The 130,572-nt window shown below is 35.2% G+C and overlaps 1 protein-coding gene across 1 annotated transcript; it reads right to left on the bottom strand.

Annotated features, from left to right (window-relative positions):
- Positions 1-17,743: 17,743 nt before the first annotated feature.
- On the bottom strand, positions 17,744-119,426 carry LOC142333349 (uncharacterized). The gene is made up of 5 exons (XM_075380371.1): positions 119,272-119,426; positions 35,733-35,885; positions 31,851-31,997; positions 24,220-24,357; positions 17,744-17,980 (listed from the first exon to the last, which is right to left on the bottom strand). Exons 2-5 carry the CDS (start codon positions 35,880-35,882, stop codon positions 17,744-17,746), a joined length of 672 nt encoding a protein of 223 aa, XP_075236486.1. The 5' UTR covers positions 35,883-35,885; positions 119,272-119,426.
- Between the last annotated feature and the right edge of the window lie 11,146 nt (positions 119,427-130,572).

The raw sequence follows: 130,572 nt of genomic DNA, 5'->3' as shown, positions 1-130,572 counted from the left end.
TGATTTAATGTTGTGACAAAATGTATCATTTCTGCTAATTGCTTTTTACTAACATTCGACCACAGGCCTTCCACCTGCTGAGCACAAGTCTGAGGTTAGTAAAAGTTTCAGAATGGTCATAGGGTTCATGTATATAGTTTCTGCTAGCTTTTTAATGACATTGTGTACATGCCATTTCTCTGATATGACTTCCATTTCAGCTGCAGTTTTGTTGGAAGTACATTCTTAAGCATCTTTATTAATTATCAGCATTAAATTTAAGACTCTAATCAAGACTTTTGTCATACACACTACCGCTTTACACATCTCAGCTGAGTTTCTGTGAATTACTATGTTATTGCTACTGCAGGAGACCCCCATGTAATGTAAAATGCTAAACTCATTTCTTCATTTTTAGAAAATTCATATACATCATTGAAGTTAAATTTGTGCCTTACTAAGTAAAAACATGTTAAACTTGGGAGTAAAACAAATAAGAATACTGAAATATCCCAACCAAACCATATGCATAATGAAATATAAATAACAATTGCATATAAAAATATCTGGTGAAAGCATGAGACTTATGGCATCAGTAAAATAAGTATTACCATGATTAAATATGTAGTGATCATAAAAAAAAAAAAAGCTAAGTAGTAATGACATGTACAACAAGCATGTAAATACTAAGAACTAAATGCAAACCAATAAAACAGCAAAATCAGTGCTGAATATAATTTATGGATGTTACGAAATTATACTGTTAATTTTTGTATCTTTTCATCCATTTTATAGAAAATAGTTTTAATTTAAAAAAAAATTCTTTGGTGTTTTGTTCAAAATTTTCATACCTGCCATATTTGTTTGCATATGATGCTTCGTCTTGTTCAATATTTGTACCAAATATTTGGGACTGACTTACATTTTTTTGTTTAAATCTCACAAATGTGAGATTCAGATAGGAATCTTCATAACTGAACTGAAGCAAAGGAAAAAACAATTCCCTAACACTGAGAGCAAGATGTATGAATTAATCAACTAAGGATGAAAAATCTCATTTAAGCAGTCTACAGAATATGTCACCCTCCCCCAACCAATTTTTATTGATTTCATTTTTTTTAGGATTTATGGCAAAATATGTTGGAATCTTACCTACTTTCTTAACTCAGCGTCAAACGTGAAGACCTCCGGCTGGTATCACAAACTTGGTCCTCACTCGATGGTATCTATGTACATCATCTACAACATAAAGAATTTAAAAATTGTACGTTCTAACTGTTGAGAGTCTTCCAACACTCTGGTCCCTGGTGCGTCTCAGAGTGCTCCTGTGGTATACTTATTATCAGTATCGTTTGGCTGTTGGTCGAGTGTGTACCTTCTAACAGTATCGAGGTTTTCTGGTTTTAAGGCTGTACCATTGTAAAGCGCATTTTAATTTAGACTCAGCATCTGTAGCTCTGCTACGGTGTGACAGGCGTAGATTCATACGACGCGTACTCGCCTCAACGCGGCGAAGGGGTGGCAACGACTGCTGGTCGTCAGTCCCTGTGACAGAAAAGAGGCTTTGCCTCTTAGTCCTTCTGCGCTCTTGTCAGAGCGGGGGCCGTAATCTGCGGTTCATTGTCGTACGTTTAGTACCGCAATCAATCGTTCCAGTAGCGGCAAAGAGGTACGTAGCGTGACAGGAGAACGTAAGGGTCTCCAGCTGCCCGTACTCGCTGCGGGCAGTCGTCACATTGTGGGCTTGCTCAACTTAGTTATTAGGAGACAGCGAGATTTTCGGATTAGTTCAGCTAGGGAAACTTCGGCCATGTCCGATTTCCAGGAAGTTAAGAAGTCCAGGCGGAAGAGGAAACCTGCGCCGGTGCCATCAACAAGCTCCTCCGAGGACGAGGTAAGCGAGGCGAAGGACACAGGGGCACCCACCCAGGTGCGGTCCTCCCCTGCAGTCGATGCGTTTAAAAGTTCTAAGGGCAGACCTGGCAGTTCTGCCCCGCTGTTGAAAGAAGTCCAGGAGGACCTGGACTACTTAGTAGATTTTCTCTCGCTTCCGGGCGGGTTCAGTTCGGGAGTGAGGAAGACAATTCTCCCTCGGCTGGGTAAGCTGAGGGAAGCTTTTGTGGCGGTTAGCGAGGGTTTCGAGGCCTTGGCCTCCAAGCCCAAAGAGGTCAAGGCTCCCAAGGTGGTCGTTCAGGCCCCGGTGCAGCCCAGGCGCTACGCCGAGGTTCTGAAGACCAAACGTGAGGCCAGCAAGGCAGTCAAGAAGCCCGAGGTGATTTTCGTTAACAAGGCAGAGGGATCAAAAACCACAAGCCAGGAGTTGAAGCGCGATTTCCGCGAAGCCCTTCGTGGTGACCGGAATCGGCTTAGGATTCGGGATATCAGGGAGACCAGCAAGGGTTTAGTTGTCGTTGCTGACAATAAGGAGACAGTCCAGGTCATCAAGGACTCTCCTGCGGTGCAGAAGCTTGAGGTTAAGGTGGACCCCAAGCGAATGAGGAAGCCCCGAGTCATAATTTATGACATCGAGCGGAGTCTCTCCGATGAGGAGGTTCTGTCTCTCATCCGAGAGCAGAACACTGATTTGGATGCGGCTGCGTTCAAAGAGCAGTGTAGGTTGGTCTTCAAGACCGGAAAGCGTGATGCCTCTCGGTATCACGGAGTGTTTGAACTTGGTGCTGGTCTCCACCAGAAGTTTTTGTCCGAGGGTAGGGTCTACGTTGATTTCGCCTCTTGCCGCGTCAAGGAATACCTTGATGTGCAGAGGTGCTTCACGTGTTGTAGGTTTGGCCACAGGGCCAAGTTCTGTAGATATACGTCGGTCTGCGCGCATTGTGGTGGAGAGGGCCACAAGCGTGAGGACTGTCCGCAAAAGAAGGAGGCTCCGGTCTGCGTTAACTGCAAGCGGTTACGCAGAAATCATAGGCACTCCATTAACAGTAGGGAGTGTGGTAGCTATTTGAGAGCGGTTGAGGTCTACTTCAACTCGCTCGATGGTTAGGTTCGGTCAACTCAATGCCCAGGGTGCCTATGCGGTCCAAGTCGAGTTAGGTAACGTCGTTGAAAACCGGAGCCTCGATGTCTGGCAGAGGATTTCTCTTCTGCGGTGGTCGAAGCTGCAGAACTCTCAATCCCCCGGAGTACGGGTCGAGAGAGAATAGCTGGTTGGTGGTCTCGGGACTTGACTGCGGTAAAACAGGCCGTGGGCCGACTCAGGAGAGCCGAACAGCGTGCGCGTGATCCTGACCGGCGCGAGGCCTTGTTTGCGGAGTACCGTCAGAAAAGGAACGAGTATTTTCATAGAATTAGGACTTCTAAACGAGATTCCTGGCGCTCTTTTGTCCAAGAGCAAGGGAATAGAGACCCTTGGGGTGTTGTTTATCGTGTTCTTGGTCATAAACGTAGAAAGGACAATCTTCTGTCGGCTCTCTCGACCCAGGACGGCGTTGTTGTTGAGAAAGATCGGGTTCTATCTCTTCTGATGGACGATCTGCTCCCCGATGATACCGAGGTTGGTGAGACCTCATATCACCGGAGAGTTCGAGCGGCGGTTGTTGGTTTCACTACGGACTCTGTGTCTTTGGAGATTACTGAGGCGGAAGTCCGCCAGGTAATCTGTAGCCTTGCTAGGAACAAAGCCCCCGGATATGATGGTATCACGGTGGAGCTCCTTGTTCGCACCCTGCCCGTAATTCTTGGCCCGTTGACTAGGGTATTCAATAGGTGTTTGTTCGCCGGTTGTTTCCTGGTTTGTTGGAAGCGAGGAATTCTGAAGCTATTGTTCAAGGGTGGCGACAAGGATCCCACCGTTAGTTCTTCTTACCGTCCTCTGACGCTCTTACCAGTTGGAAAAATTTTCGAGAAGGTTCTTTACCTCCGCATTAATAGTAGGCTCACTTTGAATCACATGCTGATGGACGACCAGTATGGCTTTAGACCCGGTAAGAGCACAGAGGATGCGATTATTAGGGTCCTGAATCTGGCTTCGGGCAGCGAGTGCAAGTATGTACTCGGTGTCTTTTTGGACATATCCGGGGCATTTAATAACTTGTGGTGGCCCTCTGCCTTGTTCCAATTGCAGAAGCGTGGTTGCACGCAGGAAGAAATTAGAGCTCTCTCGAGTTATTTCAGCGACAGAACTGTCGTCCTTCGTGACGGCAGTTCGGAAGTAGGAAAGACCCTGTCTAAAGGATGTCCGCAGGGCAGTGTATTAGGTCCACTCGTCTGGACCATCGAGTTTGATTCTCTCATGCGGTTGCGCTTGCCTGGCGGCTGTCGTGTCGTGGCTTATGCCGACGATGGGCTGCTGCTGGTTGAGGGTAATTCGCGTGCTGAGATCGAGCTTAGAGCGGCACAGGCATGTAGGGTTTTGCGGTTGTGGAGTCTTCAGCATAAGATGGTTTTCAGTGCGGAGAAAACCACTATGATGTTTTTGAAGGGCCGTTTAGCTGCAACTCGCCATCCGCGGGTTGTGATGGACGGTCGTTCAATTAGGTATGTCACCCTTCAGAAATATCTGGGTGTTATCCTTGATGAGAGGCTTCTCTTCAAGGAGCACCTTCAGTATGTGGCGAAGAAGGCAATTGATGCTTTCTTCGGCGTGCGTAGAGTGGTCCATCCCCATTGGGGGTTGAATTTCTGTGAGGCCATTATGTTGTACGCTGCGCCCGTCTGGGCTCATCGTTTGCAACACCAAAGTTATAGGGGCATTATTTTACGAGCCCAGCGTCTTCTTCTGTTAGCGGTTGTCGGCGGTTACAGGACTGTCTCGCGAGGTAACTGTGATTGCAGGCATCAAACCTGCGGATATTTCGGCTACGGAACGTAGCCAGCGGTATGTTGCTAAGAAGGCTGGCCTTCTTACTACTGGGCGTATGCGTGAGATCGAAGACCAAGGTTTTGACTCTTGGCAAGATAGGAGGAACACTTCTTTAACAGGTCTTTAACAGGTCGCATGGTATACTCCCTAACATCGGGGAGTTGCGAACGATTAGCTGGGTATCCCCCAATCGGCATACCACTCAGTTCCTTTCAGGACATGGTGCATTTAGGGACAAATTGGCTAAGTTTAGGTTGGTTGATTCCGGCTTCTGTCCGGACTGTAGGGTCGATGAAACTGTGGACCATGTCCTCTACATATGTCCCCCGTATGAAGCTGAACGTACCAGAGTTAGTAGGGAACTCTAGAGAATAAACTCTGTTTTGGATCTACGCGTCAACTGGAGGACTCGTAGTGAGTGGAAAATAGTTGCTGGCTTCCTCGCCCTGAGCAGGACCGCCGAAGGAATTTAGTAGGTGTTAGGAACCTGGGTGGCTAGGGACCGCCTGGTCAGTTGACTGGCCGAAGGTAGGCGCTTAGGCAGCGTGCCTCGGTTAGATGTATTTGTGGTATGCATTGAATCAGGCTGTCGGCGGAGTTGCGGCCGTTGTCGGTGGGCCGGACTATTCTTGCCCGGCGGGTGCGGTTGCGCTCCGACGAGGGCATTTTGAGCTAAATCACTGTCGGCGGGGCTTCTCTGGGTGCTGCTCAGGTGGTACGTAGGGGAGTCTCGGCGGCAATTGCGAAAGATGGTGAATGTCACGCGGGACTCCGCGATGGCGCTGTACGGGAGTAGGCGTTTATTCTCTCCCGGGCAGACCGGAACGGAGTCAGATAGAAACTCATTAGAGTATTAAGCGGGGTTCTTAAGGGAACTAGGTCTAAATTTCGATGTTAAACTTTAGTGGGAAGTTTATTGTTGAGGCTGTTAGTGCGATCTGAGACATTCAGAAAGTGGCTCATTATAGCAGGATCTAGGCGCGGGGTCTTCTTTCCGCGGTTAGGTTTCTAGCTTAGTTCTTGAGGGCGACGTGGTAGCTGCAGGTGTCCGTTGTCTTCATTCTGAAGGCATAAACTTGTAAATCTATCTCGGGGTGAACTTTACCGATGTAGATGTCCCTTCGGGCATCTCTACGGGGCCTAAACTGTAAGCTGTGGTGTGCATCAGTTTGAGGGCGAGAAGAAGTCCTCCGTTAAAGCCACTGCTGGCTAGGAACGGAGGGGGTGGTGTAGCGACCGGACACGCTACGAGGTGGGTTCTTCTCCACTCGTGGGGGGGGGGGGGAATCGAGATGTTGAGAGTCTTCCGGTGTTTTCATTCGGTGTCATAGTTGTGCATCCCCTATAAAAAAAAGCGATAGCGCGGCTCCCGATCCGGTGAATTAGGAGGCAATTTCGTTCGCCACCTAAATCAGAAAAGATTTAACAGTTTTTCTTTCTGACTGTTGAAGTCTTCCAGTGTTATGCTCTTGCCTTACCTAAAAAAAATGGGACAGAATAGCCTATAGAGAGCCTCCCGAGCCAAGTTTTAGATATGCGATTCCTCGTCTTTTCAACCACGGTAGTTCAAGCACAGCGTGAGGCCTTCAACCTACACGCTGTGGGGTAGGATCATCAATGCAGATGTCTCTGAGATGCCGGTGATCGGACACGGCAGCCCTCCCAAAGAATCTGCGCGCGTGATGCGTGTGAGGAACAAACGCAACATGGGGATTTTCTTGGAATAGAATGGTACATATATTCTTTCGTATAAAGAGATCAATATTGTTTGTTACTAAAATTCATACTTATTCATATTTGTTTTTGTATCTTTTGTTTAAAATGTCATAAAGGCTTTAAGTATAGACTAGTTGTACCTTTATGCCTATTGTGCTTGTTTGTGTTTTCCTTCGTAGTTAAATTGTAATGTAAAAGCTCTAAGACGTCTTGAAGGATATCTTTCATCTGAAGGATTTTTTGCTTCTCTTTTTTAAGATAGTAACGGTTACAAGTGGCGATATTAAAATTTCTTTTTGTATCCAAGAGAGTATTAAAAAATTATCAAAGATTGTCATCCGATCAATTTTCAAACATTTGTTGCTGTGGCTTGTATTTTTTCCTTGACATACAACAGATTGACATTGAGAAACGATTTTTCTACTTTCACAGTCGGTCTTCGTTCTTGCCACACTTTGTCTCCAGTTTTTCTTTTTTAATATGAATCCCCAATCTTGCCAAACATTCTGAAACATTTTTTGCTATTTTATTTCCCAGGCTGATGGTATTATTTCTTTGGTTTCTTTTTACAAAAACCGATATCTTGTCGCTAAGAGTTAACCAATGCGATGCGATGTAATCGGTTGATAAAGTGTAGCGTTAGCAAACACAGGGCTGTCATTCGAGGCCTGAAAAAAACTTTAACTGGTATTGGACGTTCAATACAATGGAGGCAGGAGTATGGAACTGAAAGGCAACACGCCTCGAGAAAGCGGTCAAGTTTCCAGTACTCAATATCCGTTATGGGTTGTCATCAAGGGGACGACATCTGGACCTGTTTTTTTCAAGATAGTTACTGTTGGATACGTAAATTTTACAACCCTTTAAAGTTTGTTTGAAAACGATCCATCATTAAGTTTAACAAGATGGTGGACAAAGGGGCCCCGATTCAACCGACCTAGAGTTTTACTTGTGAACAACCGTCAAGGATGTAATGCACAGTAAGAAGCTACAGTCACTAGTGGAACTACGCCGTGAAATTGAAATTGCTTGTGAAGAATTCCCTGAAACTGCAAATAAAGTCTTACAAAATGGAGTCAATGTGGTGAGAGCCGCATTGTCGGATGGTGTGGGAGTTCCTTGATGAGGTTGCTTTGTTCAACCGACATCAGTAGTTTGCCTAAGGGAAAAGACTCCTACCGCGCTGCTGTAGGAAGCTAACCGAGAGATTTGACTGGCTACCAGCCAGATTAAGGCTCCAAGCGCAAGAATGGTGGACAAGTACTTGCTAACATTTAGCGGTCTAGGCGTGGCAGCGAATTGCTGTCTTTGACGAGATAAATTTAATTATCGATAGTCATTTATGTTGTAGTAGTTGACGGGATGCGCCTACCCACTTTAGTTATATATGACAAGTGGGCGGTAGTACACGAAAGCGAGTGGTGTATGGTAACACGCTTATTCCGCTCACGCGTTTAGATCAGCACTAGGAGCTAGTTAGGACACTGGTCGCTAAACTGTTTTGAGGCTCAGTAGCCGTTTTGGACACAGACATTCGGTCTTACGCTTTAGAGCGATCGAATGGGGTGGTGGCGGGAGAAATGTTCAAACTGAACAACCGCTATGTCCTTATCCATACTAACAAAACAGCAACCCTTGTATCTTTCACCTAACTATAAGCAGCTCTAGGTCAGCGTTTAACTATCAGACCCACCACCTCATCATCCTCGACTCCATTGCCAAGCTGCCGTAAAATCTCATCTATCTGACTTAGCTCTATTGCTTATTATCCGACTTAGTGTTGCAGTCTCCTAAGTGCTAATCTCCAGTGATCTCTTAGACAAGGCCATCTTAAATCCTGCTATCTGCTTGACTATATTATATATATCTAATTCAAGTTGTTTAATTTCCTTTGTATTTTTATCAATCGACTTGTGCAGAATACGAGCTGCAGTATCCAATTTACAAATCAACCAGCTCGTTGTCCGGGTCTCTTTCCTCAGTACTTTGAGGACGTCGTTTCGTTCGGTCTTCCCTAGGCCTACTATCTCCATTATCCATTATCGGCGGAGCCTACATAGGCAACGGTAATGTGACTTCAGATACAACCTCTGCCCTCTCCTTCTGGTCGATGCCTCTCCTGGATCGACCTTCCCGGGTTTCCATCCGTATTCTTCGGCTACAGAAGATATATGAAAGCTCGACAACCTGAGATTCTAAGTAATTTATTGAAAAACTTACTAAGCAACCTACTGCGCTTTAGGCATAAGCTATGCAATAACTTATCTACCTAAGCGAAATACCAGTCTCTGTTATCAGAAAGATAGACCTGCTATCTTGATAAACCTGCTAGTCTTGTTGCGACTAAAATTTTTCAGTGTTATTACTTTGATAACTCGTAAGTTAAATACATACCACAAACAGTACTACCAAGCGAATTTAACCCTTATTGCCAACAGGCAATAAAAACTCAAAATCACTGTAAAAAAGTCGTCCGGTGTCCAAAATCATCCGCTATATAAAAAAACACGTTCAGTAAATTATCCACCGCATTTGTTGACGTACAATCCGATCAAAAACCGTAAAAACCAATCAAAATTCAAGAACCACACAGAGCGACAAGATAATGTTTGGTTATATTCAAACCCGTGTAAAGCGGTAATGGAAGAAACCATTTTTTAATTTTTTCTCTATTTGGATGCGGATTTTTTTAAAAATAGGCGTAAAGAGCTAGTTGTAGTTAAATTTTTTTTAAATCTGAAGCTTTTTTTAGAAAAATTATTTAGTTTAAAAACTATTCGAGTGCGACAGGAAGAATTATACTTGTTGTGAGGGGGGTCTCTTAATATTTTTATATTACTTGTTATTACAGAACCGCTGCATCGATTTTCATAAAGATTTTTAACAATTCATGTCTGCCACGCAACGTACATATGTTCTACCTGCCTAAACGATACGCCATAATTTTTCCAAGCCGATGTAGGACAAAGCTTTGAAACTCAGTTAATCGATATATAAAACCGTTCGACCGATTTCAAATGTGTATTATACAAATAAATAACAAAATTACGCTTAAAAATTATCGGTTCAATTTTTAAAATACGTGTAGTTTAGTGTAAGCTTCGACTTTTGTAGACTGTTATAACGACAAAAATGGCGAGCGTCTCTGAAATTCATTTGGAAAATTCTGGTTTCGAAACCCGGTCAGACTTTTTTCATAAGAATAAAATTTATTATCTTTAATCGGTAACTAAACTAGCATCCCCGTCACGGCTTCGCCCGCGCTAAACGGTTACTTGTGTTTCCCACGATGTTTTTTTCTTAATTTATGTTTTTTAGTTAAGTAAACGGACGCAGGTGTGGCTATTCGGGGTGAACATGCAGTGACAGTGGCAGTGGCTGTATTTGTTTAGCCGCCGCTTTTAGATATTCACATAAAGATTACATACACCAGAAGTTAAGTAAATATGTACATTCGTCGCAGAGAAATTCAAAAAGTAGTAAATTTCATTGTTACTCCATTTTAACTCTTCAAACTAGGAATTTCAAAAAGTCGTTTCTTAGAGCGCAAAATAAACACCGTAAACTGATTTCTATGAATTTATTTTAAGATTTTTTTGGAACTTCGATTACGAATGATTCACATGTTATTTTATATTTATAGATATATGAGTTTACAGTTTTTAATATTCTTTCTGTTTTACTTCTAAATTACCCCAAGTCAATAACGAAGAGCTTTGTAACTGAGTCTAAAACTTGTAGTTTGAGTTTTTTGCGTATTAATAATAGCTTGTTTAAAAAGTAGAGAGCCTTTTGCGCACGAGATAGTTTAGCGTCCCAAAGGTATTGCGCCGTGAAGGCGAATTTACTATCCGCAAAACCGGGTTACATTTTACAATTTTATTTAGATAGACAGAAATGCTGCACATTTCTGATAGACAGAAACTTAGATATTACACATATATTGTCTTATACACCTCAACAGCGAATGTTGATAGTTATACTGTATAATATTTGATATACATTACGTAAAATTCAAAATATTATATATCCAAATATTGTATACAGATTTTTTATTCTCGACTATTATATTGGATGCAGGAATTATAATAAGACTCACGGATTTCTTGTAATAAAAATATTACTTTTATTATTATAAGAAAAAGAATTTTTCTTTTGGAAATACACACTTTTTATTTCACTAATATTCTATTTCAAACGATTTGAAGATCGGTTCAATAATAGAAATGGCATAGCATAACGCTCCATTCTCCAAATTTATACTTTTGCTAGACAAATAGCGATTTGCACGTAATAGACCGGGGGCATTTTTTCCACATTTCTTTCACGCTTACCTGTCTTTTCTGTTTAGCCTACTGAACCGCTGTAAGGTATTACTTCAGACGATGAATGAGAATGATGTATGAATGTAAATGTAGTCTTGTACATTCTCAGACCGCCAAAAACACTGACATTCACAATATAGTATTTAAATCCATATAAGTGACCTGCCTTTAATTGGATTTGAACCTTAGAACTCTGTACTACAAAATCAGCTGATTTGCGATGATGAGTTCACCACTAGACCGAGTAGGTTGCTTACCTGTACTAATCGCTGCGGTAGGAAATTATCATACATCTCCCTAAAAATACAAATAGGAAATCCAAAAGAAAAAAGCTTGCATTTTACAACAAAAACCCATCTCTACTTTTCTCATAAACATGGCCTACATTTTTGCTTCGCTATGTATCATTGCTGATACCCCTAATTTATGGGTAAACATAAATATATGTTTACCTTAAAAAATGTATATTTAACTCGCACTTCTATATTTAACAATCTGTATTTTTATGACATTGTATTTTTAACATGTCTTAATTGTCAAAGATAGCACAAAACTATTTTTGAAATTGTATAGTGCAGTAAAACATACGAAACTAAATCCGATTAAAATACAGTTAATAATTAAATTCATAACTGATTTATTAATCGACATATAAATTGTATTTACAATGGTTAACATTAAAATGGGGAATAGATTTGCGTTCATTATTGTAACGGTATTAAATTTCTTCCTGATGGAACAAGCCTCTTCTCTCATATCAACTAATATCCCTTAATAATAGCATTGCACATCTATGTAAATAAAAACATAAATGTTAGTTTGTTCAAAATCTTAAATCTCTGAAAGTTCTTCACAGATTGCTTTGAAATTTTGACACGACATTGCATTCGAAATATGCACATTTTTATACGCCTAGATGTCATACCTGTGATGGGTAAAAGCAACACACGCTATACTAAATATTTTACGATTACATTTCAATGTTTCCAATATGTGTGTCTGCTACAGACTAAAAAACTACTGGACGGATTTATGCGCGGGGAAAAATTGAAAAAAGTAAAAAGGGAAGGAGAAAAAAGAAAAGGGGAAGAGAAATTGGGAAAGGGAAAGGAAAAGTTAAATTTTGTGAAGTTCCATAATGTTCATCTTATTAAAGTTTTATCAACTTTCACTTGTGTTCATTTAATCTATACATACTCATACATATACATATATACTCAAATCTAGCAATAGTGAAGCATTGCTGGGACTGCTAGTATAAAATAAATAATGTAAAAGAACGAACCACAAACTGCGAAGACCCTATATAGGAAATAAGACAATTTATGCCAATTTATAAAGCTAATTTGCATTCATATAAAAAAATTAGTAATCATTTCTGAATAACTGAAGTGAAGGTAATTGTCACTCATGCAGGTGACAACAACCATCAACAGTTCCTACTTCTTTAAAGATTATCTATATTCTTAACTCTTTTCCTCCTAATTTGATATACCCGGCCAATATACTTTTCTATTCTGAATTTTTTTGACCAAGCTTCTATTCTCATTAACTCCATCGCTTACTTTATTTAATCTTATTCAGCCAGCAGCTTTTATGTCCCATGCTTTCCTTTTCTTAATAAGTGGATTTTTTCACCCTTAAAGAAGTATATTCCACTGTAACAATTTACAAGACGCTTCTTTAACTGCATCTTATAAATAACAGTTTCTTTCCTTTATGTAGTTATTTTGTAATTTTTAATATCCTGTGGCTCCACTTCTAAAAAAAACATGTCATCTTATATAGTTTATTCTCCTTCCTTCTTATAGTGATTCTTTTCTTTTTATAATATCTTCAACAAAGTCAAGATGCAGCAGGTTTCTTTCCTTACTTCTCTTTCTAATCCAAAATAATCATTTTGAGCTTCCTTAATTTTCAATGTTTTCATGGTTAATATTTTCTTCCATAAAAAAAAAAGATCAGTTTGATGTCCTGAATATAGACATATGGCTAATAAGAATCAAATCAGTGGTGAAATCAAAACAAAAAAATATAAAAAAGAGGCAATTTTTTAATAAAAATTACTGTTTTCAAAACAAAAACCACTGATTTACTAAACATGTCTGTCTATTTATCCAAAGTGATTTGTTTCAATAACTGGTTCAGACTTCTCAAAACTAGTATAAAAAAAATTTCCCATAATGAATACGACTTATTTAGAATTTCTTATCAAACTTCATAGATTGAATAGTGCATATCATTATTCTCGATTTCCTCTAAAAAAAAAAATACAACTTATAGTGGGGACAGATCAAAAAGCTATATTTGTATGGAATGAGATTCCCAATCATAAAAATTATGAGATAAAGAAATGCTTAAAAAATAATTAGACTACAAAATTACAATTATTACATTCATTTTAATTAATGTAATAATTAATTACTTAATTATTACTAGCATTATCATAATGTTCTGACAAATTTATTTTTCTCGATGTTTTTGTTGTAGTAATTGCTTAATGACATTTTATTACACTGATGGCATTTTGAAGTGTTGTTACAAACATTTGTAATGGTTATAAGTAGGAATGCATGACAGAAACCGGGTAAAATATATTTTACCACAATATTTTCATTCATTTACATATTAGCTCAAAAAGTTTTTCCACGTGGTTATAGTGTACTTACATGTGAGAAATCATATCAAGAAAATTACAAGAAAAAATAAATAAGCTTGTCAGTACGATAGTTGAAGTTGAGAAGAAGTTCATACGAATCGCATTTAACCCAACAATGAGTGTTCAGCGGGGTATTTCTCATCAAACTGGATTTCTCTTGTTTGTTGTGATTTCTCATCATTTCTTGTTCATTTATAAACACCCTTGCAGCATTCAGGTAAAACCTCAAGTACTAATTAATATATGAAAAGACAAGATGCCAGTTCAAGTACTTTAATATAAAGTATATTGTTATAAGCTAATAATGCCACTTTTTTTTTATTAACCGTATGGTTACATGGAACAAAATACTAACTGTTCACTTGAAAAAATTCCCAATATAAGCAAATAAAATTTCAGATAGCTGATGTTGCATTTCTGCAGTTCGATCTGGATATTGAGAGGTTGACAATTTAGAATGTTTATACAATTATAATTTATTGATTTAAAATGTTCATAATTACAACCAGACAATAATAAGTGACAATTAATGAACACAAATATTAATATAGTAATTACAAACACAATAATCAGGAATAGTAGTAAACGATAATATTAATAACAAATGTTAATAATAACATGTTAATAATAATTACAAATGTTAATTTGTAATTAACATTTGTTAATTACAAATGTTAAATGGTTAATAATAACAAATCAGATAATTAATACATTATTATAGTACATGACATAATAGATAACATAATCAAAACAGTAAATATGACATAAAAACAGAGAAAAATACATAACGTAATCAACAAAGACTAACAATAAAAATATTACACAAAAAATAGTGATAAATGTCAATAGTAAATAATAAATATGGATTACGCACAAGGAATAAATTACCTGGAATTTATTCCAGGTAGATAAATAGAAACTAGTAGAATTCACACCCATTAACAAAAGAAACTGCTAGTCTTAACCCTTTCAACCACTAGTCTTGTATTAACAAAAAATCATTTTTAGTGTTCACTTGCAAATATCTTTGCTATCTCACACTTATCTCACCTTTGTTATCTTCACACTTATAGAACAGTTGACCGAGGCTTTTGTTCACATGAATTCTCAACCCTGGTCTCTTCTCACCATACAACAGTGTTTATTGTTTGTCAGCGGGCAGTATAATAAAGGATTATTGTAAAGCGAATCTATTCTTTACAAAAAGGGTTCTCCTTTTTGTTCCTTTCTGGAAATCCTACAATTATTATATTTTCTATTACTTTCATAATAATTGTAGCAATTTATTACTCAGGCTCGCTATACTGGACTTATTACAAAATATAAAAAATATTTCAATTTATAACCTGAAAACTCCTTCTACTTATTATAGTCCTCTTTTTTACAGTTCAATTAGAAGAAATACAGCAAATAACAGAATTACCAGATAATTTTCATTAATGTATTTACTATAAACAAGTATTTGAAATCAAATCATCCTAATTTTTTGCTTAACAAAAAATTGGAATTAACAAAAACATTTGTGACTTTTAAAAAAAATTGTAGTCCCAAATTTTTGGTACAATTATTTAAAAAGGCGGATATAAATTTTAAAGATTAAAAGTATAATTTCATAACATCCCAACATCCATAAATTATATTCAGTAATGCGTTTGCTGTTTTACTTAGTATTTACATGTTTGTTGTATGTCGTTACTACTTAGACTTTCTTTTTTTTCTGATCAGTACATGCTTAATCACGGTAATACTTCATTTTACTTATGCCATAAGTCTCATGCTATGCTTTCATCAGATATTTTTATATGCAAGGCATAAATTCAACAACTTCAATGATGTACCAGAATTTTCTAAAAATGAAGAAGTGATTTGCTATTTCAAAAGTTTAACATTTTACATAACATGAGGGTCTCCTGTAGCGGCAATAACATACTAATAAAAACTCAGCTGAGATGTGTAAAGCGGTAGTATGACAAAACTCTTGTAGAGTCTTCCAGAATGCTATTTATTTACTGCCGTTATTCTGTGGTGTCATCTGTAAGTGGAAACCAACTGATTTCCCAATTCAAAATTATGACATTGAACACCTACCTCGTGACTAGTGGGTATTTAGCGATGTGGTATGTGTAGGGAGACAAAGTAAAGTTGTTTCTGGTGGCCATGGAAAAAGTTATCTTTTGAAACTTTAATGCTGATAATAAAGATGCTTAAGAATGTCCTTCTTCCTACAGAATTGAAGCTGAAATGGAAGTCATATCAGGGAAATGGCATGTATACAATGGCACTAAAAAGCTAGCAGAAACTATACACGCATGATGCATGACCCTGCGACCGTTCTGAAAATTTCAGTGATAGACTTGTACCTGCACTTGGCAGATGGAAGGTCTGTGGTTGATTGTTAGTAAAAAGCAATTAGCAGTAGTGAATACATTTGCCACAACATTAAATTAAATCTTAGTAGCATAAGAACCATAGTAGCAAAAGTTGTAATTAATAATAAAAATATGCTACTTGTATGATTTACAGATGTGTAGAAATTATGTATGATTGGCCATTAATAATGTGTAACAGTTGGCAACTACGATTTGGAGGGAGTGGGGATATTATAGAATAGACCCGCATTAAATATCAATGATCCTAAACAGTAAAGTATAAAATCATGCTTATTAATGAATTAATTTTTTTTATGTTTACACTTTTATGAACCTATTTTTATTATACTTAATAGGCAAAAACAAAATATAATGCTTGAATAATTCCGTGACTTCACTTCCTGTTTCCTATCATCTATATTTATATAAATTGGTAGTGAGAGAATAACTACAGCCTAATACTTTTTCAAAAAAAAACTTTACAAAATGGAAATTTCCCCAAAACATTTAGTGAAGGGGAGATCTATATGTTGATTACTACTATTAAAATTCAAATAGTATTCAAATTCCGCTGTTTACTAGTTAAAAAACATTTACACTGTCCAGCCCAAAGCATCAAATTACCTCTAAACAATTTCAAGTAGTAAATTTACTTAAAGGTGTTAAAAATTTTAATTTCTCTGTATAATGATTCATTAATACAAATAAATGATTCATTAATACCAATTATCTTATAGTTCTATTATAAAAATCCACTTTTATGATTTTATTGAAAAGTATTGTACTGTGTTACTTACTTAAATAAACACTAATTTATAAAAACATTATTTGAAAACATCAAATTTAATATATATATATATATATATATTTAAATACATTGGATTTTTGTGAGATCTTTTATAACTACTCGTCGTAGAAAACAATACAAAACAAGAAAATGTGTACAATAAACAAAAATTACTGTAGTTTACTTCTCCACATAACAAATCGCAGAAAATATAAATCTGGCAGTAGGTATATTTCCAAACTCTTCCTTTGGTATAAATATTGGTGAACACTTTTCTTCTTAAAAATTAATTAACAAAGATTGAAATGACATGAATTAAATTAACTGAAATCTTTAAATCGCTAATTGATTACTTTGTTTCATCTTCCCAGTGTGAACAGGTTTTTTTATAAAAGTAAAGGTTTTTTTATAAAAATTACAAGTGAAGTTTTTCTGACCAGTGTGAACAGAGAGATGCGCTTTTAAATCACTCCTGACTAAAGGTTTTTTTACAAAAATTATAAATGAATTTCTTCCCACCAGCAAGAACAAAAGGTCTGTTTTTAAGTGACTATTTAAATGACTACTTTGACAAAAGCTTTTTTACAAAAATTACAAGCGATTTTTTTTTCTAAGTGTTTAAATGATTATCTAAAGGTTTTTGACAAAAATTATAAGTAAATTTTTTCTAACCGGCATGAATAGAGAGATGTGTTTTTAAATGACTGCTTTGTCTAAAAGTTTTATGACAAAAATTACAAATGAATTTCTTCTCACCAGTATGAACAGAGAGATGTGTTTTTAAGTTACTCCTTTGACTAAAAGTTTTTTTACAGAAATTACAAGTGAATTTTTTTCACCAGTGTGAACAGAGAGATGTATTCTTAAATTACTCCTCTGTCTAAACGTTGTTTTACAAAAATTACAAATGAATTTCTTTTCACCAGTATGAACAGAGAGATGTGCTTTTAAATCCCATGATCGTGAACAAGTTTTTTCACAATTGCAAGTGAATTTTTTCTCACTAGTTCACAATTGCAAGTGAATTTTTTCTCACTAGTATGAACAGAAAGATGTGTTTTTAAATTACTACTTTGACTAAAAGTTTTTTTACAAAAAAGTTTTTTTATTAGTTCTCCATCTAAAAGATTTTTGACAAAAATTACATGTGAATTTCTTTTCACCACTGTGAATAGAGCAGTGAATCTTTAAATCCAATTTTTTACTAAAAGATATTTGACAAAAATTACATGTTAAGTCTCTTTTAACAACATGAATAGATAAGTGTGACTCTAAAGAAGACCTCTGAGTAAAAGACTCCGCATCGATAACTTCTTCACCAACATCCTACAAAAAATTAACATAATTATATTAACTTTGTTAATTTTAACAATGCAAAGTACAAATTGACAATTTATACTTAATATTAATATGAAGATGAGAACATAAACAGCAACAATTTGAATCTAGGCCAAATTGTAAAAATTAAGTAATAACAAGCACATAAGAAGATAAAAATTAACGTAATACATGAAAACACAATCCCCAAACTATGTGTGACATAGTATAGAAATTAAAACTGATCTGATAACGGAAAATTTTATATTTGCACAGGTGCTTCTTTAATTGCATTTTCTCATCAAGAAACACCTCTAGGTACTTTGGAGTCTTAATGTATTTTATGTGTTGGCCTGCCATTGAAACACAAACCTACCGCCTCATGTTTATTAATACTGTTTGGCCTACTGCCAAACAGCATTTGAGGAGCATCATAGTAGTCTTCTCCGAGCTGAAAGTCATCTTATGACTTTCACAATAGACAATATATTGCTTATAAATTTAATAAACAATAAGGAATATCAATCAAACAAGAACCCAAGAAGAAATTCACAAAACTAAAAATCTGAAAGAATTGGTTTTAATTAATCACGCCACTTAAATCCAAGAAAAACAACTATAAAATCAAAAGAAATGCAAAATGATATTTTCATAAAAATATGCTGGTTCAAATTGATGGAATTTTCATCAAAAATAAATCCCATGATTATTACAAAACATTAGGCAAACATTTACAAAAATATGGACCGTCAATATTAATGGTGAAAAATGAAAAAGGGAAAATAGGCACAAAATAATGCAGAAAATGTGGAAATATTAGCTAGAGCTTTCAACAAACTTTTAAACTGTGAAGATCCAACGGAAGTATTGGAATTCAGATCTTAACAATAAAATTCTGTCTTAACAATAAAATTCTGTCAAAATGATAGGGCACTGATGCAACGACTTCCAAGAAGTGGTAGAAGCCTTTAAAGAACTCAAAAATTAATTAGTCTTCTTGCAGTGAAGACTACATATATATTTCTTTACAGAAATATACAAAACGCAGTCAAAATTCCCTTACAAAATTACAGAGTTATCTTAAAATCTGGATCAACGAGCAATTACCAGAACATGTCCACCCATTGTTCAGAAAGGGTGACAGAACATATCCAGATAATTACAGACGAATTACTCTTCTGGACTGCACCTATAAAATTTTATCACGAATAATCTTAAATAAAATTAAAAATACTCTAGAGCCATAACTCTGAGAATTTTACGGTGAATTTACACTGTACAAAAGTAGCTCAGACCAAATTCTAACGCTAAATTAATTATGGAAAATTGTAAAATATGTCAAAAACAATTGTTTATTATTTCATTTATAGATTTTAAAAAAAGTGTATGAATGTATTCACAAAAAACGCTGTTAAATGGTCTAACTTTAATAAACACACAATAAAAAGTAAAATTCAGAGGAGAAATCTCCAAACCTTTTACAATATAAATGGGATTAAGGCGATGGGATTTCATCACTTCTTTTCAACATTGTCCTGGCATTTATCATGAAATTATAGTCCAAAGAAAATCAACAAAATATAAAAATTGGAACTGGGATCAACGCAATAAAGACAAACTATCTAGGATTTGCTGATGACCTTGTTTGAATACTGTAGGCATGTACATTAAATTAATAAATAAAAAAATTTTTAAATGAAAAATCATGTTCATTTAAAAATCAATTTAAAAGACCAGGTTATAGGTGGAAAACATCAATTTGTTTTGAAAACAAAAATGCAGTGACCAAGAGTGGGAATTATAGAAAACTATAATAAAGCTTCTCTGAATGAATATGTTTCATAAAAGGTAAGCTAGCTTTATACTGTTTTACTACAATCTTTGTAAATAACATTAAATAAGTTTATCTAAAGAAAAATGTATTATTAGCAAGCTTTGTGTATAGAATGAGGCATCAGCTCACTGTATTTTCTTTGTGACATAATGAAATATTTATCTATTGAAAGGATATGGACATACAACTATCATAGATAAACTCAAAGATCTAGTCAACAAACTTAAAACACGTTGCAGAGAAATTAGCTCCAATAAAATTCTGTAAAAAATATCTTTTTTTTTTTTTTTTTTTGTCTTCAGTCATTTGACTGGTTTGATGCAGCTCTCCAAGATTCCCTATCTAGTGCTAGTCGTTTCATTTCAGTATACCCTCTACATCCTACATCCCCAACAATTTGTTTTACATACTCCAAACGTGGCCTGCCTACACAATTTTTCCCTTCTACCTGTCCTTCCAATATTAAAGCGACTATTCCAGGATGCCTTAGTATGTGGCCTATAAGTCTGTCTCTTCTTTTAACTATATTCTTCCAAATGCTTCTTTCTTCATCTATTTGCCGCAATACCTCTTCATTTGTCACTTTATCCACCCATCTGATTTTTAACATTCTCCTATAGCACCACATTTCAAAAGCTTCTAATCTTTTCTTCTCAGATACTCCGATTGTCCAAGTTTCACTTCCATATAAAGCGACACTCCAAACATACACTTTCAAAAATCTTTTCCTGAGATTTAAATTAATTTTTGATGTAAACAAATTATATTTCTTACTGAAGGCTCGTTTAGCTTGTGCTATTCGGCATTTTATATCGCTCCTGCTTCGTCCATCTTTAGTAATTTTACTTCCCAAATAACAAAATTCTTCTACCTCCATAATCTTTTCTCCTCCTATTTTCACATTCAGTGGTCCATCTTTGTTATTTCTACTACATTTCATTACTTTTGTTTTGTTCTTGTTTATTTTCATGCGATAGTTCTTGCGTAGGACTTCATCTATGCCGTTCATTGTTTCTTCTAAATCCTTTTTACTCTCGGCTAGAATTACTATATCATCAGCAAATCGTAGCATCTTTATCTTTTCACCTTGTACTGTTACTCCGAATCTAAATTGTTCTTTAACATCATTAACTGCTAGTTCCATGTAAAGATTAAAAAGTAACGGAGATAGGGAACATCCTTGTCGGACTCCCTTTCTTATTAGGGCTTCTTTCTTATGTTCTTCAATTGTTATTGTTGCTGTTTGGTTCCTGTACATGTTAGCAATTGTTCTTCTATCTCTGTATTTGAACCCTAATTTTTTTAAAATGCTGAACATTTTATTCCAATCTACGTTATCGAAAGCCTTTTCTAGGTCTATAAACGCCAAGTATGTTGGTTTGTTTTTCTTTAATCTTCCTTCTACTATTAATCTGAGGCCTAAAATTGCTTCCCTTGTCCCTATACTTTTCCTGAAACCAAATTGGTCTTCTCCTAACACTTCTTCCACTCTCCTCTCAATTCTTCTGTATAAAATTCTAGTTAAGATTTTTGATGCATGACTAGTTAAACTAATTGTTCTGTATTCTTCACATTTATCTGCCCCTGCTTTCTTTGGTATCATAACTATAACACTTTTTTTGAAGTCTGACGGAAATTCCCCTTTTTCATAAATATTACACACCAGTTTGTATAATCTATCAATCGCTTCCTCACCTGCACTGCGCAGTAATTCTACAGGTATTCCGTCTATTCCAGGAGCCTTTCTGCCATTTAAATCTTTTAATGCTCTCTTAAATTCAGATCTCAGTATTGTTTCTCCCATTTCATCCTCCTCAACTTCCTCTTCTTCCTCTATAACACCATTTTCTAATTCATTTCCTCCGTATAACTCTTCAATATATTCCACCCATCTATCGACTTTACCTTTCGTATTATATATTGGTGTACCATCTTTGTTTAACACATTATTAGATTTTAATTTATGTACCCCAAAATTTTCCTTAACTTTCCTGTATGCTCCGTCAATTTTACCAATGTTCATTTCTCTTTCCACTTCTGAACACTTTTCTTTAATCCACTCTTCTTTCGCCAGTTTGCATTTCCTATTTATAGCATTTCTTAATTGCCGATAGTTCCTTTTACTTTCTTCATCATTAGCATTCTTATATTTTCTACGTTCATCCATCAGCTGCAATATATCGTCTGAAACCCAAGGTTTTCTACCGGTTCTCTTTATTCCGCCTAAGTTTGCTTCTGCTGATTTTAGAATTTCCTTAAACAAAAAATATCAATGGTGGAAAAGTAAATGTAACGAAACTGGAGAAAAGATTTCAAGCATGGATATTTCAACAATCCCAAAAATCAGAAACATCCTTCCAAAATCTAAAAAACAAAAAAAAAGAAACCACCTGAACCCTAAGGAGAATAAAAAGACAACATCATAATGACACACTGAAGTCAATAGAAGAATTCAATAAAACATTGTCGATATTCTACTACAAAACTTAAAAAATCAGCTCCAAAAATACACACACTCACAACCCTACTAATAAAGAATGGAAATGGTAAACTAGCCCGTAACAATAAAAACAACACAGAAATCCTAGGTAAATATTTCAACAAACTCCTAAATTGTGAAGAACTGACAGGAACTCCTGAACTTCAGCACCAACATCCCAATAACAACACTATCACAAAACATCAACCCTCCCATAATAAAAGAAGTGTACCAAGCACTGGATGAGATGAAGAGTTTCAAAGCAGCAGGAGAATATTAGGCTTGTGTAGAGATTTGAAAAAAATGTGATCAGAAAAAATTGCCCTTCATCAACAGCTTGTCAACAACTGGATCAAAGAAAAACTACCAGAAAAAAGGATGACAGCCCTTAACCCATCCGCTACACAAAAAAGGGGACAAAACAGACCCTAACAATTACAGGGGAATCTCAATCCTAAACACAAGATACAAAACTATTGAGTAGCTTTCCAGACCGTATCGTAAGTCTCAAGCTAATAATAGATTTAAAACAGGAAAAGAAACAGAGACATGGTGATAACATTTGTAGATTTCAAGAAAGCTTATGAAAGCATCCACAGAGAATCCTTACTAAAAATTCTATGACACCTTTGACAACATACCAAATCAATAAACACGATAAAACTGACCCTCACAAACACTATGTTGAAGGTAAAATTTAAAGGTGAGCTCTCGCAACCATTTGAGATCAAAACAGGACTGTGCCAAGGCAAAGGGCTCTCACTGCTAATATTCAACTGCGCTCTAGAAATGGTAATGAGGGAATGGCTTAATAGATACCTCCAAAAGTAAAAATATGCTGAAACATCAAAACAAAATGTCTTGGTTTCGCCGACAACTTGGCACTGCTAGATAACAACTAGATGAACTAAATCACATATATTAAAACTTCAAAACATTGCAAATAAAACTGGCCTCACAATATCATTTGAAAAGACTTCATTTACGTCCCAAAAACCAACTTGATTAAAAGAAGTAAACAAAGATGGTAATAAAATCAAAATAGTAACCCAATTTAAATACCTCAGAGAAATCATAACAAAACAACCTAAAAAATTAACCTGGTACAATTACCCAAGACACTAAAACATAGTTAAAAATCCAGAAAGCCATTTATGCAGGGAAACATTCTTCTACTCAAACAAACAATCAAAGACAGACAGACTCCAGAAAATCAGAAGAAGACTTGAAAGAACCTGCATCAATAAAAAGTACCACCAGAAAGACGGGCAGTAGTGGATTGTGCCCAACAGTTGCGTACAGAGTATCATTGATAATATGCGTAAGAGCAGACTAGGATTCTTAGGACATATCAAAAGGATGAAAGGTTCAAAACTTTAAAACAGCTAGTACAAAACAATCTCGACTCGAAAAACACCAAGACAGGATGCATATGGATCAGAGAAATAAGAGAGGATCTGAAGGAAATCGACCTTATACCAGAAGACACCGCAGAGTAAGTAAAATTAATCAAGAAAATCAAGAATAAAAACACTCATTTCACGCTCAAGCGTAAACTCACAATACGAACATTTTCAACATTAGAAAGGGCACACAGATTGGAACATAAGAAAAGGTACTGGGAGGACTGCAAGGCCCAAACAATCCCATCAAAGAGACTTCGATAATGGACTGACTAAAGTAATCCTACGTGGTCATAAGGAAAGAATAATCATAAAAGGATAGGGACAATCTGTTTCATCAAAGCTAATTACTTCCACATACTCTATTATTAACATTTTTTTGTACATTTCAAATCAAAATATATCAGGTTAAACATCAGGCAGGACATAAATAGTAAATGAAAATAAATAGACAAATAAAAAATCGAGAATTCTTGCGATACATAGCTTTTACATTTTCAACTTGGCCCTGTTAAAATATAAAATAGCTTACTTGTTTAGATATTGTCAGTTCATCATTTGTCGTGACAACCAAACATTCTGTTTGCTCTGTCTCACGCTTGATTTCTTTTTTAATAGTAGATAATGGATCTTCATCCAAAAATGAATTACCAGTTGGTGGATCCATACTCTGTAAGAAAATATAAAGTAATAATAGTTACAACAGTGGGATACGATCGGTGTGGTTAATGAAATGTTACTGAAAAATAACATCTGATGAAGTCAAGAGCTTGGAGGTAACTATAATGTCACATACAATTTAAGACATGTTCTGGATCAGAGAGCACTCCAAAGCATCGTGTGTCTGTTATATATACACAAGTAACATACCATCAAAATAATCTATGTTAATAACATGCATAGACATTGATACTTTAAATTAATAGATATAAAACAAAAGAAAGGTTAATTCTTACAGACTCACAACATTTACAGATGAGAAGCAATATTCAAAGAGTAAAATGCTAGTTACTTTAAAATCAAGCGGTCTTCCATGAATCATTAGAAGTTACATGAGTTATAATTGGGTGTTTTATCCTGACCCTAGTTATAACTTCCTCACAAAACCATATTGGATTGGCCAGCTTAAAAGATAGCGATTAGAATAATATTACATAACATGTCAATGTTATACTGTATATTTAACACAGGCATACCACTCAGCTCGTCCAGTTTCATTGAAAAGCTTCTTTCCATGTTCATTAGATCTAACACAGTAACAAATTATGTGAAAATTTGTAAAACTGCAACCTCTTGCCATTTCAAGCCTTTATAAACACATTATAGATTTTTTTAATGAATATTCGAGGAGAAACAAACAATTAAATAAAAATAAACATCTAAATTTACTGAACTATTTCTGGTAATGCCAGACTGCATATACTTTGTCTGGTACACAGAAAAATAAAGATTCTCTTCTTATGGAAAGTTTACAAGTACCATGTACAATTATCTTTTAGATAACTGAACAATTAGAACCAATACACCAAATTTTAATCAAAAATGTAATTTATATGTAAGATATGATTTCAATTTATAAATACAAGCAGTTGGAAAGCTGCCTATTTCCATAAATTAGTTTAATTTTTTTATTATATTGTTTCAAAATTTTTCAAATTACTTCATCTTCAGAATCACTCAGGTGAGTTTGACTCGGTCCTTGTTGAGGTTCCATTTTTTCACAAAAATTCCGTAAAGATACTGGCAACTCAAATACGATTCAATATTTACGTAATTACTATAATTATTATTATTTTTAGGTATACTGATATACTTACAACAAGTAAATAATACACGCTTCTTTCACTCTATCAAATCTGTTAATACTAACCAACACTTGCTGACAGAATAGATTACATATATAGGTTACAGAAGGTGTCAACAGATGACAGCATGCGAGAGGAATGTGTATTAGTATTCCTAGTGAGCTGCTGAAGTGTTTTTAATCATTCATCATCGCCACAGTATGTGTAAAAACAATGAAATGGTTGTAACTTAGTTATCAACATGGATCCTCAAAGCCTGTAAGTCGTGTGAGGAACCGATGAGTTCCTCACAAAAAAAAGATCCTAAATATTGCATGGAATTTTGTGTACATTCTATATAATATACAAATGGACAAGTGAATATTTTGAGAAGGAATTTAATTTAATTAGTTACTAATAATTTGAAACTTCAAATAAATTAAGTAGAAAATAGATTAAACATCTCCTTTATTGCAAGAGTAAAAAATAGTTTTACAATGTGGTCTTCAATTAAAAAAAACAAAACCATTTTTTTGTATTCACCATCGGGTCTATCTGAATTTAACATATAACTGTATAAAATAATTTCCATCTACTGAATTTTCTGCTACTCTTGATCTATGTTTATGTAGCGATCAACCTTTGTAGGAATATTACACTGATAAACATAATTTTTATTTTCTAACACGTGATACATGATTTTAATCTGGTTTTTGATGGTGAAAATGAATATGAACTCAGAATCTTTTTATCACCCACCATTTTTGAAAAATTTTTAAATTTTAATTAAAGGATTTTTTTATTTTTCAACATATAGTTAGCATTTTAAGCTCCTATACTGTATTTTGTTAGCTCATTTTTTATTGTTTAACTTTGTTAACGTAATTTGTAAGCTATAAATAAACGATACTAAACAAAGAATTAAATTATATCATACTCACATATTATGACATAATATTGAAGATTGAGCCTTCATGGACAAGATTAATCATGTCTGTGAAGGTCAAAACATGTAGCTGAAAATACAGCTGAGATGTTTGTATTATACATTAAATTTAGGAATGAATTAATTTTGTTCAGTCTTATTGCTGTCTTAAGTTTGTTAACAGTGCAGTGTCATAATGCCTTGAAATTGTGTAAATGATGTGGATGCCTTTTGTTATGTATGGGGTGAGTTTACCGTAAAATCATAGAAAAAACATTACACCTTTAATTAAAAAAGCACATCATTTGTACTTTCAGTGTAAAATTGGTGATCAGGATAAGACGTGGGCTCCTGTATAGTATGCGCTAATTATTCTGTATATTTAAGAGGATGGCTAAAAGGTACACGGAAGACTTTGCCATTTGAAGTACGTATGGTTTGGCGTGAACCAAAGGATCATGTAATCGATTTTTACTTTTGTTTAACAAGCGTGTCTGGAATTTCTAAAAAAATCTAAACCTACTGTAAAATATCTTTCATTGCAATCTGTAATCAGGCTTGTACCTAACAGTGAAATTATTTCCAGTTCCTTCGCCACCTGTGAATGTATGTAGCGATGAAGAATCAGGCAGTACTGTTAACAATGATTTTGATTTTGAATTATCTTCCAATAAGCCACATCTTATATCACAAGGTAATTAAATGACTCTGTTAGCGACTTAAATTTATCAAAAAATCAAGCTGAACTGTTAGGATCAAGACTGCAAGGTTGGAATTTACTTTAAAAAAATACAAAAATTTAGAACTTTCAAAGCTAACAAAAAGAACTTTCTCTGTAACTTTCCTTTATTGATGAAAATAATTTGGTTTATTGCACAAATATTGATGAGCTTATGTTGCACTTAGGACAAGTTCATAAGCCTGAGAACTGGCGCCTTTTCATAAATTCATCCAAGTATAGTTTAAAAGTGGTTCTACTACACAATAATAACAAATATCCTTTGATATCAATCCCTTATGATATTAATTTGAAAGAGACATACAATGTGATGAAAGACGTTCTTGAAAAATTAAATTATAAAAAACACAGCTGGACATATGTGGTGATTTGAAAATTATAGCTATTTTGTTAGGCATGCAGTTAGGCTATACTAAGTACATGTGTTTTCTTTGCGAATGGGGCAGCCGAGCTAGGGATAAACATTATGTTACCCAAAAGTGGAAGAAATGAGACAACTTAACTCCAAATGGGAAAAAATATTTTTCATGACCCTTAGTTGAATCCAAAAAAATATTTTTACCCCCTTTTCATAGCTAGTACTAATGAAAAATTCTGTAAAAGCAATGAAGAAGGATAGTCCCGGATTTTTTTACATCAGGCAGAAATTTCCAAATGTAAGTAAAGGAAAAATTAAAGAAGGAATATTTGTTGGTTGTAAAATAAGAGAGCTGGTCAAAGATGATGTATTTTAACTCGATGTTAAATAATGTAGAAAGTGCAGCAGTGGCGTCATTTAAAGACTTTTGGAAAAATTTTCTCAGCAAACATCAATAGAAAAATGTTTGCACCAAAACACTGTCTAAATGCTTTAAAGACTGTCTAAAAGACCAGGTTACTGGTGGAATCATAAAGTAACACATCAATCTTGTTTGAAAACAAAAATGCAGTGACCTAGAATGGACATTATCAAAAACTATAATAAACTTGTCGTAACTGAATATGTTTCATAAAAGGAAGGATAGCTTTGTATTGCTTTACTATCTTTTAAAAGTCTCTTTTACAACCTTTCTAAAGAACATTGAATATGTGTGTATAATGAAAAACTATATGAAAAGTTATATGGGTTTTTTATGGGTGTATAAAGCCAGCTTTGTGTACAGGATGAGGCATCAGCTCACTGAATTTTCTTTGTGACATAATGTTGTAAAATATGTTTATCTATTGTAAAAGGATAGGGGGGCAATCTGTTCATCAAAGCTAACTCTATTAATAATGTTTTTTAAACTTTTAATCAAAATATCTCGTGTCAAACAAGAATGCAAAACTTTTTTTGTCTTCAGTCATTTGACTGATTTGATACAGCTCTCCAAGATTCCCTACCTAGTACTAATCATTTCATTTCGGTATACCTCCTACATCCTACATCCCTAACAATTTGTTTTACACATTCCAAATGTTGCCTGCCTGCACAATATTTCGCTTCGACCTGTCCCTCCAATATTAAAACGACTATACCAGGATGCCTTAATATGTAGCCCATAAGTCTGTCTCTTCTTTTAACTATATTTTTCCAAATGATTCTTTCTTCATTGATTTGCTGCAACACCTCTTCATTTGTCACTTTATCCACCCATCTGATTTTTAACATTCTCCTATAGCACCGCATTTCAAAAGCTTCTAATCTTTTCTTCTCAGGTACTCTGATCGTCCAAGTTTCACTTCCATATAAAGCTATGCTCCAAACATATACTTTCAAAAATCTTTTCCTCATGTTTAAATTAATTTTTGATGTAAACAAATTATATTTCTGACTGAAGGCTCGTTTCGCCTGTGATATTCGGCATTTTATATCGCTCCTGCTTATTCCATCTTTAGCAATTCTACTTCCCAAATAACAAAATTCTTCTACCTCCGCAATCTTCTTATTTTTACATTCAGTGGTCCATCTTCGTTATTTCTACTACATTTCATAACTTTCATTTTGTTCTTGTTTATTTTCATGAGGTAGTTCTTATGTAAGACTTCATCCATACCGTTCATTGTTCCTTCTAAATCTTTTTTACTCTCAGCTAGAATTACTATATCATCAGCAAATTGTAACATCTTTGTCTTTTCTCCTTGTACTGCTGTTACTCTGGATCTAAATTGTTCTTTAACATCAACTGCTAATTCTATAAAAAGATTAAAAAGTAACGGGGATAGGGAACATCCTTGTCAGACTCCCTTTCTTATTACGGCTTCTTTCTTATGTTCTTCAATTATTACTATTGCTGTTTGGTTCCTGTAAATGTTAGCAATCATTCTTCTATCTCTGTATCTGAACCCTAATTTTTTTAAGATACTGAACACTTTTTCCAGTCTACATTATCAAATGCTTTTTCTAGGTCTATAAATGCCAAGTATGTTGGTTTGTTTTTCTTTAATCTTCCTTTAACTATTAATCTGAGTGCTAAAATTGTTTCTCTTGTCCCTAGACCTTAAAACCAAATTAGTCTTCTTCTAACACTTTTTCCACTCTCCTCTCAATTCTTTTGTACAGAATTCTAGGTAAGATTGTTGATGCATGGCTAGTTAAGTTAACTATTCTATATTCTTCACATTTATCTGCTCCTGCTTTCTCTGGTATCTGGTATCATGACTATAACACTCTTTTGAAAGTCTGATAGAACTTCCCCCTTACCACAAATATTACATACTAGTTTGTATAATCTATCAGTTGCTTCCTCACTGGCACTGTACAGTAATTCTGCAGGTATTCTGTCTATTCCAGGAGACTTTCTGCCATTAAAATCTTCTAGTGCTCTCTTAAATTCAGATCTCAGTATTGTTTCTCCTGTTTCATTCTCTTTGACTTCCTCTTTTTTTCTCTAGAACATCATTTTCTAATTCATTCCCTCCATATAACTCTTCAATATATTCCACCCACATATCGACCTTTCTTTCGTATTATAGATCGGAGTACCATCTTTGTTTAACACATTATTAGATTTTAATTTATGAACCCCAAAATTTCCTTAACTTTCCTGTATGCTCAATCTATTTTACCAATGATCATTTCTCTTTCCACTTCTGAACACTTTTCTTTAATCTATTCTTCCTTCTCTAGTTTGCACTTCCTGTTTATAGTATTTCTTAAATGTCGATAGTTCCTTTTACTTTCTTCATCACTAGAATTCTTATATCTTCTACGTTCATCCATCAGCTGCAATATATCCTCTGAAATATCCTCTGGTTTTCTACCAGTTCTACCTAAGTTCTCTTCTACTGATTTAAGAATTTCCTTTTTAACATTCTCCCATTCTTGTTCTATATTTTCTACCTTATCTTTTTTACTAAGACCTCTTGTGATGTCCTCCTCAAAAATCTTCTTATCTCCTCTTCCTGAAGCTTCTCTAAATTCCACCGATTCATTTGACACCTTTTCTTCAGGTTTTTAAACCCCAACCTACATTTTATTATCACTAAATAACATGATAAATGACATGGAGCATTGCTATCAATGTCTGCTCCAGGATAAGCTTTGCGGTCGACGAGTTGATTTCTAAATCTTTGCTTAACCATGTGATACAATCTATCTGATACCTTACAGTAACACCTGGCTTTTTCCATGTGTATATTCTTCTATTATGAGTTTTAAATTGGATGTTGGCAATTACTAAATTATACTTCGTGCAAAACTCTATAAGTCGGTCCGTTCTTTCATTCCTTTTGCCCAGCCCATATTCTTCCACTATAATTCCTTCCTTGCCTTTTTTTCCAATGCTTGCATTCCAATCTCCAACTATTATTAAATTTTCGTCTCCTTTTTTTGTGTTTAATTACTGCATCAATTTTTTCATATACACACTCACCTCATCATCATCATCATGGCGCTTGTAGGCATACAGATGTTAACAATTTTTGTTGGTTTAGGTTTTGATTTTATCCTTATTATAATGATTCTATTCCTATTCATTGTGAAATACTCTACTCTCTTCCCTATCATCTTGTTCATTAGGAAACCTACTTGTGCCTGCCCATTATTTGAAACCGAGTTAATTATTCTAAAATCACCTGACCAAAAGTCGTTTTCCTCTTCCCAACGAACCTCACTAAGCCCTACTACATCTACCTTTATCCTATCCATTTCCTTCTTTAAATTTTCTAACCTACCAATCTTTTTTTAGACTTGTAACATTTCACGCTCTGACTCTAGAATGTTATTTTTTAATTTTCTGGTGACCCCCTTCTTCGTGGTCCCCACGCGGAGATCCAAACAGGGGACTAGTTTACCTATGGAATATTTTACCAAGGAAGGCGCCTCCATCTTTGTTATACGAAAATGTAGAGAGCTACATTTTCTTGGAAAAAAGCAACTGTAGTTTTTCATTGCTTTCAGCTGCACAGTACTCAGAAGACTGAGTGATGTTTATATGGCCATTTAAGTCATCCTGACCTATGCCCTTAACAACCACTGAAAGAGTTGCTGCCCTCTTTCAGGAATCATTCCTTAATATGGCCCTCAAAAGCTACCTCTCCGATATGGTTGCACCTTCGGTCCAGCTAATCTGTCACTGAGCACTCAAGCCCCCTCACCATCAGCAAGGTCTCATGATTCATAGAGAGAGTGCAAAACATTAGGTAGGCCATAACAGTAATGAAAATATCTAGACGACTAGAAAAATTGAGAATTCTTTCAATAAGTTGGTTTTACATTTTTAATTTAAATCAAGTTAAAATAGAAAATAGCTTACTTGTTTAGATATTGTCAGTTCGTCACCTGTCATGGTAACAGGTACAAACAAATATTCTGCTTGCTCTGTTTCACGCTTGATTTCCTTTTTAATAGTGAAGGATAATGGATCTTCCAAAAATGAATTACCGGTCGGTGGATCCATATTCTGTAAGAAAATATAAAGTAATAATAACAGTTTATTATAACGATCAGACATACAATTAGTGTGGATAATGAAATGATCCTGAAAAATAACATCTGATGAAGTCAACAGCTTGGAGCTAAATATAATTTACAGATAATTTAAGACGTTCTGGAACAGAGCGCACTACTATACATCAACCTGTGTCTTTTATGGATGTAAATGTCTTACTATTAACATAATAGGGTAAACATTGAATACTCTTAATGAAAGAAGCTAGTTTAAAAAAAAATTTAACTGTCAAATAAAAAATACATTTAATGTGCATCTTATAACAAACACCACAAGAAAATCAGAGTTGTACGGCATAACTGAAAGAACACTGAATTTCTAAATCTCAAAAATAATAAAAATATAATGCATATAACAAGAGCAAAGGCCATTGTTATTTATTATTCAATATGATACAATTTTGGCAAAAAAATGCTTAGAAAGACTTAGATGCTTTAAATACAGAAGGATTATTTAATCCTGTAAGTATTACTAAGGCGATCAATAATATAAAATAGAAGGAAAGCTAAGACTTATAGAATCAAATCATCTCCAGATGAGAAGAACAGTCAAACAGTAAGATGCCAGTTACATAAAATTAAGTAGTCTTCAATGAAAAATTAGAAGCCCATAAGTCAAAAGGGGTGTACTAACCTAACCATAGTTGTAACTTTCTCACACAAACATCTTGGATTGACAAATGCCAAGGCAACACCAACTGTATAACATAATATGGTCTAACATCTCAATAATACACCATGTTTTTGTAATACAAGCATACCACTCATCTCAAAGGTTTCATCGACAAGCTTTTTTCCATGTTTATTCAATCTGATACAATAATGTGTCTTGTGAAAACTTGCAAGTTGCAGCCTCTCATATGCCATTATCCTGCCTTAATAAACAAATCGATTTTTAGGATGAAAATTCCAGGAGAAGCAACAATTAACTAAACACATCAAAATTTAATTATGCTACTTCTGGTAATGCCACACTGCATATATTTTGTCTGCTACACAGAAGCCATTGTGAAAGGTGTAAAAATTTTTTAACATAAAAATATGAGATTATATCTTCTTTTAGAAAGTTTACAAGTACCGTGTACAATTATCTTTTAGATAATTAAATGATTAGAACCAGTAAACCAAATTTTAACCAAAAATGTAATTTATATGTAAGATATAATTTCAATTTAAAAACACAAGCAGATGAAAAGCTGCATTCTCCATAAATTTGTTTAATTTTTTTATTATGTTATTTCAGAATATTTCAAATTATTTCATCTTCAGAATCACTCTGAATATCAGTCTGTTGTATATGAACAATTTTCATTTTCCTCGTAGGCTGAGTTTGACTTGATTAATTTTTATTATACTGGTTTAAGAATACTTCAAAGACAGATCCTAAATATTGCAAGAAATTTTGTTGCAATATTTAGTTCTATCTGAACAACATACAAGAGCCAGTGAATACTTTTATATAAATTTTTAATTTAATTAGTTACTAATAATCTATTTGAAACTTCACACAGATTTAAAAGAAAATAGCTTTAACACATCCTTTATTGCAAGTAAAAAATATTTCTACAATGTGTAGTTACATAAAATAGTTCTAAAATTAAAAAAGCAAAACCATCAGATTGTATTCACTATCTGGTCTACCTGCACTTAACAGGTAACTGTATAAAACAACTTCCATCTATTGAATTTTGTGCTACTCTTGATCTATGTTAATGTACCGATTAACCTGTTAACTTCACAGTTCAACAAAAAAAAAAAAGAAAAATAATTTGGACCTGAAATAAAAGTAGGTAAATGAGGATGTATTTTTTATGCTGAATCTTAAAATGAAATCAGTTTTTCTTCATCACCCTCATATTTTTAGTCGTGTCCCTTCAAAAATATTGAGAAACTTCTTAAATAATAGAATACAAAAATAATAAAGATTAAAATTTCTACTTTTATTTTGCAGATATTTAATTTATTTTTTCTTATTTTCCTTTTGTGTTCGGCGGTGAAGTCTTCCCTTTTTATCATTCAGCAGTAGTTACTCATCATAGATTCATCACATCTGTCTTTATAACATTGTTCTATCTGCAATATACCTTGGAGGAACCTTTCTCCTTGTTCATCGCTGATATCACTAAGTTTAAGGGGAAAACTCCAAATGAGAATGTAAAAAATGAATTTTCAATGACATATTCTGCAGCCTAAAATTTTGTAGTTCCCTAAGAGTTTATAAACTGATCATGGTTTTCAACATTTTTATTAACAAAGAAAACCAGTAGTGACATCTTTGAATGACTTCCATGCTGCTAGTTCTTGAGGCTTCAGTTTGCTGTCAAATATATTTTCACAAATTAATTTTCTTATTTGTGGCCAGATGAATATTCCCTCTTTTTAATTTGGGTTCACTTAATTGTGAAAAAACCTCAGCTAAATATTTAAAGCCATCTCCACATCAATCTAATAATTTTACAAGATTCTTCATCAGGCCTAGTTTTATGTGTGGAGGTGATAAAATAATATAATCTGCTTCAATAAGGGGAATATTCACAACATTTTCCTTTCCTGGGGTAAACTGATTTCCTTTTAGTCAATCTTTAACTGCGTAGCATTTATCTGTAGCCCGACTATCCCAAAAACACAAGAAACACATGTATTTTGTAAAACCATTCTGGAGATTGAGAAGAAGCCCTGTCGCTTTCAAGTCAGCAATGATTTGTCATAAGTGTTCATTATACTTAGTAGTTTTAACACTTGACATACTTTCATGTTTCCTTCATTTGTACTATCCGTATCCGTCCTACACTATGTACTATCAGTATAGAAGAAAACTTATTTGATTTATACAACATTGCCTTTAAGCTTCTTTTTGATAAGTCTATAAATAAATGCCAATCATGAATAACATATTGAATGTTCAGTTCAGAAATTAGTCCTCTAACATCATGACAGGAACAAATTAAATCTTCTCTTCTAAAGAATTTCAATAAATTTTCATTTTGATTTTTATATACTGAAATTTTAGTATCCTTGTTTTATAAATTCTATTCTTTAAGACATGAGCCTAGGAGTTCTGCATGTTGTTTTGACAAATACATGTCACAAATTAGGCCACTCAGTTCTGCCTAAGTGATGAGGTGACGTTTAGTATTTGATTCTTCTGGAATTGAAGTTGAGGATTCATTGGTTGAGTCTTCTGGGTAATCAGAAATTTCTTTCAAAGAAACTGGGCAATTGGAATCGGTAAATCAACACCATGAGTACTGGTCTCTTAGCTGAATGAACATTTGGGTATGCAATACTGCTTTTATTGTTTGAATTGAAACCGGTAACGTTTGTTAAGTAAAAATACCAGTCATCATAATGGTTAGCAGGATCTCACCAAAAGGCAAATGCTCTTTTTTTCCTTTTAACCACTGGGTTGGTTTAACATAGCACTTGATGCATAATGGTCATAAAATAAATTGATTTTCACAGAAATAACTCATCTGTGGTTCATAAAAGCTAATTAACTTCACATACTCTATTAATAATAACATTTTTACACCTTTAACCAAAATATCTCAGGTTAAGCATGAATGGTAAACATAAGGCAGTATATAAACAGTAAATGAAAATATCTGGATGATTAATAAAATTAGTTATTCTTTCAAAGAGGTTTTATATTTTTAACTTAACCAAGTTAAAATAGAAAATAACTTACTGGTTTAGATGTTGTCAGTTCATCATCACCTGTCATGGTAACAGGTACAAACAAATATCCTGTTTGCTCTGTTTCACGCTTTATTTCCGTTTTAATAGCGAAGGGTAATGGATTTTCATCCAAAAACGAATTACCAGTTGGTGCATCCATACTCTACAACAAAATATAAAATAATACAGTTTACTTCCAGTCAATTACTAAAACGATAGTAATATATGATATCATTACAGATTAAGTATAATAACAATAAGCTAAAAAATGTTACTTATATAATAACTTAAATCAAATATTTAAAAAAAAGCATAATTGTAAAATATATGATTAAAAGTAAAAAAAAAGGTTTTAAAAATAAATGCCAAAAAAATGAAAAGAGAGGTAGCTGTTTACGTACACGTGCTAGAACTTTTAGTGTATTCTGGTTCTTCTACAGTAAAAAATTTTTACAATAATTTATTTTTCTTTAACTGTAAACTTGCCATCTAAATAAATAAGCCAATAATAAAATGTTAAGTTTGAATAAATCAATATGTAAGTTATATTGTTTTCTTTTCAAATGATCAGAGGTTCTTTCAAAAAATTTTGTTAAAAAAAAAGGTACAAAAATTATACTTAAGTTCCTTTTATCCATCCATATTTACCTTTAAATCCAGTTTTCCATTTTCTAGTGCAAAAAATTCTTAAATCTTGGAAATATATAGTGGCAAAATGAACAAGATTTTTAAAGCCTCTGAAAAAAAACTACGATAACACATTTTTTTTGGTAATTACTGTTAAAAGATGATTGTTAATTACTAAAATACGTCATTCTAACAGTATAAGATGGATATAATCGACTTAAAAAATAAAATTTCCTTTTACAGATCTAGAAAGACATTTTAAACTTTCTCATTTTTATTTATCCCCATGGCAACTGATAAAGTAAGTAACCTTGAGACACAAGTTAGAATCTGCTTTCATTAAAATGAATCTACAATTAATTTTTTGTAATGATGTGTCCTACTGGAGGTTATGTTTTATCATTACACGAAATGAATCGGTAGTGTACTTTGTGTATTGTATACTATAGTGAATATATATTTACTATATACTATATACACAGTCTTGGTGGTGGGTCAGGCACTAGGAGTGTTGTTACAAACGCTGGGGTTGTTGTGTTCTGATGTATTTGTTTATAATAGATGGGGAAGACTTAAAAAAAAATTCAGGAAGTCTAGTGTCAAAACATGGTGATGTGTAGGGCCAGGGAGATAGCCTCTATGACTAGGATGTTTTTGGCCCACCCATACAAAAGAGGGGCGGGGGTTGAGCTCCCCGATGATGGTACAGAGAACTCTTGAGGTGTGAGAGTTGCGGACAGCAAAGGACATGTACAACGGACGTCTGGAGCTCGTAGAATAGGGCTGGGAAGGGTAGCTCTCAGTGAAGGGTCACGTCGGCTGTCCAGAAGAGGAAGTTGGCATGTTCCTATGAGGCTGGAGGGACCTCATTGGGAAAGCCCCTTGAAGGAGTAAGTCAGGGAGGGCAGAGACTGCTGCCATGACACCCTGAGGTGACTGTGTTGTGCCTTATGGTGAGGACTGGTTACCTTGGGGGTGTTTAAAAAAAAGCACAACACATTTATTTCAGTGCCCTCTTCAGTTGTCATCTTACTTGAAGCCATCACAGTACAGCCAATGTGTTTGTTGAGTAGTGATTATTAATGTATTTCTTGTTTGTAAGATAAGTTTTTGAATAAATTAAGTGTCTGCAACCCATTTATTATTATTTTTATTACTTCTCTTTTTATAACTTATCGCACACAATAAATTGGTCGGTAAAATGTAATAAACCCTTGCCTTAGTTTTGGGGAAATTTCGACTGAAAAAATTGTGTTTGGGAGAAATTTCAGGGGTCTGAACATTTTCTGTTTTCCTGGATAGTTTATCATGCAAAATAAAAATTATTTTATTGAAAATACATTATTCATATTATGTACACTACTTTGTGCTAATCACAAAAAATTCTAGCATGTCAATGACTAAATTCACTTACGTCAATAACTGTCTGACTGGTGGAGGTCAGTGACTATACAAAGGTATCAGTGATTGGTACTGTTCTACCCATTTTATAAAATTAATGAAGATTTAGAATTTTAACCATTTTATTTAATGTATAACAATAAGAAAACTAAGTATTTTTAACCGGTGCTATAAAATATAATAATAAAAATTTTAAAAAGTTAATAAATTTGTAAACAAATTTTACTCAGGAATTTCTTGAAGGGTCCTAACAGCCGTTCGGACCTATGTATTATTTTAATATGAAGATTTTTTACATAGTTTTCATTTACATTTCATTATATTAATGAAATACATTCATTATACTCAGTTATCGGTTATTTCATTATCTGTTACTCCCTAACAGTCTTTATTTGAGATCTGCATTCATCTTAATATAACTCATGTAATTGTTTATATGTACAATAAGAAGCATTTGCGTATATTTTAGAAGCATAATGAACCCATTTTGAGTAAATTATAAAAAATTGTTTCAACAAACTCTTTGTTACATCTGGTGTTTTGTTTTCCTGTATTCTTAGATGCACTCACAATCCCGTTGTAACTATTCATAACCAAAATCTGCACACTCCATTCACCCAATGGTAATGTTTTCAGAAACATGTCCTCAAAAACTTGCAACTTGCATTCGTTGGTTTTCACTTTTTATGTGATACACGAATGTACCTTTTTAACAGCCTTCACTTTTAGAATCTGGTCTTCTGACTGGGATGAAATGACATACATTTGTTTTTCACTCTTATCCATTTCTTTCTAAAACGTTTTATTCAATTTAATCCTACTTTCTCCTGATATATCTAAACAGTGCCTTTCACAACATTTTCTGTAAGAATCTCTTGTGCACCATGGTCCTAATAACCTTTCAACCCCATTACTATCCTGAAAGTTCTTTTTACATTTTTTATCTCTGCGGAAACCTACATATTGTGACTCTTATTGTCTCAGTAGTTTATTTTTGTTTTACTTCCACAATTCAGGGTCAGAATTTAAATTATTTAAAATTTTTTTTGAGGAAGTGATATTGACTATCATTTCATTGCTCTGATTTATAGATAAATCATGATTTTGATCAAGAGTCAACCATATCAATACTGTCAGGATCATCTATTACCTAATAATCAGATGGTTAGAGTCTTTGTCCATGTCATTATCAGACACTAGCAAATCAGATATTTGTACATCACTATCACCAATGATGTCAGTAAATGAAACAGAACTTAACGGTAATATTTCTGTGTTATTAGAAATCTATTGTCTATTATAAATGTGGATCAGTATTAACATGCAATGAACTTTAAACAGAAGTTACTGTAATATCTGCATTAGTAGGCCAAAATTGCATCATGCAATGAACTAAAACAACTCACATCTCATCATAATACTCTTTAGCAGCATCAAAAAAGTGAAATTTAATAAATAAGTGGTCAGTGAATTATAAAACAAAAGAGTAAGTACAAAATTAAAAATGCGACATAGTTACACTAAATCATAAAAACAAAGGAGTAGGAGTAAAGTTCAGCAGGCAGGAATCATGGATGAAGACAAACAGTTTTTGGAGGCTAGCACAGCAATTAGCAGTCTACAATTATTACAAAATGTAATTTACAAAATTTTGTTGTTTATTACAAAAAATTTAGTTTTTTTATATATTTTATATTAATTTTAGGAAAAACACTTTTAAAATGAACAGCAGGACTACACTATTTCAGTTTTAAAAAGGTCTTTTAACTAATTTAAAATGTACAATTTGTATAATAAATTTGAATTTTAATCACATGATTTTTATTTAACACCAACAATTTTGGTGGCTAATCATCACTTTGGCCCCTTTAATAAACTCCGTTACTTCTGTTACTTTCTCCTGTTTAGCCTCTGGTAATTACCTTTCAGATAATATTTCAGAGGATGATATGTATGAGTGTATATGAAGTGTATATGAAGTGTAGTTTTGTACAGTCTCAGTTCGACCATTCCTGAGATCTGTGGTTAATTGAAACCCAACCACCAAAGAACACTGGTATCCACGATTTAGTATTCAAATCCGTGTAAAAGTAACTGATTTTACTAGGATTTGAACGCCGGAACTCTCAATTTCTAAATCAGCTGATTTGGAAAAACGCGTTCACCACTATACCAACCTGGTGGGTTCCCTTTAATAAACTAAACAAACATAACCTCACTTTATTAGCAATTGGGGTAATCCATTTGAAACGTCCCAAAAAAAACATATGCTGGTTGCTTGACCAATTCAAAAAAAATGTTGGTACTTACGTATTAACGCCATCGCAGGTACAGCTTTATTTAAAAACAAAGTAGTCAATCGGATTTGTGGAAAATGGGCTGATATAGAGTTTAACATAGATTCAAAACAGTCTCTTTATTAATTTTAATAAATGGTTATTTTTATTTATTTTATAAATATAATTTAACCAAACTTAACCTACACTCGCTTCGCTCGCTAACCTTGACTATTTATTCAGTAATTATTATTTAAATAATAAATAATTGCAATAATTACTGAATTTATCAACTCAAAAAATTACGGTGTTAATTAGTCAAGGGTAGCGAACGAAGCGAGCGTAGGTTAAGTTTGGTTAAATTATATTTATAAAATAAATAAATATAAATAACCATTTCTTAAAATTAATAAAGAGACTCAATAAAATAAATACTCAATTTTAAATAAAGTTGTAGCTGCAGTGGCGTTAATACGTAAGTACCAAAATTTTAACTTGCCCACTTGTTTCCTACAGATTTCAGGACCCCAGTGAAATTTCAATTTTGATAACTTTTTTCAAGAGGCAGTTATGGCGTACACAGTTTAAATTTTTTTTAAAATCTAGGTATATGTTGGTAGTTTTACTATAAATGATATTAATGGTGATATGCTTATCCCTGAATGTTTATGAATTTTTGAAAACTTTTTTTTAAAAATTCAAATTTTGGCTTCAAATAACTGTGATGGGGATAGTGATAAAAATCTCAAATTTGCAAAATTTACAGTGTTTTTGTAGATGTTTATGGGAAATAAAAAATTTCTTGTATTGTACTAATAAAAATGTTAAAACCTCTCAAAAATCATGAAAAACCTGTTAAAAGAAGTACCATTTTGACTCACTAAGTACTCCAAGGGGGTTTCTTGTCTTCCATTTGTAAAGTTCCATTGTATAGTTTTTTAAAAATTATTAATGATAACTTAGTCAATATCAGTAACCAAATACATTTTTGATTAAAAAATGCTTGTAAAATTTACCCAAACTGAACTTTCAATGAGCAACCTACATCTTTTTTCAAGAATTCATTTTTATTTTTATATGGTTTATTTTTGTAAACATTATCAAAGAAAAAATAAATTGTAGCAAAATTTTAATTATTCTTCATTAAAATAGCCTGTTTTTGTAGCATGAAATTTTATTATTTAATGTAGTTAACCAACAGCTGTGATATCTCTTCTGATAATTCTCTTGAAATTATGTGAGAACGACCCATCACAGTAGTTAGTTCAAGTGCTGTCAACTTTCTCAGGACTTTGCAGATTGGAATCCACACTTTGTCTTGTTGAGACTTTTGAACTGTGTGTAGTCCAGCAGGGTGGAAAAAATGAACCTGGACACAGTCATTTTCATGGCTAATATCTACCACTTCTACTATCCACCACAGATCATCATACACACGAGCAATGGAGTTTTTTCGTTAAGTAAAATTGGTACAATACTTGAAACAGAACTGTAACTACAAAGCAAAATGATGCAACAAGCATAAATGGGTATGCTGCAACATGAATTTGCCAGATGATCGGAAGTGACTTCAGCACCTGTTATAACATGAACACTGCATTTGAATGGTTCAAATATGTCTACTTCAATTACAGTTGAAATCACCAGCTCCATCAGAGTTATTTGAAGCCAAAATTTGAATTAAAAAAAAAAATTAGTTTTCAGAAATTGATAAAAATTTATAGGTGTAAGCATATCACTATTAATATTATTTATGGTAAAACTACTAACATATACCTAAATATAAAAAAATAATTCAAACCATGTATTCAAACTGTAAAAGTGAAATTTCACTGTTTTTCATGTTCTTTATTGGTAATTTCCTCATAGAAAGAAGAGAGGTAGGTAAATAAACCACTGGACCAATCGTTTACCCTGAGAAAATGTGATTAAATTGGTTTTCATTTCATCCTTCCAGAACCAATAGATTTTTAGTTATGATTTTTTACGTAAACCTTACAATCACAAAAATAGGTGTACGCACCATAAAAAAATAGCCATCACAGGTAAACTGCATAAATAACAAATACTTTTAAGGTTATGAGACCTGTAGGAACAAGTGGGTAAGTTTCAATAATTTTAGAATTTATCAAGCAGCCACCTTTGTGTCACTTCAAATGGGTTGACCCAATTTAATAATAAAAAGAAATATCGGAATCAATGAACAATTATTATTTCAAAATTAATTTTAAGGTTTTTGATGTAAATTACAGTATAAATTAGAAGCTAACAATGATTGAATGAATTAAAACAAACGCCTTACAATGTAATATTTTCGCAGAAATACACTCGGCAATGTCGGCACTATAGATACAGATCATACACGAGTTATAGAATGTTATACAATTTTCCAACTCGGTGTTACAGTAACATACTTAAAGTAAAATAAAATAATTAAATAAGTACCTTTAAATCTTTTTATGCGGTATATTTAACAAGTTCAATCATCAAACAGCAACTTAAATATAACTTATTTTTTCCTCATGTGGAATTTCTATTTTTTGTAATTTAATTTATATTATATATAGTCGCACCATAAATTAATGTAACATTTATTTAAAAATTTAATCCTTTTTTTTAAATTTGAGATCTGCTAATAATTATATGGTAATAAAATGTGTCTGCTACGAATGCATTCTGTAGAAGACAGTGTAAGCTACAAAAGAAGACTGCATAACACTCCAAAGTTGGAGTGTTACTAAATAAAATGTGAACAAATTTTATTTTAAAATTAACATAATATAAATTAGGTAACCATATTGTCAACTAATCTAACAATCAGAGTTACTTTTTTTGTAACAATAAATCTAAATCTGAAACAAAGAAATTTTTTAATTTTCTAAAATAGTACTACTCTAAAAAAGTATCGAGCTACCTGTTACTTTTTGTTTAGCAGGTTCTGACCGTACTTTTCTTGTATTTTAATTTGAGTTTATATCAAGTCATGTCATATTTACATTTAAATAAAGAGGTTAGCCATCGCTTTAGGAAAAATGTTCCATAACTACAACTGTGTATAATAAATATTTGTATTTATATTATATTTCTTTCTGAATAAAGTAATTGTTAAACATTAACACATTGACTGTGACATTGTTTTTGTTGGATTTATCAGTAAAAGTCCCTGTTGTTCTATAATTGTGATACTTAAAACCTGGAAGTGTTGGGAGCAGCCTTGTTCACTCGATTCTATTATATAATCTAAGTAAAAAGTAAATTCTAAAATGGTAATCTTCTTTTAATAGTATTAATATAATGAACTGTAAATGAAAACTATGTAAAAAATCTTCATATTAAAATAATACATAGGTCTGAACGACTGTTAGGACCCTTCAAGAAATTCCTGATTAAATTTTTAATATTACAAATTTAGTAATTTTAAAATATTTTTATTATTATATTTTAAAGAACCGGTTAAAAATAACCTAAATATTAGTTTTCTTATTGTTAAACATTAAATAAAATGGTTAAAATTTTAATTCTTCATTAATTTTATAAAATGGGTAGAACAGTACCAGTCACTGATACCTTTGTATAGTCACTGAGCTCCACCAGTCAGACAGTTGACGTAAGTGAATATAGTCATTGACATGTTAGAATTTTTTGTGATTAGCACAAAGTAGTGTACATAATATGATTAATGTATTTTCAATAAAATAATCTTTATTTTGCATGATGAACTATCCAGGAAAACAGAAAATGTTCAGACCCCTGAAATTTCTCCCAAACACAATTTTTTCAGTCGAAATTTCCCCAAAACTAAGGCAAGGGTTTATTACATTTTACCGACCAATTTATTGTGTGCGATAAGTTATAAAAAGAGAAGTAATAAAAATAATAATAAATGGGTTGCAGACACTTAATTTATTCAAAAACTTATCTTACAAACAAGAAATACATTAATAATCACAACTCAGCAGACACGGTAGATTAATATTGGCTGTACTGTGACTGCTTCAAGGTAAGATGACCACTGAAATAAATGTGTTCTTGTCATTAGGCACAACACAGTCACCTGAGGGTGTCATGGCAGCAGTCTCTGCCCTCCCTGATTTACCCCTTCAAGGGGCTTTCCCAATGAGATCCCTCCAGCCTCATAGGAACATGCCAATTTCCTCTTCTGACCCTTTGCTGACCAAACAGCGTGACATTTTGCTAGAGAGCTACCTTCCCCGGCCCTATTCTACAAGCTCCAGACGTCTGTTGTACACGTCCTTTGTTGTCCGCAACTCTCACACCTCAGGAGTTCTCTGTACCATCATCGGGGAGCTCCAACCCCCACGCTTTTGTGTGGGAGGGCCAAAAACACTAGTCATAGAAGCTATCTCCGTGGTCCTACACGTCACCATGCTTTGACCCTAGACTTCCTTAATTTTTTGGAGCCTTCCCCATCTGTTTTTTTAATATATAAACAAATACAAAAGAAAACACTACCAATTCATTTACTACCAAGACACCTTATTACATGCCCTAACATTACATTATTACTACACAAAGTTTACCATACAACAAAGATACAATCATTACATCAAAGAATATGCATCTGTTGTTTAAAACTTTACAATATTTATTTGCTGTACAATAAAAGGATACCATCAGAAAGAAAAAATAGACGTTAATAATGTTAAACATTACAATGCACAAATAAACTCATAACTATTAATATATACCAATATTATGAAACATTACAGTAAAAATTATTTACAGTGTAATGATAAAAGATAACCTCCAATAGGACACATCATTACAGTACATATTATTACATTACATTATTTTACAAAAACCTTAAATTCCTCTGTCACCACAAGATAGCACTTGTACAAATTATAACACATGAAATGTGTTAGGCTTAATCTAAGAGACATTTTAAAAAAAGATTACTTATTAAGCTAATTATTAAAATACAGTTCAGCACCTGAGAGGTAAATAGTTGTAAATCTGATGGAATTAGCATTGGTTCCCTCTTAGTTGCTGAAATTTATTCTAGAACATCCATATTTTATTTTTAGAACATACATATTTTATTTTTAGAACATACATAAATACTGTAGGGCTAATAAAAAATCTGCCGATTTGATGTCTGTAGGATTGTTTAACTATTTTGTTAAAGGTACGGTAATGAAAACTTGTTTTAATATTATGATAAAATTAATAATATCTCATAAAGACAATTACCTGTAATGAGTGCAATGATGATTATCAGTTTAAGTCATTAACAAAAGACAGCTTTCCTTTATCTTTGTGGAGACTGTCAGTGACTTTTGATGTTTTTAATAATTTTATACGATTGGTTGTGGAAAATTTCATAAAATGGTATTCTCCACCATTAAAGTGTCTATCCAAAGATATCTTTAAAAGGTGTGATGCATGATGAATGCGAAGACCATTCCATGAAATAAATCAAATTTTAATGTTCGGTTGTGCAGATGGTTGCCAATGATTGATCCAACAGATTCACATACAGCCTAACTACAGATCTTTAAGCAGTTTTCAAGGAGGAAAATTGTTTTTGAGATTTCAACATTAACTTCAATGTTTGTAAATAGTTCTTTGATCACTTTGTTTCCTTGTTCAGTTAAAGAAGGTTTTTTTGAAGGTTAAAGAAAACTAAAGTAGATCATTTTTAGCTGTAAAATAAAGAACTTTAACATTATACTTCCATTATCAATTTTTTTTACCTAATTTGTTAAAATTGCTAAAGAATCAAGTGTATTTGCATCTGTTTCTTCCGCTATTCTTAGGAACTTGCTACTAAAACATTCAGTGTTTTTTCAGCTTCAGTGTTTTTGCCTTTTTGGATGCATTTAGTACACTTCTTTTGCTAAGCAATAAAAAATAATTTGAAATCTCTTTAAAATGTTCTGCAAACTCTCAATTCACCCTGAACAAAAGGGTTTGTTGGAATGATTTAGGGTTTAAAACTCACTTGTAGTTTGTCTGCTAATCTAATTTATTTCTTGTAGCCAATACCCCAGTTGTAATTTTTCATTACATTTCGTACTGTTTGAGCTTGACTGTTAAACCAAGAAAAAGTGTTGTCTTTGTGAACGTCATTTAAAACACATTTTAATAGATTAAAATTCCGCATAGGGATGAAAAATCATGGTCGACCCCTTCACAAAGAAGCGCCAGTTTTTTATCTACACTTAGATCAAAATATTGTCCATCAAAATCCATGGTATTTAACTGTTCTTTTATTTTAATATTAAAATTCTCAATAGCACATTTGAGTTTCTGAACAAGAACATCACCCTTGTGTAAAGTGCCAAATGGTGATATGTCAGTAATAATACAAGTCTGAACACCATCTACTAATACGGTCAGACATGTAATCTGATATATATGGTGAAGTTTGGTTATTTTATCAGCAGTGACAGATACTAAAGGCAAATGGTTTATTACAGGATTTTTAGTACCCAAAAAAATCCAAAATTTTTGCTTTCATGGTAAAAAATATATGTTTTTTCTGAATTATCTGTAAAATTCCTTGGAGTGATTAAGCCCACCAATATCAGCATCATTTAATACATTTAGACTTGATAATCTTTCAAAATATTTCCCACCTTCTTTAACGGCACTTACCTTACCTTCTTTAATGCCACTATAAGCTGCTCTAGCAAGCCTCTGACCCACCTTTCTGTGTTCTTTTTGCAAAATTACATTTCTTTTCTACACTATTTATGAGCAGGTGATTTGTAAGCGGTCAATTAAATGGGTTTTCAAATATTGAAACTGCCCACTCTGAACGAGTTGAATTAACTGGTGTTCACTTGGTAGACAGAAAATACCAGAAGTGCTAGATTTAAGAATCACTACCTCCTTGGGAATAGTTTTATAATGCTCTACACATGGGGAGCAATGTACTGTGCCCATATGTTCTGCTAAGTACGGCATTAGCTGACAAATAACTGGAAGCAATTTATGTATCCTAATTCAGTTGAGTTTTGCTTCAAATTCTTCATATCTCATCTGAAGTGTTGGCCTAGATAGGTGAACTAGATGGGCCTGTTTCAATAATTTTAACTAATAGTTCATCAACCTTTTAACATCGGCCTTTTTATTAAGGCCGGATATCACCTGATTTGTAGTCTATAACTGTTCAAAAACATTAGGATAAATAGTTGGATAAATCTTTATTATTGCTGACATCGACATTGTTTTGCCCGCAAGATAAGTCTGATTCTGTACAAATTGATCGCAATTCATCAAGTTTTATTTGTTTGTTTAAAGGTTCACCACTGCTACTTATTTCATGACCATCACGAGTTTTTTTTTTAAAAATACCGAAATACTAGCTTGATCTTTAGTTCTTGATTTTTCATTTGGGTGTTTATTTACAAAATGATTTCCAAGTTTATCACATCTATTGCGCCAGTCACAAAATGCACTGTTTATGTCTTGCTTGCTTTTAAATGTTGACATAGTCAATTAATATACAATTGTGATATTTTATACTTACTATACTGTATATTGTGTATGCCACTTAGCACCATTAAAAGTCACTTAACTACTTCACTATTAAAAGAAAACAATATGCTTGCAGCCAGCCAAATAATAAAAACAAAGAAACACTATTGCTACCCAAAAGCAACATAACGAATAGTGCAGTAGAGAAGAAATGAAACGCACTCATGCACGCACACATTGGTTACCACAATGCATCTTTATCAGTAATGCTTCCTTTGCATGTCACGGTTTGAGTCGGTGATTTAGGTTCAATTTCCTTAACGTCTGGCACCATTGGTATTATACAATTTTTAAAAAAATAAAGTATCTACTTGTCAACAATTGTGAGTATTGACTATCCAAGGGCTTTCGCATTATTCCTACATCAACAGGGATTACTGTTATGAACTGTATAGTTGTGCATATAAATTTTAAAATGAAAATAAAATTTAAAATTCTGTTCATAACAGTCGAATGTCAATAGTTAAAATAAGTCAATGTTAAAAGAAAAACGTCTTGTCAGTAAGATGTTTACAACTGTTATCCAGTTGTAATTAATTTGGTATAACAGTTGTAAACATCTTACCGACAAGATGTTTTTATTTTAACTATTGACATTCAACTGTTATGAAAATTTAAATTTTATTTTTATTTTAATTCCCATTTATAAACATTTATATGCAGAACTGTAAAATTCATAATTAATCAGTAATCCCTGTTGATGAAGGAATAATCCAAAAGCGCTTGGATAGTCAATACTCACAATTGTTGTTAAGTGGATACTTTTTTAAATAAATTGTGTCTTAGTCATCGCTCACCAGGAATGATGTTGCTACCTTTGTTCTCATTAAGCCTAATACTCAATAGGATGAATGTTTGTTTAAAAACTTATAATACAACACCGGTTGATATTTTCATCGTGATTTCTATTTTTCATAACCGGTAAAAATTTCTGTGAAATTTCTCCGGACAGCCCAAATTTTCCCCGAATCGCATTCGAACATACCCTTAAACCTAACTCAGGATAGTTTTCACGATCACAATTAATCTCAAATAAATGGGATGCAGTATAATCTTACATTAGGTATTCATTTAAAGTTTCCATTCCATTATCTTCCTTACAGGTAGTGTCACTTGCAGATTTTCTCAAAATTGACAGAAATTACTTATACGATAGGTGCGGTTGTCCGCTGCAGTGTCCATATATTGCTTGTGCTGTAGGCCCTTAGATTTTTTATTAAGCTTTCTCGTCGTCCAATTAAACAAAGAATGTTGAATTTTTTTTTAATATCTATTTGATTAGCCTAATTCATAACCGATGTTAAGACTGTAGATTAATAGGTAAATTTATTGAAAGAAAAAATACAAAGCAATGTAGACAGCTGTATCATGAGAAATAATCTAGTTAAAACCATAGGTATAAAAGTAGGTTTAATTATGAAATAAAGTATCTTTTATTGCAAATAAAAAAATGCCACAGATCAGTGGAAAATAATCACCTGACTTCTTCTTATGTTAGTACGAATAAAATAAATAAAGTTGTAGGAACTTAAAATATATGAGACTGAAGTAGACAGGGCTGAAGTATTTAATGATACTTTCTAGTTACAGAAGAAAAAAGTAAAGCATTATTACTTGTATGTAACAGTTGTATGGATTTAGCTGTAGTCACTTTTTGTAATAACTTTCACATACTACATGATATGAATATATTTTTATTTCCTATGATAAAGATTAAGTTTATAAAATAATTATGTCATTTGTAAATAAAACTCATCTGCTCTGATAAGTTAAGTAGAAGAGTAATGAAGGAGGTAGCTGTTAAAAGTATTAGATAAATTAGTTTACCTGTTTAATTTATAATTTAAAAATTAATTGTAGATTCATTTTAATGAAAGCAGATTCTAAGTTGTGTCTCAAGGTTACTTACTTTATCAGTTGCCATGGGGATAAATAAAAATGAGAAAGTTTAAAATGTCTTTCTAGATCTGTAAAAGGAAATTTTATTTTTTAAGTCGATTATATCCATCTTATACTGTTAGAATGACGTATTTTATTCATTAACAATCATCTTTTAACAGTAATTACCAAAAAAATATGTGTTAACGTAGTTTTTTTTTCAGAGGCTTTAAAAATCTTGTTCATTTTGCCACTATATATTTCCAAGATTTAAGAATTTTTTGCACTAGAAACTGGATAGAAAGGTAAATATGGATGGATAAAAGGAACTTAAGTATAATTTTTGTACCTTTTTTTTTAACAAAATTTTTTGAAAGAACCTCTGATCATTTGAAAAGAAAACAATATAACTTACATATTGATTTATTCATACTTATCATTTTATTATTGACTTATTTATTTAGATGGCAAGTTTACAGTTAAAGAAAAAAATTATTGTAAAAATTTTTTACTATAGAAGAACCAGAATACACTAAAATTTCTAGCACATGTACGGAAACAGCTACCTCTTCTTTTCATTTTTTTTGGCATTTATTTTTAAAACCTTTTTTTTTACTTTTAATCGGTGGCTGATTGTAATATTCAAAACAGGTTATTCAGAAGAGATATATAATTTTCAAACATTCATATATTTTACAATTATGATTTTTTTTTAAATATTTGATTTAAGTTATTATATAAGTAACATTTTTTAGCTTATTGTTATTATACTTAATCTTTAATGATAACATATATTACTATCGTTTTAGTATTTGACTGGAAGTAAACTGTTATTATTTTATATTTTGTTGTAGAGTATGGATGCACCAACTGGTAATTCATTTTTGGATGAGAATCCATTATCCTTCAATATTAAAACGGAAATAAGTCGTGAAACAGAGCAAACAGGATATTTTTTGTATCAAGTTCCATAGTACGATCTCCATCTGTGAGGATTTGCTTCCGTTTGGGTCTTTTCACACGTTTTTTATTGTCCGTGTTAGCTATAGGGGACAGTCCAAGCTGTTCAACAGTCATCGTCGGACTAGTGCTGGCCCTTGCAGTTTCATCTTCTATGTCATCCCGACGCTCAGAACACTTCACTTTCATTTTGCCAGATTAGACGGTTTCTTTGAGAGGAACTAGAGTCTGAATATAAGCCTAGACTTTTTTTGGAGGGTTGATGACCCCGCGCCTAGCTCTAACTATTTAATGAGCCAATTTCATTAAATGTCTCGGATTCGAGGCAATAACTAACCACTACAACAACTTTCCCACTAAAGTGTTAATCGCAGCGAAATTTAGTCCTAGTTCCCTTAAAGAACCCCGCTAACATTAAACGCATCATGAGTGCAAAGCTAACGGACTCCGTTCTGGTCCATCTGGGAGAGGAGAATTAACGCCTACTTCCACTCAGCTCCATCGCGGAGTCCCGCGTGACATTCACCATCTTCCATTAACCGCCGTCGAAACGCTACTGCATGCCTCCTAAGCGGCACACAGCCACATCCCGCCGACAGTGTCGTGTGCTCATAAAACGCTTCCGTCGAAGCGCGACCGCACCCCCCGGGACAAGGAATACCATGCCCGTTGGCAGCGGCCGCAACTCCGCTGACGGCTTATCAAATCAAATTTGAGACCGTGGCTCGTTGCCGAAGCGCCTATCTTCGGTCAATCAACTGCCCAGACGGAACCTAGCCACCCGGGTTCCTACTCTACTAAATCCCTTCAGCCGCCCTGCCCTGGGCGAGGAATTTTAGGAAGCCAGCCACTATCGTCCACTCACTGCGAGTCCTCCAGTTGACTCGCAGATCCAAATAGGAGTGTACTCTCTCAAGTTCCCTACCAACTCTGGTACGCTCAGCTTCGTACCGCGGACAGATGTATAGGACATGGTCCACCGTATCATCGACCCTACATTCCGGACACAAGCCGTAATCAACCAACCTAAACCTCGCTAGACTAGCGATCCAGATAATAGTAGTATCGATAGCTAAAAGATCTCTTCGACTTTACCGATAGAGAAGTACAGAAACCAGATGCTTCGAAAGCTGCAGAATCGAATAAGTATGAAATTTATGTCGCACGCGTACAGGAAGTGTTAGTAATGCTTATGGAAATGGGACTTTGTCTCGTATTTTAATGTGCAAGACTGCAAATTAAATGCGGACCGAACTGAAAACAACATATGAGCATCGGTCAAGTGTGAATATTCACCTCTTACAGCAACAGTTTTTTAATTTGATGTTTAAAACAATGTTATCAACTTTCTATCAAAAATTCAAGATTTAATCGCTACCATTAAACAACAGAAGGAAGACATACCTGAAAAAATGGTTATTACAAAAATAATTGTCTTTGCCAGATCGGTGTAAACATTTCATGTTTGCTTGGGAATCGGTGGCTGAAAATCAACAAATTGTGTCGTTTAACAGCTAGATTACAGATCGAAGAAGAATACTGTGCCGTTAACTGCTAAACGTGTAAATAAGTTTACTCTCCGATGTTTTTCTTGTTGAAAGGTCGGACATAAAAAGAATCGGTGCAAGAATTATTCTATTTCTATGAAAGATAAAAATATCTTGTAACTTTTGTCGTAGGAAGAATCGCATATTAAAAGATTGCCGGTTTTGTCAAAAGAAATTGTCGAGGCAAATAAACAAAATATAAACGATTCAAATGAAAAATTGGCTTCAACTGGAGTTTCTGAGGTGAATTTGGATACAGAATGGTATCTTGTTAGTGGAGCACATGTATAGCGATCTGAAGATGATTGAAAGAGAAAGAGCCGAAAAAAATTAATTAAAGTGATACTTCAGTAATCACGGCGATCGGTATCGGTACTGTATTTAAAAAAAAAAACTGATGACAATGTTGAACGAATCAGAGACTTGATACGCTACGATCGGTAAATAACTGTCAAAATGATTGCAGAACAATTGAATTTAAACCGTACCGCAATTCCTCAAATTTTGACAAACGAATCGGACGTGAAAAACGTTTGTGCGAAATTGGTCCCGAAAAACCTCATTGTTTTTTTAACAGAAAAACAACAGGGTTGAAGTGTGTCCGCGATCTTCTAAGGCGAATTGAAACCGATCCTGATTTTCTAAAAAAATATTATTACCGTTGAATCTTGGATATTTGAGTAACACCCAGAAACAAAACGCCAGAGCGAGGAGCGGCACGTTTCAAACTCACCACGGGTTAAACTGTTTGAGGCACAGTAGTCCTTCGTGGCATGCACATTCGGTCTTATGCTGTAGGTCGACCAAATGGGAGGGGGGTGGAGAAATGCCAGTAAGCCAAGAGATTGCCAGGATTCCAGTCGGAGAATTGCAGATAGTGATTCGCCGCGCAGTAAGTCTCTGTACAGAAGCTGGTGGTGAACATTTTGAACAGAGACTTTAAAATTATACCGTAAACATTTCTGTTTTTAAAAAGCACTGTTGGTTAATGTAATTAAATATTTCATTTTAAAATTTTTATTTATTACGGCCGGTTTTAATCGGTACACTCTGTACTTATCGTCTACTGTGTTTTTGCAAACGGTGATATAACTTTAAATACAGCTGCCGTCAAATTTATTTATACGATTAAGTCGGCGCCAAATGAAAACATCAAACGCAAATCGGATCGTAAATCAAATATAAAATACCAAAACATATAATTTCTACGCGTAAGTTTCCAGACGGTCTGTTACAACGCTACGCGGTTTGTTTACAACAGAATAGCTGTTAAAGTGAATCAAGTGTAGTCTAATTTCAAATCGCACCGGTTTGTTGCTGAACGCAAAGCGTTTGATTCTTCTTGAAGAAAATTTCTTCCCGTACTATTTGAAGGAGGTCCAAATTTACTCCCTCGAGACTTTCCGCTATGTATAAAATTTTGTCGCTGCGATTAAGATAACTTGAATTTGATTTATTTATCGGCTAATTTTTATAAATTATGGAATTAATGATTCGCGAAAAAAATCGTATTTGAAATTTAAAAAATTCACACGATTTAATCGAAAGTAGTTTCCGAAATAGGTTATATTTTAATATTTGGTGCGGTGTTAAGAAACGAAAAATTTATTTTTGAAGATAACAGAGAGTGTTCAAAAAGTGACGCAACCGTACGGAAGAATGTTTCCTTCTTTTGTTGTCGGTTTAATTGAGGAAAAACAAGTTACACAATGCAGCAGAGAATATTCTTTGTCTCCCGACACATTCGACGTGCCAGTTATGCCGACGTGCCCAGACGCAAAATGCCTTCACAAAAAAGTTCGGTGTGGATGCACCAAAGAAGTCCTTCATAAAGCGGCTGTACGACAAGTTCCAAGAGACAGGGAATGCGGCAGATGCAGCCAAAAGTGGTCGACCGAAAGTGCTAACACCAGAAAAGTTGATCGACCTGCAAGCTGCATATTATGTTAGCCCCAAGAAGTCTGTGCGACGCCTATCTAGTCGGTCTGGTCTCTCCGTCGGTAGTGCCCGCACGGCATCGCGTAAATGTTTAAAGATGAATCCGCACTGAATTTGTGTCGTTCACGAGTTGTTACCTGCAGACGCTGGAAAACGTGTAGCTTTCTGTCAGCGGTTCAATTCATCTGTAACGCCAAAGGGGGAAGAACTCGATGTCCGGTTTCGTTCATAAGAGGCGCGGTTCCACCTTGATGAATACGTGAACGCAAAAAATTCACGCATATCGTGTACGGAAAATCCCCATCGGCTGCAAAAGTCTCCTCTGCACGAAAAAAGTGGATGTTTGGTGTGCGATTTTACGTAAGCGAATCTTCACGGCAGAGGGTACAGTGAACGCTCCATAGAGATGGTGCAACAATTTGTAAATACTATACCTGTAGACCGGCAAGAGTAAACGTGAATAACGCTACGGCTTGTACGACCAACTACATTATGAATTTCTCGGATCAGTGTTTTCACGAACAAGTGATTTCGAAGGGGGTTGTGGCTTCTTCGGTCTCGATTTATCTCCTCTTTACCTTTTCTTGTGCGGATGCTTTAAGGATGCCGCTTAAAAAACTTATCTTCACACCGTTCCCAAATTGCCGAGCTAAATTGAACGATGTGTCGCTGCAATTCCTTAACAAACGTTACAACATGTATTTAAGAGCACGCAACGTCATATTTAATTATGCGATTCGCTTAATGGAGGCCGCTTTCAACAACTACTGTAAATGACTCGTTTTCGCATAAGGTTGCGTCACTTTTCGAACGCTGTGTATTTTGTTAGCTCTATTTGTTTGATGTTCCCCTACCGAGAGGAAAAAATTATTTTTTAACGTCCCGGTTTTTCTTCATTTACGAGATGCGACAATAAAGTAATGAGACTGATGTGAAAAAAAAATGTTGCTTACCGTTTTAGTCATGTTTAGTGTTGTCTCCTTCAAAGTAGTTCCCCTCTGATTGCACACACTTATTCCAGCGCTTCTGCCATTGACAGTAACATTTCTGGAACTCATCTTCTGTAATATCCTCCAAGAACCTCGTCACAGCTTTTTGGACATCTTGTGTTGTTTGAAAACGGTGTCCCTTGACCGTCATTTTGACTCTTGGAAATAGAAAAAAGTCGCACGGAGCGATATCTGTTGAATAAGGTGGCTGTGGTAGTACTGAAATTTGTTTTGAGGTTAAAAATTGTTGTACTGACAGAGCAGTATGGGATGGCGCATTATCGTAATGCAGAATCCAATTAACAGCAATGTTGGCACGGACACGAAGAACTCGTTTACGAAGTCTTTCTAAAATTTCTTTGTAGAAATATCGGTTAACTGTTTGTCCAGGAGGCACCCACTGTTTATGAACAATTCCCTTGGAATCGAAGAAGCATACAAGCATGCTTTCATTTTTGACTTTGACATGCGAGCTTTTTTTGGTCTGGGTGATCCCTTTGAGCACCGTTGCGAACTTTGGCGTTTTGTCTCTGGATCGTATTGAAAAAACCAACCTCATCACCAGCGATAACACGGCTCAACAAATCTGGATTGATTTCCGTTTGCTCTAACAGATCGGCTGCCACATTTTTCCGTGTTTCACGCTGTTGTGTGAGATTTTCAGGGACCATTTTTGCACAAATCTTTCTCGTACCGAGATCTTCAGTTAATATTAGACGAACCGTTTCTCGATCGATGTTGAGTTCTTCTGCAATCATTTACACGGATAATCTTCGATCAGATCGTACGATTTCACGCACCCTGGTCAAGTTGACATCTGTCCGTGAGGTTGATGGTCGTCCCCTGCGGTCCTCATTTTCAACATTCGTTCTGCCTTCACTAAAAATTTTATGCCACCGAAAAACTTGAGCTCTTGACATAACCTCCTCTCCAAAAGCCTTCTGAAGCTTACCATGAGTTGTCGTCGCGTTTTCACCCGATTTAACGCAAAAAGAAATAGCATACCGTCGCGCAATATTTTGCGGTTTCATTTCTGTGACGAGAGACACAAACACGTGTTCACTTATTACAGCACAACTCACGACCGAGCAGTTGCATCAATGTGCCGCTTGGACTAGAAGTAGCTTATAGACCAAGGTCAAAGATGGTGTGCCTACGCAAGCTGCAGGGTTGCCACATCTTGCAAAGAAAAATCAGTCTCATTACTTTATTGTCGCACCTCGTATATCAAGAAATCGAGGAATTATTTGAATATAATTTTTACTAAAAGAAGGATCGATCGAGTCAGACCGGTTAATCGACCTCGTAGGTTACCTAACCGAATGCTAATCGAATATTATTTGGGGTGGAGGGGCTCTCTTGAGATTGTTAGTATACATCAAAGTAATTAGAAATGAAGAATTAACCACAAGAATTTTCGACGTATCGCAAAATTATACGAAACAATCCTTATACATTAAATAGAGTTAATCGAGGGATTTTCGATCGATTGTAAATAGTGAAGGAGGACAATTTGAACAATTACTGTAATTTTTTTACTTTCCTGAAGAATATAATAACTACAATAGCTATATTAAATCATGTCGAAAACGGGTTATCGGATTTTTTGCAACTCTTTACGTACGGTTCATCTAATTAAAAAAAAACACGTATTTGCGTACGTTCATAATATACATATGCATGTATATACGAGATGCGTGTCGCACTGCTTTTTAACTTTATATCTCGGGATTGATCGAATAGATTTTTTTCAAATTTGGTTGAATGTTTTTATATATGGTGCGTTAATCGTACGAATTTCTTTTTTAAAGATTCGTTAAGGCAGTGGGGGTATATATTGTGAAAAAACAGCTTCAATTTTTTTCAGAATTATTTTAGAGAAAACGTATTAAACAAACATGTAACCTACAATTCGCACGTAAATAACCCAGAACAAATCCCAGCTCTTAAAATTGTAATATATGTTTCTTTTCGTTTTATCTCGTTTCGGTTTAAATAATCTTTTGAATTTTTATACTACATATATAGAGCTGTTAAGAAATGTTAATTTTATAGATCCCGAACCTAAAATGCAGAAAAATATTTGTTTGAATGTTCTTTTTCTTACTTTAGCCTTTATCGATACGGGTGTTATATTTAACGAATTCGTTACTTAAAAAAATGCATTAAGATTAATCTGTACACGAATATTTTTGGAAATATTTGTCTTAAAATTTATTCCCCGCCTTTAAAAAATATTTTGTTTTTTATGTTTTGGTTCCGACACTTTTAATTTTAAATATTAATTTTTTTCTATTTTTCTTCACCGTTTAAAGGGCTAGACTTGATTCGTGAGTCGGTCGACGTGCAATACTTTACCGTTTTTTTAATTTATCGTTAAAAAAATTGATTTATTTTTCCTAGATATTTTCGAATATTTAAACGATTATTCAACTTAAGAAACGGCAACGAAATTTGTTAGTTTCTATTATTATGAAAAATATCTTTTTTAAACTTAGTTGATCGCTATGGCGTTATAACGGTGAATGAACGGGATCAGTCGGATTTATTTAGTTACGCGGGTACGTATGATATACTCGAGTACGTTAGATGTGGAGTATCTACAACGTTGAACATAACAGAGACTCCGCTATTGATTTCTGCGTAGGTTTTGGATGTGTCGTACAATGCTACAGACGGCTAGTAGTAATACCGCTTTAGGACTCTTGGTTACTGAAAAAAGATTATTTGCGATTTATTTTTTAGTTCTTTGAACGGGTCAAAGCAGATATCTTATAGGCGTTTAACAAGAATTATTAGTTAGTAATTTATTTATACTTTTACGATTTGTTTTATCGATAATATATGAAGCATTTCTGTTATCGGGAAAAAAGATATTAGTTTTTTTATATTTAACGAACATTTTAACGCTTATATAATTTCTATTTAAAAAAATTAAACAAATCATTTATTTACTTCGACTCATATACAGATGACTTAACTTGATATGTTACTCCCTGAATTAAAAACTGTTCCAGCATTTTCCTGGATTGGATCAAGAGAAACCGTAGTAAAATCTTGATAAAAATAGATAATAAAATATACTAATTTTAAAAATATAAGAAATTTAGGTGAATATATGAAGATACAAATTGTACACAGTGTCCTACGAAGAAACGTTCAGGACATGTTCTACCGGTGAAGATAATGAAAATGGTTCATATAAACATAGGTTTGGAAATTATTTGTTTTCGAGTGACGTCTAGCAAAACTTTCGCTCGTATTTTAATAAAAAAAAAAGCCCTACTGTAATTTTTGGGACTCAAATTAAGGAGTAAAGTTGCTGATTTCTTAGGTAATTTGAGTTGGGAAATAGGATTATAACTAGTAGTTTTTACGATATCCGACGTAAAACACAAAATTCGGTGTCGAAGAACAAATTTTTTTTTTAGGTTTAGAGTACAATTTATTTTAACACGGATTTGAATACTAGATCGTGAATACCCGTGTTCTTTGGCGGTCGGGTTTCAATTAACCCCACCTTTGAGGAACGGTCGAACTGAGACTACAAGACTACACTTCATTTACACTCATACGTATCATCCTCTGAAGTATTATCTGAAAGGTAATTACCGGAGACTAAACAGGAAATAGAAAGGTTTAGAGTACAACTGTTTTGTTAAATGACTAATAAATGCGAAAAATTTAGTAACTTGTATAGAATTTAGTTCTGAGAAAATATTTAAATATAGCCGATAAAAAATCTGGATCCTTTCCGCTGCAGAAGTTTTAAAATTTCCGGCAACAGATTATACTCGGCGGTTAAACTTGTGTCGTTGGCTTGTAGACAACGCTGATAAGGTAAATTCTGTTTTATTTACGGATGAAGTCGCTTTTATGAGAAACGTAGTCTTCAATTCTAAAAATAATCGTTTACGGAGCGAAGACAATCCGTATTGTACTGTTTTTAAAGTTTTTATTTATTTTATTTTGGCAGTATTTACATAAATTTTCTCAGAATTAAATTCTCTACAAGTTTTTTTACTCAATCTTCCGCATTTATTTAGTCGTTTAACAAAGTTATTGTAGTACAAACCTAAAAAAAAACTTGTTTTTCGACACAGAATTTTCTGTTTTATGACGGTTATCTTAAAAACTGCCGAAATTACAGTTTCGGTATCTATTTTATCCTCTTTCCCGGCTCAAATTACATAAGATACCACCATTTTACCGCTTAATTGGGTCCCAAAAATTACAGTAGGGCTACTTTTTATTAGAAGAGTTGAAATCCGGTCGAAATCTTTCGCTAGCCGCCCCGGTCAGACATGGCATTTTCACACGCGCTACGAATCGTTCATCTCACCCTCTGAAGAGGAAAAAACCTCGAAAACAAAGCGTTTGCAGACCTTTGTTTGTTATTAATTTTTTTCTTTATTTTCATCGGTAGAACATATTCTAGAAGTTTCTCGGTTTTTTCGTGGGACATTTCCTACATAAAATAATCCAACATTTTGAAGGCGTCTAATGAAATTTTGAAGACGCATTACTATATACGTTAAAGGCTTTAAAAAACAATTAAATTAGAATCGGTTAGAAATTTATCGAGTAAGAAAATTTATTATTTTAAATAAATTCGCGGAATACCTTTTTAACGATTCTGTAATTTTATTAAATCTTAATAAGGCCCCTGCTTGTAAGCTGAATTATTGTGTTATCGAGTTACAAGAAAACATTATTTTACGCGGTTTGACATAAGAATAATTCGCGTTTGTTTTTAGCAAAGATTGTACGTTCATAAATATAAACACAAGGATATACGCAAATTTTTATTTATTTATTTGCAGTTTAAACCATCGGTTCTCAAACTTTTTCGTCCACCGCCCGCATTGAGAATCAAAGTTTCTAGCGCCCCCAAAATTTTCAAACATATCATCTGTTAAAAATAATAATAATAATAAGAGCGCAGCTTAAAAACAGCATTTGCAACTACGGTTTTTAAAGACAAATTTGGTTATTTCTCTTTAAACTGTAATATTTCGGTTAAAAAAAATCGTAGAGACAAAAAAAGAAATTAAAGCTAAACGATTTTAAGGCAGTTTACTGAACAAATTTCGTTTTCTCCATGAGCTTGAATAAACAGGAAGAAAAACATTAAAATTTTTAAAACCTTTCTTCTCGCTGATTATACTTTTAATTTGATGTTTTTTGAGATCTGAAGTATACCGTCAGAAAATAAAGTGTTCTAGCTTTAATTTTTTTTTTATTCGTCTCTCTAAGCCTCTTGGTCGTAAACTTAAAGTAGTTTGAATACGATCATAAAATACAGGTGTCCCTTTAATTTTTTGTACTAGCGTAGTAGGTGCATTTATTTTTAGTTCCAAATATCAGGAATACATCATTTTTGCCTTTTTTTAAACCAGCCATCGCCTTCCTAGACCGCCTGAACGCCCCCCAATTTTCTGTGGGCCATCTACCGCCCTCCCTGAAGGCCTCCAGCGCACACAAGGGGGCATTATAGCCCGCTTGAGAACGAATGGTTTAAGGTTTAAACAAAAAGCTTATCGTACTTTACACGATTATACTTTTCTCGATATAGTATTTTTAAGTCGTTTACTGAATAACGTTCTGTAAATTGTAGTTAAATTTAGATGATAAAATTTATCAAAATCAGATAAATGTTTCTCAGTTTCAAAAGAATTTACAACAGATGTATTACAAGTGAAGATAAATAAAAAAATGTAATATAAATATAGATTCCGGAAACGCTTGTTTTTCACTCAAAAGATTGTGTTTTTTATTTTGTATTTCTTTAAAAAAACTGATTTTTTTCTTAGGTATTTTCGAATATTTAAATGATAATTGTTTCGGTTTAAAATATTATAATACAGTATGTTTTTTGGCTTATTCTTGTTTAGATAAATGAAAATAAAAATTCTGATGGGTTCTTCATGTTTATTTTACGTTATTTACATACGTTTTATCAAAATTAGATTCTCTACAAATTTTACTTGTAATACGATGAAGTTTTTATACGTCAAACCTAAAAACTTTTGTTTTATGACAATTTTTTTGGGTTTTACAATAATTAAAAAACAATGACAAGTAATTTACTGGCATTGGTTATTATTCTTTTATAGCGGAAAAATGATATATCCAATCAAAAAATAGAAAAAAAATCGCTATTTTTAATATATTCCAAAACTAATATTGCCCCCAAAATATTTTTATTTTTGGGTAATTTGTACTACCAGTAAGCCTAGGAAGAAAAAAAAATCGGTTAAAAAAATATGCGATAAATAAAAGTGAACAGCTGTGGGTTGTTTCTGATCCACGGCTTTCACACACAACTTAATTTAAAATATTTATCGTTTTATTTAAATGCAATATTTTTTCGTCGTTTCTTTAAGTCAATGATTCTAGCTAAAGCGCGCGCGCATACCGTATTTAATTAGCACGAATGCGGCGGTACTAGCCGCGACGGTTGACACTAACTAAGTAATATAACTTCACAATTTATATAGAACAAATTTCGGTTGTACGTCGGCAAACTGGTGTAGCCGCGAGGATTAACGCACCAGGTACTAACTCAACCGAGTAATCGAGTTTGAGACCCGGCCAGACCGAGTTATTTTTTATACTTTAAATATTGTTCATTTACTTAATTCTACCGCTCTATTCTACCTGTGACGTCACAACGTAGTAGTAGTTTAGAGCATTTTTTGGGGTGGTGTTGCGATTTTGCAAACGTATTTTTTTGCGGTTATTGTTATTTTTTAATCGTTAACAAATGCGCATAAGAAATATACGACCTTAATTAGGCGAAATCTTGAGATAGTGAGGTGACCTTGCTCTACAGTCTCACCCCTTGACCTTTTAAGTAGAAAATGTAACGGAATTAATGCCCCGTATATAGAAGTAATCTGACCGAGTTTGGTCAAAATCGGTCAAGTAGTTCTGAAGATATAAGGTGATTTAAAGGCCAACATCGAACACGTACACGTACATTCGAACATAATATGCGCAAAATTACCGTCCGGGTTTTTAGGTTCCTTAGGTATCTAAACGTCAATATCCGGTGATAACAGCATATGCCTAAATCGGATCGATTACAGTACTTTCCCTTCTAGATTTATAGGGTTACCTAGACGGGAAAGTAATACTTTTTTCGATTTTTGGGGAAGGGGGAATTTTTTTGGAAATCGTTAAGTTAAACGTGCACGCTCTTGTACTTAGCTCGGTAAAAAGCGTGGTTGTTTAAAAACTCTTGAGATAATTAACCCCGAAGGAACTAACTACCTCGCTTTCTCGAGATATATTGACCCCAAACCTTAACCGACAAACTGCCCGATATACACGAGTTTCTATACAAAATTTTATCGAAATCGGTGTATCCGGTCAAAAATTATTAAGCTTCAAACACTTACATATGTAACATTATTTCCTAATTTTTTTGAGGGGCTCATGAAACGTCGCGAAATGTGACAAAAACCCATACCCCATTATTCGACTGATTATTATACTTTTATTGTTGCAGTATAGCTCGAGAGCTATGATGCTAGGGAAAGTAAACATTTTTTTTAGATTTATTAAGAATAACAAAGGTAAAACTGATAAATTTAATAAATCAGGTGTTTACAAACTTGAATGCGGTTCTTGTGATAAACTTTATATTGGACAAACTAGTAGATCTTTTTAAAAACATATAAGGGACCATAAATCTGTTTTTATAATAATAATAATGTTTCTAATTATGCCTGTCATCTAATCGATGAAAATCATTATTTTTAGTAGTAATTTCAAAGTACTTCATGTTGAGAAAAAATTTTGAAATTGAACTTTTAGAATCGTTTGAAATTAATTAATTTAAAGATTCTAATTTAGTTTTAAATTATCGATAAGATTTTAATAGTTCGTCGTTGAACTTACGAATACGTGATGGGTTTCTTATCTTTTTGTAAGTACCGTCCCCTTTTACTTCATTGACCGATAGTATTTGAAGTTATATATTTTTGATAATTTGTACAGCGTCTTTTGTTCTTGATTTTGGTTTTAAATTTTCTTTTGTTTTGTATTTTTAGGTTTAGTATTCTAAAGGTACTGTGTATTGAAACAGCCGCTTGAATTTTAAATAAATCTTGTGAAAATTTAATAACATATTAATAGCATTTCTCGTACGCTACAAAATTTCTATTTCAAAAACAAATATGTTTTTGCCGTTTGTCGTAATAAAATGTATCCGTATAAATAATTTTACTTTACGATTTCATACTACTAAAAATTGAATATTGAAATGGATTCGTCGAATCTGAAAAAAATAAACATCAAAAAAATAAAAATACATTATTTTCTACTAAAGTGATAAAAGATCGAGTAAAAAGGATGAATATATTATAAAAATAATATAAAATGATCGCGAGCAAAAGAAAAAATCGTATAAATACTTGATATTGACAAATGATATTTTATGAGAATAACAATATATCAAAATACAATTGTCAGGTCGACTGATATATTAACAAGAGAGAGAAAAAAAGATATTCTAAATTACCCTACTAAAAAACTTCTGTATAAAGGTAGATAGGGATAAAAAAGGAGAGTTAACTCCTTTAAAAATTGTTAACAAGTGACTGCTATAAAAACATCTTCACACGCACGCGCGACGAACACATACACACACTTACGTACTGGTACTTTGTAAGAAAAAACTAAACTTTGAATGATCAAATTAATATTGCGTTTTAACTATTTTTTTTTCTTTTTAACCTCCGAGCTACTATTAGGTACCGCTTCAGAGGATGAGATGAACGACAAATGTAGCGTATGAAAACGCAATGGCTGACCGGGATTCGAACCCGAGACCTCCGGATGAAAGGCCGAGACGCTACCACTCGCGCCACGGAGGCCGGAATTTCATTCGGACCTTTTTTTGTACTTTGATCGACACGACGCAACGGTCGCAAGGTGAATTCACATAATTACTAACACAATATGCGGCTTTGCACGTCGATTAACTTTTCCGATGTCGTCACATTCCCCGTCTCTTGAACTTGTCGTAGAGCCGCTTGACGGAGCATCCTGTTTGGTGCATCCTCACAGAACCGAACCTTTCTGTGAAGGAATTCTGGGTCCGGGTGTAACTGTGACATCCAATGTATCGGGAGGCGATGAATATTCTCTACTCCATTGTGTAACCCGTTTTTCCTCGATTAAACACGCGACAAAAAAAGAAACATTCTTCCATAATTTGGCGTCGCTTTATGAATACTCTGTACCTTACTGTAATACAAAAATAACTGTTAGAAATAACGGTACTTTGTTCACTTCAAATCAGTGGCGATTGAATTTCTTGATTCGTCGTTAATTTACGCGTTACTGTGCGTTATTTCAACTTAGAAATCACGGAAATTTTACTTACTAACTGCTATACGTTGAGGACCCGACATACTGCCTCGGGGAAAACTCTTACACAGCGTCTTCCCTACCTTACGGCTGGCCGCACGGAGCAACGCACCCCGGTTACTGAAATAACTTTTCAACACCTGCAGTTCATTTTTTTTTTTTTTTTTTTTGTTAATGGATCCTCGCGTCTGTAATTGGAAAACGGCAGAGAGCCACAACAGATTATTAAACGCCCCGGAAATGTCTAGGCAGATCCAAAAGGTAACTCGCTTTACCTTTCGGGTAGGTAGGCGATTCGGTTCCTTCGACGACTGTAATTTTCAGTCTTGCTTGAGACTAGCGATGTGTTTTGTTACTTTTACTAATAGTTACACCAACGGGAATGTCGCTTGTGGCATCCTGGGCCGAGGCTACTGAAAGGTGTCGTATGCCGAAGTTTAAAAGGTGACCTTCGGTAAAGCCCGTCAGGGCTAGGTACGGAGGTTGTCTTTCCGTAGCGGTTCAAGATGCTATATGGCGACTCCGGCGGTCAGGGGCCCGTTACATCGAGTATTCTTTGGAACGAGTTTCCGGTCCCCTACCGCATTGTGCCTGGTAGTTGCTCTGCGAAGTTATTAATTCCACCGTTTCAGCGATCCCCAAAAGCGTTCAACTGTTTTTGGAGCACTGCTGTGACGATCAACGAAATTTTATCGATGATTTGTAATCTTTCCGTATCCAGAGTGTCGATTTGGTACGGTCCGAGTACAATATGCTCGTAATTTTGCGGCGGCCCTCATCGATTCGACCGGCCGTAAGATTCGATCGTGATTCACCGTCGTGTTGCGATAATTCACGGTAGGAATGTTCTGTAAACCGCAATAAGAAGTAACGTCGCATATCTGGTATTGTAGGGGTCGCTGGCCAAATCGATTCGCGAATTACGTCTGTAATGTCACTGCTGTCCGATCGGAGACCTCGTAAAAAAAATATTTTATCTCACGGCAAATCCCGCCGAACACTTTACGCTTACGAATCAAGATTCCTCTACTTCAGTTATAGTGTTCGTACCGCTGTCGGTTTTCTTAATAAACTGTCCGCGCATACCTCATGTAGATATCATATAGGCGTAAAAACTCGTTCCTAATTCTCCACCAAAAAAAAACAAACAAAAAACCGTTGTGTAAATGTGTATTGCGACTAATTTAACGATAACTAAAAATTCCGGTTAATAAACGATGCAGAATTAAATATTAACAAGCGAACCCGTGCGAAAGGTTTGCGATTTAATTTTATAAAAATGAAAACAAATCGTGTTAACTGTAGTAATAATTTATTTCTAAACAGAGGAAAACTAAATACACTGATTGAAACGTTACACAATATTAGAAAATATGAAAATTACAGCTGCTACAAAACATTATTACGTTCATGAACATTAGATAACATGAAAAACTTATGTGTGTGTGTGTGTGTGTGTGTGTATATATATATATATACCGGCTGATATTTAAGAACGCAAATAGCTTTGTACTGCATATCTGACAAAGAAATGGGGTTCTGCGCAGTCAAAAAAAATTCTGCATTATATTGGATTTTTAATTTTTCCCTGCCGTATTGAATCTAACGTAATTTTTAAAATAAGGTGGACATTTGACGCAAGATTTCGATTTATAATTTTACAAGAAAATCAACGGTGAAAGTCATTTTTCTGTTACTGCCTTCGTTATAGAGCGATAAGCGTTCAAATTTGGAACGATGGAAAAATCGTGTTGACAATAAAACGAGGTAAAACGCGCCTCATGAACAGTTTTATTGCATTTTACAATCGTTAAGCGTACAATACAAACTTTACAGCGCTTTAATATCGATAATAATAAACAATAACTAATAATCAACAACAAATTAAACGGCTATATCGACTGATATTATTTGCTTTAAGTATTACAAAATTTATTTTAACATTTTAAATAAACGTTTTCGATCGTAAATAACGAAATAAATTTTGAAAACTCATTTAAAATATTTAAAATGTTTCCCCTCTACGGTTTGACAGTGTGCTAACCTCAAGTAATGTCCGTTTATAACTTGTATCGTGTCTGGTGGTACACGAGCAGATGCGTCAATTATTCTTTTGATTCGTCAATATATGGAGGTTTTGTTTTGTAAACATTACGTTTCAGGTATCCCTAAAAAAGTAATCCAGAGGAGCACCTGGCAGGTCATTCTACGGCTCCTCTACGATCTATCCAGCGATTTGGAAATTGTTCGTTTAAAATTTACCGTGCCTTTCGATAATAACGAGGTGGTGCTCCGTCGTGCTGAAACCGTACGTGATTATTTAATTTTTGTCCAACGCTTTCCCGGATATTTGTAAGATCCTATCGACCAGTCGCAGCAAGCACCTTCTGTAAAATTGCCATCTAAAATAAAAGGCCCTACAATACGATAACCGACGATTTCCACCCAAAGTTCACTTTCTAAGGATGCTGTGTATGAGCTTCCGACATCCATACGGGATTATTATCGCTCCATTATTGAAAGTTTTGATTATTCACATGGACGTTTAACGTAATACAGTCGCTTCATCGGTAAACATTATTGAATTATAAAAACGCCCGCGTTGTAATATCACAACATTCGACTCAGCGGTCAAAATAATCTTGCACAGGCGTAGCTTAAAAGGTAAAATGTATTTGTTTTAAGATTTTTTTGAACCGAATAATAACTGATGTCATTTCGGACAACGGCTTTCCTAATCGATAAATGAGGATTTATGACAGTTAGTTTAATTTGTTGTTTTGTTGTTAATTATTATCATCGATAATAGCGCTGTTTAAAGTTCGTTATCGTATGTATTACGGATGTAAAATGCGATTAGATCGTTCACTCAGCGCGTTTTACTTCGTTTTTATTGTTAACATAATTTTTCCGTTATTGCAAATTTTAATTTTTATAAATCGATAACGAAGGAAGTAACAGAAGAACGGGATTCATCGTTGTTTTTCATGTAAAAGTTTATATCGAAATCATGTGTCATACGTCTACCTTCCTATTTTAAAAAAATTAGGTCGATTTAATAAGGCGGATCCAAGACGGTGGAAAAAAATTTGTTTCGGCGTGCCGAAAGAAAAAAGGCGGAGGTAGATTTCACCGGCAAAATAGAGGTAGGCGAACTCGGATTGAACGAGCTCGTATCAGACATTACTTTCCATGTTTTTTCATTAGACGACAAGCTATTGCTAAATTTGTCACGACTTCCGTATGATTTTTCCTGAACTTCTTGACAACACCTATCTGAGGTTTAGTGAGAGTTCTAGGTTTATATTTTTGTGTTGATAAAAAAAAGACAATCTTTTCAGAAAGTTTTATTTAAAAAAACGTGTAAATGTATCCACAGTGATGGTGAGAAGATGATTTGAAAGTACAATAGGCCAGCATTACCCGCATATTGACGCGTGAAAAATAAACGTAAAATATACACAGTACTAAGTCACGGCAGTTTAAATGCGTTCACTTCAGATACACTCAATACGACAATAGTGTAATATATAAACAAGTTTCACATGTTTAGCATACGGGAAGCCTCTTCTTATAATTCCAACAATATTTTGGCTATCCCTTGCCGTAAAGGTTGGTCACATCAAAAATTGTTTCAGACGAAGGGTTTAGGTAATGTTTAGCGGGCTAATGACCGCTTTAAACCGATTCGATACTGTGCCTATTAAGGGAGGTATGATTTTTTTTTGTCTTCGAAACCCCATTTTTTCCACCCCTAGGACCGATGGTGATATCAAAAAGCTTTACTTAGATAAGTTTTAGCCCTTATCCAAAGAACAGTAAGAACTTTAAACGAATTCGATATTTTACTTAATAGGAAAATTATAGCGTTATTTTGTATTTTCGAAAAAGTCCCCCGCGGTTCGGTTTTAATGATATTTTGATGAATATTTTTAATATCTTAACCCCCAAGGGCGCTAGAGCCTCGATCTATGGCTTAAACCCTTCCCTTTTTTTAATCTTTTGTTTTTCTGTTTAGCCTCCGTAAGATATTACTCTGAACCACCGTAAGGTATTACCTTCAGAGGATGAATGAGGATGATATGTGTGAAGTGTAATCTTGTACAGTCTCAGGTCGACCGTTCCTGAAAGGTGTGGTTAATTGAAACCCGAGCGCCAAAGAACATCGGTATTCACGATCTAGTGTTCAAATCGGAATAAGAGAGTTACTTTTATTTCCTGGTAAAGGCGGTTGCCTTTTCCACGATTTGAACCTTAGAACTTTCGACTTTGAAATCGGCTGATTTGTGATGACAAGTTCACCGCTAGACCGACCCGGTGGATTAGCCCTTCCCTGGGATGACGTGGTGAATATCCCCTGAAAATTTGAAAGCAAACGAACGGTTGGTTCTCACGTGATGCAGTTGCAAACAGAGCCGCAAACTTTAGCGTTTACTCGTTTGTATAAGATAATGAGAAAATGATTCCTTCGATAAAAAAAGTACGTATTTATTTGTGTTCTTTAAATATTAAAGACCGTTTGTTTAAACTGAAATATTATTGTAGCGGTTGTTAAACACAAGCTTTTTTAAAGATTTGTCAAGAGAAATAGAAAACAATTTACGGAATTCGTTGTTCTCCTTTTTTTAATATTCTCCATCTTCATTCCATTTTATATTAATATTCCTTCGTATTTCAATTTATTTTACGTTTCCTTATCTATTTTTTTTATTTCCTATCATTCTGTTTTTGTTTTCATTTTCATTTAAAACGGGTGACCTAATCGATCAGAATTTTCTTTTGATTTTATCAAAATGGCGTTACTTTGTATGTATTTTATTTTTTAGTCTGCAATATTATTATGCATTTATTATCATATTAAAAGTGTGTAGGTTTTACTGTAAGAATTATATATACGCTTAATTTTTCAGTTGCAGTGATCTGATTTGTGTTTAAAGGACTAAATGAAGCCATCAGAACTTAAACTACGGGATAAGTTTGATAGTTTCATAGGTTTTTGGCCAAAGATTGAAATAAAAATATACTTTTTTTCTATAAAAGTTTTAACTAAATAATGAATTGCGGTGTTTTAATATTTTTTACAATATATTTTTTAAGTTATTTTTAATAAACCCTAATTTGTTTTAAGCGAATTTTCGTTTAAAATTCGTTACATTTTCGTTTAAACGAATAAAAGTCGAATTTCTTTAACTCTTCTCGTGTTCTGTTGATAATACACAGATTTCTATCAATATTGTTACAAACTTTTATTTATTTACTTTTAATTTAACAAAGTTACTGCTGTACTAGTGACGAAACCTTATGGAAGAATGCTTCCTTCTTTTGTTGCAGGTTTGATTGAGGAAAAGCGGGTTACACAATGAAACAGAGAATACGCATAGCTTCCCAATACATTAGATGTGCCAGTTGTACGCAGACCCAGAATGCCTTCACAGAAAAGTACGGTGTGCATCCACCAAACATGTCCTCCATCTAGCGGCTGTAAGACGGTTCCAAGGGACAGTGTGTATGGCAACAATAGAATGTTCTAACGCAGAAAAGTCGATCGGCGTGCAAGTCGCACATCTGTTACTCCCAAGACGTCTGTGCGACGCCTATCTAGCCGATCTTGTATCTCCGTTGGTAACTGCTGGAGGCCGACGTTCTGACAAGGAACGGGCTGAAGGCTCAGTTGCTGGCCGACCGGAGGCCGCAGATATTGGTATACGATATGCCAAGGGCGATGAAATCCTGGAGGAGCCCGAAATCCTCAGGGCCGTGCACGGGAAAATCCTACATTGGATATGTCCGTCGAGAATTTCCTTCACGAAACCAAGGTGGTCAGGCAGCTGGGGAGGAAAGAATCCCCAATGAGTCACTAGGTGTTGAACACCTCGCCAAAGATCCGGCAGGTCTTGGTGAACGGTGGACTTTTGTTTTTCGGGTGGACCTCATGTAGGGTCGTCGACCATATAGAGGTCGCCCGATGCTACAAGTGTCAGGGCTTTGGTCACACCTCTCTCCGCTGCAGAGTGCAGTCGTCGGAGATGTCTGGTCACTGTGCTCTTCCGGGGCACGGGATAGCCAATTGCCCTGCCAAGGAAGCCGCCTGTACCTTGGTGAAAGGCAGCGATTCTGGACACCGGGTCATGGATAGGCAGTGCAGGGCGTATGATATTGCACGGGCGAGAGCTGTAAAAAACACAACTTATGGCGACGCTTGAATTAGAAAAAGCCTTTGAGGATAGATTACACCATGTTGAACGGTTACGCCTGGGGCAGTTGAATCGGCATCATACCCGGACGGCCATCAGTGAAGCCATGAGGCTCTTTTAGGATTACAACCTCGAGGTCCTCTTGGTCTAAGAGCCGTACGCAGTCGGGGGGCAGGGTGGTCGGCTTTCATGGGGGTGATTCATTCTCGTGGAGGACGGCCGCTCTCTGCAGACATGGTTGGCTTAGATTCATTGGGTGTGTTGGATGCCCCAATGGTCGGATGAGCAATTTACCATCGTGCGAGTCACGAGGGGTACGCTCGATGTCGTACTAGTGTCGAGATAATTCCAGCTTGGATGGAGTATCGATGACGTGCTGGCGAAGTTGGGCAGGATTCTGGACGGTCTCCCGGGCACCAGAGTGCTGGTTGCTCTGGATGCTAATGCCGAGTCTCCCGCCTGGGGTTCACTACTCACTGACACCAGAGGCGCTGGTTTCGAACAGTGTGTGGAAGACAGGAACCTCTACTTGATTGATGTGCAGAACAACCGCCAACTTTCTCTTCCGTACTGGGAGAAAGTTACATCAACGTCACTTTTGTGACGGATGACTTGCTCCGAAGTACAAGTAGTTGTACTGTTTGGCCCGAGGCCAGTGTGAGCGATCATAGGCTTATAACCTATGAGATCGGAGGCGGGCTAAGAGCTCCAGATTCGGGTCGCTATAACCTAAGGAGCCTGGATCAGCACAGGCTGCGGCCCGAGTACCCAGCTGCTTTGCAAAGGGTTAGAAGGCGCATGGATCACAGAGAGGAGGTGGAATTGATGCCTGAATAATTTGGCCGGGCCATCAAGACTGACTGCGAAAGGGTCCTACGGCGGCCTCGGCCAATGGACGGACCCTTAGGTAGTAGCCACTCCGCTCACCGGAGAGTGTTACCTCTGCTTCCGGGGAGCCGTCTGTTAAACGCAGGCGCAACCCGGGAAAAAGTGGTGGTCCTTATACTTTAGCGTGCTGTGCGCAAGAGTTAGGTCCGCTTAGAGAAGATACCAGCGTCGCCCACTAATAGAGATTATCGTTGATAACTTGCCCGCTGAGCGTCAGCGGATCTACCGACGCGCCCGTAATGAGTGTGTTTGTGCTATCAACGAAGCCAGACTCAAGTTATGGGAAGACTCCTTGCGAGAGTTGCAGCGCAGCACCTGGCAGCTCGCAAAATCATGTTACCTGCCAAAGCCATTGCACGTGTTGTCCAGGGTTCGATGCGAGATTGGTGGTCGTGACCACACTTTAACGTCTATGGCGACTTACCAAGCGTTCTTGGGTAATCTGTTTCCAGATGCTCCGGAGGGTGAAGCAGAGGTCGGCGTTAAGGCGGGGGCTACGCCCTTCCCTGGTGGACCGGCTGTGGATTCCGTAGATATAGACCGAGTGGTTTCTCCAATAAACTGAAGAAGGCACTGGGGATTGACCAACTTGACCCGGATATATTCTACCATGTGCTGCCTGTCATAAGAGAGCCGCTTGGCAGGCTGTTCACAGGCTGCTTAAGCTGGAGGCTGCTTCCCGACTTGTTGGAAAGTGGTTTAATGAGGGTGCTCTTAAAACCAGGAAAGGTTCTGAATGAGATCGGCAGTTATCGACTCATCAGCCTCTTGCCAGTAATCGGCAAGTTTCTTGAGGCTGGTTGTGGAACGGCTCTGGTAAACCATTGAGGTGAACTGTTTTCTAAATCGAGGCCAATATGGCTTCACGAAAGGGGTTTTAACCAAAGATTGCATCTTAAATACCTTTGCCGAATGGAAAGCGGCGACTGTAAATATATTTTGGCAATTGTTATAGACAGAGGCAGCATATCTTCCTGTCCTCTATGAGTTGGAACGCCGCAATGTATTCCCGTAGCCCTTCAGGCCATAGTACGTGACTACTTGTCTAATCTTACCGTTCTCTTTAAGGATGCGCATATAGCTGTGGAAAACTCTGTTACCAGGGGAAGCCCGCAGGGTTCCGTTCTCGGTCCCTTGATGTGGAACGTGGTATTTGACGCGTTTCTGTGATTGGCATTCTCAGACGGGGTCACGGCTCAGGCCTTTGCTGCTGACTGTCTCCTTTTAGTTAGTGGTAATTCACGACCGCAGCTGGAAGATCGAGCGCAAGCGGCCTTGTCAATGGCGGAGGGCTGGATGGACACTCAAAATTTAAAGATTTCTGTGCCCAAAAAGAAGATTATGTTTCTCAATGGTGCAAACAAATTATCGTACAGTCGAAACCTCCACGTTAAGTATAAAGGCTGTGTAATCAGTCGAGTGAGGGTTCATAAGTACCTAGGAGTTTTGTTTGATGAGAAGATGCTGTTTAGCAACCACATTAGGCAAGTAGCGGTGGACGCCGTCACATTGATGCACAAACTTAGAAGGATTGCTCGGAAGGACTATGGGTTGTACGGCCGTCAAATGTACATGGTGTACCGAAGTGCCTTCGAAAGCATGACTTCTTACACGGCGTCCGTTTGGGCGCGTAGGTTGCATATGAAAAGAGAACTTCTTCAAAATGTAAAGAGTGCCCAGTGCAGAGCCTTTAATTTTATGCACTGGTGTTTTTAAAATAACCTCCTACGAGGCTACCACTGTGTCGGGAAAGGCTCTCCCAAACGATTTAGCGGTGAAAGTTCGAGCAGCCATATGGAGATTGCGAAGGGCCGGGAGGCCGAGGTATTTGGGATGCGATTTCGGGTCGGGCCAGTACCGGAACGGAATGATGATCACAATGCACCGTATCTAAATTTCGTTCAGTTGCCCATCTCTCGCTTGTGGATGAGGCTGTAGGTCGTCGCGATGGAACCATGGCAGCTGGAATGGGATACCACGAGTAAGGGAAGATCCCTGTGCAAGTATATACGGGATCTGGGGGTACGGTATGTCTCGAGTTCGTTTTTAAGGTTAACGGGTGCCCAGGTGTTCACCGCGTTAATTTGAACCTATATCTGTTTCGGTTCTGCCTGGCAGCCGATAAATTGTGCGTCTGCTGGGAGGTCCAGTCAAATGAGCTCTGCTCTTGCGGGGCCAGAGACCGGGTCACCCTGGAACTTAGAGGTGAAGGAGAAAATTGGCCACTCAGAAGCGGCGAGTCAGTGCGGCGAGAGCCGCTTTGTGGGACCGTGCGGGTATTCCTTCATGCTGTTGCTTTGTTCAACCGATATCCGTAGTTTAGTTAAGGAACAGACTCCTACCGCTTGCTGTAGGAAGTTAATTTAGATATATATGGTTGACCACCAGCCAATTAATGCTACAAGCGCTTTAATATGGTGGACGGGTACTTGCTGGCCTTTAACGACTAGTAAATTTAAATTTATTCATGTCATATATATTTTTAGTAGTTAACCTACCCACTTTAGTAAATATATAACAAGTGTACGGTTAGGACGCGTAAGCCGGTTGTGTATGGCACCGCGCTTAGTTCTCTCACGCTGTTAGGTAAGCTCTAGGAACTATTTAGGACACCGGTCGCTAAACTGTTTCGAGACTCAGCAGCCGTTTTCGGCACAGTAATTCGGTCTTATGCTTTAGGGCGATCGAATGGGGTGGCGACGGTTGCCAAGCAAACTAATCTCAGTCGGTAATTCCCATACGGCATCGCGCGATTTTGTGCGTTCGCACAAAATTCGTTTTGTTCACGATTTTTTACCTGCAGACACTGGAAAACGTGTAGCTTAGTGTCAGCGGTTCTTGTATTCTGTAACACAAGACGGGGAAGAACTCGGTGATCGGTTTTGGTCTGACGAGGAGTGGTTCCTCCTTCATGGATTCGTGAATGCGCAGAATTCACGCGTTTGGTGTACGAAATCCACATGAGATGCACGAGCCTCCTCTGCATTGATAAAAAGTGAGCGTTTGGTGCGCTATGTCACGTACGAATCTTCATGAAATTCTTTCACGGCACGGCGAACTGTAAGCGCATTCAGGTGGTGCAAAAATTTGTAAACACTGTACCTTAAGACCGGTTAGAGTACACGTGATTTCACCAGGACAGCCAACAACACTATGACTTTCACGGATCAGTAATTTCGATTATGGCTCCTCGTTCTCTTGATATATCCCCTCCTGACTTTTTTCTTGTGGAGATCCCTTAAGGATGCCGCTTACATTCTCACATAGTTTCCGAATTGAAGACCGAAATCGAACAACGTCTCTGTTTCACTGCTACTATGCCTAGGAAGAAAAAATAATTCGGTTAAAAAATGTGCGATAAATAAAAAAATTAGCTTTTTTTGATTTTTGGAAAAGGGGCGAATTTAGGAGAAAAATGTTTTTAAAAACCGTAACATAACTGTTAACTGAGGTTAAGTTAAAAAATTTTGAGAAAATCGACCCCAAGGAAACTATCTACTCCCTTGGAGATATCGACCCCAAAACTTTACCCAAAAAACTGCACCGTATACACATGTCTCTACACAAAATTTCATCAAAACCGGTTTTTCCAGTAAAACGTTATTAAGCTTCAAACACGCCAACACACGTCATACATTCGCACGAATATTACCCTTCCGTTTTTTTGGGGTTCTGCTTCATAAAACGTGTAAACAACCAATTCTCAGTTATTTTTCCGTATTAGCATACTTGCAGCACAGCTCTAAAGGTGTGACGGCTGAAAGTAAAAATTTAAATGCATGCCGTTTTATAATGGAATTTAAAAAAAAATTAAACCTTTCAAACTCGTTTATTTTGTAGAAGATATTGTTGGATACATGTACACCATGTTACATTAAAATATTTCAATCGGTTCTTAAAATGTAAATTTTCATTGAGAAAACATAAAATGGCGGACAGAAATAAAATAAAGCGTGTTGGGGCTTTTATCCAAATGAACTTCTTTATTTTGACTCGTTCCCACTTGACGGGACATCTTGCAAAAAAAAAAAAATTTTAAATGCTTGCCAAGATTCGATCGATTGTTCTTTATGCCGCCTATATGCCAGTATTCTAAATATTTTATCTACAGTTTTTCCAAATAGCTGTCTACTTTACCTACAAATTAACAAAACTTTTTAAATCGAAATGCTTTTGTTTTAGAAGAAAAGTACCGTTAAAAATAAATAGAAGGACAAAGAAGTCATCGCTTATGTACGGTTCTTTACCGGATCGATCGTATAGTAAGACGCGACAGATAAAAGTGAGACAAAAATATTTCTCTCTCTGTCTTGCTTACAAGTTATTCGAGTCTATACTTTATTTTGATATTATTTATTATAAAGCGGGAGTTAAACATTTCCTCTGACTTTGAATCTTTTAATTATAATATAAAATAAAATTTTACGAGTTATTTAAAAAAAAAGAAAACCTTATACAACAATCCTTTGCGATTTCTTTTATCTCGACGCAATCGTCTTCGGTGTCGATAAGTACCCTTAGAAATATCGTTTTTTTCTTTGTTTTTTACATTCTCGACTACATAGACTACTTTATACCGATACAGAGTATTATACAGAGTGTCCCACGAAGAAACCGAGAAACTTTCACGAGACTTTCTACTGGTGAAAAATAATGCAAAACGTTTATATAAGCGTAGTTTAAAAAATCTTTTAACGAAATAAATTTAAAAAGAACGGAACTCAATGACCTACTACTAAAAGAAAATACATAGGCTATAAGAGTAACGATCAGCTGTCCGTACTGCTCTTTGATCGGTTAGTTTAAAGATAGACATTTTGATTAAAAAGACTCCATTATTAGATTCGCTATTAAAAATATCACAAAAACGAATTAAAACCTGAAAACGGAAAAAATTGGAAATCGGCGGTTTTGATACGAGCTACTCGTATTATATTTTATAATTGATGCGATCGATTTTAAGCACTAAAGTCAACTAAGTTCATTCGATAATTAAAGACGCAAATAGCTGTGGAAGATAAACTGTTTATCACAGAGTTATGATACTTTCAAAACGGTAAATCGGTTACCTTGTGATTACTTTTGACGTAATTTTTTTTTTACAACAAAATCTCATTTTACGATTTCCTCTTGAAGTTTGTGAAATATTTGAATGGTGCGATTCGGCGATTCGGTTTTTTGTTTTCTGAAGGTGAAAAACCGTTTAAAGTACTGTTGTACGACAAAATAATTCGAACAAAGTCGTACAAACCGAAGGAATATTTACAAGCGGGTAGAAAAATTTAAAGGACTTAATTGACTTACGAGCACCGTTTTGGACATCCAATTAAGTCAGCTCCAGCGGTTAAAACATTCATAGACTCGATTTTCTAGATGAGCGATAAACAGCTTGTTTACTTATCTACTGTGGCATTCTCATTAATAAAATGAAGCCGGCTGTGTTTAAAGCACAAAGGCATCTTTCGGCTTCACGATAACAACTTAAAGTTAACTCGAAAAACCATCGACAAATTGCATCGGAAAATACTTTCTCCTCTCTCCCTTCGCTTTACAGTTTTGACTTGACCTCATCGGATTTTCACTTGTTTGTTCAATTCGGGGAGACGATACGTGGTAATATGTATAACGGCAAGACGATCTTAAAGAAAAAACGGTAAATCGACTTTAACATAAGATAAAACTTCTTTGCAGTAGATCGGCCGATTCGTAGACCGGTCGGTTGTATTATTTAATGTTGCTGGAAATTATGTTGAAAACCAAAAAAAAATTATCACTTCGATTAAATAAATCGTTTCGGTTACAGAATAATTCCTGTCGTAAATATTTAATTACATTCATATTTAAAAACCGTTCGGCGTATTTGAAATAAAAATCTGTCAAGGGCTAACCCGGAAAAGTTATATAAAATTTGAGAGATTTTTTTATAATTAATAACTTTTTTATTTTCTGAATATTATTTCGTTTATTTACAGAGGGTTTCAAAAAAAATTGTTTGAACGTATGACAATTTGAACCGTCGTAGAAAATTTATTTTCCTATCTGGGAAAAGTAAGGCTACAGACCGATTTCGAAAATAAGTGTACTTTCTGGTCGAACTGAACGTTCCAAACAGCGGTTAAAGGAAACGTTCAAAACGGTAGCTTTCAGCATCGATACGTTTCTGAGTACGAGTTACGATCGATTCCGTAGCTCGCAACAAACAGTCAGATGGGATTTCTGCGCACATCGCTTGAATCTCATCCTAAAGTAAGTTCAGGTAACGCGGTTTAGTGGTTTCACTTCATCTTTTACTGCGCCCCGTAAAAAAAATCGAATAGCGTAAGATCTGGAGAGCGTGCAGGAAACTTGTGCAGGTACATTTTGATCCATATACGCTGGAAAATCCCTATGACACTCCAGTGGGACGCCATCTTGTCGGTAATAACACCTGTTGTTACGGTACGTTGCACGAACGGTAAGATAAACGAAATCGGCAAGCATCGGTACTTTTCTCCGGTTACAGTACCTTCAAAACGAAAGGCTCAACGAGTCATCTAGGAGACAAACCGCAACGCAGATACACACCGGCCAAATTCACAGCCTCTTCGACACTAATGCGAGGTTTCAGCTCGGTACACACAATTATGACTTTTGACAGCTCCATTAAGTTTGAATTGCGCTTCGTTCGACCAAACAGAGCTATTCGTAAATCCCGGCTCGCGTGTAAGTATCCCCTGAACTCGTTCACAAAATTGTACCCTGCGATCCGGGTCGTCGTCACTTAGTTGTCGCGCCAGCCTTGGAATGTACACACGCAACCCGCCTTTCTTCAGAATGCGTCGCACACTGCTAGCACTTGCACCGCTCTCACGCGAGCCTTGCCTTAATGATTTTGTGGTGAAAGGTGAAACAGTTCCGGCACCGCACCTGAGGATCCATCACTTGTAGCCCTGCTAGGTCGCCCTGATCGGCCTTTCTGCACGCATTACACTTTGTTCCGTAAACCTAAAATTTGTCTCGTAGACGTATGAATGCCAACATTTTGAACATTTACTTTAACACCGTTTGGAATATTCAGTGAGACCAGAAAGTACACTTACTGTTCAAATTGGCCTTACTTTTCCCAGAAATTTAATCTTGTTGGTAGGAAAATAGATTTTCTATGACAGTTCAAATTGTGCATACATTTTTTCTGAAACGATTTGTTCTTTTATAATTAAGTGTGTATCTTAAAATACTACTCAGATCAAGGTTATATTATGATTCCCTTGATCCATCCAGGAAAATGCTGAGGCATTTCCTTTTTTATTTTATTCGCGTATAAGCATATCTACCTATATCTAATATATATATATATATATTATATCAAGATAATGTATTATTATGTACCGATGAGAATAAAAAATTAATTTCTGTATTTAAAAAAAATTTCCTAATATATAAATGCGAAAATTTGTTCTACCAGTTTGCAAGATTATCAAGCGAGAACAATACGACTGATTACTTTCAAATTTTCAGGGTACATTTGTGTTATTCTAGGGAAGATTTTAACCCCTAGATCGAGAGCTTAGCTCCCTTAAGGGCGAAGTTGTGAATTTTTGCTCGTCAAAAGTCTATATACTACAATTACTGCTAGTCTGTCTTTATAATTTAGTTTCTTTTTCAAGTATTTGTAAATTTGTTTACTCTAGTTGTTATTTATCAGTATTATCTTACAACCACAAGGATAACGAACAGCGGGGGTTCAGGGGGCGGAGCTCTGATCGGCTGGTATAAATATAATTTATTTAATTTTTTTTTTATATTCTGTTTAATGTGTAAAAAAAATTGGTTTTTTTGTAGCATTTTAGTCTTTTTTTTTTATTCAGTGCATATTTTTTTCTAATAAAGAAAAGAGGTATTGTATTCTAGTGATATTTTATATCTCTTTGCATAAAAGATTTAAAAACCACAATAGAAGTGCTTTTTAAATGCAGTGAAGATTTTTCTTTTTTTAAATGTATGCACGTTAAAAGAAAAATTTTCTCGAGTGTTCTTTCCCTCTTACGTTCGCGCGCTCTCGTCTGTGTGTATATATATATATATTCAAGTAAATGTTTTTTTTTTCTCTTATTGATTACTTTGGTCGTAAAGCTAATACTTGTTAAATATAAAAATATTTAAATTTTAAAATACCTTTTGCGATAGTCAATTTTTTAAAAATTAATTAGCATAATATAATTAAACGTTTTTCGTTTTCCCGTTATTTTAAATCTTTTAGTTTAAGTGCAGCGAAATTCATATAGGTTAATATAAAGTCACGACGATAAAATACACCCGCTATTTTGCAGTGTACGTGGTTAAGTTCTCGGCTATATTTTACTTATATTGTATAATTGTATGCTAATCGGGTCTAATTTTGAAAACGCTGACGTTTCCATTACTTTCTCTAACTAAAATAATTTAGCACTGAAAAATTTCGGAAGGATGTATATTCATCCTTCCTTTTCTTAAAATTAATCACTCCACTCTGGATAGACTGATTCGGATAATATTTGGCACGATGATGATATATATAGGAGCACTGATGACGTTTAATTTCTGTTACAATCGATCAAAATGGCTGGAAGGTATGCGATTTTTATTCATAGAATTGGTAGCTTTTTTCATACAATTTAATTCCCTTACTTAGCTAGGATACGATAAGTCTTATTCAGATAAGAATTTTCCTTTTTTGTACCCGGCTACCACTTTCTTGTATTAATTAGACTAGCGGTTCCCTAAATTTTTGATTCTCGGTGTCTTTTTTTGTTTGACTACTTTTACCTTGAGACTAGACCCACCATTACCTAACCCACCGGATCGGTCTAGCGGTGAACTCGTCATCGCAAATCAGCCGATTTCGTAGTCGCGAGTTCTAAGGTTCAAATCCTAGTAAAGGCAGTTGCTTTTATACGGGTTTGAATACTAGATCGTGGATACCGGTGATTTTTGGTGGTTGGGTTTCAATTAACCTTACATCTCAGAAGCAGTCGACCTTGAGACTGCACAAGACATTGAGACTTCATTCACATTCTCTTATATAAAATCCTCTGAAGTAATACCTTACGGTGGTTCCGGAGGCTAAAACAGAAAAAGAAAAAAGACCGGACCTGCTTTAAGGGGGACACTGCATTAAAAAAATAAATTTTATCGAGTTTTTGTTTTTTATGTTAGAATATTCTCTGGAATTTCCTTTTTAAAACGGTACTTTTATTATAAAAATCGGATAAGTAGAATTTATAAAAAAGTTTTTTCTTCATAAAAACTACCTACGAGGTTTTTGGCGACTGGTGGTTTCCAACAGAATACTGGACGTTCAAGCGAAGGCGGAGTGCAAACCGTAGATACATACTGAATATTTTCACTTTTGTGAAATTGTTATGGAACCTGTAAAAAAAATTTACCGTGATCTGACCGATCCTAGACGCGTGGAAAAATGTCTTGCGGGAAAAGCGCAAAACGTAAACGAGATCCTCAACAGTACTGTTTGGTCAATTTTTCCTAAAAAAAATTTCGTGTCTAAGATCATTGAGGTTTAGTGTGTTTGAGGCAGTCACTCTATTTAATGAAGGAGGTTTCCTTCGTTAAATGAATAATACACGTTCAAGGAGTTGGGCTTGGAACCAGGCACGAACTTAGCACTTAGTAGGAAAAACGGGACAAACGTAGAATTGCAAAAAGTAAGAATTATGCCGATGAAATCCAAGAAAAAGAAAAGGAAAACAAGCCTCTTCTTAGGAAGAGGCTTGAGGATAGGTATGAAGAAGAGGAAGGTGCAACTCTGTATATGCGGCAGGACAATACTAGAAAGTAATTAACACATCGTTATTATCGATATCAAACGTTAGAATTGGTTTCCCTAAAACATCTATCTTTGCCTTTTTTCAGCAACCGTTGAAGATTGACCGTTTTTTTAAATGAAAGTTCAGCGTTTTTCCTTTTTGCGCTATATCTTTTTCAAGATAAAAGTTTCCATACTCTGCCGTTTACTCTCCGGCTCGTAATGATGAATCCATGTTTCGTCACCGGTGATGATTCTGAAGCGGTGATGTTCGTTACCGTAGCGATCCAAATGTTTTTGGCAGATGTCCAAACGCGTCTGTTTATACGACTGTGTAAGTTGTTTTGGGATCCGTCTTGCACAGACTTTATGAAACCCGAGTCTGTTGTGGATGATTTCGTAGGTAAAACCGAACTAATTTGCAGACGATGTGCCGCTACATCGATTGTTTCTTAGATGGTTTCCGTCTAAGAAAACCGTGTCGCGTGCACGCTCAATGTTTTCCTCATTTGTGGCGGTAAACGGTCGTTCGGCTTTTTCGTCGTGCGTAATACTTGTGCGACCGTTTTTGAATTTTCCAATCCGTTCGTAGACGCTCCGTTGCGGCAACACGCTGTTCCCGTACTGTACCGAAAGTCTTCGACGAATTTCGGCCCCTGATACGCCTTCCAAAAACGGATCGCTAAACGTTGCTCTTCTTTGGTGCAAACAGAAAGCGGAGCGGCCACGGTTAACGGCAGGGCAGCGATAACTAACCTTTCTTTTTCCTGTTTAGCCTCCGGTAACTACCGTTTAGATAATTCAATGGAACTAACCTAGCGGCATCAAACCTGCACAGACATAACAACAATTAAACCACGCATGCGTCATCTACGCAACACGACAGTACTAACATAAACAAAAATATAACTAAATTGCGGATAATAATTGACTTACCCTCGTGTATATATATATATATAAATTATCACGTAATCTTTTGATTAACTAGACTTTATTATTCTGAATTATAACTTTTTTCGCGTCTAGTGATGCATTACCAGGAACAGACATATATCTGTTTTAAAAAGTTATACTAGATATATATTTTTATTTTTAATAAAGTTTCGATACGCAGAGCAACTGAGAAAAACATTTTTCCTTTCTCAATTCTTTCTTTTTACACTACTTATTTTCCTGCTTCTCTCGCATTCTCTTTTCTTCCTATTGACTTTTTCATTGCATTAGTTCCTACAGGTTTATCTTTAGTATTTGATTAGTATTCACTTTTATAGTTCTCATCAGGTAAACCGCCTTCAACTTTCTTTTTTTTAAATTTTTTTCTTCTTTACCACTCTTAGTTTTCCACCGTATCTCTTTTTTTCTCTTTGTTCTTTTTATCTTTACCGAACTTTTCTTTATCTTTATCTTTTTCTTTCTTTATCCATTCTCTTTATTCAATTTTTTATCGGATTATTTGTTCTCGACGTTTTCAATTTTATTTGATCTTTCTCCTAATCACCTCTGATTTTAATCTTTATACTCGTTTATTTTATTTATCGTACGGTACATAGATGCTCTCTGTCCAAAATATTCAAACAGTTATAATAGCAAAACATACAGAATGAGTCAAAAGTATGGAAACGCCCTCAATAACTTTAAAACCGTTCACGTATAATACTGTAAGTTTCAGGATAAGGTATCGGTCAACAAATTTACTTTTTGACGAGAAATAGAATTTCAACCCCTTCTTGGAGGATAGCCCAGGAGTTGTTACTCAGATATTTTAAATGGTAACACACCGTTTGTACGATAGATCATTTTAAAGGTTTCTTTAAGACAAGAAAAATGCTATAAATAAAAAGTTGGTACGATGTCTGTACCCAAAATAGTGGAGGGCCAAATTTTGGATCTTGAAAAAATTATATTGATAATTTAAGGAACTGTTATCGCAAATAAATAAATTTGATTAAATGGATATAATCGAATAAATTTATTTAAAAAAATACTATTTACTAAGCGCAATATTTTTGCTTATTTAAATTTAATTTTAATAAATGTTCGAAATGTCCTCCTTCTGTTGTTTGACAGTGTGTCAGGATGATACTGCATTATTCAATGATTCCCTACTGATTTTTTGTGCCGATTGTCGAATTATATTCTGTAAATCGTCGATATCTTGGGCTTATTGCGATAAACGATACTTTTTAAATGGCCCCGTAGAAAGTAATCCTGTGATGCCAAGTCGGGTGATCTCGCTGGCCCCCTTCGACCAATCTATCTTCCAGGAAAATGAGACGGGACACATCTTGTTGAAACTGAATGTTTTGGAAGTCGGAGGCATCGGCGATGTTTTCAATGTTTGGAACGATACGGTCGAGAAGAAAAACCTCATAGGTCACTTCGTTTAAATTTCAATCAATAAATACAGGCAATCGTCCACCGATAATACTTTTTTTTTCAAACCCCCTACTCCCCCGGGTCGGATATACAGTTAAATAAGACTCAACCAGGGGGAGCGTCCATTTTACTCTAAGGGGACCTCTCCACCCACCGGCTGTATGTCCGGCACGGCAGGTCAGTCCCTCCGGTCGGATAATTTGTTGTTTGTCGCCTGCCTTTAATCCCCGACGAGGGGTGGCCGGGCCCAACTATTTCGTTTTCGGGCCTCCCGCCGGAAACCGAGTCTCGGTGATTTCGGTACCTGCCTCTAACCGCAGACGCAGCGAACCAAGCCCAACTATGCCTTTCCCAGCTCCCACGTCCACAGCCGGTTCTCGGTCTCTTCTACCCCCAGTCACTTAAACTCCCCAGGAGTCCTCATAAGATGAGCCCGCATTCCTGAGCATACGGGATCTAACGAATGAGGCTGTCCGCCCGTCCCTATACTAATATCCGCGTCTCCGTCCTACCGTGTCTTTGAGACTGAGGACCACACTGGAAAAGTCCTGAAACTTGTTCCGGTTATCCTCCTTCGATGTAACGAAGGAAATCAGATGTTCTGATTGAATTTCATGAAATCCCGCTCCTATCCTCTGACGTCTCCATTCCTTGCACGCAAAAATTGTGTGCTTTGCGTTGTCAATATCAGCACAGTACATACTCTAGGCGATGGTCTCTTGCCAAATCTATTAAGATATTGTTTAAACGCGCCATGTCCCGTTAATAGCTGCGTTGTGTAGTAACAAGGTTCCCCGCACCGTCAATCAAAACATAGATCGACGTCAGGGATCAGTCGTCTGGTCCAAGCCGCTTTCTCAACCGTCCTCCAAGCTATTCGCCATTCAGTTCTAACAATCTCGGATGCCTCAGCCCTTCCGACCCCCGTACATCGTACCGTTCTTTCTTTTAGCGATAGCTCAATCGGAGGGACTGAGGTAATGACGCACGTGGCCTCGTACGACAGGTTCCTGTATCCTGCGATGACACCCAACAGGGAGCGCCTATGCACCCGCTGCAGTCTGTCCCTACTTCTTCTTACGTCCATGGCCGTCGCCCAAGTCGGGACCGCATATAACGTGACGTAGTGACAACAGACATGGTTAGTCTCCTCCGGGATGTCCGCGGGACCCGGTGCTCGATAAAATTAGTCGTTAAATTAATCTAATGAATTTTAAATATTGTTAATTAAATTTTTAATCGATAAATTAATTTTATTTTAATCGTTAAATCGCTAAATATTCTAACAGTACCATCCACCAGTCGACATTTATCTTCAATGTGAGGCGCAAAGCTCAAGTTCTTATGGAGCTTTACTCCCAGGTACTTCGTCTCGGTAACTGTCAGTATCGAATGACCTCCAATTTTAAGGTCCAAGTCACGGATCCTTCGTCTACCAGTGAATAAAACGTATTTACTTGTTTGCGGCAATGTCTCCAGGCCACGATTCGCCAGTCAATCCCCGACCATTACCAGAGCAGCATTCCCTCTCTCCTCTAGGTCCTGTTCTACTCCGTCGCTTATGAGGATCATCCCCATACGCGATCAACTGGGTCTCCGCCGGAAGTGGCAATCTCAGTACCCCGTCGTATACTAACAGCCACAACAGAGGCCCGAGCACGGATCCTTGGGGGACTCCTCCGAGCATCTGGTGCCGAACGATATCTGGCCACGGATACTGCGTGCCTCGCTATACCGGTATGGATCGATTTTCTTTTTTTTTGTCATCAATCACTTGACTGGTTTAATGCAGCTCTCCAAGATTCCCTATCTGGTGCTAGTCGTTTCATTTAAGTATAGCCTCTACATCCTACATCCCTAACAATTTGTTTTACATATTCCAAACGTGGCCTGCCTACACAATCTTTTCCTTCTACCTGTCCTTCCAATATTAAAGCGACTATTCCAGGATGGCTTAGTATGTGGCCTATAAGTCTGTCTCTTCTTTTAACTATATTTTTCCAAATGATTGTTTCTTCATCTATTTGCCGCAATACCTCTTCATTTGTCACTTTATCCACCCATATGATTTTTAACATTCTCCTATAGCACCACATTTCAAAAGCTTCTAATCTTTTCTTCGCAGATAATCCGATCGTCCAAGTTTCACTTCCATATAAAGCGACACTCCAAACATACAATTTCAAAAATCTTCTCCTGACATTTAAATTAATTTTTGATGTAAACAAATTATATTTCTTACTGAAGGCTCGTTTAGCTTGTGCTATTCGGCATTTTATATCGCTCCTGCTTCGTCCATCTTTAATAATTCTACTTCCCAAATAAAAAAATTCTTCTACCTCCATAATCTTTTCTCCTCCTATTTTCACATTCAGTGGTCTATCTTTGTTATTTCTACTACATTTCATTACTTTTGTTTTGTTCTTGTTTATTTTCATGCGATAGTTCTTGTGTAGGACTTCATCTATGCCGTTCATTGTTTCTCCTTTTTACTCTCGGCTAGAATTACTATATCATCAGCAAATCGTAGCATCTTTATCTTTTCACCTTGTACTGTTACTCCGAATCTAAATTGTTCTTTAACATCATTAACTGCTACTTCCATGTAAAGATTAAAAAGTAACGGGGATAGGGAACACCCTTGTCGGACTCCCTTTCTTAATACGGCTTCTTTCTTATGTTCTTCAATTGTTACTGTTGCTGTTTGGTTCCTGTACATGTTAGCAATTGTTCTTCTATCTCTGTATTTGAACCCTAATTTTTTAAAAATGCTGAACATTATATTCCAGTCTACGTTATCGAATGCCTTTTCTAGGTCTATAAACGCCAAGTATGTTGGTTTGTTTTTCTTTAATCTTCCTTCTACTATTAATCTGAGGCCTAACATTGCTTCCCTTGTCCCTATACTTTTTCTGAAACCAAATTGGTCTTCTCCTAATACTTCCTCCACTCTCCTCTCAATTCTTCTGTATAGAATTCTAGTTAAGATTTTTGATGCATGACTAGTTAAACTAATTGTTCTGTATTCTTCACATTTATCTGCCCCTGCTTTCTTTGGTATCATTACTATAACACTTTTTTTGAAGTCTGACGGAAATTCCCCTTTTTCATAAATATTACACACCAGTTTGTATAATCGATCAATCGCTTCCTCACCTGCACTGCGCAGTAATTCTACAGGTATTCCGTCTATTCCAGGAGCCTTTCTGCCATTTAAATCTTTTAATGCTCTCTTAAATTCAGATCTCAGTATTAGATCTCCCATTTCATCCTCCTCAACTTCCTCTTCTTCCTCTATAACACCATTTTCTAATTCATTTCCTCCGTATAACTCTTCAATATATTCCACCCATCTATCGACTTTACCTTTCGTATTATATATTGGTGTACCATCTTTGTTTAACACATTATTAGATTTTAATTTATGTACCCCAAAATTTTCCTTAACTTTTCTGAATGCTCCGTCTATTTTACCAATGTTCATTTCTCTTTCCACTTCTGAACACTTTTCTTTAATCCACTCTTCTTTCGCCAGTTTGCACTTCCTGTTTATAGCATTTCTTAATTGCCGATAGTTCCTTTTACTTTCTTCATCACTAGCATTCTTATATTTTCTACGTTCATCCATCAGCTGCAATATATCGCCTGAAACCCAAGGTTTTCTACCAGTTCTCTTTATTCCGCCTAAGTTTGCTTCTGCTGATTTAAGAATTTCCTTTTTAACATTCTCCCATTCTTCTTCAACATTTTTTTACCTTATCTTTTTTACTCAGACCTCTTGCGATGTCCTCCTCAAAAATCTTCTTTACCTCCTCTCTCTCAAGCTTCTCCAAATTCCACCGATTCATCCGACACCTTTTCTTCAGGTTTTTAAACCCCAATCTACATTTCATTATCACCAAATTATGGTCGCTATCAATGTCTGCTCCAGGGTAAGTTTTGCAGTCAACGAGTTGATTTCTAAATCTTTGCTTAACCATGATATAATCTATCTGATACCTTGCAGTATCGCTGGCTTTTTCCAAGTGTCTATTCTTCTATTATGATTTTTAAATTGTGTGTTGGCAATTACTAAATTATACTTCGTGCAAAACTCTATAAGTCGGTCCCCTCTTTCATTCCTTTTGCCCAGCCCGTATTCACCCACTATATTTTCTTCCTTGCCTTTTCCAATGCTTGCATTCCAATCTCCAACTATTATTAAATTTTCATCTCCTTTTACGTGTTTAATTGCTTCATCAATCTCTTCGTATACACATTCTACCGCATCATCATCATCATGGGCGCTTGTAGGCATATAGATGTTAACAATCGTTGTCGGTTTAGGTTTTGATTTTATCCTTATTACAATGACTCTATCGCTATGCGTCTTGAAATACTCCACTTTCCTCCCTATCTTCTTGTTCATCACGAAACCTACTCCTGCCTGCCCATTATTTGACGCTACTCTAAAGTCACCCGACCAAAAGTCGCCTTCCTCTTCCACCGAACCTCACTAATTCCTACTATATCCACGTTTACCCTATCCATTTCCCTTTTTAAATTTTCTACCCTACCAACCTTTTTTAAGCTTCTAACATTCCACGCTCCGACTCGTAGAATGTTATTTTTTACTTTTCTGGTGACCCCTTCCTTAGTAGTCCCCACCCGGAGATCCGAACGGGGGACTATTTTATCTCCGGAATATTTTACCAAGGAAGGCGCCTCCATAATTGTTTTTGAAAATGTAAGCCACATTTTCTTGGAAAAAAAAACAGCTGTAGTTTTCCATTGCTTTCAGCCGCGCAGTACTCAGAGGACTGAGTGATGTTGATATGGCCGTTTAAGTCATTGTGACTCACGCCCCTAACAACTACTGAAAGAGCTGCTGCCCTCTTTCAGGAATCATTCCTTAGTCTGGCTCTCAACAGATATTACACAACAAGGAATTAAGTGTTATTTTTGAAACAATAATAAGAGACCATCCGTATCAGCTCATCAGTAGGAGTAGGTGACAATATTTTTATTATTTTCCCGTTAAATCGGAACAAAAACAATTTCTTGTGTTAAAAAATAAAAAAAATAAAAATATAAATTTAACTTTTAAATTAGATTTTGATTAAATTAGATTAAATTTTCATTTAATTCAGTTTGATCTCTTTTTGTTTAATTTTATTATTTGAACTTACTAAATTTAGTAATTTTTGTAAATCCAAAATTTATCCCGCCGCCATTTTGGGCGCAGATATCTTACCGACTTTTTATTTATACCGTTTTTCCTTTTTTAAAGAGATAATTAAAATGACGTATCGCACAAAGTTTCATACCGCTTAAAATATTTGAGTCGCATTCCCTGGGTCATCCCCTAAGATGCGGTTGAAATTCTATCTCTCGTCAAAAGGTGTAGTAGTTATCCCGAAAGTTACAGTATTCTATCTGAAACGGTTTTAAAGTCGTCGACGGGTTTTCGTACTTTTGACTCGCTCTGTATATAATATTTACAGAAGTATATTATAAATTAATATCCGGTTTTTCAGCCGTTCGACTCTTAGGGATTTTGGTTAACTGGCATTTCTCCCACCACCACCCCATTCGGTCGCCCTAGAGCATAGACCAAATGTTCCGTGCCAAGAACGGCTACTGTGCCTCAGACGGTTTAGCGACCCAAATCCTAAAAGCTCCTGGTGAGCTACCTAACGTGCGTGAGCGAATCAAGCAGGGTGCCGTACAGCACCCGCTTAAGTGTCCCAATCGCTCACTTGTCAACCATAAAACTAGATCGGGGAGGCGCACCCCTTGTAACAATTTAAAACTATACGAGTCTATAAATAAAGACAGCAAATTTTGGCTGCCACGCCTCGGTCGCTGTATGCCAGCTAGTACCTGTCCACCATTTAACAGCGCTTGGAGCTGATTTGGCTGATGGCCAGCCCTATTACCAAGGTTGGTTTCCAGCAGCAGAGCTATAGGAGTCCAAATGCAGTTACATTTAAGAATCCCTTAAATTTACCGATGACGGTTGAACATAGCAACCTCATCGAGGAACTCCCACACGGTCCGACAGTGCGGCTGTCGCCACACTGCCTCGCCGCTTGTGAGCGGCCAGGTTTCCCCCTGACCTCTAAGTTCCAGGGTGGCACGGTCTCTGGCCCCCCCAAGAGCAGGGCAGTCGTACATCATATGTACATTCGACTGGACCTCCCCGCAGACACACAACTCATCAGCCACCAGGCGAAACCGAAACAGATATTGGTTCAGGTTAACATGGTTGGTGAGCACCTGGGCACCCGACGCCCTTAGAAAAGAACTCGAGGCATACCATCCCCCCAGATCCTGTATAAAACTATACAAGGATCTTCCCTTAGTTGTGGTGTGCCATTCGAGCTGCCATGCCTCCATCGCGAGGCTTTGTAGCCTTTTCCGCCGACGGGAGATGGGCAACTGGACGAAATTTTGTACCGGTGCATTGTGATCACCGTTCCGCTCCGGTTCTGGCCCGGCTCGAAACCGCATCCCAAATGCCTCGGCCTCCCGACCTCTTCGCAACTTCCACATGACTGCCCGAATTTTCACCACTAAATCGATTGGGAGAGCCTTTCCCAATACAGTAGTAGCCTCATAGGAGGTTGTTTTCAATACACCAATACTATCTGTATTGTTTTCAATACAGTGCATACTATCATGGCTCTGCGCTGGGCACTCCTTAAATTTTGAAGTAGTGCTCTATTCCTTTCCAACCTATGCGCCCAAACTGGCGCCGCGTATGCGATCATACTTTCAAAGACGCCTCGGTACACCAAGTACATTTGGCGGCCCGACAGCCCGTAGTCTTTCCGAGCAATCCTTCTAAGTTTGTGCATCACAGAGACAGCGTCCGCCGCAACTTGCTTAATATGGTTACTAAAAAGCAACTTATCATCAAACAAAACACCTAGGTACTTATGAACCCTTACTCGGCTGATTACACAGCCTTTATATTTAATGTGGGGGTTTCGACTGCATGATAATTTGTCTGCGCCCTTTAGAAACATAAACTTCGTTTTGGGCACAGAAATCTTTAAATTTTGCATGCCCATCCAGCCTTCGGCGGTTGACAAGGCCGCCTGCGCTCTGCTTTCTAGCTGTGGTCGTGAATCTCCACGAACTAAAAGGAGACAGTCATCGGCGAAAGCCTGGGCCGTGACTCCTTCTGGGAATGTCAATCCCAGAAATCCGTCAAACACCAGGTTCCACAGCAGGGGTCGAGAACGGAACCCTGCGGGCTTCCCCTGGTGACGGACTTTTCCACAACTAGGTGCGCATCTTTAAACATAGCCGTTCGGTTAGACAAATAGTCTCTTACCACGGCCTGTGTGGCTTCGGGAACATTGCGGCGTTCCAAAGCATAGAAGGACAGAACTCCAACACAAGGAAGGAAATGCTGCCTCTATATCAATAAAAATTGCCAAAACATATTTGCAGTCGGCGCTTTCCACCTCGGTAAGAGCATTTAAGATGCAATCCTCGGTGCCAACCCCTTTCATGAAGCCATACTGACCTCGATTTAGAATACGGCTCATATAGATGCTTTCTTCGAGCCGTTCCACAACCAGCCTTTCAAGCAACTTGCCGAAGACCGGCAAGAGGCTGATGGGCCGGTCTTAGGGACTCTTAGGGCTATGGGACTCTTAGGGATAGCGTGATTTATTTGGTTTGCTTGGCATTTCTCCCGCCACCACCCCATTCGGTCGCCCTAAAGCACAAGACCGAATGTCTATGTCGCAAACGGCTACTGAGCCTTGAAACAGTTTAACGACCGGCGTCCTAAATACCTTCTAGAGCTTACCTAACAGCGTGAGCGGAGTAAGCGCGGTGCCGTACACCACCGGCTTACGTGTCCCAACCGCTCGCTTGTTATATATAATTAAAACGGGTAGGCGCACCCCGTCGACCGCTAAAAATACACGTGACTTCAATAAATAAATTTATATCGTCAAGACGGCAATTTTCTGCCACGCCTAGGTCGCTGAATGCCAGCAAGTACCTGTCCACCATTTTATAGCGCTTGCAGTCGTAATAATTGGCCGGTGGTCAGCTGTACTCGGGGTTAGCTTCCCACGCGATGCGGTAAGAGTCTTTCCCTTAAGTAAACTACGGGTGCCGGTTGAACAAAGCAACCGCATCTAGTAACTCCCACACGGTCCGACAATGCGGCTCTCGCCACATTGACTCGCCGCTTGTGAGCGACCAATTGTGAAAGGGTAACGTGATGTAAATCTTAGGGATCTTCCTTGTATACTCGTTGTGGAAGTACCTAATTAGGTGTTTAACAGTTTGTAATGGCTCACCGAATTAAACGAATTAAATTTACGTTAATTATAATGTAACATTGAATAAATAAAAAAAATCTCTGTTTACAAATACGGGCTTTTCGTGGGGACTGCACGTCAGGCTAGAGCGGCGAGGTATGAGAGCACCTTGTGGGAGGCTAGAGCAATCATCTTCATCAACCGGTAACAAACGGGTGCCTCTAGAGCGCTGTTTTGGAAGGTGCTCTTATAATATCTGCAAAAAATCGTCTGATTTTCAAAATTCAAACGAGGTATTTGCTATATATTTTTCAATAGATGTATGTATACATTATACATTGTCTGGTCTCGCATCACGCAAGAACCAACCGACTGCTTGGTTTCAAATTTTCAGGATACATTCGTGTTATCCCAGGGAAGCTCTTATCATAAACAGAGGGTGTAGCTCCCTTGATGGTTAACATGTTAACGATATTCATTAATTCTTCACTCCCAAGGAGGGTAAAGTCGTGAATTAAAGATATTCATTAAGGAAAAAATTAATCCTTTTACTTCATTATTTTAGTTCTGCCACCACGGAAAATAAATAAGTTACGAATTTTTCGTTGTCGAAGGTGCGTGTACTTTATTTCCTACGGTTACTACTATTGTGTCTTTTGTAATTTAGGTTTCTTTTTCAGGTTTCTATAAAGCCCGAATACTTTAATTGTTATTTATCATTATTATTCTAACAACCATGAGCGTAACGAATACTAGGGGCGGAGCCCTCTTGGTAGGCGGGAATGGCGAACGAAGCGAGCTCTACAGCCTTGGGATAGGCCCCGTGGCTCCGGGGTTCGCCTGGGTCAACCTGGACCCTGTGGATCCAGGTTCTTGCTAGACGGGCCGGCTGGTAATTCTATATTTCTTTTCGGTTCGTGTTCGTGTAGCGTCTATGCGGACCCTAAATTCACAACGCAATCGGTTATCTATCGGCTCATCGATCAAAATTATTCTAGATTGGTATCCGCAAATTCCGGATATGGATTCGTTAAAAAATAACTGCTTAATAAATAACTGCTTAATAATAATTCGTTAAAAATAACTGCTTATAACTGCTTTTGTGGAATTTACATTTTTTGCAAGTAAATCAACCGGGAACAGAATTCTATAAACAAAATACGTATGAAGATAAGTCAAAGGTATTCCAAAGCGAACCTAGTACGTTATAAAAATAAACCGTTTTCCTTGTTAGCGGCATAACTTTAAGTAGTTATGAATCTTTCTGCCTGTTTTTTTTTTTTATTAAAAAATATAATAAAATAATTTCATTTTTTAAATTTAACTCTCATCTCTATTTTTTAACTAAATGAACAAAAAATATTAGCGGTAAATTTGAAAATTTGTTTTTCCTTTCGTCGAAATGTATACCTCAAATATTATTTTTTAGGTCGTTTATTTATTCTGCCTTTTAAATATTAAAAGGTTTCGATCCGGTGATAATATAAAATTAAAGAAAATCGGGAATTTTACGTATAATACTATTTAAGTTGGTAACACTGAATACCCGTTAAAATTATACTGTAGTCTATATAAAAAAATAAACTTCGGATCGGAAGCCAAGAATTGTTAAGCAAGAATGTATACAGTATTTGATTTTTGGCATGACGCCCGGTTACGATATCCTGGAACAATACCCGACCTTCTGTTATACAACGCTATCTATCCTTCAGGATCATCGATCAATGAAAGAAGTAAGTTGTTATAACGCTTGTTCGTATATCGTACGATACCCTAAACTTTCTCTTTTGTCCACCCTAAATCCCTCGTCTTTAAAACTTAATTTTTTTTCACCGGTTACACTTTTTTTTTTGACCTCGCCCTTTAACCAAAACGTTCAAACAAGGGTCGTTGACGTTTACTTTGCTTTTTTTTTAAATAAAGAGTCTTAAATCATATTTTTGTCGATACGATGGACTTTTGATATTTTTTTATTTTGTTGCGCACTTGGTTTCGCCTTTTTTAATACGTTATAAAAAATATTTTATCTACCGACACGACAAGAGCGATGCGTTACGCAATATAATAGTATAGATGCTATATAAGGAGTAGAAGGTAATCGTACTAATAAAAAAGATAATTATTTAAGGAAAAATTATTTCGATAAATTAGAAAAAAATCATCTTTTTTATTAAACGTTTTATATATATACGTAACGTTTTAACGTTAAACGTTGTAACGTTTAACGTTTTATATATGTAGATTTATAAATAATATTTGGCGAAAATTATGTGGAATTTAAAGTATTTAAGTACGTAAATAAAGAATTTTATTAAAGAAAAAAGCCGGAAAAGTATTATCGCTTGATTTTCGCGGTTATGCCGGTCTAAAAGTCGGTAAAGTAGTATTTGGTTTGTAAAAAAAAAAACTGTAAAATAAAAATTTTACAAATTTGTAAAAAAAGTAATATAAATTAAAAAAATATAAAATCGTAAAAAATTCGACGAATTGTAAATCGAAATAACCTTAAGGTAATAAAAAGAGTCCTTTAATAACGCCTTTTAATGTTAAAAAAAAAGAATTTCGAATTTTTTTAAATTCGGGATCATACTTGGGCTGTCAGGACCCAACAGTCGTTCAGGACTAGATGGTTTATAGGTACAGATACTGTATATCTGTACTGTATAACCGAAAACAGAAATATTTAAAGAACCGGTGAATATTTTACTTACGTCATTATTCCGATAGAATTATAAAATTAATTCCGTCGTTCGCAAATGACGTACATGAAATTCACCGTTTGACAGATATTCCATTTAAATACGCTTCGCCGGTCCCGATTATAATTTGTAAAATTAATAGCGCGATTACGTCTAGTCGGCTGATTTCATTATGTACATTGAATGAAAATAGAGTTTTCAATTAAATATTCCGCGTGACAAACGTTTAACATTTTTAATTTTAAAACGTCGACAAGATATTTGTTTCGATATTTCCGTCCGGCAACAATAAATAACTAAATTTAACTAAAATTAGTTAAAGAAATAACTAAATAGAAATAAAGAATAAGAAATAACTAAATTTCTTATTCTGATCGATACGTACATTATAAACACCTACTCCTGCATCTATATATATTATATAGATCATGTCAAGAACGTTAGGTACGGTAGTAAAAGGTTAAAAGAAGCATCTACCGTAGTATTTATCTAGACGGATAAAGGGAAACCGCGGTATAACCTTGATAAAAAAAGGCATAATTAATTATTATAAACGAATAATATTTAAAGTGTAAAAATGGTAACTCGGATCGCCCGGTCGACTCGGTTCCTGGTGCGTCCTACCTGCACAATTTTTCCTTCTACCTGTCCCTCCAATATTACGTTTTTTTACGTTTTAGGGGCCAACTAGTTTATCAAGACCAAAACAAACATATATATCTATTGTCGCCGAATAGTTCCGACGGCACGTGGCACTTAATAACCTTATCGTAGCCCTGAAAAGGGCTATTTTTGTCGTCGAGTGGCTTGATAGCTCGTTGTAATTAATAACCTTATGGTAGCCCTGAGAAGAGCTGTTGTCGTCGAATGGCTTCGACAGCTCGTAATTTATAACCTTGTGATGGCCCTGAAAAGGGCCGTTATTTGCGTTAGCTCTCATAAGAGCTGTTGAGTCCGGAAGCTGGCCTCCGGCGAAGTCGGGGTGTTGCGGCTCGTCCATTGAAGTCAGACCGAGCTTCCCTTCAGCGGCAGTTGGGACCCCACTACAGCGCGGCAGTGGTGGTCCCTAGAGCCCCACAGTGTCAGGTCGGCGTCGGTCGTCCTTCGCCGGTGCGGCCGAGGCGGTTCTCCCCGATCGATCCCACGCTGGGCCGGCTCCTGCTGCTGAGTCCGCCGGCCAGGGCGATTGAAGCCCGGCGAACTGGAGCGGGAAGGTAGCGTCCACGTCCAGCGGCTCTCTCGGTGGGCCGGCCAGGCCTGCTATTCCGGCGGGGCTGTTGGCATCCGCCGGGATGTCTCACGTCGGGGCGGCCAGGGAACTTCCTCTGTCTTCCTCCATCTTCTTCTTCTTCTTAGTCTTCTTCAGGTGGTGGTCGACGATGAATTTAAAATTAACTCTCGTGCACGCTCTTTTATTGGAGCCTGGGAGTCGTGGAGCCGCATCGCCACTATGTTGGGAGAACTGCGTGGTCTTCTGCGCGGCGGGAGTGATGTTGTATAAGCGCGTACGTATATTTGCGCCATCTCACATCTAAGTTGCTACAGTGTTCGTACGCCGATAATAAATTAGGCATATATAAATTTTTTTACAAAAAACTTTTGTTTATAAAGATATTGAAAAGTTGTCATAATTATATATATATATATATATATATATATATATATAATATATATATGTACTATTTAAAGGGTGGTTACAATTCATTTACTACCGCTTTTGTATAACGCGCTGTGACTATTATCTTGTAAAAGATTTATTAGGATATTTAATTAGTATGTATGTGACATTGTACAGTCTGTTTACTACAATAATAATAATTGAAACTTATTTTGATAAAAAGTTAAAACGTTTTTAGCACGTATTAAATGATCGTTTTTATTTTTTATTATCCCGAATAATATAGCTAGAATTAGAAGCAAAAGTACGGTGATCTTGTCAAAAACGGGATATCGTTTCTTTTAGGTAGATTTCACAAGAAAGCTTCCTATTGTAACGGGTATCGTGATTCGACTTCCGGAAAATTTCTACATATCTTCGCGTTTCACATCCCCCAGACCCCAAAACCACCGTTAGGTCAAAAGTTTATATATACATTTACATATATATCTATATATATACATTTCAATTCCTTGTGGACACGATAACTACCGTATTTTTCCCCCAATCGTTTCAAATTGATATGTAAAATATAACGACACAAAATCTCTGTCGAGTTCGTTAATGGGCAAAATCGAACCGTGGGGGACTTTTTCGAAAATACAAAATAACGCTATAACTTTCCTATTAAGTAAAATATCGAATTTGTTTAAAGTTCTTACTGTTCTTTGGATAAGGGCTAAAACTTATCTAAGTAAAGCTTTTTGATATCACTATTGGTCCAGGGGGTGGAAAAAATGGGGTTTCGAAGACAAAAAAAAAATTGTACCTCCCTTAATAGGCACAGTATCGAATCGGTTTAAAGTAGTCGATAGTCCTCTAAACATTACCTAAAACCATTTTCTGAAACAATTTTTTATATGACCGACCCTTACGGTAAGGAATGCCAAAATATTGCTGGAATTATAAGAAGAAGAGGCTTGTCGTATGCCAAACACGTGAAAAATCTTTTCATATGAAACCGTTGTAAAGAGACGGCTCATCCCCTCGGTGGCCACCTAGGTGCTGCTATATGCGGTGCCGGTGTGGGCGGAGCACTTGAGAGGGTGAGCAATAAGAGGCTCCTCTCCTCACTCCAGAGGAGTGAGGAGGACCGGCTAGGCCTGCTACTCCGGTGGGGATGTTGGCATCCGCCGGGAGGTCTCACGTTGGGCCGGCCAGGGAACTTCCTCCATCTTATTCTTCTTAGTCTTCTTCAGGTGGTGGTAGACGATGAATTGAAAATTCACTCTCGCGCACGCTCTTTTAGTGGAGCGTGGGAGTCGCATCGCCATCACCACTATGTTGGGAGAACTGCGCGGTCATCTGCGCGGCGGGAGTGATGTTGTATAAGCGCGTACGTATATGTGCGCCATCTCACATCTGAGTTGCTACCGTGTTCGTCCGCCGATAATAAATTAGGCATATATAAATATTTTTACAAAAAACTTTTTTTTTTAATATTTCTTTATCACTTTAAGATCCTTAAAACTGAACTAGTTTTGGCCGCCATAATATAACCCGGACCCAAAATAAGAAGCAGTTTTTTATTACTGTCATAAAAGTTATGTTTTATTTTTTAAATATTTTTAAACAAATCGTTTTTAAATTTATTAAATATTTTTTTGTTAAGGTAAGATTTAGTAAGACGTTTTCCTAAATTGTCCGCACAGTGTAAAAGAGCCACCAAAATGAAAGATTTCTTTATTTGAAAAATGGGATATTTTGATCCTTAAATATTATTTTTTGGTGCATTCGACAAGCGATAACAGTGAATTTTCCCAAGCTCGAGTAACAGAGCATTTTTTGGTAACAACCAGTGAAGAGTACGTCAGTAGTATTCCTTTGTGGACAGCGGTTGAATGCAGGAAGTTGTTCGGTGAGTTATTGGAAAACAGTAGTGAAAGCGACAGTGACAGTATTCCATTCATTCATAAACTTTATGGTAGTTCTATTATAAACAGTAAAAATAATAACGTTTGCAGAACATCGAATTGTATGAACTTTAAGCGTTTCTAGTCTTGTCTTGTTGCTAATGCAATATCAGGTTCTAGCGGTCATTGTAACCTTTTTAGTTAATTAGACTGTGTACTGGGTTTTATAATATTTAACTGTCATTATACAAATCTTGATCTTTTTATTTGAATTACTTTTTTTTATGAAATATGTAATTATTATTACTTCTGTTGTTATTAATAATTTTTTGTTTTGCTTATATGTCTTTGGAGTAATAAATTGTATTTATAAAAAAATAGCCGAATTGAAAAGGGTGAAAAAAAAATGAATGAGGATGACATGCTTGAATGTAAATGAAGAGTAATCTTGTACAGTCTCAGGTCGACCGTTCCTACCCACCGGGTTGGTCAAATGGTGACCGCGTCTTCCAAAATCATCTGATTTGGATGTCGAGATTTCAGGCGTTCAAGTCCTAGTAAATCGGTTACTTTTATACGGATTTGAATATTAGATCGTGGATACCGGTTTTGTTTGGCGGTTAGGTTTCAATTAACCACACATCTCAGGAACGGTAGAACTGAGACTGTAGACTGCACTTAATTTACACTCATACATATCATCTTCATTCATCCTCTGAACGGTAATTACCGGAGGCTAAACAGGAAAAAAAAGAAAAAGAAAAGAATGGTCGATCGTTCCTACCGGGTTGGTCTAGTGGTAATCGCGTCTTCGCAAATCAGTTGATTTCAAAGTTGAGAGTTCCAAGTTCAAAATCCTAGTAAAGGCAGTTACTTTTATACGGATTTGAACACTAGATCGTGGATACCGGTGTTCTTTGGTAGCTGAGTTTCAATTAACAACACATCTCAGGAATGGTCGTCCTGAGACTGTACAAGACTATACTTCACTTACTCTCATATATATCATCATTCATCCTCTGAAGTAATACATCTATATATATATATATATATATATATATATATATATATATATAGATAGATGGTAGCAACCCTTTAATATAGTTGATAGTGTTAATAATTGTTTTGCCTAGATTTTGGATATTATAATATTACTATTTAAATTTGACTAAATTTTATATGAAAAATTTAACAAAGCACATTGATTTAATTTATTATATAACTTTTTTCGTTAACAAATATTTTTGTTAATCTTTATTTGTTTAACGTTTTTTAAATGATTTATTAGTTTTTACTTTATTTCATTTGTCATTATTTCTCCACCCGTCCGACAAATTATACAAAATAAATCAATAGTTATATCTCTATCTTCGTCTTACATAATAAGTATATACTTTTCCCTTTCTTGCCCACATATATATCTTCCTCTCAATCACTCTCTCTTTCACTGTACACTTTACGGCCTTTTATTTTTTACTTTTTATACGTCTGTAACACTCGAAAGCCGACTTAGCGGCGCGGCAATTCAGTCTTCTTATTTTCAGTAGGTCTAGGCAATATGAAATGAATTTTATCGATTTTCTTTCTGTTTGCTCCCTTCTCCTAAGTTAAAAAGTACAGAAATCGTTATTATTTTTACTTTCCTGGCACGATAGCTCTTGAGCTCTACTGTAAGAAAGAAAATACGATAAAATCGGGTACGAGTTTTTTTTCATTTCTGGACGTTTCATCGAAGAGGAACCCCCCCCCCCCAAAAAAAAAAAAGTGGAGCTAATAATTACGTACAACGTACGTGTTTTTGTCTGTTTGAAGGTAAATAACTTTTGACTGGATTAAACGATTTTGATGAAATTTTATTCGAATAATCGTATATATGGGGCAATTTGTCGGAATAATTTTCGGGTCTATATATCCAAAGAAATGAATAGTTTTTCGGGGTCAATTTTCTCAAACTTTTATAAATATAACCCCCCTTTATATTCAGCTCGGTATACCCGTGCGTGATTTTTACCGTTTAAATAAAAATATTGCCCCAAAATTCCTCTTTTCCCAAAAATCGAAGAAGATATCTTTTTATTTATTAAATATTTTATAATCGAATTTTCTTTATATCTTCCAAGCATAGTAATAGTGTAAATGAACGGAAAAAATATACTTTATGGAGGCTGGGGAGCCGATGAAAGTTAGGAAATATCGATAATTTGAATTTTTTATAACCTCGTTTTTGGTTTATTACGATGTATAATTCCCACTATATAATAAATAACCGATGTTGTGAAAAGTATTACGACTTTGTCGTCAGCTTTTTACTTTCCCGTCTAGATAGCGTTACAGCTCTAGAAGGAAAAGTATTGTAATCGGTCCGATTTGGGTATATACGGTTTTTACCGAATCTTGACGTTTTGACACCTAAGAAACCCAAAATACCGCGTGGAAATTTTTCGGATATTAATGATCACATACGCGTGTGTATGTTGACCTCCAAATCACCTTATATCTCCAGAACCTCCGCTTTTGACTTAAGTTGGTCAGATTACTATTATATGTGGGGCATTGATGCCGTTAAATTATCAACTTAAAAGGTCAAAGGGGTGAGACGTAGAGCAAGGTCACCCACAGTATCTCGAGATTTCGTTTAATTAACGTCACATTTTTCTTAATCGTATTAGTAACGATTAAGAAATAACAATATTTGCAAAACCGATTTTGAAAAATCGTACCCCATCCCAAAAAATGCTGTTGTAGTCGTCCGTTATGTTGAGACGTCACAGGTGAGCGGTAGAAAACTCCGGAATTTATAGTAGCAGTATTAACAGAGAAGGATATAGATGAAAGGCGACTAGGTTACTAGTGTAGAATAGAGTAGGGTGGACAGCCTCAGTGGTGAGAGACGGCACGCTGAGGTGTGTCGTTCTCAATGATCCACTGAGGACTCCAAGGGTTTACATAGGTTCCGATGAAGAAGAAGAGTAAGAAAAGACCCGGTGCCACGTTACGGCTATTTGAGGTATGTCGTGGTTTCCAAATGGGCAAACAGAAAATCACTCAAAAGAGCTGACACCGGCGAGCCGACCTGCCATGCCGGACGTTCAGCCGGTAGGCGGAGAGGCTCGTTAGAGTTTACCAGACACTCCCCTGGGTGGCGCAATACCAACCAGTTGGACCGGCCCAGGGGAGTAGAGTGAAAAAAAAAAAAAAGGTGAGCGGTAGAATTATATAAATGAATAATATTTAAAGTGTAAAAAAGTAACTCGGTCTGGCCGGGTCCCGAACTCGATCGCCCGGTCGACTTGCTACCTGGTACGTTAAGCCTCGCGGCTATACCAGCTGCCGACTGTGAAAGTTGTGAAATTACATTAGTTTAGTTAGTGCCGACCGTCGTCGTTAGTACCGCCACACCCGCGCGAAGCAAATACGGTATGCGCGCCCGCTCTAGTTAGCATCGTTGAATTAAATAAACAAAAAATATTGTATTTAAATAAAATAATAAATATTTTAAAGTAAGCCGCCGTCGTCGGCTTTTTTTATTTTAACTACACTTCATAAAGTATACTATACGATTATTCAGAAGTATACCGTGTAAGAAAATGTTTGCGTATCGGTTCAAGATTTGTACGGCAGATGTTTTTGAGATCTTCAGTTTCACGATTCCTCCTGCAATCAAAAATACTTAATTTTAGCTTTAAAAACTCTAGAGGATTTACGTATATAAAATTATTTTTATTCGAAGAAGAAGAAGACTGTTTTTTTTCGACATTTTTAGGATGCTAGTACCTCGAATGGTTTTCTGTTATATATCGATCTCCGTAGCGGAGCGGTAACGTCTCGGCCTTTTATCCTGAGGTCCCGGATTAGTGTCCTTGTTAGGCATATCGTATTTCGTACGCTAAATAATTGCATTTCCATATCCTGCGCGCAAGTTTTGAGCTTGAAAGCAAAAAAAAAAGAAGGAAAAATTATATCTGTGAAGTTTCCACCGTATTTTATTATTAATATTAAATTAACCCGAACTGTTGAGAGGAGGAGAACGAAAAAAATGAAAGCTATTTCCATATAAAGTAAAACAGACGTGAACTTCTAATTTTAATTTACGTAATATTTTTAATAAGGAAGCCGAAATTAGATAATCGAAACGATCAGCTCCTCCTATCAGGAGAGGATTATTTGCGTGACTTATTGTAATTCAAAATATACAAAAGTTGTAATTTTTACTTCCTTATACGAAGTAAAAGAGTATTGTGATCGCAAAAACGTTCGATTTTCGGATTTCAACGAAAATATCCATTTTGACCATCCCTGAATCCATTTTGTTTAGTTTCGGCGTGACGTCTGTACGTAATACGCATATCTCAAAAACTATTAGCAGTAGGATGTTGAAATTCTTGATTTAGGACTGTTGTAACATCTAGTTGTGCAGCTCCCCTTTTGATTGCAATCGACCGGACCAAAAGTGTCCAAAAAAGCCAAAAATCAAAAAATATTTGTATTTTGAACTTTTTCTTTATCGCAGTAATAAGGCGTCATTGAGAGATTTCAACGATATATCATAAGCGGTACTTATTTTCTTCGGTTTCAAAGTTATAGCCCAATGAAATTTTAATTAATGAAATATTTGGATCTTACAAGGGGAAGGCACATCGGTTCAAATCCATTTCATCTCCTTTTTGTTTTTTAACTTTTTTTTAAATTTAAATGTATCGATTTATTAATAATTATTAACCTCTGATTGTAAAAAAGTTTTACGATAAATAATTATTCAATAATAATAAAAAAAATATTTCGTTTTATATTAATGAAATAAAATTTTATGTACTTTTCATTTAAAAAAAATGTGTATATGTAATTTAACAGGCGTACAAGGAAGTCATGTGGTGTCCGCATCACACTTTTTACAAAGGGGATGAAAATTTTGGATGATTTTTTTTTCAAGAAATACTAGAGAGTAAGGGCTTTTAAAAAATTGAGATTTTTACATTTTAAATGGAATTGGTGGCTTGCAAGATGAATTTAAATTAAAAATAAATTTCTAAAAAAAAATGTTTATAGATTAAAAAATTATTTTTTGTTTTCAAAGACCGTCGGAATGGAATAGGCAAAAGTTTTTATAGCGGTTTGAGAAGGCCTAATGATAGATGCGACAAACTCCCGTTACTTTTCTATATGAAAGGCCGAGACGCTAGCACTGGCACCACGGAGGCTGGTTAAGCAAAATTTAGTTAAAAAAAGAAAGATATGTAGTCATTTTTCTCGGTAAAAAAATTCAACTTTATAAGAAAAGCTAAAGCGCCACGATTTAAAATTTTATATCGGTCAAAACCTTTCCATTTTTTGTAAAAATAAAAACATTCTTTCTCCTCGAAGGTATATATTTGTTTTTGCTTAATGTCTCTTTAAAGCACAAAACTTAAAAAAATAAAATATTTTTTTAATTTTTTTTTTTTACTCGTTTGTATCTATTTGTCCGTCAAATCCGGGAAATTAATAGCATATATTTCTTATAGCAGATCAAATTGCATTTCATTTATTTAACAGATATATTAAATTATTTACAATCTCGAACTAAGTATTTGTTTTTTAAAATCTGAATATTGTGTTTCCTTTTTCGTCTAGGTAGCGCTATAGTAGAGCTACAGCTCTAGACGGGATAGTATCGTAATCGGTCCAGTTTGGGCATATGCGGCTTTCACCGGTTCTTAACGTTTTGACGCCTACGGAACGCATAAAACCGATAGAAATTTTCCGGATGCTAATATTCATATGTACCTGTGTGTTTTCGGTGTTAATCTCTAAATCACTTTATACCTCAAAACTTCTGGACCGATTTTGACCAAATTTTGTCCAAATTTAATGTCGCTATTAAATTTTCAACTTAAATGTCGAAGAGGGGGGGCTCTAAACCAAGGTCACCCTCAGTATCTCGAGATATCACCTGATTAAAGTCGTATATTTTTAGGCGCGTTTGTAACGATTAAAAAATAACAGTATTTGCAAAAAAAAAGTTTATTTGAAAAATCGCACCCCCACCCCAAGAAATGCTCTAAACAACTGCTGTGTTGTGACAGGTGAACGGTATGATTAAATAAACGAATAATAATTAAAGCGTAAAAAATAACGCTGGTCTGGCCGGAGTCTCGAACTCGATCGCCCGATCGACTCGGTATCTGGTGCGTTAAGCCTTGCAGTTACACCGGTCTGCCACCGTGCAGGCGAAATTTGTTCTTTGTAAGTTGTGAGGTTTCATTAGTTTAGTTAATCCTGACCACCCGACGGGTCGGTCTAGCGGTGAACGCGTCTTCCCAAATCAGCCGATTTGGAAGTAGAGAGTTTCAGCGTTCCAGTCCTAGTAAAGTCGGTTATTTTTACAAGGATTTGAATACTAGATCGTGGATACCGGCGTTCTTTGGCGGTCGGGTTTCAATTAACCACACATGTCAGGAACGGTCGAACTAAGACTGTACAAGACTACACTTCATTTACACTCACACATATCATCCTTTGAAGTATTATCTGAAAGGTAATTACCGGAGGCTAAACAGGAAAAAGAAAGACAGTTATTCCTTACCGTCGCCACTCCCGCGCGAACTAATACGGTATGCGCGAGCGCTTTAGTTAGAATCACTGAATCGATTAAATAAAAATAATATTATACTTAAATAAAATGATAAATATTTTAAAATATGTCAGAAACAACCCACATTTATAGGACTTTCCCGGAATGCGGTTTAGCCGCGTGACGGGAAAGTCATATAACTTTGTTGTCGGCTTTTTTGTAACGGGATTCGACTTGCTTTTAATCTTCTTTTTTCTTCGGCTGATTTTTACACTCCTTTCTTAATTTCGCGAATAATCATCTGTTTTCCTCGACGAAATTCTTTATTTTTGTTTATTACTATCATGACGGTTCTTCGTTTAGGAAAGATGTAATTATATTAAATCGTTTAGAATTAAATTTCCTCCGAGTTTTATTAAAGAATTTTACCCGTTTATTATCGATTTAACAAAGTTATTACAAATCCAACGTAATAAACTGCGTTTTTTGCCGGTTTCTAAAATGCTGCAGAAGTTACAGTTCTCGGAGTCATTTTTTTTCGATTTGTCACATTGAATTTCATATGAAACCGTGAAATTAGCTTACATTTTTACATTCAAGAATTGTACGGCGTCATTTCACCGGAGAAGATAAAATCAGGGAGAAATATTTCGCCAGCCGTAACTTGTTAACGAAGCGTTTCCGGACTTATGTTTGTATGTACTTTTTCTTTATTTTTACATGTAGAATGAGTCGTCGAAGTATCTGCATAATCTGGTAAATCACCCTGCATAAACAGGAAAAGAGTTTTTGTTTGTTCGGGGTAAACAAAAACAAAACTACTCCATCAATCGCCACCAAATTTTTAACCGTGTTTCTTGGAATAGCCGAGAAGGTTTTTAGCTATATTTCATCCTGAAAAATCTCGAATATATATATATATATATATATATATATATATATATATATATATGTAGTCTCTATATAAAGACTATAGTTTCTATCGCTGTATGAGCCGGGTTTGAACTAAATGATTCGAACTAATCGAATATTACAAAAATAATAAAATCAAATTTACTTAAAATAATATTAAATAAATTTAAAAGAAATCTATTTAACAATAACGGGCTTCCCACGGGGACTGGGTGTAAGGCTAGAGCGGTGAGGTTTACAGGCGCCTGGTGGGAGGCTGGACCAATCACCATCAACCGGTTAAAATCGGAGTGCGCCTGGGGCACTGTTTTGGGAGGCACAATGGGGTGCTCTTATAATACCTATGCGTACAATCGTCCGATTTTCAAAATTCAAACGGGATATTTGTTAACCGGTCGAAGGCTAACCTTTGTACGCATCAGGTGCATTCTGGATCTAGCAGATCACGATTATTCGGAAATGTATTTACTTAAAGTTTGTCTGTTTGTTGTTATCGCATCACGTGACAAGCGACCGAGCGTTTACTTGGTCAGATGAGGCGTGGTTCCGACTACGGTTGACGCGTTTAGTATACGGAAAATCCGCATCGGCTGCGCGGACAAAACGCGGGTATTTGATGTACAATATCGCGTAGGCGAATCTTCGTGACGTTATTTCACGGCACAGTGACAGACGGTGGAACAATTTGTAACATTATACCTGCAGACCGGGTAGAGTACACCTGGTTTCAGGATATTGCTGCGCTCATACAGCCAACAACACTATGACTTCCTCGGATCAGTGTTTTCATGAACAAGTGATTTCGAAGGGGTTGTAGCGCCCGCTGTCTCCTCACTTTTTCTTAGGGGACACCTTAAGAATGCCGCTTACTAAACTCATCCTCACACCGTTCCCGAATTACCGGGCGAAATTGAACGATATTTCGCTGAAATTCCTCAACAAACGTTACAACATCTGTTTAAGAGCACGCAACATCTTATTTAGTTATGCGAATCGCATAACGGTGTCTACTTTTAATCGCTAATGTAACTTACTTATTTTTCCATTAGGTTGCGTCGCTTTGTACAACGGGATATTAATTTTTACATTAGATGATAACCGGTTACATTCAGCTCCTTTCTATCACCGTATAAAATAAAGCCAGAACCTTTAAAAACCCTCTGTAGAAATCGATTTCTAAAATAATTATCAAAAATGGATTTATATTTTGTAATTTATATGATCGATTTTAAGTTATAATAATAAAATTATTAATATTCAAATACCTATGGTCTATTTGAAATAGAAATCCGTCACGAGTAGAACAGGAAAACTTATATAATCCTTTGCCGGTTTATTTTAACGGTTTTGTTATTTATTTGTTCTTCGTAAAGGAAATCTTTTGATAGTTCTGTTTGAGTTTTTTCCGCGTAAGGGAAAGATTACCGAAACGAAAAACTACTTTCTCTTCGTAGAAGATTTAAAGATTCTTTTTTCCGTTTTGTTATCGTCGTATAGTTTAATATTTTGAATTATTAAACCGGTACGATATAAAAAATATCGCGTTATTCAAAATATTTTTACTTCAAAAATTTAAGAAGACTATTTACAAATCTTAGGGGACGTCTAAGTTTTATTTATTAATGGTTTTTCTAAGACTTCATCCGCGATTTCAGCCGTCAATTTTATCTATATAACTCCTTTTTATTGGATAAGCAGTAAATCTTAAAAGAGAGAGCGTGCCGCGTGTTTATTTTGCGCCGCTTACTAAATAATTTTTTATAAAAGATAGCTCTACATTTCTCATAAAAAATTTAGAAAATAGATTGAAATTTACTGGATTTTATCTTCAAAACAGGATTTTTTGTTTTTACATTTGTGCGGTTTTGTAATTTTACATATCTGATAATTACAGAACAAAGTATTTTCATCGTCTCAGAAACGATGCATAGACATTTACTGTCGCCCCCGAGTAACGGCGAGCTTGGTTCGGCGACAATTACTACCCGACGTATCGTACATCATGTTTACGCTACTCATCCGAGCCTGCCGTTACGTGACGGCTACTGTCCGTTACCTTTTCCGCGAACGTAGCCAACGTAACTGTATTACCGGTACGTTTTAACAGGAGATTTTGTTCTTACAAATTTTTCACACCGCCAAAAAAGTATTCGGTTTATGTTTCCGTTAAATAAGTACTTTTGCGAGTCGAGCGACTGGTGGAATACAAATCGACTGCTGTAAAAGTACGTTTTGTTTACCGACGAGGCAAATTTCACTGGACATGGCGTCAACAGCTTAAGCGATGAGCGTACACGGGCAGAAGTAAATCCTCGTGCGAACGGTTGAAGGCGATTTTCAACAGTAGATATAATATGTTCCTTCTGGCACAGCTATACATTAAAGAAGGGTCAATCAGAGAGCAGCACGCGACTTGACCAATTCTAGAGAAAAGTTACATATCATGCAGCATTTACAAGCAAAATTCACATATTTCGCACTCTTTTGCAAACACAATTTTCTCATTAATAATTATAATAATTATTTAATTATCTAATTAACTAATAATCATGCAGAATAAACTAACTAGCAGACTTAAAACTAAACTAACATGGAGAGGAGAATTAACTAATAATCAATGGAGAATACACGATTACGTTACCATCTCGTATATGAACATTTTATACCGCTTGCAATCAAATACAATATCGAACCGATTTAGCAAAACAGCATTTACAAGCAAAATTCAATATTTCGCACTCTTTTGCAAACACAATTTTCTCATTAACGATTGTAATAATTATTATTATTAATCGACTTTACACACTCTACTTTAGACAAAAGTTACATATCATGTAGCATTTGCAAGCAAAAATCACACATTTCGCACTCTTTTGCAATCACATTTTTCTCATTACGAGATTCTCTTTTACAACAGATTCTTGGAATCCTCTATCTTGCGTTTGTAATATATTTATTATAGCCTGTCGATGACGTCAGGGAATTCTTCTCGTTCACTATAATAATAATAATAATAATAATTGCATTTTTTTATTCAATTAAAAATAGATATTAACAATAGAATTCACTAACCTTAATGTAAATTACATTTTAGTTCGCGCATGCGCAGTAGCACATTTAATAATATAAATACAATATTATGGGTACCTTATTAATTTATTATATAGGTGATGGAGTTAAAACGTGCGTGTTCAGAAAATGATTGCGCAACCGCAAAAAAGCGATTTTTTGCGGTTAAAAAAGCTGTCTGTTAAAAGCTGTTAAAACCATTGATAAAAGCTGTCTGTGACGCGAATTGTTTCACAGTTTTAGAAAATGCGTTTAAAGATAATTTAAGCACATATTATAAAAATGGAGACGAAACAGATAAAGATAGATATTTTTTTTTAAACAGTAGAAGAAATTGCGTTCTAAACATCTTCACAATTACAACAACGGACGCTGTAAAATTTAATATATTGTTGGAATGTACATATGAAAAAAGTCGGGGCGACCAAATCGATTCTCAAGACATTAATTTTAAAACTAAAAATACACCAATATATAATTGTAATGATTTAGATACAGTTATAGACGAAGCGTTTGAAAAACTATTAGCCGAAGAATCCGAATTTCAAGGTAAAGGCAGCGGTTGGTCTTAAATCAGTATGGACGGTTTAATGTTGCGTATAAATAAATTTAAACCGTTACGCGGTTCTTCATATATAGACTTACCCGATAAAATAAGACAAAAAAAAAGCTGTGATTAATGTTAACAATAAAGACATATACTGCTTTAAATGGGCTATTTTATTGAAACATGTAACCAGTAATAATCCGCAACGCTTAGATAAACATTACACCGTTGATTTAAAAAGTACATATGACTTTAGCATGTTAAACTTTCCAGTCGAGATAAAGATGTTAAAAAATTTGAATCCGCCAACAATGTTTCTATAAATGTATATACGCTGACATATGATGATGAAGTTAGACCTTTAGAAGTTTGCCAAACCATTTTGATTTATTGTATTTAAAGAAAGATGACGTTTCACACTATTGCTACATAAAAGATTTTTCACGACTGGTTAGGTCTCAATTAACGAAACACAGATCCAAAATAGATGTATGCAAACGTTGTTTTACATTCTATTATAAAGATGGAAATAGTGAAGACAGAATGAAAGCTCATTTAAAACGCTGTATTTACAATGAACCGGCACGTATAAAGACATCAAAACCGGATGGAAATATAATTAAATTTAAAAGGTACGAAAATCAGTTTCCAATGCCTGTTGTAGCATATGCCGATTTGAATGCATACTGAATCCGACACCTTACCATCCAATGTTTACAAAATTATATAGTTATACAACCCATGTGCACGAACCGATGAGTTACTGTTTGTATTTCGTTTGTCACGAATCGGTTTTCGATAAAATAAAACAAGTCCTCCCACAAGAACCTGTGCTTTATAGAGGCGAAAAAGCGGCTGAAAATTTCATAAATGTTCTATCCAATCTCGCAAATGAAGTTGCCGATGAAATGATACACGTTGCAATGACGCCTCTTTCCGTCGATGAATAAAGAAAATTCGATAACGCTAAGCGATGTGAAATGTGTAATGCAGGATTCGGTTTAAATTGCAAAAAAGTTCGCGATCATTGTCACTTAACCGGTCGTTATCGAGCCGCGTTATGCAATAGCTGCAATTTACGCAGACAAGAACAAAATACGATACCGATATTCATTCACAATTTAACCGGTTACGACTCGCATTTCATTATAAGACAGCTGGATTACGATAAAGAGGATATAAACATCATACCTAAAACCACCGAAAAATATACAATGTTTACGAAACGGATGTCTGACGTTTTAAGCGTAAAATTAGTAGACACTTTTCAGTTTATGGCCTCGAGTTTGGAAAAATTAGCGTCCAATTTACCAAAACAATCATTTAATCAAGTCGAACATTACTTTGCAGCTGACAATTTACCAATGGTCACGAAAAAGGGCGTGTACCCTTACGAATATACTGATTCGTGGTCGAAATTGGATGAAACACAGCTACCATCGAAAGAAAAATTTTACAGCTCCCTTACCGATTCGAATATTACCGACGATGAATATGAACATGTGAAAATAGTATGGGACCATTTTAAATGTAAAACGTTGGGCGAATACAGCGATGTATATTTAAAATGCGATGTGCTGTTGTTGGCTGACGTTTTCGAGAATTTCAGGTCGTTATGTCTACGAGAATACCGCCTTGATGCCGCGCACTATATTTCAGCACCCAGTTTAGCTTTCGACGCCATGCTATATAAAATCCACGTTGAATTGAAACTGTTCACAGACGTCGACATGTACATGTTTATCGAATTGGGCATCAGAGGCGGCATTTCAACTTGTGTGCAAAAACATGCTGTAGCAAATAATAAATACCTCGAAAACTACAACCCCGACGCCCCCAGTAAATATATAGCTTACGTTGACGCCAATAACTTATACGGGTTCAGTATGAGTCAGCCTTTACCATACGGCAACTTTGAACGGATGGATAAAGAGCATTTATATACAATTTTAGATTCTATAATGAATCATTCTAACGATGCGGATACAGGCTACATATTCGAAGTCGATGTAACGTATCCGACAAACTTGCACGATCATCATAACGATTTGCCGTTTCCACCGGTGTCGGAAGCACCGCCCGGTTCAAAGTGTAGAAAATTATTGACCACTCTCGACGATAAAACAAACTACGTCTGCCACTATGTAGTGCTCAAGCAGGCTATAGCGAACGGGTTGATTGTCACACAAGTGCGCAATATATTGTCCTTTGATCAGTAAGCGGCTCAAGAGCTATATAGATTTGAATACTGAAAACCGAAAAAGAGCCGCAAACGATTTCGAAAAAAACTTTTTCAAACTGATGAACAATTCTGTGTTCGGTAAAAGTATAGAAAACGTGAGAAACTACAAGAATTTTAAACTGTTGACCGAAGAAATAAAACTGAGAAATTTAATCGCGAAATCCACCTTTATAGACAGGATAATATTTAAATAGTCGGCGTACAAATGGCCAAAGATACGGTGCATTTAAATAAACCGATTTATGTGGGCTTTACGATATAGGATCACAGTAAAACCGTAATGTACGATTTTCATTACAACGTTATGAAGCCAAAATACGGATCGAAAATCTCTCTGCTATACATGGATACGGATAGTTTCATCTGCGACATTGAAACTGATGATTTTTACGCCGACATGCGAAGTGATGATCTGTTTCAACATTTCGATACGTCAGATTATCCGAAAGACCATCCGAATTATTCTGTGAAAAATAAAAAAGTACTGGGTAAATTTAAAGACGAAGTAAACGGAATTCAAATCGTTGAATTTATCGGATTGAGATCGAAAATGAACACATTTAAAACGGCAAACGATAAAATTACGAAAAAAGAAAGGGTGTAAAAAAAATATATAGTCCAAAAAAGTATTACGTTTGACGATTATAAAGCATCTTGACGATTCAGATTTGGAAACTTACAAGACTATGACACTCTTCAGAACGAGGAAACATACCATAAACACTGTAGTTACGAATAAGTTAGCGCTGTTGAACTACGATGGCAAACCGGTGGCCGTAGATAACATCAATACGCTGGCTTGGGGTCATTACAATATGCCGTTAGAATTGAATCGTTTATATGGAAAAAATAAAAACTAGTCTACGTCCATTTTATTATCGCAATCGAATTTGTTAAATGGTTTAGTTTTTTTTAATATACGTTAATTTAATTTCCTTACAAATATTCTAATTTGATCGTATTTTATATTTTTCAACACGACGCAATTACGCGATAGAGTTCTAAATCTACATTTCATACAAAACGAATACATTACATCTCCTCTATAATATGTACAACTTAATATGCAATGTCAATACCACATGTAAATTCTATGTCATGATAACTATGTCATTATTCATTTTATTTAATCCATTATATACTATATAAAGTTCTTTATTTTTATTGATTTCGTTCAAATCCGATTCTGTAAGATTATTAAATCTTTGTGGTAAAAATATTTTCCCGAATCCTTCAATTGACGCAATAATCGATTTACCGTTTCTAGTATTCATAAACTCCATCTTTTCAATTCTGTATTCCTTATTACAGGTCAATTCACCGATATTTTTAATAGTAATGCTATAATTTAAGCTATTCAATTTATCGAAGATATTAGACATTTTTATGATTCTATATATAAAAGTAATGAAACTTAAAATTAGTATTTTATTGCTGTTAAAGAATATTTGTTTAAATGTGAAATGAGTTTGTTACGAACAGATAAAAGACAACTATTTGGTGTTTATCGATACAAATACCGGTGTTTTGCCTTTAATACATTATTATTTATGTTTTTTTTTTCTTCTTTTAAGTACGAGCATGTCCATTAAAGCTGTTTTAGCGAAAGAACTCCACAAGCCTGCCAGACGCAATTATCCAACCAGAAAAACGGAATTAAAAGGCCTGAATGACTTAGTCCAAGCAGACATAGTCGAAATGATACCTTATTCACGACAAAGCAACGGCTACATGTACTTTTTGACGGTTATAGATTGTTTTAGTAAGTTTGCATACGCTATACCGTTAAAGAAGAAGACGGGTATAGATGTCGTAGTCGCTTTGCATCCGATATTCGCAAATCACAAGATGAAACATTTTCAAACAGATCAGGGGAAAGAATTTTATAATCCGCAAGTTAAAGCCCTTTTGAAACAGTACAACATAAATCACTATTCTACATATTCAGATAAAAAAGCCGCCATAGTTGAACGTTTTAATAGGACGCTAAAGACGAAAATGTTTACCAAATTTACAGAACACGGGAACTATAAATGGATTAATATGTTGCAAAATCTCGTTGATGAATACAGTAATACGGTGCATTCGGCTACAAAATTTAAACCGAAAGATGTAAATCAAAAAAATGAACAGCAAGTTCTCACAAATTTAAATAAAAAATACGACAGGAAACCGAATATTGTAAAGATTAAATTTCAAGTCGACGATCCGGTTCGTATAAGCAAACATAAAAAGATATTCGACAAGGGTTATTTGCCCGATTGAACGAATAAAATATTCAAAATACACACTGTTCACTCGGAATATCGACCTGTAACCTATGAACTGATTGATTCCAGAAATTAAATTCTAAAAGGTCGTTTTTATCAACACGAATTGCAAAAATCAAAACACAAAGACATATATGAAATTGAGAAAATTCTCAAACGAAAAGGCAATAAAGCCTATGTAAAATGGTTAGGTTTTGATAAATCTTACAATTCATGGATAGATTTGAATGATGTTGTAGTGTATATATTGTTACGTGGAAAAAATTTTTTTTTCATAATATAGATTCGATTATAGTGTTGGAATTTATTGTTTTGGTAATTTTGATTTTACTGATGTTTTGGATATGATTTTCAATATTTCATGACAAATGAAATGATGTTGTATATATAGAGATGCCTCCATTTCGCATAAAACAGCACTGTTTTATCCGTATGATTTTGACATAAGATAACAAATTTCACAATAATTTTATCATAAGTCACCGAAATTGATGTAAGTTTAACAAACTAAGAGTCTGTTAAAAATTCATAAATATTTTTACAAGAGAGAGATATGAAGGAAGTGCAACAGAAAACAAAATTTCCCATCATGAACGTAATGAAAGGATACGGCCAAACACTATCAGATGTATTGTATGCGGCCCATCGAATTGCGGTAAAACAAATGTGGTTTTCAATCTTTTAGTTCAAGAAAACGGAGTACGCTTTCACAAATTGTACATTTTCTCTAAATCTCTCCATCAACCGCTTTATAGAATGTTATCAAACCTGATAATGTTGAATCCAGACTTTGGTTACTATGAATACGCTGAAAACGATCAGGTTCCACAACCGGAAGCGATTCAACCACATTCGATAATGGTATTCGACGATGTAATCAAACAGAAGCAAAACAATATCTGATTATTTTTCGAGAGGTCGCCACAATAAAATTGATTGCTTCTATCTAGCGCAAACGTATTCGAAAATACTAAAACAACTCGTGCGGGACAATTGCAATTTTGTAATTCTGTTCAGACAAGACGGTTTAAATTTACAACACATTTACGATGAACACGTAAACGTCGACATGTCCTTTGACGACTTTAAATCTTTATGCGAACATGTTTGGAACGCGAATCGGTATGGTTTTCTAGTTATCGATAAAGAAAGCGATAAAAATAAGGGTTTATGGATAAATTTATCATCATCGATTGAACGCAGCGATGCTACATTGAACGCACCGTCGAACGCAGCGATGCTATATTGAACGCATCGTCGAACGCAGCGATGCTATATTGAACGCACCGTCGAACGCCGACGAAACGACACCATGTAAATCGCAATTTGGAATTTTATAATTTTTGTCGTCTTAAAGATTATTCTTTAACTTTTTTTATCCGGTTTTACTGTTGTTATATTTTTTATTATACGATTGAAATAAAATAAAAATTAAAATAAAATAATAAACAAAAATAAAATGCAACATAAAAATATTTTATCTACTGTTATTTTTTTATTTTAATATTCTTTGATTCGATTCAAATATAAATCCGATGAATCTTGTGATGATTCGTTTGTCATTTCTTATCGTCATCTAATTTCTGCATATTTATCTTTTAACTTATTCTATTATTGAATAAAAAACGAATAGTTGAATGAAATTTATTTTTATATATAAACCGTGAATAAAACAGTACAACTATAAAATATATTAGTTAGATAAGCATCTCAATTGCATATAAAAAGGATGTGATATTAAATTAAAATCAGTATTGTACATTAAGTCGTAAGGAACAATGGAATATTATACTAATATTATGTTATTAGTGATAGTGTTCATTGGATTTTCTGTTTTGGTAAAATCGATTTAAATACAATTAATGCTGCGTGTGTGAATTATAAATTTAAAAAATGGTATTTATACATATAAAACGCTTTCGCATTTTAATTTTAATAATTCAATATATAAAAACAATTCAAATGTATCTGCACATTATAGTTCTAAAAGTGTAACACTTCAAATAGATTCAACAATCAAAGAGTCAGCATTTATCATTACACTTGAAGATAATAATGGTACATGTATAAAGCACAAAATAACATTAAAAATTATAACAATACCATAACTAATGTAACTTATGAAGATGTATATTGTGAATTTATTATAAATCATTACGAGAAAATTTTTATATTTGGATGTTATATGCCTTGGTATATAAGAGTTGATCCTGAAAACCATGCGAATGAACATATAAACGGTTCTTGAATAAGTTTTACTATATATGATGTTTGTTGAAGTTTGGGTGTCAAATGAACATTTAATATTGATTTTTAATAATAGATCGACACAAAAAACAAAAATTGTTAGTTTTAATGGATCTGATATATTCTCGAAAACAGAACCATAATTTTATCATCGATTTTTCATAAATAAAGTTTCATCTACTGATGTTTGTGTATTATACGAAAAAATAAATTCTACTTGGTATCTATTTTGTTCTTGCAGACGAACCTAAAATTTCAGCATTACAAGCACAAAATATACCCGAGCATACTATAGATCATAGACGATTTTGTGAATTGTACGGCAGATGCAAATTGAAATAGAACATATAATAAATCATAGATTATGTTGCAAATTAAAATAGACAATTAAATCGTAAATTGATATTTTAGTTGAAAAATCTTCAAATAAATTAATATTTAATTTATTCATTATATTAATCCCACATTTAGAATATTCAATCATTCTTACAACAATTTCAATATACCGTTCTATATCGGAATACGAAGTATTTAATATAGTTTTAATTTTGCATCGATAAGTCATTTCATCACTATAAAGCGTGAACAATTTGCAGTAAACATTCAAAATAGATGATATTTTGCTTTGAAGATCGTATAACTCAAATGGTAAATTCTTTTTTCTTATTACAAGATCTAATAGATTTTTAAATGTATTATTTGTAAATATATTTGTTAAATAATCGCATTCACTGCAAGCTAAAAGAACACACCATGCATTGTACGAAAGTTGGTTTACTTGAAAATTTGACAAGGATACGACCCGATAAGTGATTTTAAAGTTTTATTTGTAGTATACCAATAAATATTTTTTTGATTTCGTATGAACATATTCAATGAAAAATATTATTTCTCCTATCGTATAATATATTTTAATTTGTGAATATAGAATAAAAATGTTAAATTCTAATGATCTATATAGAATGTATTGATAAATGATTCTGTATCTAATTTTAAATAATTTTAGTCAATTTTATAATAATCGTTATAGTTATTTATCATTTTCTTTGTTCTTTGAGAGTTGATAGTTTGAAAACTCGGTTCTTTAAATATACACAATCTGTTAATCAAGACGCGTCTGCATTTACCTATAAACGAAACAACGACGGTACATTTACCAATTTATATTTGAAATATGATGATGGTGAATTTACGTTTGTTAAAAAAAAAAACAAATCTCAACCGGTAATGACTAATAGTGTGTTGTACGTTAAAGATGAAAAACATGGTATTTTAACATTAACCGATACTGGTTTTACTGTTGAAGGTGTATTTAATGAATTTCCGTGTATAGATGGAAGTGTTAATACGAGATTCCACGGGATGATGTACTATTCGACCAATTTGTGAAAAGGCAGATACGTACACAGGAATCAATATGAAGAATATATAAATAAATCGAACGCGTTAAGTAAACTTACAAAATTAAATTAAATAAATTCACATTCTACTATTCTGAATCTCAATTATATCATAAAAAATTATATGCAAAATGCGATCGCTTTAAGATTCCTAGCATTTTCATATGTAACGAAAACGAAATTTTTGACGCATCCGTAACAGATTCTAGACCGTGTAAAATTTACGATATATGCATCGAGTTGCCTGACAATTATATACACAATTTACAAATAGACCCTACCGTAACACTCACAAATAACCAATAACAAATCTCAATTAAATACTTGTAAATCTGAATTGGTATTTAGTATCGCAGCTAAAGGATGTATAAATGTGAATCAATGCACATCGAAAATTGACGGAACTAAAATCAAAATAGATGCTAATCATTACATAATATGTAAAGGAGGTTTACCAGAAAATATATTCTGTCCTTATGGGTTAAACGGTTATGAATCAACATTAACATACAAATCTCCTAAGTGCGGTCAATATTGGGTATCGAAAAATTTCAACGGCCCATTTAATACATTTGAATATCCTATCGAATTATATACGTGCTCAGAATATGTGTCTGTAATAAATACAAACCATAAATTACGATAAATTGCCAAAATATTCAATATTATTAAATATATACACCCATTTTTATAGGACACCGATAATAATGACAGATAAATATATACAATATTCTGGATTAGGGTATTATTCAGTAGAAATAATAAATATACAAATTGGAGATTCTACGTTTGAAAAAAATTTCATAAAAAATAAAACATTTGATGTATCATATGATTATTGTTTACCTATTATCAAAAATCAATGGATCTATTGGATTAATCCAAATGAGATTAAAACACCCTTTGATAGAATTTTATTCACTGACGAATATACATATTTTAATTATTTATAAATCGGATAAAATCTCGACCTTCAATCAAAGTGATTATTTTCCAGTTGGAGTATCAAAACAAATATATAAATTGGACACTGATGCCGATTTTTATTTATTTGATAAGGAACTTACTGGATACAAATTTATATTTCTCAAACGAATAAATAACACATACAATATACGACGAACTACGAAATTTATAGGAGCGTGTTATCAAATATATGATAAGTCAGCTTTTTACAGATTAATAGTGCATGGACAATCAGACATTTTATTTTTAATAGTTGTTAAATCTAGTCTTTTTGATCCTTTAAATGTTCGTATAACTTCAAATCAAATTTCGATTCCTAATTATTTGCCTACATTAACTTATGCCGATATTATGAATAATAAATACAATAATTACGATTGTACGTTTTACACAAACATTAACGCATATCGTTATATTTAAAGTGATATTTTCCATAAAGGTTCAGATTGTAGAATTCCTCATTGGATATCTATTTTGAACGTAAAATCTAGTTTAGATCTTTTACATTCATATGTAATTTCTGCAATTATACCCGTAAAACCCAACAACTCTTTTACATTTGATTTTCCATTTAAATTATAAGTAAACAATTTAATGACGTATTCTAAATTAGACTTTATAACAAAGTTAGAAACCGTTGATGATTCTATTATTGACAGTTGCTATTAATTCATTCAAAGATGAATATGACATTTACCGTATAAATTCAAATTATAATACAATTTGAATAGAAATGCTAATATTTTCGCTTTAGTTTAAAAATGAAACCCATACATCCTATAGATTATTATAAAGAAAAAAACGCTTTGAGTGTGAGTTTAATAATATAAACGATAAAGATTCTATTGTACGATGCATTTTACAAATGTATTATAATTATTTAGTAATGAGAAATATTAATCAAAAAAACATTTCATATATAAAAACTTTATTCGAGTATAAAACTTTAAAAAATTGTAAAATTACCTTTAATATAGAATATTCAAAATCAAATATAATATATAATCAAAAGGAAGACGGTATGATTTATATAGATTTAAATTTATTAAATGAAAATATATTTGACAGTAAATCCAATATAATAAAAGAAACAGAAGCTTTATGTATTAAATCGATATTAATTGTAATTACCTCATAAACAAAGTAAAATTATAAGTTACGATAACCATATGTGATTAAATTTTTTTTAAACACCTTTTCTAGAATTGTGAAAGAATTCGTGTCACAGACAGCTAATCTAGATCGCCTTTTCAGCGGTTGCACAATCATTATCTAAACACACACGTTTACCATACATCACTTTTATATAATAAATGAATAAAGTACTGCATAATATTGTATTTATATTATTAAATATGCTACTGCGCATGCTCGAACAAAACTGTAATTTACATTAAAGTCAGTGAATTCTGTTGTTAATATTTATCTTTCACTGAATAAAAAATTGCAATTATTATTATAGTGAACGAGAAGAATTACCTGACGTCATCAACAGGCTATAATAAATACATTACAAACGCAAGATAGAGGATTCCAAGAATCTGTTGTAAAAGATTAGAGAATCTCATAATGAGAAAATTGTGATTGCGAAATATGTGAATTTTGCTTGTAAATGCTACATGATATGTAACTTTTTTTCTAAAACAGAGTGTGCATGGCTTAAGTAAGTTGATTAATGATACATTTAATAGCAAACTATGAATTGTGATGTAGAAGCTGTTTGGTCGATAAATTTACTGTATTTTGCGGCGTCTTGCAAATCTGAAGGAACATATACAATAAATAAATATATAATTTTTTTTCCCTCAATAGATTATTATTTAAACAATAATCTGTTACTTAATTCGTATGAATGATCTACGTACAGATAAATTTATCATCAAGGCCAACATTAACATTGAATATAATGTTTATTTATTTTAATGTTAAATATATTTAATTTTTTGTTATATTCCACATATATGAACTTGTTTTTGCAAATGTTGTTCAGTAACGAATCATTAACAAGAAAATTGTGATTGCGAAATATGTGAATTTTGCTTGTAAATGCTACATGATATGTAACTTTTTCTCTAAAATATAGTGTGCGCAGCTTAAGTAAGTTGATTAATAATAATTATTAGAATCGTTAATGAGAAAATTGTATTTGCAAAAGAGTGTGAAATATGTGAATTTTGCTTGTAAATACTGCATGTATGTAACTTTTCTCTAGAATTGTACTAAATCGCCTGCTCATTAACTTGAAAAACGATGCTCGCAAAAAAGTGCGAAATATGTGAAAAGGCTGCATAATATGTAAATTTTCTCTAGAATTGGTCAAGTCGCGTGCTGCTCTCTGATTGACCCTTCTTTAATGTATAGCTGTGCCAGAAGGAACATATTATATCTACTAGCAACACCGATTTAGCGGCAATGTACAGTGCGTCCTTGTTCACAATCGGCTTGTTTGGACCGTTCATATTACCTGACCGCTTAAATGTTGAGGTCTACTTGTCCCTTTAAGTCCCTTTAAGAAGAATTGCCGCAGTGCTTGAAGATATTCCTCTGGCGGTGAGACGCAGAATATACTTCCAGCACAATGACGCGCCTCCACGCTTCTCTTGTTACGTTTTCACACATTTAAATCCTCATTTCTCCGAGAAATGAAGCGGTAATAGAGGTCCTCATTCCTGACCAACACGATCGCCTGATATAATATCTTTAGATTTTTCAGTCTGAGTACGGATGAAAAATATTTTATACAAAACAAAATTACATTCTCGTAAGGAATTAATCGTCCCCATTACGGATGCGGCTGAGCAACTTAAGAATAGCTCTGAAGAACTAAAAAGAGCTACAAAATCAGTTCAGGAGCGTGCCAAGAAATGTGTTGAAAATGGGGGGGCTCATTTTTGAACATTTATTTTAAACCGGCACGTATAATGCGCTTCGGTCTAGTGTACAGTTTCTAAAATAAAATTGGAATTTTATTTAATTTTCTTCTTTTTATTCGACTTATTACTATTTTGCAAACGAAGCATTTTAGGACGTATTTTATATAAACATTTTCCATTATTTTACCGGGAGAACTTTGTGATACACTCGGTTTGTTATATTATATAACATTAAATGTTATACGTTTATTCTGAAACAAAATCAAGTCTTTAAAACGATGAGAAATAAAAAAAAAGCTACGCTCCAAACATATACTTTCATAAATATTTTCCTGACGTTTAAATTAATTTTTGATGTAAACAAATTATATTTCTGACTTAAGGCTCGTTTCGCCTGTGCTATTCAGCATTTTATATCGCTCCTGCTTAGTCCATCTTTAGTAATTCTACTTCCTGAATAACAAAATTCTTCTATCTCCATAATCTTTTCTCTTCCTATTTTTACATTCAGCGGTCCATCTTTGTTATTTCTACTATATTTCATTACTTTCGTTTTGTTCTTGTTTATTTTCATGCGGCAGTTCTTGCGTAGGACTTCGTCCATGCTATTCATTCTAAATCCTTTTTACTCTCGGCTAGAATTATTATATCATCAGCAAATCGTAGCATCTTTATCTTTTCACCTTGTACTGTTACTCCGGATATAGATTGTTCTTTAACATCATTAACTGCTAGTTCTATGTAAATATTAAAAAGTAACGGTGATAGGGAACATCCTTGTCGGACTCCCTTTCTTATTACGGCTTCTTTCTTATTTTCTTCAATTATCACTGTTGCCGTTTGGTTCCTGTAAATGTTAGCAATTGTTCTTTTATCTCTGTATTTGATCCCTATTTTTTTTTAAATGCTGAACATTTTATTCCAGTCTACGTTATCGAATGTCTTTTCTAAGTCTATAAATGCCAAATATGTCTGTTTGTTTTTCTTTAATCTTCCTTCTACTATTAATCTGAGCGCTAAAACTGCTTTCCTTGTCCCTATACTTTTCCTGAAACCAAATCGGTCTTCTCCTAACACTACTTCCACTCTCCTCTCAATTCTTGTGTACAGAATTGTAAAGATTTTTTATGCATGGTTAGTAGTTAAGGTAATTGTTCTGTATTCTTCACATTTATCTGCTCCTGCTTTCTTTGATATCATATGACTATAACACTCTTTTTGAAGGCTGACGGAACATCCCCTTTTTTGTAAATATTACACACTAGTTTGTATAATCGATCAATCGTTTCCTCACCGGCACTGCGCAGTAATTCTACAGGTACTCCGTCTATTCCAGGAGCCTTTCTGCCATTCAAATCTTTTAATGCTCTCTTAAATTCAGATCTCAGTATTGTTTCTCCCTTTAATCCTCTTCGACTTCTTCTTCTTCCTCTATAACACCATTTTCTAATTCATTTTGTCCGTATAATTCTTCAATATATTCCACCCACCTATCGACTTTGCCTTTCGTATTATATATCGGTGTACGATCTTTGTTTAACACATTATTAGATTTTAATTTATGTACCCCAAAATTTTCCTTAACTTTCCTGTATGCTCCGTCTATTTTACCGATGTTCATTTCTCTTTCCACTTCTGAACATTTTTCTTTAATTCACTCCTTTCGCTAGTTTGCACTTCCTGTTTATGGTATTTCTTAATCGTCGATAGTTCCTTTTACTTTCTTCATCACTAGCATTCTTATATTTTCTACGTTCATCCATCAGCTGTAATATATCGTCTGAAATCCAAGGTTTTCTACCGGTTCTCTTTGTTCCTGCTAAGTTAGTTCGCTTCAGATGATTTAAGAATTTCCATTTTAACATTCTCCCAGTCTTCTTCTATATTTTCTACCTTATCTTTTTTACTCAGAACTCTTGCGATATCCTCCTCAAAAATCTTCTTTACCTCCTCTCTCTCAAGCTTCTCTAAATTCCACCGATTCATCCGACACCTTTACTTCAGGTTTTTAAACCCCAATCTACATTTAATTAACACTAAATTATGATCGCTATAAATGTCTGCTCCAGGGTGAGCTTTGCAGTCGACGAGTTGATTTATAAATCTTTGCTTAACCATGATGTAATCTATCTGATACCTTGGAGTATCGCGTGGCTTTTTCCATGTGTATATTCTTCTATTATGATTTTTAAACTGGATGTTGGCAGTTACTAAAATATACTTCGTGCAAAACTCTATAAGTCGGTCCCCTCTTTCATTCCTTTTGCCCAGCCCGTATTCAACCACTATATTTCTGTCCTTGCTTTTTCCAATGCTTGCATTCCAATCTCCAACTATTATTAAATCTTATGTTTTAATTGCTTCGTCAATTTCTGCGTATACACACACTATCTGTTCATCATCACGGGAGCTTATATACACGTTAACAATCGTTGTCGATTTAGGTTTTGATTTTATCCTTATTACAATGATTCTATCGCTATGTATTTTAATATACTCTACTCTCTTCCCTGTCTTCTTTTTCATGACGAAACCTACTCCTGCCTGCCCATTATTTGAAGCCGAGTTAATTATTCTAAAACCACCTGACCAAAAGTCGTTTTCCTTTTCCCACCGAACCTCGCTAATTCCTACTACATCTACATTTATCCTATCTATTTCCCTCTTTAAATTTTCTAACCTACCGACCTTTTTTAAACTTCTAACATTCCACTCTCCGACTCGTAGAATGTTTTTAGTGTAGAGTGTTTGAGTGTATTTTTTAATTTTCTGGTGACCCCTTCCTTAGTAGTCCCCATCCGGAGATCCGAACGGGGAACTAGTTTACCTCCGGAATATTTTACCAAGGAAGACGTCTTTATCATTTTTATATGAAAATGCAGAGAGCTACATTTTCTTGGAAAAAAGCAGCTGTAGTTTTCCATTGCTTCAGCCGTACTCAGAGGATTGAGTGAAGTTGATATGGCCGTTTAAGTCGTCCTGACCTACGCCCTTAACAACTACTGAAAATGTAGCCCTACTGTAATTTTTGGGAATCAAATTAAGGAATAAAGTTTTAGGTTTTTTTTTAATGAAATTTGAGCTGGAAAATAGGATGAAACAGGGCCCTGAACTGTAACTCTAGTTGTTTATAAGATATCCGACGTAAAACAAAACATTCGGTGTCGAAAAACAAGTTTTTTTTAATTTGTAGTACAATTGCTTTGTTAAATGACACTGATACTGTTTAATGACAGCGATACACTGATAATTTTTATAAATAAAACTGACTCTCATTGTTATTTGTCAGTATTATTTTCAAAAGCGTGAACATAATGAATGGCCAGTTGTGGTCGAAGCCCTCTGGCTTGGGAAGTGCGAACGAAACAGGTCCTTACCGGCTACTAGTAAATAATAATTCTAGTCTATAATAATCCTTTTCTGAATACGAGTCATTTATTTATATCAGAGATCAATTTAAAACACTTCTGGTAAATGTCGTGCTTATTGGTATTATCATCATCCTATATAGTGTGCTATTGCGCCTAATTTTTATAAGTAACAATCATCGTTAAATATATAGTTTTTAGTTAAAGGATTATCTTTCATAAAAAGAAAAATATCCAGGTGCGCGTACGGGTAATTAAAAATACAGTATTATAGTTAACATTTTACTCTTTGTACGTCATTATAATAAACACATTATAAATATCTAACAAAAAACTTTTTTTAATACATTTTCAACTCGTAATGCAAACACTTTCTACTCGCACTTTGAATCTTAATCGCGGTTGCATGTCTCGATGAACGAGTATACCCGCGTGTAGAATAAATGCGATTTACCCACCGGCATTTCCAACCTACCTTTTTTTCTTTCAAAAGCTTCTTTTACATTTATAATGTTACGATATGAAGTAAATTACTTGTATACACGCAAATAAAAATTTATTTTTTCATTTAGCAAGAGAAATAAAAAAAAATCTTTTTAGTAATTTTTGTTAGTCGTAATTTTATCGAGTATAACTTTACGTTATAATCTGTTTTATCCGTACGTTTTTTAACCGTTCGATAAAAAACCTTTAACGTTATTTTCATAACAGAGATGAATGTAAAAATCATATTATAGGAGATGTGTTTATTTATTCGCCGATTTCTTCAATTAAAGGAGAAAGTTCTAAACCGGAACAATTTTTACATTCTCCTTACTTATATATTAGCCGGCCCGTCTAGCCAGAACCTGGGCCCTCGAGGCTCAGGTCAGCCCAGGCGAATCCCGGAGCCTCCAGGGGCCAAGGAGCCTATCCCACGGCCACAGAGCTCGCTTCGCTCGCCGTTCCCAATTTGCCAGGGGGACCGGCGTCTTGGACATCTACAGAACTCGTCGCTTCGGTTGCCATTACCATCTACCGAAAGTGCGAAGGTCCGCTACCTGGACCCCCGCACTGTACGTTATCCTCACGGTCATGAGAATAATACCGATAACTAATAATCGTAATATTCAGGTTTTATAGAAACATGAGAAAGATAGAATAATAGTATAGCTTGTCCAAGCCAAATTGACACAGGTCTGATGAACAACATAGCTGTATATCTTACACGAGCGCACGGGTTGTAATAATACTCGATTAAAGATAGTATGTATACGATACAACTATTGTTATTCCGATCGTTGAACAAATTCAAGTCTTATAATCATCAGGTACTTACTTAATTCTGAGTTTATATATTATTAAATTATTATTTTTGTTTCTTTAATAGATATGTTATGCGATATTATGCAGACTAATCGGCTGTTACTGATTGGTGTTCAGCTCTTAATCTTTTTATTTACAGTTTTATAACCGTATAAAATATCCAAACCAAACACGCAAAAGATTGATGTCTACTGTTTATGCTACGCTCTTCGCTCTTTGTTCTGGGTGTGGAAAACAACCGTACACTAGCGTAGGCTATGAGTCATACGTAAGAAAAGTTTCTTTATTCGGGTTTTGTGTAAACAATAACCGAACGATGAGTCATTCTAAACATTCAAATGAAATATTAAATCTTTATTTATACAAACCGTTCCTGATTCGTTCAGAGACTAACTTGTTTTTATAAACGATTCCGTTTTAATTTATATCGTATTTGCAGTAAAAACTCGTCCGGTTAATTGTGTGTATCCAAAGAGTATAATGTTATCGTCCCGTTATACCGTTCTTTGAGTTTCAATTCTTGAAAGTAGTTGAAGTCGTAAGTGAAATTTTAAAAGTAATTTATTAAATTACTTTTAAATTAGTAAATTTTTGACGGCTCTATTCTTACGGTTGTGAATTGATTTTATTATTTTGCATATTATATGTAATTTAAGTGGAAAGGGCATTCACCGCCAAGGGAAAGAAATTATACATAACGTTTTTAATTAGAAGCTGCAGTGAGAATGTTTGTTAGTTACTCCAAAAAAGTTGTAGAACGTGTTGCGTCTGCCGCAGGAGTCTCAGAAAGAACAGTTTAACGAATTACCGGTGAAATAGCTTCGAAAAAAATTATTTTCTCTTCGCGTAGGAATAAAATGCAAGAAGGAAGCGACAAACCCGGACGGTTTTGGTCGGAATGCCGTACGACGTTAAGCGTTAAAATTCTTCTTAAACGAGGGCCGCTTGCCTTCTCTAACGAAACTTACCGCAAAACTAAAAAGCGATGTATTTAACGGGCAAAACAGTAGCTTACGAACATTTTTGTTAAGCGTAGACTTCAAACGGAAGAGAGAATACAGAAATAACATGGGTAATTCTTACTGAAGAACGTGATATTCGGTACAAACGGTTAAACGGTTTGCGTATTTGAATAAAGTTTAAGAATACCAAGAAGACGTAGATCGAGTCGAAGGAAGAACAATCGTCTACGTCGATGAGACTTATGTTTTCTCATCGGTAAGGGAATTCTCGGCAGCCTTAAAATTTGCCTGAGTGTTTTGCCGTGAAAATTTTAAAAGGAGAAAGGATAATAATGATCCACGCCGGTAGCGAAACGGCATTCGTTTCCTACCGCTTGACAATATTTCAGCAGCGATAAATAGTTGGCGAATTACTAAAAAAAACCTTCACTTTAAACTTTTTATTGGTCCGCAATATCAGAAACACTTTTTTTTCTCTTTTGTGTTAAGAATCACTGTACTAGAGTACGGTGTCCCTTTAAATATTAAAAGATTATTTCATTCTTTTTAATATTTATATTATTACATTATTTTTATCGAAAGGTCACTTTTAATAAATAAGTTACACTAAAACTTTCCGCTTCCTAAATAAAAAAAAAAAACTCCGATTAATTCTGCGCAAGAAAACCGACTTTTCGTTTTCAACGCCTCGCTATTTCGCAGTCAGAAACGCACTGATTTTCAGAATAAAACGCCCTACACTGCGAGGCTCTGGGCCCCGCCACGGCCACGCTGTAATAGAGACCATACTGTCGCCGAGGGAAAAGTCGGTTCGATTTCAACGGACGAGCCGACATCGCCGGGGACCGGCTTCCGGACCTTGTGTGTTTTGTGAAGTAGCCCTGAGAAGGGTTACTTCACAAAACACAGAGTAGCCCTGAGAAGGGTTACTTCACAAAACACACAAACAGCCCTTTTCAGAGCCGACACTCCAAAATCCTGAAACGGTTGTTTTCAGGACGACCAAAAGGTTCTAAGGCGCTATGCTCTGTCGAAGCCGCTCAATTATAAGGGTATGGTATTTTCGTATTCCTCGTACTTCAAAACGTAAAGAAAATTGACCTATAGTAATACCGTCAATTTTTTTGAAAAGCGGGTAAAAGATTATTTTTTTACAAATAAAAGTTAAAACGCTGCATGTTGTAAGTTGATTTTAAAATTCGATAGTTTAATTTTTAAAAGCTTTCGCTTAAGGTGCGTTTATTTTAAATTATTATAATTTTTAATTTTTACGGTTACATTTTTCTTTAACGTTCTTCCATCGTTCTCGTAAATTTTTTTTCTGAACGATCGTATACTTTGAGAATTTTTAAAAATTAATATTATTTATTATATTTTACGGAATTTTATTTTAAAGTCTATACCTGTTTTTCTAATCGATTAAAGTTAGTATTCTACGCGCCAAATCATCAGCTACATATTTTATACGAGCCTTCGGTTTTTAACGATGAACTTCATTGATGAAGTTTACACGAAATTTGACACAAAAAAAGCGGTAATGAACACAAAGAGTATATTTTGTGTATTTTCATCAGGTATTGTACGTAACATATGCTACTCCAAGAGTAAAAGAAATAAAACTGCCTCGCCGTTTGTTCGGATAGCTTAAGGGAAATCGTTTTATAAAATCACAAGATACACAAATAATCGTAATATAAAAATATGAATTTGATTAAATATAAATTCTACACGATGTATTTAGAGTTCTTTAATTATTATTATTTAAAAATTCATGACCGACTTAAGTTTTTTCTATTATAAAAAAAAAAATCTTTTAATTGTAGTTTAAATGTAATTATGTATTAAAGTTTTACGAGCGATCTGATGTTTTGTGTCGAGTTACACGATAAGTTGCGATTATTAAGTTAAGAAAAAATGTAAGAAATTTTAAATAAACTTTCGTATGAAATATTTTTTAAATTCTTAAGTGAATGTTCCCTTTGGGGTAATAAATTACGTCTCAAAAGGAACTGGATTGTGGAGGTTTCTGTGTGTGTGTGTGTGCACGCGCGTGTGTAATAAATATATATATATATTTATATGTTTAGATATATCCGCCAGAATCAGTAAATCAGTAAATTTAAAAACAGTTTTTGTTTAAAAATTTTATTCCCTTCTGAATGTACGAAACAAAAGCTTTCTTAACAAGCATGTTATAATACAAGCGTCCATTAGCACGTTTTAAAAATTAGTTATAACCCCTTCCCTTTTTATCTTTCTCTCTTTTAACTGATACTTGACAATAAGTAACCCCGTATAATAACGGGGGTAAGTTCATCGTAACTTAGAAAAAGAGTATTGTTATTTTTTACCGCGAGAGAAATTTGAATGAAACAAAAAAAATTACCAATATATATATATATTTATAAATAAATATATACAGTGTGTGTTATAAAAAAATGAAAAAGATTTCAGAACGTGTTCTGAATCTTAAAAATAAATATAAATAAAATAAAAACGTAATTCCGTGAAGGCTTTGTTATTTAGTTATAGTTTGTATAAAACGATTTTCTCCTGATTTTTACTTCAAGAAATTTAAATATAGGTGTAAATTTGACGGTTTTGTACCATTTCTGTCCTGAAAAATTGAATAAAATAGGCCCCACAACTGTACCTTCAGTATTTTTTTAGAAAATTATTATTGATCTCACCATAATTATGTTGGAAAAGAACATTTTTTTAAGAGTAACGTAAAATAGTTTGGTTAAATTAACAGATCGCATTTATATAGAATTTAATTCTGAGAAAATCTATACAAGCGGATCAACAGATCACGTCTTCATCCCATGGATGAAGAAAAAAAAAATCTCGAATAATGATCGCAAGGTTTTTCCGTTTTCGACTATACTAAACGATTTATTTACTCGATTCAGGCTTGAAATACTCTTAAGATAATTCGTTAACCGGCATTTCTCCCGCCACCACCCCATTCGGTAGCCCTAGAGCATAGACCAAATGTCAGTGACAATATACGGCTACTGTGCCTCTAAAACAGTTTAGCGACCTCGTTACCTAAAAGCTCCTAGTGAGCTACCTATCAGCGTGAGCGAATTAAGCAGGGTGCTATTCACCACCCGCTTATGCGTCCCAACCGCTCACTTGTCAAAATAAATCTAGATCGGGGAGTCGCACCCCTTGTTACTAATTAATAAAAGTCATTAAAGTTAATAAAATAAAAGACAGCAATTTAGACTGTCACGCCTTGGTCGCTGTATGCTAGCTAGTGCCTGTCCACCATTTAAAGCGCTTGGAGCTTGTATCTGGCTGGTGGGGAAAGCCATTATCTCAGGAAAAAAAGACGGTTGAACTTCGCAACCTCATCGAAGAACTCCCACACGGTCCGACAATGCGGCTCTCGCCACACCGACTCGCCGTTTATGAGCGGCCAGTTTTCCTCTTGACCTCTAAGTTCCAGGGTGGCCCGGTCTCTGGCCCCCCCCCCCCCCCCCCAAGAGCAGGGCAGTCGAACATCATATGCTCGTTCGACTGGACCTCCCCGCAGACACACAACTCATCAGCCGCTAGGCGAAACCGAAACAGATATCGCTTCAAACCCACATGGTTGGTAAACATTTGGGCACCCGCCGCCCTTAAAAATGAATTCGAGGCATACCATCCCCCCAGATCCTGTATAAACCTATACAAGGATCTTCCCTTAGTCGTGGTGTGCCATTCAAGCTGCCATGCCTCCATCGCGATGCTTCATAGCCTCTTCCGCAGGCGGGAAATGGGCAACTGAACGACAGATCCGGTGTATTGTGATCGTCGTTCCGCTCCGGTTCTAGCCCGGCTCGAAACAGCATCCCAAATGCCTCGGCTTCCCGACCTATTCCCAACTTTCACATGGCTGTCCGAACTTTCACCATTAAATCGATTGGGAGAGCC

The sequence above is a fragment of the Lycorma delicatula genome, chromosome 12, assembly GCF_047948215.1.
Source record: "Lycorma delicatula isolate Av1 chromosome 12, ASM4794821v1, whole genome shotgun sequence".
NCBI classification, from domain to species: domain Eukaryota; kingdom Metazoa; phylum Arthropoda; class Insecta; order Hemiptera; family Fulgoridae; genus Lycorma; species Lycorma delicatula.
Note: the sequence above shows the minus strand (reverse complement) of the source record. Positions and strands in the feature narration are given on the sequence as shown.

Excerpts from the sequence above, each read along its gene's own strand:
- LOC142333349 (XM_075380371.1), bottom strand. The coding sequence starts at position 35,882 with ATGGATGCACCAACTGGTAATTCGTTTTTGGATGAAAATCCATTACCC. Across the intron at positions 24,358-31,850 it reads AACTGACAATATCTAAACAA|AGTATGGATCCACCAACTGG; the intron begins GTAAGCTATTTT and ends ATTTTCTTACAG. Across the intron at positions 17,981-24,219 it reads AACTGACAATATCTAAACAA|GATGTTGGTGAAGAAGTTAT; the intron begins GTAAGCTATTTT and ends AATTTTTTGTAG.